A 144,179-nucleotide genomic window follows, 5' to 3' on the forward strand; every position below is an offset into this window, starting at 1 on the left:
TGTGCGATCTGTTGACTACACGGAATACAACCACCTTAACAAAAGTCAATGACTGAACCAGGAAAATGTAAACTTTCTGTATATGTTGATATTAAAAGAAATACATTTAAATGTGATTATTTTCCACATAAGCAGTAGAGAATGTAATCCAATATCCATTGTCATGGAGTGATGAGAATTCATACATTGTCTATGCACCAGAAATGCCATTTTGTAAATCACTAGACGACAATCTGGGAGATAAATGGATTAAACATTGAATTGAGACCACATTGAGACATTGACTACGATAGTTTGAAGACAAGATTCTATAGGCCTACTGCCCGTCCAATAAGTTTCACTGACAACATATTACAACTGACGTGCGAGATCTATACCACTGATGACAGAGAATATCAATATGAAGAGATATAATTCAATTAAATAATGCATTGTCCACAAAAGACATAATAGTTTCACAACACTAAATATTACATGTAGGCCTATCAAGCAATTCAGAGTAGGAATGCTGATCTCACTGTGATATGAAAGGCAAAACTGATCCTAAATCACCACTATCCTGAAATACTTGACACACATACACAGTAAAGAGGCTATTTGCATGTGGACGTTTCTTGGAGACCACCTTTAAATAAGTCTGTACATTTTTGAACGGATCTTCAGCGATACTTCCGCGATACCTTTTGAATCCAGCTTAGTGTGTTGATCAGTCAGTGTCACTGATCAACAGAAAAAAAATAACTTTACCGGGACCATTAAAACTTCTTCAGGATCGGTGTCCCTTCCACGGGACGGTTGAGCTAACGTAGGCTAATGCAATTAGCATGAGGTTGTAAGTAACAAGAACATTTCCCAGGACATAGACATATCTGATATTGGCAGAAAGCTTAAATTCTTGTACATCTAATTGCACTGTCCAATTTACAGTAGCTATTACAGTGAAAGAATACCATGCCATTGTTTGAGGAGAGTGCACAATTTCAAATCAAATCAAATGTATTTGTCACATACACATGGTTAGCAGATGTTAATGCGAGTGTAGCGAAATGCTTGTGCTTCTAGTTCAGACAATGCAGTAATAACAAACGAGTAATCTAACCTAACAATTCCAAAACAACTACCTTATACACACAAGTGTAAAGGGATAAAGAATATGTACTGTGCATAAAGATATATGAATGAGTGATAGTACAGAACGGCATAGGCAAGATGCAGTAGATGGTATCGAGTACAGTATATACATATGAGATGAGTAATTTAGGGTATGTAAACAAAGTGGCATAGTTTAAAGTGGCTAGTGATACACGTATTACATAAAGATGCAGTAGATGATATAGAGTACAGTATATACATATACATATGAGATGAACAATGTAGGGTATGTAAACATTATATTAAGTAGCATTGTTTAAAGTGGCTAGTGATATATTTGACATAAATTTCCATCAATTCCCATTTTTAAAGTGGCTGGAGTTGAGTCCGTGTGTTGGCAGCAGCCACTCAATGTTAGTGGTGGCTGTTTAACAGTCTGATGGCCTTGAGATAGAAGCAGTTTTTTAGTCTCTCGGTCCCTGCTTTGATGCACTTGTACTGACCTCGCCTTCTGGATGATAGCGGGGTGAACAGGCAGTGGCTCGGGTGGTTGTTGTCCTTGATGATCTTTATGGCCTTCCTGTGACATTGGGTGGTGTAGTTGTCCTGGAGAGCAGGTAGTTTGCCCCTGGTGATGTATTGTGCAGACCTCATTACCCTCTGGAGAGACTTACGGTTGTGGGCGGAGCAGTTGCCGTACCAGGCGGTGATACAGGATGCTCTCGATTGTGCATCTGTAGAAGTTTGTGAGTGCTTTTGGTGACAAGCCGAATTTCTTCAGACTCCTGAGGTTGAAGAGGCGCTGCTGCGCCTTCTTCATGATGCTGTCTGTGTGGGTGGACCAATTCAGTTTGTCTGTGAGGAACTTAAAACTTACTACCCTCTCCACTACTGTCCCATCGATGTGGATAGGGGGGTGCTCCCTCTACTGTTTCCTGAAGTCCACAATCATCTCCTTAGTTTTGTTGATGTTGAGTGTGAGGTTATTTTCCTGACACCACACTCCGAGGGCCCTCACCTCCTCCCTGTAGGCCGCCTCGTCGTTGTTGGTAATCAAGCCTACCACTGTAGTGTCGTCCGCAAACTTGATGATTGAGTTGGAGGCATGCATGGCCATGCAGTCGTGGGTGAACAGGGAGTACAGGAGAGGGCTCAGAACGCACCCGTGTGGGGCCCCAGTGTTGAGGATCAGCGGGGTGGAGATGTTGTTTTGAACATGAAAAGCTATTAATATACATATTAGGCACATTTGGAAAGTCTTGATTCAACATTTTTTAAAGAAATGCAATGGTTCATTGGATCAGTCTAAAACATTGCACATACACTGCTGCCATCTAGTGGACAAAATCAATCTAAATTGCACCTGGGCTGGAATAATACATTATGGCCTTTCTCTTGCATTTCAAAGATGGTACAAAAAAAATACAAAAGAACGGTTGTTTTTTTCTTTGTATTATCTTTTACCAGATATATTCTGTTATATTCCCCTACATTCCTTTCACATTTCCACAACGTTCAAAGTGTTTCCTTTCAAATGGTAACAAGAATATGCATACCCTTTCTTCAGGGCCTGATGCACAGGGAGTTAGATTTGGGTATGTCATTTCAGGCGAAATTGAAAAAAAGGGACGTATCCTTCCTTACTAGATATCATCTCTCAAGTGAAACTACTGATTAAGAAAACAGCAATGGTTATAGGTAGTGGTAAGGTTTCTTCATGAACGTTAATCAATAGTTACTGAACAGAAATTAACTTAAAAATCAATAGCTCAACAGTTAATAATTAAATCACTTTCTGAAGTTTTCAACCCTGGCAAGCCTAAATAAGTTCAGGAGTAAAAATGTGCTTAACAAGTCACAATAAGTTGCATAAACTCACTCTGTTCGCAATAATAGTCACTACCTCATAATAATAGTGACTACCTCATCTCTGTACCCCACACATACAATTATCTGTAAGGTCACTCAGTCGAACAGTGAATTACAAACACAGATATAACCACAAAGACCAGGAAGTTATTCCAATGCCTCGCAAAGGAGGGCACCTATTGGGAGATGGGTAAAAATAAAAAAGCAGATATTGAATATCCCTTTGAGCACCACTTTGGATGGTGTACTGTATCAATACACCCAGTCACAACAAAGATACATGCGTCCTTCCTTTCAACAAACTGAGGATGAATCAACAACATTGTAGTTTCTCCACAATACTAACCTAATTGAAAGTGTGAAAAATTCCAAAACATTCATCCTGTTTCCAACAAGGGACTAAAGTAATACTGCAAAAAAAGGTGGCAAAGCAATTCACTTTTTGTCCTGAATACAAAGAGTTATGTTTGCGGCAAATTCAATACAACACATTACTGAGTACCACTCTCCATATTGTCAAGGTGGCTGCTTCATGTTATGAGTATGCTTGTAATCATTAAGGACTGCGGATTTTCTTTGAGAATATATATAAGAATTTATCAAATCAACAAGCAACTCTTAACTATTAATAACACTATTATTATGGTGGGAGATTTGAATATGGTCTTAAATACCTCTATGAACTGGAAAGGAAATCGCACTACAAACTATCACCATCAGGCACTTAAGGAAATCATGAATGTCATGGATATATTGGAATTAGTGGATATATGGAGACCCTGACCTAGTGAGATATACATGGCGGAGGCTTAATCAAGCTAGTCGTCTTGACTACTTTCTTATAGGGGACAGAATGTGGTCAGATCATCACATAATTGGCATATATATTACTCTTACAGAATTTCCACGTGGGTGAGGATATTGGAAATGTAATCAAAGCCTACTAGATGATAAATTGTTTATAACTAGGACAGAATCATTTATAACTGACTTTTTCCGACATAACATAGGTACAGCAGATCCCCTTATTATATGGGACACTTTTAAATGTGCCTTTAGAGGCCATGCAATTCAGTACTCATCAATAAAACAAAAGCAATTTAGATCAAGAGTCCATATTAACAAAGGAAATTGAAGAACTAACAGTACAGTTAGATAGCAATAAAAACTGTACCATAGAGGCACAGAATAAGTTAGAGGAAAAACTAAAAGAAATGGAGGAACTTAATTCAAGAAGGATCCAGTGTAATATATTATAAAAATAAAGCAAACTGGATGGAATATGGGGGAAAATGCACCAAATTCTTTCTCAATCTTCAATATAGAAATGCTACCAAAAAATGTATTGAAACTTGTTACTCATGATGGAGTCACGCATGATTCACCGAATTATATTTTGATAGAGGAAGTAAAGTACTTTAAGAATATGTTTCCGTTTCAGTCTCCTCCATCTCCACTAACTGAAACTAATTGTATGGATTTTTTTTCCTAATAATAATGTCAAATAAACATCTGTACAGAAAGACTCATGTGAAGGCCAAATTACAGAGGAGGAACTTCTTGATGCAATTGGGGCCTTTAATAAGGCTGGGAAAACTCCAGGGCTGGATGGCATACCAGTGGACGTATACCAAACCTTTTTTGATGTACTCAGAGGACCATTATTAGCATGTTTTAACCACTCCTATTTAAATGGTAGATTATCAGACACGCAACAAGAAGGTCTGATATCAGGATTACTGAAACAGGACCCATGTGGTGTATATATAAAGATCCAGTCCATAAATAAAATTGGAAACCTCTTACACTTCAGTGTTGTAATGCAAAAATCCAAGCAAAATGCTTGGCGCATAGATTTTCAAAAGTATTGTCAGATATTATTCATCCTAATCAGACAGGTTTTTACATGGACTATACATTTGAGATAATATAAGACAAATACGGGAAACAATAGAATACTATCGGGGACACCAGGCCTGGTTTTCATAGCTGATTTTGAAAAGGCTTTTGATAAAGTACGACTGGAGTTTATATATAAATGCCTAGAATATTTCAATTTTGGGGAATATTTTATAAAATGGTTTAAAGATATGTACTGTAACCCTAGCTGTAAAATAGTAAATAATGGCTATATCTCAGAAAGTTTTAAACTATCTAGAGGAGTAAAACAAGGTTGTCCACCTTCGGCATATCTATTGCCATCGAAATGTTAGAATAATTTTGCACGCCCAATTTTTCAGTTTTTGATTTGTTAAAAAGGTTTGAAATATTCAATAAATGTCTTTCCACTTCATGATTGTGTCCCACTTGTTGTTGATTCTTCACAAAAAAATACAGTTTTATATCTTTATGTTTGAAGCCTGAAATGTGGCAAAAGGTCGCAAAGTTCAAGGGGGCCGAATACTTTCGCAAGGCATTGTAGGTATGTGTATGTATATATGTGTATATGTAGGCATATATATTTACCCCAAAAATATATGGGGGATTGGAAATGATGCAGACAATTACATTAATGGAAGCAACAATCTTTCCACAATATTAAGCTGATCCACCCCTTAAAAAAGAGGACAGGAGTTTTTCAGGATAAAAAAAAGATAGAGAACGGAGCTAAGCACAGGCAAAATCCTAGAGGAATCAGTCTGATTTCCACTGGGAGATAAATTCACCTTTCAGCCTTTCAGCAGGACAATAACCTAAGACATGAAGCCAAATCTACACTAGAGTTGCTTACCAAGAAGACAGTGAATGTTCCTGAGTGGCCGAGTTCCAGTTTTGACTTAAATCTACTTGAAAGTCTATGGCAAGCAGTGGCGATTTTAGCATGTAAATCATGGTGGTGCAAAAAAAAGTGGGATACATGCTAGCAAAGCCACTGCACAACACTAAACAATACATTAATTGCACTATAACGGTAACAAACGGTGTCCACAAACTGTTAGGGCCTACATAAAGCTGTCTCAACAGAAAAGACCCAACAGTAGTCCCAACACCTTACCACTGCTACACCTGGCTATCAGCGGAGCCTTGTCTGGCAGCGAAACAGTTAATTCAGCCTCATTTACTGCCTTATAAAAAACATAGCTGATATGGCTGACAAATTATGGCATAAGGAGACGACAAGTGGATAAGAGGCAATCCGTCATTTCGATTAAGACATTAATGAGCAAGCGACGACAGACGTAGTCGATATAACTATTTGTTCAGCACTTTTGAAATATACAGGGACAGAATTCAGAATATGGGCCGTTCTTACAGTGTACTCCCTGTACACCAACCGTAGGATAAATAAAGGGGGCATATAAGCAGACAATGAAAGCTTTTACAATATTCGATGATGACATTTCTCTAAAACAGATTATAGGCTACATGTGCACCACCAAGTTAGAACAGTAGGTGAAATTAAGAGGTGAAAATAGACCAAATTATTAGGGTGAGGCACACTGAACGGCGTTTGGGTCTTTGCATGTCAAAAAAAGCAATAACGCTATTTGACTCGTTAAAAAAGCCTTTAATTTGAACCGTCAAATAACACAATTATATTATAGAATGTTGTGTGTGCTGAATTTGCACATGCAAGCCAAGCGCCACCACTAATATCAGTAGCACTGTCAAAGCTGTACAAAAAAAGTCTGCAAACAATCACTCACCGGCCACAAACGATGTGATTACAATACCGCGTTGGTGTAAATAGACCAAATTATTAAGGTAAGGCACATAGGCTACCAACAGCTGACTACACAACATACACTTAGTATTACTTTCTTAGTTATGGTATGCTTATCTCCCGGGCATTTTACATCATTTATGCAGCAGCATACAAGACATCTTTGGACTCATCTTGCTCACTTAAGCAGGAAGGTGGCTCGGCAATCCTTTGTGGGCTAATTTTGTAATCAAACTTTGGCATCAAAGTCTGGCCTTCTCTGGATTCATGGTGAGAACTCGGGGAAAAAATACACAGCCACTCCACTGAATAGCAGGCTAGCGATTGCTTTGCAATGCTTGCAGTTAGCCACTGATTACTTCCAAACCACTCATTGTTGAATTAGCGATTTCCAACTTTTTGTGTAATGGGTATGAGCAATGGCCGATGAGCACCGATACGTTTTATCTGCAAATTCTCTTCATTATTTCTCTTCATATGACAAGGATTAAAAAGGATTTACCAGTAGATTGTCGACTTGATTCATGATGGATGCTAGCTAAGATTTTGAAAGTAAGATGTTGACATGAGTCCAATCAAAGCTACTGTACTGTACATATAACGTGATTTGACGTCATTTTATCTGTGGCCGATGACCTTGAGCATTCTTGGAAGGGCACTCATAATATAACTCTACGGCAGGACCCAAAGGGCAGACGTTTTTGATGTCTACTCTTACTAAGGACTTAGACTTGGCCTGTGGCGTAGTGTCCCCACGAGTGACAGAACACTGAGCCGATGCTATGCTCCTATTTTCTGCTGGCTTGCCCCACCACCACAGAAAGCACTGGGATAGGCTGCAACACCCGCATTTTGAAGCTGCCTTACTCAAGAAAACAAACAAGAGACCATGTTTGTATGCAGCTTTATTAATTAAATTATATATATATTTTTTTTTACACAGTTTGCAAACTGACATGTGACACTGACATGTGACACGTAAAAGAACAAAAACACCTGCCCTGAATGATGGGTCGCCACTGATGCAAGACATGAAAATGGTTGTCTAGCACTGATCAACAACCCGAATTTGGCAGAGCTTGAACATTTTTTAAAAAGAGTAAATGGGCAAATGTTGCACAATCCAGGTGTGTAAAGTGCTTAGAGGCTTACCCAGAAAGACTCAAAGCTTTCATCGCTGCCAAAGCTGCTTCTACAACGTTTTGACTCTTGGGCGTGAATACTTATGTAAATTAGTTATTTCTGTATTCATTTTTAATACATTTTCTATTTTCACTTTGTCATTATAGGGTATTGTGTGTAGATGGGCGAGAAAAAGAAAAAAATATATATTTAATCAATTTTGAATTCAGGCTGTAACAAGTGTAATAAGTCGAGGGCTTTCTGAAGGCACTGTATATCCGCTTTCTGAGTTTGGAACGCTTCAAATTTCTTTCTTAAAAAATGGTCACATTATCTACCACTGCATGTATACAGTGCCTTGCGAAAGTATTCGGCCCCCTTGAACTTTGCGACCCTTTGCCACATTTCAGGCTTCAAACATAAAGATATTAAACTGTATTTTTTTGTGAAGAATCAACAACAAGTGGGACACAATCATGAAGTGGAACGACATTTATTGGATATTTCAAACTTTTTTAACAAATCAAAAACTGAATAATTGGGCGTGCAAAATTATTCAGCCCCTTTACTTTCAGTGCAGCAAACTCTCTCCAGAAGTTCAGTGAGGATCTCTGAATGATCCAATGTTGACCTAAATGACTAATGATGATAAATACAATCCACCTGTGTGTAATCAAGTCTCCGTATAAATGCACCTGCACTGTGATAGTCTCAGAGGTCTGTTAAAAGCGCAGAGAGCATCATGAAGAACAAGGAACACACCAGGCAGGTCCGAGATACTGTTGTGAAGAAGTTTAAAGCCGGATTTGGATACAAAAAGATTTCCCAAGCTTTAAACATCCCAAGGAGCACTGTGCAAGCGATAATATTGAAATGGAAGGAGTATCAGACCACTGCAAATCTACCAAGAACTGTCCGTCCCTCTAAACTTTCAGCTCATACAAGGAGAAGACTGATCAGAGATGCAGCCAAGAGGCCCATGATCACTCTGGATGAACTGCAGAGATCTACAGCTGAGGTGGGAGACTCTGTCCATAGGACAACAATCAGTCGTATATTGCACAAATCTGGCCTTTATGGAACAGTGGCAAGAAGAAAGCCATTTCTTAAAGATATCCATAAAAAGTGTTGTTTAAAGTTTGCCGCAAGCCACCTGGGAGACACACCAAACATGTGGAAGAAGGTGCTCTGGTCAGATGAAACCAAAATTGAACTTTTTGGCAACAATGCAAAACGTTATGTTTGGCGTAAAAGCAACACAGCTCATCACCCTGAACACACCATCCCCACTGTCAAACATGGTGGTGGCAGCATCATGGTTTGGGCCTGCTTTTCTTCAGCAGGGACAGGGAAGATGGTTCAAATTGATGGGAAGATGGATGGAGCCAAATACAGGACCATTCTGGAAGAAAACCTGATGGAGTCTGCAAAAGACCTGAGACTGGGACAGAGATTTGTCTTCTAACAAGACAATGATCCAAAACATAAAGCAAAATCTACAATGGAATGGTTCAAAAATAAACATATCCAGGTGTTAGAATGGCCAAGTCAAAGTCCAGACCTGAATCTAATCGAGAATCTGTGGAAAGAACTGAAAACTGCTGAGCTTGAGCTGTTTTGCAAGGAGGAATGGGAAAAAATGTCAGTCTCTCGATGTGCAAAACTGATCGAGACATACCCCAAGCGACTTACAGCTGTAATCGCAGCAAAAGGTGGCGCTACAAAGTATTAACTTAAGGGGGCTGAATAATTTTGCACGCCCAATTTTTCAGTTTTTGATTTGTTAAAAAAGTTTGAAATATCCAATAATGTCGTTCCACTTCATGATTGTGTCCCACTTGTTGTTGATTCTTCACAAAAAAATACAGTTTTATATCTTTATGTTTGAAGGCTGAAATGTGGCAAAAGGTCGCAAAGTTCAAGGGGGCCGAATACTTTCGCAAGGCACTCTACTTGACCGTTCAGCTGACACCAATTACTTGAATATGTGCCATAGCTTACATTATTGATCTGAAGGTGTGTAAGATACAGTACAGAGGTTAGAGTTTACAAAGTCGCCTTATTGTAAGATTGAAAACACTGTAATTTGTTAAACCTTTTGATATTGCATTTACCCCATTCTGCATGCATTGCTGTGTCAGTGTTTTCTTCTTGACATGGACACACTAACTCTTGCTAACGAAGGACAACAGAAACACACAAAATAATGTATGTCCAAATAAAGAGAAAAAAGGTGATGAGTCAGAATACCCTGATGACTTTGCCAGTTCATTAATATGGTTCTCTCCCTCTCCCTCTCCCTCTCTATCCCTGGAGGGTATAATCTGTTGGAAACACAATATTACTTTTTATTACACACTGTTTGCATCATAGTGTGTGCTGTGGTCTCAGCGTAATTACAAATGGGAAATGAAAACGCATCAGACAGGAAGGATCCTGCGATCATTGCCCTCCCCAAGGTATCTCTTTCCCCCATATAAAGGTCCCACCCCCACAATGCATATTTGTTTTTAACACTATAAGTGACCTTAAGTAGCGTGATGTTAAATGAAACAAAAGCTCCTGGGAGATGGTGTTTGAGGTACAGGAAGCCAGCAGCAAGATCTTTCTAGATCCTTATTGGTCAGTTATTACTGCGGGGTACTTGTCATGATTGACAAAAACAAAAGGGGGTCTTAGTTTTATCAAAATTGGCATCCCGTCCCGTAATGTGAGGATTACAAAATGTAATCATAACAAAAAGATTGTTTGATATGTGTAACTACTCAAATATTCTACTTGGATAACAGGAAACTATTTGTAATAGAATTGAAAATAACCAAACATATCGAGAAGAACGTTGAGGTTTTATATTGGTTTATTACTGTACTGTATGAATATTATTTTGCTGATATTATAGCTTTCCAATGTAGTCTTAATACTTCTTAAGTTTATATTTTAATCAACCTCCAATAACCTTCTTATAATTAATATCTGAGCATGAATAAGGATGATAAATAAGGCTACAGGCCTTACCCCAATCATATGGCTGCAGAATGCAATTATGATCGGAGGATATGTTTAATGGTGATTCTTGGTATAAACTGTATGGGGTTATATTTAAGGTTATGGTATGTTCTCTCTCTGGTGTGTTGAGGACATCTGAGGGAGAAAGAGCTGAGGATGCTCCTCTGGGAGTCGGAGTGAGTCAGAGGTGTGACCAGCTTCTTTATTTCAAATACATTCTAAATATTGGGACATTTAACCTCTCCTATAGAAAAAAAGTTTTGCATGTAAGAAAGCTAGGCTTTTGTAAAAGTAAACTAGTTTTGTGTTAAAAGCTTTGGCACACTTTAAATATAATATTTGTATTATATAAATAATGTATTTGAAACTGGGTCTGGTTGGAATTAAAATCAAGAACACATTTGTTTAGATAGTACAGAAATATTTGTACATATTGCATTGTATGTATCGACCACCCATGACTTACTGGCGAGATGAGTAAAAGGCTTGATGAATAAAACGTTGAAATAGAACAAGGAATTAGGAAGCTGCCGACTGCGAAATGTCAAGTAAATTAGAGGATTTCCAATGCATAATAAGAGCTATTTATCTCCGCTATGTGCAAACCACACGCTGACACTGGCCTGCTTGCATTTGGGTTTCCCTCGCATGTTGGGAATGACTCCCTCATCCATCACAACTCAACATGACAGGCCACCATGGCAGAAAGCGCCAGGGACCTGCCTGTGAAGTGTCAACTCTGATCCCAGTTTGCTCATCTTACACCATTACCCAACCAGCCATGTGTGACTGTCCCAAAGGGTGATCTGTCAATGAAATCATCAGCACTGAGAAAATATATCACCAGTCACCACTTATGCACCTCAACGGTGTGTGTGCGAGCCTGTTGATTGTTGAGGCTGTGGCGTGTTCAGTTTGGTGGTCAAAGTCACCCCCATTGGTGTCAATCCAGCCAGCTACAGATTGGTAATGGCACATGTAGCCTTTCTTACAACTATTTGTATTAACAAAAATACATTTAATTTACTCGTTATTAATTCCTTTCAGAACTGAGACTACAAACACAATACAGTGAGTGCTATTCTTGGGCGGTATACCGTATACTGGGGTATGTACGTTTTTCAATAAGTTGTCATGTTTGTAGCTACTTTTAAGTAAATACTGTACCTGCAGTCAACTTGTGCAATATGTTAGGAGATAAAGCAGATTGTGTTCTTCATTTCACCTGTAACATTATTTGACTTTACATTAAAAAGGCCATCAGACTGCTAGACAGCCATCATTAGCACATCATAGGCGGCTGCCTATAGACATGAATTAGGAATCACTGGCCACTTTTAGAAATGGATCACTAGCCACTTTAATAATGTCTCCGTATCTTGCATTACTCATCTCATATGGATAAACTGTACTCTTATACTATTCTGCGGTATCTTAGTCACTTTAATTTGTGTGTAAATATTGCATCACCCATTTCATATGCATATACTGTATTCTATGCTATGCCATGCTATGTCTCTTAGTCCAATACCGCTCTGACATTCTTAATCCATTCCTTACTGAGATTTACGTATATTTTGGGTATATGTTGTGAAACTGTTAGATATTACTTATTAGATATTACTGTCGGAGCTAGAAGCACAAGCATTTCGCTACACCCGCAATAACATCTGCTCAACACTTGTATGTGACCAATAAATTTGATATGATTTAGATTTTTACCATAGTTCCCCAGAACAGTCACATGTTTGTCTGTAAATAGCACAACGGGAGAAAGCTAGAGCAGGTGAGTCCAGCTGTGTATTGACAGGGGTCACAACTTATTGAAAGTCAGTGTTTTATGCCTCAATAGAGTGATCAGGGACATGCATGTATAGTTCCACAGAAAATACATCAGTGTAACACATTCGGCAGAACATTCTTTAGGAACGTGGTGAAGTAAAAGTTGTCAAAAATATAAATAGTAAAGTAAAGTACAGATATCTCCCAAAAACTACTTAAGTAGTACTTTGCTCTAATGAACACCATACAGGAGGAACATCAGGTACTGTACAGTGTGCTACCTCAAGGCAAGAGGACTCCTCAGAGATCTAGATGGAAGTCATTTATCTGTCTCAGCATTTTGGGAGGTTGAAAGCTGGGGGGTGTTCCTCTCTACATTCTTTGCACCACTGGTATTGTGATGGTTTTGGGATGCTCTGCTGCCTCGGGACCTGGACGACTTGCCATCATTGAAGGAACCATGAATTCTGCTCCGTATCAGATAATTCTACGGGAGAATGTCACCCCATCCGTCCATGAGCTGGAGCTGGAGCTGAAGCACAGCTGGGTCAAGCAGCAAGACAATGATCCAAAACACACAAGCAAGTCCACATCAGAATGGCTTAAAAGCAAAACATTTGATGTTTTGTTACCATTGTAGACAAACCCAGAAATGTCGCTGTTAAAGCAGTTCTGCATTGAAGAGTGGGCCAAAATTCCTACACAATGATGTTAGAGATCGATCAACAACTACAGGAAGTGTTTGGTTGCAGTCATTGTGACTAAACTGCGGCAGGTAGCCTAGTGGTTAAGAGCGTTGGGCCAGTAACCGAAAGGTCACTGGTTCAAATTCCTGAGCAGGCAAGGTGTGAAAAAAAAAGATTCAGTTCGGCCCTTGAATAAGGTAGTTAATTAAAACTGCAGTCTGTAATCATTTTTATTTTTTTTAAAGCTGCCTGACTGTTTTTTGGTAAACAGCTGAGACACAGGGTTGGAACATTTTTACCACTTAAATTCACAGACGATGCTGTGGATGCAAGGACTGATCATACAGGAAATGTATTGTTTGAACCATGTTTTGAAGCTATACAGTGTTTGTTTACACCAAAAAGTATCTGAATGTCCCACAGCCCTTGCTAACCTGGGTGCCAGTCTGTTTGTCATGCCAAACATGAATTGGCAAGAGAGCAGAAACAGACTGGCACACAGGCTAGGCCCTTTGCTACAATATTACTACCAACTACAGTATATGAAAGGATTCATAACCTCAATAAAAAGGGATAACTTTGAATGCACGTGCATCTTAATTAAACTGCATACCGACACTACATTAGCAAAAGTATGTGGACACCTACTTGTCGAACATCTCATTCCAAAATCATGGACATTAATATGGAGTTGGTCCCCCCTTTGCTGTTATAGCAGCTTCCAATCCTCTGGGAAGGCTTTCAACTAGATGTTGGAACATTGATTAATCACTCCAGAGAACGTGTTTCCACTGCTCCAGAGTTCAATGGCGGCGAGCTTTACACCTCTCCAGCCGACGCTTGGCAATTGCGCATGGTGAGCTTAGGCTTGTGTGTGGCTGCTCGGCCATGGAAACCCATTTCATGACGCTCCCGACTAACAGTTCTTGTGCTGACGTTGCTTCCAGAGGCAGTTCGGAACTCGTTAGCGAGGGTTGCAACCGAGTACAGATGATTTTCAAGAGCTAACATTGCAACATTGAAAGGCACTGAGCTCTTCAGTAAGGCCATTCAACTGCCAGTGTTTTTCTATGGAGATTGCTTGGCTGTGTGCTCGATTATATACACCTGTCAGCAACTGGTGTGGCTAAAATAGCCAAATCCACTCATTTGAAAGGGTGTCCACGTACTTGTATATATAGCATATTTTAAGTTCCGAAGTCTGCCAATAATGGTCCTTGTTCCGTCATCTAAAGAAAACAATGGATAGTAATCTGCTGTTGCTGCAACCTGAGGGCTGTGCCAATAGTTCCCAGCAATATGCCTTATTACATCTGAATATTTAGGCATAGCCTCACTGAGTTATGTTGTACAGCTGTTTTATTTTGACCACCCTCCCTGTACAAAGAAATAGTACTGAGTTATTGTCTCCATACTTCCACCAGCTACAGATAAATGCCTCTTTTGTCCCTTGTGGCGCAATTAGCAAGGTCTCACTCGGAACACTGCACATCGACATCCATCTTCAAGTCAACTCCTTTAAAACAAAGGTTTGGCTTTAACACAAATGACAGCCAAATAATGACCGTCCAGAGTATTTTTAGTCCCTGGGAAAAGTGAGAGTGCTATTCAAAGTGCCATTTAATTATATCCCGTGATTACCCACGTCTTGATACACACCTCTTAATTCACTTGATGAGTCTGGGCGCTGACGCCTTTGGGCATTTATCCAGTGCCTCTTTTAATCTAATGGAAGCTGTACAAATTGGTGTCCAGAATGAGTCCTTAACTGTTTTGCCCTTGTCTCACTCACACAATCTGATGAGCAGTCCTATTTCACATTCCTGAATACAGATTTCTCATTTAGTAAAAGTGCAGCACACATTACTTCAACTTGAGGACAAGATGGCATACAGTAAGGATATCAACACCCAAATCAAATCAAATGTTATTGGTCACACACACATGGTTAGGAGATGTTATTGCGAGTGTAGCGAAATGCTTATGCTTCTAGACCCAACAGTATCTAACAGGTAATATCTCATTTGTTAACAACAAGAAATATAAATGATTAAGTCATTTGAAGGATAAGAGGAGATGAGACAACTCCAGTGGAATGGGATACACAAAGACCATTACCTTTCTCACTGAGGTACCATTTAGGGAGAACAGTGGCACAGGTTGTGCGGCGGTTGATGGCATCACTCCTCAGTCGCGGCTATCGCTTTCATAGGTACGGGGCGGAAGAAGAAGCTGGATCCTCAGAAAAGATGGCCCTGGTGGATGAAGCACAAAAAGACAGGTTTCAGACATGTGCTACCAGAGAAAACTGAGATAATCTCTAATACTCATGCACACACTATTACACGCAAGTGCGCGCGCACACACACACACACACACACACACACACACACACACACACACACACACACACACACACACACACACACACACACACACACACACACACACACACACACACACACACACACACACACACACACACACACACACACACACACACACACACACACACACACACACGCACACACACGCACACACACGCACACACACGATGGCTCAGGTGAGCCCAGCAGTAAACACACTATGCAGAGAGTCGTTGCTAGCTGAACCCACAAGCAATGTAATTATGAATTTCAAGTTACGTATCTCTCAAACAGATCAATGGGAACCTATATCACATCACGCAAGTATAACGCACGCACACCTGATGGCTCAAGTTATGTATCTCTCAAACAGATCAATGGGAACCATGTGGTGTTCTAGACTGACTTAATATGAAGGTTCAGATTATTCTAAACTGGGATCAGACTTGGATAATTGGGCTCTTCTCTGTGATGTTTCACCTTGACTTATAAACTGAATTATGTGTAATGGCAAACGACGCACAGGTATGTTACAGGCTTGGTTTTAATTACACTGAACAAAAATGTAAATGCAACAGAATGTGAAGTGAAATAAAACTTCCCAGAAATGTTCTATACACCCAATTTCTCTCAATTATTTTGCACAAATTTGTGAGCATTTCTCCTTTACCAAACTAATCCATCCACCTGACATGTGTGGCATATTAAGAAGCTGATTAAACCACATGATCATTACACAGGTGTGTAATACCCTTGTTTGAACTAGGTATTGAGTTTATTCTTGTTAAAACCAAGTATTGAGTTTATTTGTTATAATTAATCGGTATTATATTTAAAAGGTGATTGAATAGCTCCAAAATTGTAATGTCAATGCATTTCTTTTGAAAAAATATTTATTTCATGTATAAGTGAATAAGTTGGTTTACTTTTAAGTTTAAGTTGCCACCCGGACAGCTGATGAAACTGAGGAGTATTTATGCCTGTAATAAAGCCCTGTTCTGGGGAAATGTTTTATTCTGATTGGCTGGGCCTGGTGCCCCAGTGGTAGGCCTATGTGCTCACAGGCCCACCCATGGCTGTGCCCCTGCCCAGTCATGTCAAATCAATATATTAGAGCCTAATTCATTTAGTTCAATTGACCTATTTCCTGATATGAACTGCATTTTGCATTTATATTTTTTGTTCAGTATAGTATGATTGGAATCATCCTTGTTGTCCAGGATGTGTTGCACCTGTGCTGGCACAGGTGATATTTAAAAGCTGCAGAGCCAATGCTCCAGGTGGCGTGAGAGATGTTGGAAGAGCTACACAGCTGTTTAGCGCTTCCTCTTTAAGTTGTTAAACAAAGCCTTTTTATCGTGTCTACGTCCCAAAGTATTGGGACAACGACTCGGGAGAGCGGAATGATGGGTGCACTCCGGACAGGAACCTCTCCCAAAACAGGAGAGCTGCATCAGCTTTGATGCTATTTGAATCTGGGCTATATGAGAAAGTGAAGTCGAATCTAGCAAAGAAAAGGGCCCACCTTGCTTGGCGCGGTTTCAGCCGCCTTGCTGCCGTATGTACTCCAGGTTCCGATGGTCGGTGAGGATGAGAAATGGGTCCATTGTGCCCTCCAGCCAATGTCTCCAAGAGCTCCTGGTCACCGATGTCATAGTTCCTCTGTGCAGAAGACAGTTATTTTTAGAAGTATACACATGGATACAATTTGTGGGTTACCTTGACGTTGGGACAGGACAGCCCCCACGCCCACTTCTGAAGCGTCCACCTCCACCACAGCGTAGGATCTGGGTGTTTCAGCAATGAGGTGAAACGCCCCTTCAGAAGACCTCATCGTTTGCTAGACTCCAGACCAATTTACGGGGACCACCCATAAGGAGAAAGGTGAGAAGATGCGATGGAGCTGAAGTTCCTAATGAAGCAGCGGTAGAAGTTGGCAAACCCCCAAAAAACGTTATAGCCCCTTTGTGATTGGGACTGTCCATAACCTAACTGCATCAACCTTCCTCTCCTCCATCACTCCCTGTGAACTGACCTGGTATCCGAAGAAGGAGACAGTGGCCTGATGGAACTGGCACATCTCCGCTTTCACATACAGGTGATTCTCCAGGAGGCGTTCCAGGACTACTCTGATGTGGGCGATGTGATCCTGCACGGTGGCAGAGTAGACCAGGGCGTCGGTGATGTACACGACCACTGGTGCCCAAGCATGTCCCGGAACACCTTGTTAACGAATGCCTGGAACACAGACAGAGCATTGGCTAATCCACAAGGCATCACCAAGTCCTCGTAGTGGCCAGACATCATGCTGAATGACGTTTTCCATTCATCTCCCTCCCGGATGCGGATCAGATTGTAGGCAGGTCCAATTTTGTAAAAAAAATATATATATTTTTTTTTATTAAGGGCCCCCGCGGAGCTGTTCAATCGCGGTAGAGGGTAGCAGTAGAAACCCTGTTGGAGAGCCTCCTGGATGTACTTGTCCATAGTCTTGGTTTCAGCTACTGACAGAGGCTAGATGTGGCTGCGCAAAGGTGCAGAGCCTGCAAGAAGGTCGCAGGCACAGTCCAAGGGGCGATTATTAAGGAGGGAGACAGGTTGCGTGGGTCTTGGAGAAATCCTCCTAGAGATTCTGGTGTACCTCTGAGATGCTGTGCTGGAGGGCAACCACGGGACTCTCAACCAACGCGGAACCACAGGGGAAAGGAAAGCAGGTCCTCAGGCATTCGGTTGCCCAGTCAGTGATTTTCATCCTAGACCGTGAGATGGTGGGGTCATGACGTTGGAGCCACGGAAGGCCGAGGATGACTTTGTGTACTGTTGCATTGATGATGAGGAAGGGATAGCTTTCTTGATGCATGGGTTCCACTGTGAGTGGTGCTGTGATGTGCCGGTTCCCAATGGTCGACTATCCAGTGTTTGGTCCAGAAAAGGATAGGAGAGTGGGTATTAGGTGATGTTCAGGGAGGAGGAGCCTGTTCGATGAAATTCCCCGTGGCACCGGAATCCACTAAAGCTGTAGAGACACATGAGGGACAGCCAGCCAATGGAAACCAGAAAGGGTTTGACGGAAATTGATGATGGAATACTCATGCCTACCCTGGGAGATGGATGATCACGGGGCCGCCCCTCTGTCCTTGTGGACTCTGGGTTGGAACATATCGGACACCGCTGAAGCTGGTGCCTCTACTGACCACAATAGGAACAGAGCCCCAGCTGTCTCCGGCAACGCCGCTCTGCCACAGGGAGGTGGGACCCCTACCTCCATGGGTTCAGGCTCTGTTTCAGGACAGCCTAAGGAGGAAGGCAAGAGAGGGGTGTCGGCGCTCTCGAAGACGGTTAGCCAGTCAAATGGCCATCGCTATGAGCGTATTCCAAGGAAAGGTTGCTGTCCCGTCACGCCAACTCCACCTGGACCTCTTCACGCAGAATAAGGTGAGGAGCGTCGGCTCATTCCATCCATTGGGGGCTGCCTCAGTCCGGAAGGTGAGGGGGTACTCTGCAGCGGTCTGGGCACCCTGCCGGAGTTGGAGTAGTCGCTCACCTCCCTCTGCCTTCAGGTGTATGATCACAGACAGCCCATGGTTTCAAGGTATTTGATGCAATTCCATTTGCTCCGTTCCAGGCATTATTATGTGCCGTCCTCCCCTCACAGCCGCCACTGCAGTTCATATAAGGAAATCAGTCAATTAAAATAAATACATTAGGCCCTAATCTATGAATTTCACATTATTGGGCAGGGGCGCAGACTTGGGTGGGCCTGGGAGAGCTTAGGTCCACCCACTGGGGAGCCAGGCCCAGCCAATCAGAACGAGTTTTCCCCACAAAAGGGCTTTATTACAGACAGAAATACTCCTCAGTTTCATCAGCTGTCTGGATAACTGGTCTCAGACCATCCCGTAGATAAAGGAGCCGGATGTGGAGGTCCTGGGCTGCATGGTTACACGTGCTCTGTGGATGTGTGGCCGGTTGGACGTACTGTCAAATTCTCTAAAATGACATTGGAGGTGGCTTATGGTAGAGAAATACACATTAAATTATCTGGCAATAGCTCTGGTGGACATTCCTGCAGTCAGCATACCAATTGCACTCGCCCTCAAAACTTGAGACATCTGTGCCATTGTGTTGTGTGACAAAACTGCACATTTTAGAGTGGCCTTTTATTGTCCCCAGCACAATGTGCTCCTGTGTAATGACCATGCTGTTTTATCAGCTTCTTGATATGCCACATCTGTCAGGTGGATGGATTATCTGGCAAAGGAGAAATGCTCACGAACAGGGATGGAAACACATTTGTGCAACATATTTTTGAGAAATGCACTTTTGTGAGTGTGGAAAATGTCTGGGATCTTTTATTTCAGCTCATGAAACATGGGACCAACACTTCACACTTTTGAGTTTATATTTTTGTTCAATATTATTTTTCATGAGATTTCCATAAATAATAACTGGTAATGTTGCATAGTTTTAGAAAGGGCTGGTTCTCATCATTCTGGTAAAAATAAATATATATTGCTGAGGTGTACTCACTTATACACTTAAGGAATAGCAAGCTCAAGTACATTGGAAAAACCCATGATTTTTTTCCTATTCAACAAAAGTCGGGTAATAGGGCTTTAAATGACTGAAATGCTTTTTAAATATAGTAACAATCAAATTATAAATGACTTACTATAAGATTTCACCTTTCTTATATCTGTAAAATAAATATGATCATACTTAGTGACAATACAATATTGGCACCTTTTCACATAACCGACGAGAGACTTTTCTCCTAAACATCCACTGAGTGGCGGAGAAACACCATTCAAATATGTGCACTCGATACAACTTTAGCTTTAAGCATGAAGTGATTTTGTCCATCTGTGACCAAGAGAAAGTGGTCTAGTTTCAATCCTATGAAATTAGTATACATTTGTCATGTTGAGAAACTCATTTAGCTGAGAATATCACAGCTAAATGAAACCACAACTGTTGGATTTGCTAGATTGTCGACTTTCATATGCCGTCTACCCGGTTGGGTTTCTGTCGCTCAGAGAGAGAGCAAACCGATTATTTGTCTGGATAAACTAGAAAATATGACACGTCACTCCATATTCAAATGTTGGGTCTGAAACCTTAAGTCAGCTCCGCTGAGAGAGTGGTAGCGAGAGCACACAGATGGGGCTCTCTGCCACTATAAGGTGTTTGGTACACCGAAATGTCAGGCGGAACCGGTCCAGAACCACTCAAAGACCCCAATATAGGGTACTTAACGTCTAAAAGTTAAAGACACTCGTACTACTTTATGAGCACACGGAGCTCACTCTTGAGAAAGCTGCTGTCCTTGTAGATGAGTTTGTGCTGACACAAACTACATTCACAAACAAAGTACCCAGTACTTATCCCTGCACAAAAAGTAATCCAAAGAAGTCACCTCCTACTACGAGGTATCAGTCTTTTTCCACAGTGCCCAAAGACAAGGATTGTCCGCGAACTGGTCCTACGTATCTGCCAGAAAAATGAGGGACAAAAAAAAAAAACGTTATTCTTGTGGAAGCACACCAGCCCATTAAGTTTCTGGTTGGGACTGATTTATCTCCTAAACAAGATTTTGGATTAGATTTGTATGAACCCTTTGTTTCAGATGCGTTCGTGTCTCTGCAGTGGTGGTGCTGTTAATCAGTCCCACCGTTCTGCAGTTACATTTGGATACCTTCAGTGGTTCCTCCTAAACGTTGCCTCATTCTGCAGCACACCTTGCGGGCTGCCGCACAATGTTATTTAATTGTCAGCCATTTTTTCTGTTAATGTTAGTTAAAGTTAGTCTGTTAAAGTCTGTTAAAGTTAGTGCTAGTTTGATCACCAGAGGGCATTACCAGAGAATTTAAAACCTTTTTAATAACCCATTTACTATGTAATAACATAGTATATGGAATTAATTGTAAGACATTTGGCTTCACTAATTTGATTAATATTATGGTGTTTCTTTTCAGAGAATCTTTTTTTAAACGAAACCCTCAGGGTTTCCGTTAGAATGGAATGGAAAGTATGGTGCTGTACAACATTGGAGGATTCTAAATTGTTTGCCTTCATGAGACAACTTTGTTCCAATATTTATGTAAATCAGTGATATTTATTCCCATAGTAATTTGTTATGGATCCATGACTAAATCAACATCTGCATTTTGAAAGAGTATTTTTATCATTATTTTATTAATGAAAGCATAAAGATGCTGATGAAGAAAAACAGTATTGTACCGTATATGCTTTTTTATTAGGATAATAAAGCATATAAAGCATTAAAGATATAAACCACCTGCATTTGTTTACTTGGCTACTGTGCCGTCTGACAAGTAAACATAGCCTACAATACATACTGTAGTAAACATGGGAAAGTGCCTAATTCCTTACATAAGGGAGAGCAGCCCATGTTTGTACTAGAGAATGGGAGGAAGGAGTTGGCTGTCCTTGTAAATAAGAATTTGTTCTTCACTGATTCCATATATGTTATTTCATAGTTGTGATGTCTTCACTACTATTCTACAATGTAGAAAATAGTAAAAAATAAAGAAAAGTCCTGGAATGAGTTGGTGTGTCCAAACTTTTGACTGGTACTTGCTTAATTCATTTGATTAATTTAATGGTGTTTCTATTCCAAGAAAAATGAAAAACCCTCTGGGTTCCCCATTAGGATGGAATGGAAAATATGGCACTGTACAACGTGATCGACAGGGGCAGTACAGTACTGGGCTATTTAGCTAAAGAATCCCTGTGTCGTGCACAGGCAGGGCACGTGGGAGACCGGGGTTCAAATCCCAGATAGGGAGGAAGGAGTAGGCTGTCCTTGTACATATTAATTTGTTCTTAACTGAACAATCCTCTAAATTTAATTATTGGAGGGTTTATTTACAAATGAGTGAGAATGTCTCACCCCATCTTCAAGAATTGCCTTTTTCTCGCTCACTCTAGCTTAAATTAAAACGAAATCTCCAAAATGTCATTACTTTTAAACAAAGCTATTATTATTATTAATTAATTTAGAATTATATGAAAGCCCCTTAGGATCTGTGAGAATATCTAAGGGGCTTTGATATAATTCCAAATTGAGTTTTGGGTAGAGTTTGGGCAAAGTGAGGAAAGGTGTGACTTTCAGGTTACAATAATACAACAATACAATAAGTATACAGCAGATCCCCGATTGCCCTCACTTTGATTATGCTGTACAACATAATGTAGCACTATGATCAGGATCTCTATTCATTTAAGTGAGCAGATTATGGCATTCAGGAGGAATGGAAAATCTACCTGGAGACATTTCAAAACTACTGGTAGACTTGGGGATTTTGGTCATAGACAGTGGTATTCGTAAACACTTTCATCAGATGCCTGTTTTACGCCGAACTCGAAAGCCCAGGAAAATGAACAGGTACAGTACTACAATACTGTAAAGTAGGCCTAATAATACTAAGAATAATTCTTCAATAAATCACCTGCTGTTCTTTACTGTATGCAGCACATTTTTACATTGTATTTAATTTCCAGCGAGAATATTCAAGCCATCGACTCACTGATGAATGAAGATGATGAGCGATCGGCAAAGGCAATCTGTAATCTGCTGGCATCACGGCACAACATCAACGTCGCTCTAATCACAGTCAGTAGACAGTTGAAGAAATTTGTGTGGATTTATGGAAAGGCTCGGTAAGAAATGTATATATATATATATATATATATATATATATATATATACAGTGGAATTCTGAAGTTTACATACACATAGGTTGGAGTCATTAAAACTTGTTTTCCAACCACTCCACAGATTTCTTGTTAACAAACTATAGTTTTGGCAAGTCGGGTTACGACATCTACTTTGTGCATGACACAAGTAATTTTTCCAAAAATTGTTTACAGACAGACTATTTCACCGTATCACAATTCCAGTGGGTCAGAAGTGTACATATACGAAGTTGACTGTGCCTTTAAACAGCTTGGAAAATTCCAGTAAATTATGTTATGGCTTTAGAAGCTTCTGATATGCTAATTTACATAATTTGTGTCAATTGGAGGTGTACCTGTGGATGTATTTCAAGGCCTACCTTCAAACTCAGTGCCTCTTCGCTTGACATCATCAAAATAAATCAGCCAAGACCTCAGAAAAGAAATTGTAGACCTCCAGAAGTCTGGTTCATCCTTGGGAGCAATTTCCAAACGCCTGAAGGTACCACGTTCATCTGTCCAAACAATAGTACGCAAGTATTAACACCATTGGACAACGCAGCCATCATTCTGCTCAGGAAGGAGACGCGTTCTGTCTCCTAGAGATGAACGTACTTTGGTGCGAAAAGTGAAAATCAATCCCAGAACAACAGCAAAGGACCTTGTGAAGATGCTGGAGGAACAGGTAGAAAAGCATCAATATCCACAGTAAAACAAGTCCTATATCGACATAACCTGAAAGGCCGCTCAGCAAGGAAGAAGCCACTGCTCCAAAACCACCATAAAAAAAGCCGGTTGCAACTACACATGGGGACAAAGATCGTACTTTTTGGAGTGATGAAACAAAAATAGAACTGTTTGGCCATAATGACCATCGTTATGTTTGGAGGAAAAAGGGAGAGGTTTACAAGCCGAAGAACACCATCCCAACCGTGAAGCACGGGGGTGGCAGCATCATGTTGTGGGGGTGCTTTGCTGCAGGAGGGACTGGTGCACTTCTCAAAATAGATGGCATCATGAGGTAGGAAAATTATGTGGATATATTGAAGCAACATCTCAAGACATCAGTCAGGAAGTTAAAGCTTGGTCGCCAATGGGTCTTCCAAATGGACATTGACCCCAACCGTACTTCCAAAGTTCTGGCAAAATGGTTTAAGGACAACAAAGTCAAGGTATTGGAGTGGCCATCACAAAGCCCTGACCTCAATTCTATAGAGAATTTGTGGGCAGAACTGGCAATGCCTGTGTGAGCAAGGAGGCCTACAAACCTGACTCAGTGACAGAGACCATGTTTCAACTACTATTCAAATACCAGCTTGATTGAAAAGAGAAATAAAATGTACCCCATTTAGTTGGGTGGCAGAGGGAATTAATTAGACTTAAAAGGTGGTCAACGATGCAAGAATTGAGCAGCCATATCAGGCCAACTTCCGCAATAACTAAGAGTGCGAAGTCTGAGGCAAAACTTGTCCTCTGTTTAGGTCCCATATTGCACTGTTTACTTCATAGGGCTTTCCATGTACAGTGCCTTGCGAAAGTATTCGGCCCCCTTGAACTTTGCGACCTTTTGCCACATTTCAGGCTTCAAACATAAAGATATAAAACTGTATTTTTTTGTGAAGAATCAACAACAAGTGGGACACAATCATGAAGTGGAACGACATTTATTGGATATTTCAAACTTTTTTAACAAATCAAAAACGGAAAAATTGGGCGTGCAAAATTATTCAGCCCACTTAAGTTAATACTTTGTAGCGCCACCTTTTGCTGCGATTACAGCTGTAAGTCGCTTGGGGTGTCTCTATCAGTTTTGCACATCGAGAGACTGAAATGTTTTCCCATTCCTCCTTGCAAAACAGCTCAAGCTCAGTGAGGTTGGATGGAGAGCATTTGTGAACAGCAGTTTTCAGTTCTTTCCACAGATTCTCGATTGGATTCAGGTCTGGTCTTTGACTTGGCCATTCTAACACCTGGATATGTTTATTTTTGAACCATTCCATTGTAGATTTTGCTTTATGTTTTGGATCATTGTCTTGTTGGAAGACAAATCTCCGTCCCAGTCTCAGGTCTTTTGCAGACTCCATCAGGTTTTCTTCCAGAATGGTCCTGTATTTGGCTCCATCCATCTTCCAATCAATTTTAACCATCAACCCTGTCCCTGCTGAAGAAAAGCAGGCCCAAACCATGATGCTGCCACCACCATGTTTGACAGTGGGGATGGTGTGTTCAGGATGATGAGCTGTGTTGCTTTTACGCCAAACATAACATTTTGCATCGTTGCCAAAAAGTTCAATTTTGGTTTCATCTGACCAGAGCACCTTCTTCCACATGTTTGGTGTGTCTCCCAGGTGGCTTGTGGCAAACTTTAAACAACACTTTTTATGGATATCTTTAAGAAATGGCTTTCTTCTTGCCACTCTTCCATAAAGGCCAGATTTGTGCAATATACGACTGATTGTTGTCCTATGGACAGAGTCTCCCACCTCAGCTGTAGATCTCTGCAGTTCATCCAGAGTGATCATGGGCCTCTTGGCTGCATCTCTGATCAGTCTTCTCCTTGTATGAGCTGAAAGTTTAGAAGGACGGCCAGTTCTTGGTAGATTTGCAGTGGTGTGATACTCCTTCCATTTCAATATTATCGCTTGCACAGTGCTCCTTGGGATGTTTAAAGCTTGGGAAATCTTCTTGTATCCAAATCCGGCTTTAAACTTCTTCACAACAGTATCTCGGACCTGCCTTGTGTGTTCCTTGTTCTTCATGATGCTCTCTGCGCTTTTAACGGACCTCTGAGACTATCACGGTGCAGGTGCATTTATATGGAGACTTGATTACACACAGGTGGAATGTATTTATCATCATTAGTCATTTAGGTCAACATTGGATCATTCAGAGATCCTCACTGAACTTCTGGAGAGAGTTTGCTTCACAGAAAGTAAAGGGGCTGAATAATTTAGCACGCCCAATTTTTCAGTTTTTGATTTGTTAAAAAAGTTTGAAATATCCAATAAATGTCATTCCACTTCATGATTGTGTCCCACTTGTTGTTGATTCTTCACAAAAAAAGACAGTTTTATATCTTTATGTTTGAAGCCTGAAATGTGGCAAAAGGTCGCAAAGTTCAAGGGGGCTGAATACTTTCGCAAGGCACTGTATTTGAATAGTTAACACAGCACTTTTCTAGAGTTAAAAATACTATTAAAATTGGGCCAAAGCGTGCAAAACTATTTATGTAACATCTAATTCTGCCATAGCTGTGCCACATATCTCTTATGCAAAGGTCATGACACATTTCCTGTCCTATACATGATCTCTTCTATCATCCTGGGCTCTCGGGTTATCGTAGTAACAGTAGATATAGCAATTGTGCTATCGCTAGCTAGTTAGCATGTAGTAAGTCCTTATTGTAGTCTGGGACGTGGCTATAATCAGTTATCATAGCTCCAATTAACATGACCTACTTCTTTACTCCACACATCTATGACTACAGTTGAAGCTGCAAAGCTATATCTTGCACATTCATATTTGATACCTGATATGTTTGTTTACTCTGTTTCAAGATTATTGTTCCTGTTATTCAAGAGTTAGTAAGAAAACACCGGTTATGGCATTATTATGTGCTGGACTAGAAGAAGTGACCTCAGTCTTACTGTTTACATTTAAGCAACAGCTGAACTTAGACCAGTGCTTTTAGAGGTGGCTGTACTTTGCTTACATTTCTGTACACTGTGTAGGTGTTGACGAAGTGGACCAGGAAGTTACAACACCCCACAAACTTACAGCGTCCAATAAGGGACAAGGGCAAAAACAGCTAAATAATATCAAAACAATAAAGATTTTAAGCAGTAACATTGAATATGAAGATAAAGAATACGTCGCCAATAGCGCAACAAAACCTAGGAGACCCACAAACTTTGTGGAGACAGTGAGAATAACTAAGAGCAACTCAATCCTCCCACGTAAAAATAAATCATAGAGGAAGAAATGATTAATAGTTACATAACTAAGTTAAATTTGGACAACTTGTCCAGTAGCTCGCTATGTGTAATACATGATAATTGTATTGTGCAAACAATGACCTCTGAACTATACATTGAATAAACATGCATTGTATCATGTTACCGTTTTTGATGGTTGTACAGGTGATCTCCATCAGAGTCGAAACTTCAACTTTACAGGCTGTTGTACAGAGGATATTACAAAAGTCCTGACATGGTTTGGTTGTTTCTTCCCCTATTTACTACAGCGGCCTCATCAGTCATTCTACTAGCGTAAGATCTGTTTCCTCTGATTGGCCTGCCAGCTGTGATAATAATTAAGAGGTGAGTACCTTTCTGTCAGTCGAGACTGAGGAGATGGATGGGATATTAAAGATGTATGAGCGATTAATTGTGTTGAGGTGGCGGACAAGACTTACTGGTGTTCACGATCCACCACTCTCCCCACCTTCAGTGGTTTGAGGCACACCTGCAGAGACCACCTTCTTACCTCTGGTGAGGTGTGCTGTGAAAATACATACAGTTGTACCACTTGTCTTTTTTAAGATTTGTGTACAGTCATCGTGCAACGTCTTTTCATTTCATGTAGAGTGGACACAGGACTGCTGTCAATATTAATACAAAAAAATTGCTGAAGTTTGTGGTTGAATTTCAGCAGCACAGCAATTTCAGAACTGTCTCTGAAAGCATAACTGCATACAAATTATTGCCAAAAAGAGGCAAGACATCTTGCCATAATTATATGGAGTTCCATTTCCAGTCCTTTTTTTTTATACCTCAACGCTCTTTTAAATATCACTAATGCATTAAGGGTCAGAGTGCATCTGATTTCTTAGGTGCATACCCAAGAGACACAGCTAATGGAGATTTTGAGGTGAAATGGCAAAACTGCTGAGAAGACAACTTTTTATATTCACAGATTTATCAGTCATGACTGTGCTTTTTACAAAACAAATGTTTGTCAGTCTTCTTATTCAAATATGTTGAGGTGTTGAATCTTTGGACATGTTCATTTCAACGTATGTATATTAATACTGTAGCATTTTAACAGAACATAATGTATAAGAAATGTATTTCCATTCTAGAAATCGTAGGGAAGGTACTCATTGTGGAGAAGAAACTAATAAATCTAAATCTAAGGGTGTCGACTTAACGGTGAAATGCTTGCTTTACAAGCCCTTCCCAACGATGCGGAGTAAAAATATATATATAAAAATAGTAACACAAGTGTAATAAATACACAAGGGAGCTATATACAGGGAGTACCAGTACCAGATCAATGTGCGAGGGAACGAGGTGTTTGAGGTAGATACTGTATGTACATGAAGGCAGGGTAAAGTGACCTGGCATCAGGATAGATAATAATAGAAGTCAAATAAAGAACAGAGTAGCACAGCATATGATACGTGTAAAAGTGTGTGTGTGTGTGTGTGTGTGTGTGTGTGTGTGTGTGTGTGTGTGTGTGTGTGTGTGTGTGTGTGTGTGTGTGTGTGTGTGTGTGTGTTTGTTTCGGTGTGTGATTTGTGTGGGTGTATGTAGTGAATGTGTGTGAGTTTTGTGAGAGTGTCAGAGTCAGTGTAGTGTGTGTGTGTATATAGTGAATGTATGGGTTTTGTGAGTGTCAGTGTAGTTTGTGTGCATATAGTGAATGTATGGGTTTTATGAGAGTGTCAGTGTAGTGTGTGTTTATATAGTGAATGTATGAGTTTTGTGTGAGTGTCAGAGTCAGTGTAGTGTCTGTGTATATAGTGAATGTATGGGTTTTGTGAGAGTGTCGATGTGGTAGTGTGTTTTGGGTGGCTGGAGTCTTTGGCAATTTTTCGTGGCTTCCTCTGACACCGCCTGATATAGAGGTCCTGGATGGCAGGGAGCTCGGCCCCAGAGATGTACTCGGCAGTCCGCACCACCCTCTGTAGTGCTTTGCAGTCAAGGGTGGTGCATTTGCCATACCAAGTGGTGATTCAGCCAGTCAAGATGCTCTCGATGGTGCAGCTGTAGAACTTTTTGAGGATCCGATGGCCCTTGCCAAATCTTTTCAGCCTCCTTAGCGATGTGGACGCCAAGGAACTTGACGCTCTCAACTCACTCCACTACAGCCCTGTCAATGTGTAGTCACTTGACCCTGCCAAATCTTTTCAGCCTCCTTAGCGATGTGGGCGCCAAGGAACTTGACGCTCTCAACCCACTCCATTACAGCCCTGTCGATGTGGATGAGGGCGTGCTCTCCCCTCTTTCTCCTGTAGTCCACGATCAGCTCCTTGGTCTTACTGATGTTGAGAGAGAGGTTGTCGTCATGGCACCACACTGCCAAGTCTCATCTCATCGCCGCCGGTGATCAGGCTTACCATCGTCGTGTCGTCAGTAAACTCGACATAGAGTAATCCAGACACGTCTCTGCAAGGCATATAATATGGCATCTTTTCAAGTCTCTCTAATAGGAGACTCTCCAAAGAAGCTCATCCATCATATCCTCGAGTGACTGGACATTTGCCAATTGAATGGAGGGGAGTGCCGGTCGATATTCTCGGTCTCAATCTCACCACGTCTAAACCTGCGGCGTTTTGGTAGCCCACGAAACAAAGAAATGGGGTCCGGTATGAACAAGGGAACAGCTGAGCCAGAGGTGAAGTCGATTTTTGATGTCAGAATCATTAGTAAGTTAGTAACTGTCGATCTGATGTCCAGAAGTGCTTGGCGGTCATATGTGATAATAGTATGAAGTTTCTGTACAAAGAAGATAAATATGAATAAGTCACAAAATAGCAAAGATGGGGTTGGAACTCGTAAGATGTCTCCCTTCTCTGTCGGTGCCATCTTCTAGTCGTCCATAGGCTGGTGTAGCATTTGGCCGGAGCATGGAGTTTGGATAGCCAGGGGAAAATATACTAGGTCTAGAACTATTTCATACTCATTAATACAATATACTAAAGTATGCCTGCCCTTCCCTATCCCCAGTTTTGTTTGTACTTGGAATAGTACAACTGGACCCACTCCAGACCTTGAGCAGACAAGCACCATTATGTACTTTTGTTCAGATCAGTCAGAAAAGATGTCCACTTGGCCGTGCTTCTGCTCCAGGTTCAACTGTTCTGCCTGTGATTATTATTATTTGACCATGCTGGTCATTTATGAACATTTTAATATCTTGGCCGTGTTCTGTTATAATCTCCACCTGGCACAGCCAGAAGAGGACTGGCCACCCCACATAGCCTGGTTCCTCTCTAGGTTTCTTCCTAGGTTTTGGCCTTTCTAGGGAGTTTTTCCTAGCCACCGTGCTTCTACACCTGCATTGCTTGCTTTTTGGGGTTTTAGGCTGGGTTTCTGTACAGCACTTGAGATATCAGCTGATGTACGAAGGGCTTTATAAATACATTTGATTTGATTTTGATTTGATAAGAGCTCATTTTCCTGTCACGGAGGCCAGAACAAATCTGCATTTAATTCGTAACATTCACATGCTCCAAAATCTGGGGTCTATTCATTAGGGCACACCATGGCAAAATGTTTTGCAATGAAAAAACAAAAATTAGTTTCGTAGACAATTTCAGATAGTACCTCCCTATTTCACTCCATTTTGGGTAGTTTTCTTCCATTTCTGGCCTGCAAAACATGGCTCTGGGGGAGTGAGTAAGCATGCAGTGCCATGAGACCAATGCAAATTCCACGTGTGACAGTTGAAGTTGGCGTTGCGTGGCACTAAACGACAAGGAAATCAATCGTGTGTTGTGGCTTTGTACTGTTGTGTTGAATTGTTGTGACAGCTAGATTTTAGCTATCAAAAACAATTAAAGTAACTGTCCAGGGTTTCTATGAACTTCTTTGTAACTGTCCAGTGTTTCCATATTTCTATAAAATATGACCTAAAATGAATTACAGTACGATAAATAGTTTTCCTTCCAAATATTTTTAATTAAGTATGTTAAAAAGCAACTCTTCTGTGTTGGAATGGTGTGGGCATACCCCAACAACAGAATGGTGTGGGCATACCCCAACAACAGAATGGTGTGGGCATACCCCAACAACAGAATGGTGTGGGCATACCCCAACAACAGAATGGTGTGGGTGTATACCAGTCATAAAACATATTAATGTGAGTACACCTCTGATTGGCCAGCTCATCCTCCTCACTCTCATGTTTTTTTGTTTTTTTCCCCCCAAGAATGTTTACTTCGGCCCCAAATAATAGTATATAATCCAACAACATTAATTGGGTATGATTTTAGATTTTGACTGGACAACTAAGTTATAATATTCTCAATGCTGTTCTGCTTGCAGTTATGGAACCCTGACCTGTTCACCTGTTGTTTTCGACCCTCTCTCTCTGCTATGAAAAGCCAACTAACATTTACTCCTGAGGTGCTGACCTGTTGCACCCTCTATAGCCACTGTGATTATGTTTTGACCCTGCTGGTCATCTATGAACATTTGCACCTCTTGAAAAACAATCTCGCCTTAATGACCATCTACTCTTATAATCTCCACCGGCACAGCCAGAAGAACAATGACAACCCCTCAGAGCCTGGTTCCTCTCTAGGTTTCTTCCTTGGTTCAGGTCTTTCCATGTGTTTTTTTCTAGCCACCATGATTCTACATCTGAATTGCTTGCTCTTTGGGGTTTTGGGCTGGGTTTCTGTATAAGCACTTTGTGACATCTGCTGATGTAAAAAGGGCTTTATAAATAAATGTGATTGATTGAAAATACATTTTATTGAATGGAGATTAGGTACTTTGAACACCATTCCCACCATGTCAGAAAAACTGACGAGACACAGCTAAATTATCCGGCCCAAACCAACAATACGCTTTACCACTGGGAACAGCTCATTGAATGCTTCTATTACTGAGGCATCCAACACACCGCTGCTTAGCTTTGTGATAGGAATGCCCCTGGGAGAAGATGACAGATCCACATAGATTAATGAGAGCCAAGTCATTTATGCAAATGCCAGGGATTGTCACTCGCTTTTAGAGCTAGAGGGACATGGGGTCATAGTGTATGGCTTGCAGCACCTCTGCACAATAGAACCAGGGGTGATGAGATTGCAAGTCTGTGCAAGTAACTTGCATCTCAGCGGTCAGAAGCGGACCATCTGATCCGATCTGAAATGCGAGAAACGGTGCCATGATACAGCTCGTTAGGTATCGCCTTGTAATTGGCTATCCTTGACCCCCATGCTGTAATTCGATTGAAGTGATAGAGGAATCGAGATAAGCATGAGTGACTTGAGCCATCATCAATTTTAATGTATGAAATGAAGAACCTCCGGACCTGTCATCTTTGATTTGGAAGTGGCGAGCTGGAACTTCCTCTATTCCGGTTGCAGAAGTGCAACCTAAAATCTCTCTGAGCATGACACAACCAAGGACAGAAAGAAGTGGAGGGAGCTTGTTGTCACCTCATGTCTCATAAGGAATGAAGAGGAATAAGGTTGTGTAAGGACAATCAAATGTGACCCAGCATTTCTTTTCAGGATTTTGTAGCAAAATTTGAAATGGTGTTTTTTACAATGGATAAAAGTCAACTCAGAGCTATAAAATTGTATATCATGGACTGGAGTTGAGGAACAGTGGAAATATATACTGAACAAAAATATAAATGCAACATGTAAAGGTTGGTCCCATGTTTCATGAGCTGAAATAAAAGATCCCTGAAATGTTCCATATTCACAAAATTTTGTGAACAAATTTGTTTACATCACTGTTCGTGAGCATTTCTCCTTTGCCAAGATAATGCATCTACCTGACAGGTGTGGCATATCAAGAAGCTGATTAAACAGCATGATCATTACACAGGTACACCTTGTGCTGGGTACAAGAAAAGGCCACTCTAAAATGTGCAGTTTTGTCACACAACACAGATGCGTCAAGTTGAGGGAACATGCTATTTTCGTGCTGACTGAATGAATGTATACCAGAGCTGTTGACAAAGAATTTAATGTACATTTCCCTACCATTAGCCGCCTCCGTCATTTTAGAGAATTTGACAGTACGTCCAACCAGCCTCACAACCACAGACCACATGTAACCACGCCAGCCCAGGACCTCTTGGCTTCTTCACCTGTGGGATTGTCTGAGACCAGCACCCGGACTGCTGATGAAACTAAAGTATTTATGTCTGTAATAAAGCCCTTTTGTGTGGAAAAACTCATTCTGATTGGCTAGGCCTGGATCCCCAGTGGGCTCCCCAGGCTCACCCATGGCTGCACCCCTGCCCAATCATGTGAAATCTATAGATTAGGACCGAGTGAATTTATTTCAATTGACTGATTTCCTTATATGAACTGTAACTGTAACTGAAATTATTGAATATATATTTTTGTTCTGTATAATTTTGCTTTGAACATTGATACACCTGTATCCCCACTTTTGAGAAAATTATAATTGAACGTTTTGGTACACCTACTGGAGAGCTCTTTGTCAACACTCATTCACACCCTCTTAAGCCTTAGCCCCACCCATCTCTTTAAGGATTCACATGTGAGGCCATGTGCTAAACAGAGTGAGTAAGGTAGTGTAGTAAACAACCAAAGATTTCAAGACTAAAAGGGGTGAAAGTAGCAGTAAAAATACATTTCATCTAGTCCTTGGCCTGTATCCTAATCTGACTTTGGTGCAGGTCATGTTGTGCTTCACATTACAGTCTCTGGTAAACACACGCACTGTATCAAATAAAATCTAAATGTGTTTGTCACATGCACAGGATACAGATGGTGTAAACGGTACATTGGAATGGTTGCTTGCATATTTGCATAGTAGCAATATGAAAAATAGAAAGTGTCCAGATGAAAATATTGTATAAATAATTTATAATTATTAGATGATGCTTATCCAGACACACTTTGATGGGTCATGATGGGTTATGTGAAATAAATCCCCTAGCCACATCTAGCTAAGTGGGTGGTTCACTATTGTCTAGACATGTACACATGTTCATGAAATATAACAGATGGCCGTAATCACCCCCAGGCACACCTGGCTAACGCGATGGGTCATGTGAAAGAGAGGATATAAACCACCCACGGCCACTTGCACATTTGCGTATTAGCAATATCGAAAATAGAAAGTGTCAACAAAAAAAATAAGAGCAAAAAGTGTCAATGCCAGTAGAGAAAGAACAAAATAATATACAGTATGTACAAGAACAATATCAATAACGATATCAGTGATACTGGTGATAGATGAGGTAGTTATACGCATATACAGTTGAAGTCGGAAGTTTTATACACCTTAGCCAATTCACAATTCCTGACATATAATCTTAGTACAAATTCCTTGTCTTAGGTCAGTTAGGATCACCACTATTTTAAGAATGTGAAATGTCAGAATAACAATAGCCAAATCTGAGTTGTATTGAGGTAGGCTAAAGTTAACCAGTTACAGTAGCTAGCTAGTTAGTTAGGTAGCTAGCTAGATACATAACCAGCAGTCTATGGTCTAGCTACCGGTATACTCATCACCATTGGGGAACAACAAAATTCGACCACCTATTCTGAATGGTAGGGTACTAGTGTCCTTCCTTTGGCTGTGCATCTTGCTGGAAGCATGCATTGTCAAGGCTGAGGCATGGTCAATCCGTATAGGGCTTTTCAGTCTCAATGGCCGTGATCCTTTGATCACACTGATTCCGTGTTGGGGGTGATGAAACAACAGAGTCCCATTCAATGAAGCGAAGCGAAATGGGCGGAGGGGCGATTTGCACATGGAGCTTGTCAAAAGGGGGTATTCATTGTTGACTATTATAATCCAAACCAAACATTAATTTACTCGTTGTGACACACTGAGGTTCCAAACAAGACCGGCATTATTAACAAAATTAACGTATTTACACTTTGTAGTCAATCTTGACACTACAATAAACGTTTGACTCATATCGATGCCACGTGGCCGTTTTCAATGGACTACTTGGTCTGTTCGGAGGACACTGGGGAAGATGTCAAGATGCTGCATGTTGTTGACCTAAAGCCCTGCTACCTTCCAGCATAAGAGCGGGATTGCAGGCAAAAGCAACACCTGCAGGACCTCTTCTTGGAGGACTGAGGATGAGGACTTCCCTGGTTTTTGTGTGGCAGGAACATGAACCTGCCAAAGCCTGCATCCTCTCTGTTTCTACAGGCTTTGTTTTTTTCATGGGGGAGGAGTGTGGAAAAATCCTGCACGGAGCCTTCACAATGCGTTTCCACATTAAGAGTACATCAGCAGTCAGAAAGGAGGAAATAAATATAGCTCTTCCTGCTCTATGTGAATGGCTCTTGGTTGGCGCGACAGTTTTATAGTGTATGCAATGCTGCGGAAGTCTTGTTTATTTTCAGTGTGCTTAGCTTTTGAAGTGTTTAATTCGATCATCGGTGGCATGCACGGGTCCATTGGAATTTCACCCCCTTCTTCTTAAGGTGGTTGAGGGGTTTGGCGACCTTTGAAAAGCCAGGCACAAACCTGCGGTACCATCCTGCCATACCCAGAAAGCACTGAAAAAGCTGTGAGTGATGTTGGAATTGAGAATTCCTGCACCACTACAACTTTAGCTGGATCTGCATGGATACCTTCAGCATTAATCACATGACCAAAGACACTTCTTCAAGTTCAGGGTCAAACCTGCAGCCTTTAGTCTGTCGAAGACAGACTGTGTCTGGCAGATTATCAGTGACAGGGGAGGAGTAGATTATGATGTCATCCAGATCATAATCTACTCCACACAATACCATTTCATCCCCTCAGATCTCCCAGGACAGTCTCCATCAGCCTTTGGAAGGTTGCTGGAGCATTCTTAAAACCAAAAGGTGTGACTTTGAAGGAGTACAAAACAGCAGGGCCGACAAAGGCAGTCTTGTCCTGACTCGCGGGATCCATTGCCACCAGCCAATATCCGCTGTTCAGATCCAGATTACTGAAGATGGATGCTCCTGCCAGAGATTCCAGTATGTCATTGATGGTTGGTAGAGGGTAGGCATTGTTTTCTGTTATGGCATTCGGCTTTCTGTAGTCTACACAGGATCTATAACCATCATATTTCTTTGGAATCAGGACAACCAGAGTAGCCCATCCGGAAAAAGAACAACTCCATTCTCCAACATACTTTTGAGCTGTTCATTGAGAATTGCCAGTTTGGCAGGGGACAGCCTGTAGGGACGCTGCTTAATGGGGACTTCATGCCGGGTATAGATTTTGTGTTTGAAAACGGTTGTACGGCCGGGTGTAAGAGCACAGACCTTACTATTAAATCTCCAACATCTGGGAGAGATGCCACCTCTCGTCATCCGACAGACATGCCTGTTCCACTGCTTGTTTGATGTAGAAATCAGCATCAGGTTTGATTTTTCTCTCGAATAGGAAGGGGGGTACGACTGTAATCAGGGTGATAGCTGGGTTCTCTGACTTCACTGGTGGAAAGTGTTTTTGTCTTTGTCTCTTCTTTGTATTTTCTCTGTCTTTGTCTTCGACTTGACCTAGTCCGGACTCTGAATAAGGTAGCAGGCTCCAGCCTGAAATCAGTGTATTTCCAGATTGAACTGGATGAGGCCGGGAATGGTCAGAGCGCAGCCGATAAGATGTTTCAGACATTGAGATGTCCACTGAAGGACAGGAAGTCCAGGCCAAGGACTACAGCAAATGCAAGGCTTGGATCTGCAAGAATAGCCACAGGCAGGTTAATAATCTCATCATGCAGCTTTATTGTCATATCAATCCAGCCCAAGGGTTCTCCATTTGCCAAGTACAATGGTCCAGGTTCAAAGCTCCTCATGAGGTAATGCTATGTTTCGCCACAGGGGCTCTTGCATCAGGGTGTAAGTTGCTCGAGTGTGATTATGGACTTCCCTTTCCAGTTTCTAACAGTCAGAGGAACCTATAGTTGTTGCGGAATAGGACTAAGACAGCTAGTTGTGCCTTCTGAAGGCTTCATGGTGAGTATTAAGGCTGACCCAATTGTATGCAAGCCACAATGCCTGTCTAGACTGTTTGTCTTCTGTCCTTTTCCTGAATCCTGACGCTGGCCATAGAGGGGGCAAGAACCTGGAGGATGTTGGACTTCACATCTCCAGCACATCACTGGACTTGAATCTTGGGCACAAACTGCTGAGACTGTTTAGCCCCAGGAGAGTTATTGGGTTGAAGGAACAGGGTTTTGAGTTTGGAGGTGGTTTTAAATTATATATATTTTTTATTTAACCTTTATTTAACTAGGCAAGCCAATTAAGAACAAATTCTTATTTACAATGACGGCCTACCGGGGCTTGTTCAGGAGCAGAACTATGATTGGTGTGTGTCAATGTTGTTCCCTTTGTCCAGTAAGCAAGCCTTTTACCTTGTCAGCTCAGGGATTCGATCCAGCAACCTTTCGGTTACTGGCCCAACGCTCTAACCACTAGGCTACCTGTCCTTCTCAAACTGAGTCCCAAGAAGCACCAGATCATCCACATTCTGCACACGCTCCCAAAGTTGACTGGCAAGGTGGGTATCCATGTTCTTAAGAATGAGTTTGACCATCTCCTGCTCAGTAATGTCAGCCTTCCATCTCCTGCATAGAACTCGATAGGAGAAGGCAAAGTCCCGTATTGGCTCTGCTTCAACCTGGACTCTGTTACGAACCTGTCCTGCCAGTTCATCCTCGTAGACCTCTGAGAAGAACATATATTTTTTAAACTCCTCCAGGGTTGACACATGTTCGCGGGCTATATCCCACCAGTCTCTTGCTGTACCAAGGAGAACACTGCGGAGCGTAGCAATAACCTCCAAGTCAGTAAGAGGCCAGATAGAAAGGAAATCAGTGGATCAACATCATCTTCTGAACTGCCAAAAGTGGGGAAAAGTAGTTTGATCGGGAGAGAGCTCTTCAGAGGAGGCATGACAGTAGCAAGGGGTCTTGGGGAAATGGGAGTTCTGTATAACAATATCTTCAGAGGGGTCTTTGTAGGTCTACTGTACCTATTCCTATTCCCTTAATGGCAGACAAGAGGTAAACCCCGAGGGAGATGCAGAGGATTTGTCCAAAGGGAAAAACACAGCATTACCTCCTGGTGCAGTTCTTCCAGTTGAAGATCTGTGGCCTTCTGTGCTTTTTCCATTTCATTAACGGTCTCCTTTAAAGTCTGTTCAATCAAACATCGTAGTTCCCCTGTGAGAGAGGTCTTCATGTCCTCCATAACCTCTTTCAGATAAGAACACACTCCCTTCACAACAAAGGCTGACTCCTCTGCTCTCTGTTTTTGTTCCTCCTCAAGATAGGTTATGACTATATGACTAGATGATAGTTAATTTCTATGAGTGTTTTGAGACTTTGCCTTTTCCCTTGAACATCCTGCTTCAGAGAATCTTGCAAATATTTCTGTCTCTGAACAGTTTGTTGTTGGTTTTCCTCCATTTGACGGGCGAGGTGAGCCAACCTCCACTGCATATCTTTCTGATGAGCCTCCACACTTTCACTGAGTTTGTGAATGGCATTCTCCTGCATTGTCAAACTATGATTGGCATGTGTCCATTGCTGTTCCCTTTGTCCAGTAAGCACAGACTCCTCCTCTCCCAGTCTGTCTGGGTAGAGTAACAGGAAGAGGTTGAGGGGAGGGTAATGGTGGAAAGAGTCCAGCGACACTGAACATCAAAGGGAAGCGCATTGAAAGAAAAGAAAGTCTGCTGCAGTGTAAAGCACTGGAACGATAGTGGAAAGAGAGAGAGAGAGCGAGAGGTATTAGCTGTTGACTTCAGACTTGCAGTTGCACTGTCTGTCCGTCTGATGGTTTGTATGTCAAAGCTACGCAACAATGTTGCTACTAATCCATACGATCCATAACCGCTGCAGTCCCATAAGATAACAACCACGACCTAGAGCGGTAACACCGGGACAGCCGGGACTGTTATCTTATTTCCTCCTTTGTGACTGCTGATGCGCTCTTAAAGTGGCAGCGCACGGTGAAGGCTCTGTGCAGGATTTCGCCACAAGTGTTGCATCTTGTAAATGTCCTCAGGGAATTTAGATCAATTCAATAATTGGCTGGTGTTGTATGATAAGCTGCCCTTATTGAATCAACAATCTATCACTTTATTTGGATAGTGCAATACGTACCAATTTCAAAAGGCCTAGATAAAGAGTTTAGCTATATCATACATGGTTGATTAACTCAATAGTTGTGTGTTTATAATTGTGTCTTGTTTATTTGTCAAATAAATCAGAAAAAATCATAATTTTTATAACTATTTTATTAACTGCCTAAAGCTCAGACTTGATTAAAAAAAACTTTTATGCACAACTTCTAAATAATGTTGACAACCTTTTAAATTCCTGGCCGACCATGCCAGTTAAACTCTTAAGGTTTGACAAAATCACAAGTGACCCTAACCAAAGAAGCAATTTAAGTCACGCATTGGAGCAAGACTAATTGTCTATGCAAATTGCCCTCATCATTTTACATTTGTGCCCCCACCTCACCTCATCCCACCCCGCCTTCAATGAGAAAGCCTCCGTCTGGAATAGATGTGTAATGAATGTAAATGGAGCTATATGTTAATCAATACCATATAGACAACCTTCTTTGCTCACCGCCAACATCATGGATATTTGCAGTGTGCTGCCCTTGGTTCACATTAGTGGCATTTTGCTATATATAAATCAAATGTTTACAAGCCCCCCAGACACAGGGATACACATGGCTCTGGGAACCAAAGACAAAGGCGTCAGTGACAACAAACACCATTGACGGACAATCTAAGGTAATCTCAAACGTTTAAATATTTGTAGAGCAGATAGATAGTAATGTATTGTTAAACTTGTAACTGACCCAATGTATCTGGATTTTTTTACATTATAAAAGGAATGCGCGCAATATTTATATTATTATCATCATCTGTGGAGTTAATAACAGATAATCAAAGGACAGAGAATGCCACAATCAATCAATAGCATTTCTATATGACAATGAATGACAAGTTAGGTAGTCGTTGTTTGATCAGTCTCATAGTGCATCTGATGAACATATTGATTTGATGCTCACCCAACAACCCCAATCTCAAAACGTAAAGATATAGAGCAAAAATGTTTTTGATAAAACTCAATGCTGCACAATGTGGTCAAATGGAAGGGATACACAGCAACAACAAAACAACTTTGTTCATGGTTCAAACCAGCCAATCAAAAAGCACATCGGCCAGGCATTCTAGACCTAGCATAAACGAAAAGAAACAAATCCACATCTGGATGGTCTCTCTTTTGACAGGTTTCCAATAACGTGTGATTGCTAACGGCTTCATTGATTGTTGGTCGCTGTTATTTATCATGCTCTCAGGTCAATTACCTACCTCCACCTAATGAGTTAATTTAAACATAAATATATTTCCTTTAAATAAATGTGATGTGTATCTATTTCGCAAACAGCCAATAGTTGGATCCGTAATGTTGGATAAATGAGGTGGTTAGGCGAACCACACTTACGATGAGTAACCTTGACTCACTGAGATCTAAAGACATTAGGGCCCTGATCGAATGCTCACTGACAAAGTCTTGTGACTCACACGAGAACCAGGTTTGGGACTTCAGGGTCGTACTCAGTAGGTGCTAAACAGAAGGAAATGGACTGAAACGGGGAGGGACTACCTGAACTTATCCAAGAAGTTAAGCTTATTTTCGTTTTTCTCTGCAAAAGGTTTGGCTATGGTGTGCACTGATGAATACAATGTATTCATATGTATTAAAATAAAATATATATAAATACCTTATTTACATAGAAACAAATATTCCAAACCTTTGCTATGAGACTCGAAATTGAGCTCAGGTGCATCCTGTTTCCATTGATCATCCATGAGATGTTTCTACAACATGTCCAAATTAAATTGATTGGACATGATTTGGAAAGGCACATACCTGTCTATATAAAGGTCCCACAGTTGACAATGCTTGTCAGTGTGCTTGTCGGGGACAAGTCTCTGAATGGCCTTGAGTGGCCCAGCCAGAGCCCGGACTTGAACTCAATCGAACATTACTGGAAAGTCCTGGAAACAGCTGTGCAGCAACGCTCCCAATCCAACCTGACAGAGCTTGAGAGGATCTGCAGAGAAGAATGGGAGAAACTACCTAAATACAGGTGTGCCAAGCTTGTAGCGTCATACCCATGAAGACTCAAGGCTATAAAATTGTGTATATGAGGGGGAAAAAACGATTTTAATCCATTTTAGAAGGCTGTAATGTAACAACATTTTGAAAAAGTCAAGGGGTCTGAATACTTTCCGCATGCACTGTAGATACAGCATCCGTAGCTCTGTCTATCCATTTGTGTGGTTACATTTCTCCAGCTCTGTCCCTCAGCTGTCTACCAAAACTTGTTACTGTTTGAACTACAGATTGCCCCTTTAAGTGCATTTACTCACAGGGAGATGACCGGGTTGGCTTTCCAAGGTTACACTAAGTGTCTGCAACTCCCTACGTACCATCGTGAGTAAATAGCCCTACAGGGGTTTGTATTAATGATGCAATCAATTTCTCTTCGTATTGCCCTTCCAATGGGTTCAGAACACTTAACAAATTGCCTGGCCCAGCATCACTTTCGTGAGTATGACAAAAACCCGCTTCCTGCCATTATGCCTATCAATCACTTCCTCTCCTCAGGAATTTGTAGGCGATAGCAATATGTTGAAAGTCTATCCAGACCTTTCACCGAACAGCGGTCATGAATGACAGGGGGCAAGGTAAGGAACCCAATAAAAAGGAAACCGGTATTAGTATACGAGATAGCCTAATTCCTTTTTATTTTGGGCTTAATCACATCGGGGAATCCCCATTGAGATCCTGATGTGTCAATGTCTTCATTTCGAGGTGGATTCTAGCACTTTAAATGAAGAGTAAAATGGCCAATGTCGTGCATGGCCTTATCCCTCACTCGACACGTTCGCAACCACTGTGTCCAAATAATGTATCATTTTCTGTGCACTCCCCTTCATGGATTCGAATGAACTTGACTGGGCCATGATATGAAATGTTCGGGATCTTTAATGTTAAAGTTTCCAAACAGTGAAAATCCTGTTTTTCATCAAATTGGTTGATATTTGGGTGAAACCAGTTCATAATAGTTTGACCCAAGTATGACAAAATACTGTCTAGCGGGTACATTGAAAAAGTTGATAATAAAGTTACTGGTCTCCTCCCCCATTTTTTATTTTTTTAAATTTATTTTTTATTTATTTCACCTTTATTTAACCAGGTAGGCTAGTTGAGAACAAGTTACAATATTGAATAATAATTACAATATTGCAGATTAACACTGGAGTGATAAATGATCAGATGATCATGTACAGGTAGAGATATTGGTGTGCAAAAGAGCAGAAAAACAAATAAATAAAAACTGTGGGGATGAGGTAGGTGAAAATGGGTGGGCTATTTACCAATAGATTATGTACAGCTGCAGCGATCGGTTAGCTGCTCAGATAGCTGATGTTTGAAGTTGGTGAGGGAGATAAAAGTCTCCAACTTCAGCGATTTTTGCAATTCGTTCAAGTCACAGGCAGCAGAGTACTGGAACGAAAGGCGGCCGAATGAGGTGTTGGCTTTAGGGATGATCAGTGAGATACACCTGCTGGAGCGCGTGCTACGGATGGGTGTTGCCATCGTGACCAGTGAACTGAGATAAGGTGGAGCTTTACCTAGCATGGCCTTGTAGATGACCTGGAGCCAGTGGGTCTGGCGACGAATATGTAGCGAGGGCCAGCCGACTAGAGCATACAAGTCGCAGTGGTGGGTAGTATAAGGTGCTTTAGTGACAAAACGGGTGGCACTGTGATAAACTGCATCCAGTTTGCTGAGTAGAGTGTTGGAAGCAATTTTGTAGATGACATCGCCGAAGTTGAGGATCGGTAGGATAGTAAGTTTTACTAGGGTCAGGATGGCCCTATGAGGGTGCCCTTGCTTACAGAGTTAGGGTTGTACCTGGTGGGTTCCTTGATGATTTGTGTGAGATTGAGGGCATCTAGCTTAGATTGTAGGACTGCCGGGGTGTTAAGCATATCCCAGTTTAGGTCACCTAACAGAACAAACTCTGAAGCTAGATGGGGGGCAATCAATTCACAAATGGTGTCCAGGGCACAGCTGGGAGCTGAGGGGGGTCGGTAGCAGGCGGCAACAGTGAGAGACTTATTTCTGGAGAGAGTAATTTTCAGAATTAGTAGTTCGAACTGTTTGGGTATGGACCTGGAAAGTATGACATTACTTTGCAGGCTATCTCTGCAGTAGACTGCAACTCCTCCCCCTTTGGCAGTTCTATCTTGACGGAAGATGTTATAGTTGGGTATGGAAATCTCAGAATTTTTGGTGGCCTTCCTGAGCCAGGATTCAGACACGGCAAGGACATCAGGGTTAGCAGAGTGTGCTAAAGCAGTGAGTAAAACAAACTTAGGGAGGAGGCTTCTGATGTTGACATGCATGAAACCAAGGCTTTTTCGTTCACAGAAGTCAACAAATGCCTGGGGACATGCAGGGCCTGGGTTTACCTCCACATCACCCGCGGAACAGTGTGGAAAGGTAGTAATGGCGCTTCCACCACACCCCCATGAGCAACCCATGTCAAGCGCTTGGATTCAGGAGGCAAGCGTTACTTCTGGCTTTATGCAACGTCACGTAAAGGCAAACATTTTATACACCAATGGTAGCGTTTTATAATCTTAACTCATTTAAATTTGTAACGCATTAAAACCATCATCACCGTGTACATCATACGGAAGATCAAGTAGAATGTGGCAGAAAGATACTGGTATTAAACCCATTTTCAACTGTGTTATGACTTAGCTAGCAAGCTACTTACCAGCACCACCTTGATTGGGTCAGGACATCCCAACCGCCACCTCTAAAACAGTCACGGAGGAGTCCTCTTTTGATGAAAGTGACACTGCAAACAGATGCCCTGATGATGTTCCCTCATACCATCCAAGTGTCTCAAGGTTGGATGAATCTCCAATCAAACAGTACGTGTAGATCTTCATGGCTCTGTCTTCTATATCATACTCTACCATGGCCTTCCTATTGGAAGAGGAATTGCCAGTCCCAATTCAATCCCTCCCTCCATCTCCCCCTTGTCCCTAACACGTCAATGTTTACAGATCTAAATAGTGTGGAAAGGTAGTAATGGAGCTTCCACCACATTAGGGCTAAGGGGGAGGGTTAAGAAGTGAATTGGGACTGGTTGTGACACTGCTTTGAATGTCTCTACACCACACTTTACTACATATCGAATAATTACTCCCATCCATGTGTCCTCAAATCCTTGTCTCAATGGCATTGTTCATTGGAGGAGGAGACCGTTGATTCTCATCCATCGGGTTTGAAGAAGTTATGAATAAAAGAGACAACAGTGATGGGAGGAATATTTGACAGATAGTTACTCAAATGATTTCTGTTATGACCTTTACTATGGGCTTGTTTTCTACTCATACTGTAAGAATGTAGATTCAACCACAAAACAATATTTCCATGATTGATAATGTCGATAAAGTAGCCTACATATATTGTCATCGTTTGAAATGTATTGTCTGGATACTTTTTGGAGTGTTGGGAGGTTTGTTGAGTCCTGTGAGTGTGTTCTTTCCCCACAGATCACCACCGAAATCCATGCAGGACATTACAAAATACATTATGTATGAGGATTGCCTGTTGGAACTCTTCCAAGACTGCCCCATCTGCACAAGGGTGTGCCGTGGCACAAGGTTTGTGAGGGGGACATTGTCTGTGGAGCAGAAATCTTCCTACAGCGAATGCTCATTTACCACAGTGGAAGAGCAAGCCCCTCATTGACAGCATCCAAGACGGAAACCTCCACCTCTCTGCTGACATATACACCTCACTGGGTCATCTTTTATCCAGTTAAAGAAGGCAAGTTAAAACACGTATTGGGATATATTCTGCTGTTCAATTGCCATTCCAATTTAAAACTATGTACTCAACCATGTCTTTACAAATGCTGACAGCTCTGCATGTGAGGACGATTTTCCGCTCCATATACATCTCTCACACCAGCTCCTAGGTGGAGCCTACCATATATTTCGTTTCTACAATACTGAGCAGGCCGAGCTGATTCAATCCATGACACAGGGGGAGGGATGAGTTGCCATTGGAGGAGACATGAGGACAGACTCCCCTGGTGAAACAACCCCAGAATTGCTCTTCAATCTTATGGTGCTCCACAGTAGGTGCGAGTTTGGGTCATGCTCCGTGATGGACATTGAAACTGTCAAGACTGTGGATGTCCAGCAGGTGTTTATTTTCTTTTCACAAATTGACTTGAATTGATCAAATAATTTAGCAATGATGTTGGTGGCAGTAGCCACACGGAGAAGGAGGGACTGAAAAGGAGCCTTGAATTCCTGCGAAGGTCGAATGTGAGGGTCACATCGATGATCACGTATCGGCATCCCCATATCCAGAAATTCCTCAGAGAGCTGTGTGCTCACTACTATGATTCATGGCATGTAGCAAAATGTAAGAAGTCATATAAAAGCTAGATTTAGCTAGACTGTTACAATGGCAATAACCATTGTGGAAAGTGGAAGTAGTAGCCAAGGACAAGAAATGTCTGAAGGTGACGAAATTGACGCAGAGCATCACCAACCACCTCTACTGGCCGGCGAGTGCTGGACCAAGCGGTGAAGAGGGTGGCCAGGTGGACATTGCTTTTCAATCACCTGTGTAACAGATGTTGATCATACTCTCCTTGCGTTGTGTTTTGTGCAAATAAATCACCTCAGCCAGTGGTCCCAGTTGAGCGTTACTTATTATCTGCTGTTGTTAAATAGGAAACAGCATGTTCGTTGTGCAGGGCTTGATGATGTTGATGGCTGTCGATGGTCAAATCTGTAGCATGAAAACAACTGTGTTAGCAGTGGGCTTATGTGACCAGCATGCTAGCTAATATTTATATACAGCAGCAGGGCAGCCAAGTGGTTAGAGCATTGGACTAGTAACCGGAAGCTTGCAAGTTCAAACCCCCGAGCTGACAAGGTACAAATCTGTCGTTCTGCTCCTGAACAGGCAGTTAACCCACTGTTCCTAGGCAGTCATTGAAAATAAGAATTTGTTCTTAACTGACTTGCCTAGTTAAATAAAGGTAAAATGTTAAAAAATGTAATATACCAAAGCACATCTCAGAAAGCCCCTCAATCCCTAACAGGTACCATATACCCACACATGTATAAATCAGCAATGTACAGCAAACTTGTACACATTGTAAAATTGAAAACAGTATTCAGAATGTGACCTACCGCTTGCATCACATGTTCATACTGGGGAGACCTGACGTTTGCGATCTCCCCCTATCTGCAAGCGGGGCCAATCACAACACGCCTTATTGTCATCGGAATTGAACCAACCAATAAGAATGCTTGAACATTAAATACACCTTTCTTTAGAGGCAAGTGGAAACATAACCAACCCTGTTACATCTGCAGATCTCCTCACACATGACAATCCTCTCTTCCCAAAGTGCCTCCATGCTCCCTCCAGAAGCACAAACAAATGGCTGAAGCCTGGTATATATTATCAACTCTGTGACTATTTCAGATATGTAATACTACTCACTTCAATTCAAGTGCCCACACCAGTGTGGGGCGGCAGGGTAGCCTAGTGGTTAGAGTGTTGGACTAGTAACCGGAAGGTTGCAAGTTCAAACCCCCGAGCTGACATGGTACAAATCTGTCTTTCTGCCCCTGAACAGGCAGTTAAGAGAGAGAGAGAGTCAGGGATGTTAGGCCATCATTGAAAATAAGAATTTGTTCTTAACTGACTTGCCTGGTTAAATAAAGGTAAAATAAAAAGTGTACAAACCTGAAAAGCTGCTGCTGAACAAGCAGTTGCTCAAGGATGTTGCCAAGCTGAGCCCTCTCCACCAGTCGTTTGCTCCGGATGGCTTCCACAGCATCATCCCAATAATGTGTTTTTTTCCTACCTTGGAGTAATGTGCAGGTACAGTGCATTGACTTTTTCCACATTTTGTTATGTTACAGCTTTATTCTAAAATGGATTACATTGAAGGAAAAAACTATCTACACACAATACCCGATAATGACAAAGCAAAAACATTTTTGGAAGTGTATAGACTAACAAATAACATTTACATAAGTATCTAGACCCTTTACTCAATACTTTGTTGAATCACCTTTAGCAGCAATTATAGCCTTGAGTCTTCTTGGGTATGACACTAGAAGCTTGGCACACCTATATTTGGAGAGTTTCTCCCACTCTTCTTTGAAGATCCACTCAAGCTCTGTGAGGTTGAATGTGCAGCATAGCTGCACAGCTATTTTCAGGTCTCCAGAAATGTTAGATGAGGTTCAAGTTCAAGTCAGCCGGGCTCTGGCTGGGCCACTCAAGGACATTCAGAGACTTGTCCAGAAGCTACTCATGCGTTGTCTTGGCTGTGTGCTTAGGGTTGTTGTCCTGTTAGAAGGTGAACCTTTGCCCCATTCTAAGGTCCTGAGCATTCTGGAGCAGGTTTACAAGGATCTCTCTGCTCCATTAATCTTTTCCTCGATCCCAACTAGTCTCCCAGTCCCTGCACTGAAAAAAATCACCACAACATGATGCTGCCAACCACCATGCTTCACCATAGTGAATGGCGCCAGGTTTCCTCCAGAACGTGACGCTTGGCATTCAGGCCAAATAGTTCAATCTTGGTTTCATCAGACCAGAGAATCTTGTTTATCATGGTCTTAGAGTCCTTTAGGTGCCTTTTGGCAAACTCCAAGCGGGTGGTAATGTGCCTTTACTGAGAATTGGCTTCTGTCTGGCCACTCTACCATAAAGGCCTGATTGGTGAAGTGCTGCAGAGATGGTTGTCCTTCTAGAAGGTTCTCCCATCTCCACAGTGGGACTCTGTCAGAGTGACCATCAGGTTCTTGGTCACTTCCCTGACCAAGGCCCTTCTCCCACGATTGCTCAGTTTGGCCAGCTCTAAGAAGAGTCTTGGTGGTTCCAAACTTCTTCCATTTAAGAATGATGGAGGCCACTGTTTTCTTGGGGAACTTCAATGCTGCAGACCTTTAATGTCTCTGACAAACACTGTCGACTGTGGGTTACCTTAGACAGATGTGCCTTTCCAAATCATGTCCAATCAATGGAAACAGGATGCACCTGAGCTCAATTTCGAGTCTCATAGCAGAGGGTCTGAATACTTATAAATAAGGTATGTTTTTTATTTGCAGATGCAGGTTTGATACCCGTGCAGGCCGCCACCCATGAGGTGGCTTTTGGTTTTAATTTAGAATCCTCTATATGTAATTATTGGCGGAGAGAGGTCATATTTTTCTATATACTGTAGGCCTATCGTAGGCGACTAGAGTCTCACTAGTGTTGAGTAATGTGATGTTAAAAGTGGTGTAGGTCTTGTTTATTTAAAGAGCATATTGAAGTTAGAAGTAACAGGATTGAAGCAAAAGCCTACAACTATTTCAGCACCGTTTCGCGCTGCTCTGAGACAAGTATGAGGACTGGTCTTGATAAATAAGAGATTTTTATTTCCACTTAATCACTGTTTGGGTATTGGTTAGACTATAATAAAGAAATTAGGGTGCAGACATGTTATGCTCTTTATTTAACTACGCAAGTCAGTTAAGAACAAATTCATATGTACAAGGACAGCCTACTCGTTCCTCCCAGTCGGGGAATTGAATCCCAGTCTCCCGCGTGCCCGCATTCCCAGGTTTACTACAGTATGTATTGTAGGCTGTTTACTTGTCAGACTGCACAGTTGCGTAATAAACAAATACAGGTGGCTTATAGCTTCAAAATACTTTAAACTTTAAATGCTTTATTATCCAAATTTAAAAGCATATACTGTACTATCAGAATAAATATCACTGCATTAGAGAAATATTGGAACAAAGTTGTCTCATGAAGGCAAATAAATGGTTGCTTACTGGAAAATACTCTTTCAAACACACATGGTGAAGTTGTACAGCGTCATTATGGCTATTAGCAGGGATATATTTTGGCCTTTATAAATATTATTTTAGCCTTTATTCAGATTACAATCGATTACTGTCATTTTTTTTTAAGCGAAATCATCTCCAAAATATCCTTGCCTTCCCACTGTGGGCGTCTATTTCAGGACCGTTTCACACTGCTCTGAGACAAGCATGGAGAAACTAAAATGTTCAATTACATTCCATGATATTCTTAAGATATATGTGTTGCCTGAATATAAGCAAGTGATGTCTGCTAAATAATCAAGTTAGGTTTCTCCAGAAATAAATCATTCTAAATAACAGGCTTTATTTACAAATTTGTGAGAATGTCTCACCCCATGTTCAAGAATTGCCTTGTTCTTGGCTCACTCTAGGTTAAATGAAAATGAAAATCTCCACAATATCGTAACTTTTTAAACAACGCAATTATTATTATTAATTCATTTATAATTATATAAAATCTGCTTAAATATTCTCACAGATCCTCACGGAAAATTCTGCTTCGATATTAATTTAGAATACTCCAATTCTCTAAAAGTAATTATTGGCTGAGAGTCACATCATTGAAAATAAATATTTATTAGGTACAGCGCAATATTTTCCATTCCATCCAAACTGAAACCCTGATGTTTTAGTTTTTAGTTTTTTCTCGGAATAGAAACACCATAATATTAATAAAATTAATTTAGCCAAATTTCTTCAAATCAATCCCATGTACTATGTTATTACAAAAAAAAAATGTAAATTCTCTAGTAATGCCAATATGGGAGACTATCAAATGCTTCTCCAAGTTACTCTCTGGTGGTCAAACTAGCACCAACTTGCATTAATGTAAAAATGGCTGACAATTAAATAACGTGCCATAGAATGCTGCAGCAGCCCACAAGGTGTGCTGCAGTATGACGCAACTTTTAAAGGAAGAATCACTGTACATCACAAAAAAACATGTTTTTTTATCATCACGTGTAATGAATAATGACTACAATAGTATAGTTTTCCTAAACAAATGTGCATGTGACATTAAAACTTGAAACAAACCCTTATGGCTGTCCCTGGCCGCCATGCATTTCAATGAGAATGCCAACCGCAGCAGGAATGCTGCGATTAAATATCAGCATTCCCAAGGCAAAGAAGGGGGATATGCTGTGACGCCTGTTAAGACAGAGCCAACATAATGTAAGTCATAGTTTTTCATTCCAAATCTGCATCAATTTAGCATTTCAGGCACACAATATTTCTAAATACTAGCATTGAAAGTTGTACTGAAAAGTACACAAGTAAATATAGCATATTTCTAAATTATTACTTCTACAACACCAGAAAACACATTGCAGAATAAGTGGCTCACTACATCATTGAATTGATAGCATCAACACTCAGTAAAGTATAGTAAAGAAAATATAATTCACTACCTATAACATTTCCCTTTTAAAACACATTACAGGCAACGTAGACAGACTCTTGGATCTCCTCTTCAACAAAGTCAGCCTTGATCCAGCACCGTATGTGGCGAAGCTGTGTGAGCTGTCCATCCCAGGACCCGTCTGCCCAGTGTGAGAGGCCTGACAAGGCTGGATTTGTTTCCCATTTCAATCGCACAGTGCGTGACTGAAGCCTGCTTAAATTAAGTGGGGTACATGGGTCCCCCTACCCTCCTCTCCCCATCAATCTCTGTAGTTGGTGCTTTTTGGACACGCAACCAAGTAATTAATTTTTAAGTGATAATAAAAAATGTAAATAAATTGTATTGTTTTTTCTAGCATTGGGACGGGAGATGAGTTTTACAAATTGTACAAATGGGTCTTGCACACAGAAGGGGGCCAGGGTCCTACATTAGGCTTCAGGCTCTAATAATAATTGATGACACCATTCTATTGATGACTATTTAGAATATGCTGGCCTATTGTAAATGATCAAAGAAATTTCATTTATAATGCTAATGCAGAGGCACCAAGACATTGTCCAGTACATTTCTTGTAAGTTGTTTTCACCCTCATGTCTTAGCTTCAAAGCTTACTCAGGCTTTACTAATTTCTTGTGAAGAAGTGTATCAACTGTATTCTGTAATTAGTTACAAAACAATTGAAAGGCAATTAGGTATCTGACAAACAGCAGCAATACACAACAGTCCATGAACAACTCTGATAACCCATTAGGCCATTTGAGAGAAAATGGGTTGAGACACAATCTCTGTTGGAATTCTCATACTAACTGCACGAACCATACTATTTGTGACATAAATTGTGTATGTAGTATGCTTATTGGTCATAGTATGGATATAGTTAGTATACCAAAAGTTCCCGGATATCGTACTGAATTCGGCAAAATACGAAGTATACAAGCAGTGGACACTGCAATTGTTCAGAAAATGGGCGTGGCTTCAGAACGTTTTCAGATTTGAAGTAAATGGGGGAAAATATACAGCCAAAGTCCAACGAGAGTGGACAAATGTTAAGAAAATGTAGAGCAATGTAATAAAGTAGACTTTTCAAATAAGTTTTTCAAATCAAATCAAATTGTATTTGACACATACACATGGTTAGCAGATGTTAATGCGAGTGTAGCGAAATGCTTGTGCTTCTAGTTCTGACAATGCAGTAATAACCAACAAGTAATCTAACTAACAATTCCAAAACTACTGTCTTATACACAGTGTAAGGGGATAAAGAATATGTACATAGGATACATGAATGAGTGATGGTACAGAGCAGCATAGGCAAGATACAGTAGATGGTATCGAGTACAGTATATACATATGAGATGAGTATGTAAACAAAGTGGCATAGTTAAAGTGGCTAGTGATACATGTATTACATAAGGATGCAGTCGATGATAGAGTACAGTATATACGTATGCATATGAGATGAATAATGTAGGGTGAGTAACATTATATAAGGTAGCATTGTTTAAAGTGGCTAGTGATATATTTACATAATTTCCCATCAATTCCCATTATTAAAGTGGCTGGAGTTGAGTCAGTGTCAGTGTGTTGGCAGCAGCCACTCAATGTTAGTGGTGGCTGTTTAACAGTCTGATGGCCTTGAGATAGAAGCTGTTTTTCAGTCTCTCGGTCCCAGCTTTGATGCACCTGTACTGACCTCGCCTTCTGGATGATAGCGGGGTGAACAGGCAGTGGCTCGGTGGTTGATGTCCTTGATGATCTTTATGGCCTTCCTGTAACATCGGGTGGTGTAGGTGTCCTGGAGGGAAGGTAGTTTGCCCCGGTGATGCGTTGTGCAGACCTCACTACCCTCTGGAAAGCCTTACGGTTGAGGGCGGAGCAGTTGCCGTACCAGGCGGTGATACAGCCCGCCAGGATGCTGTCGATTGTGCATCTGTAGAAGTTTGTGAGTGCTTTTGGTGACAAGCCGAATTTCTTCAGCCTCCTGAGGGTGAAGAGGCGCTGCTGCGCCTTCTTCACGATGCTGTCTGTGTGAGTGGACCAATTCAGTTTGTCTGTGATGTGTATGCCGAGGAACTTAAAACTTGCTACCCTCTCCACTACTGTTCCATCGATGTGGATAGGGGGGTGTTCCCTCTGCTGTTTTCTGAAGTCCACAATCATCTCCTTAGTTTTGTTGACGTTGAGTGTGAGGTTATTTTCTTGACACCACACTCCGAGGGCCCTCACCTCCTCCCTGTAGGCCGTCTCGTCGTTGTTGGTAATCAAGCCTACCACTGTTGTGTCGTCCGCAAACTTGATGATTGAGTTGGAGGCGTGCGTGGCCACGCAGTCGTGGGTGAACAGGGAGTACAGGAGAGGGCTCAGAACGCATCCTTGTGGGGCCCCAGTGTTGAGGATCAGCGGGGTGGAGATGTTGTTGCCTACCCTCACCACCTGGGGGCGGCCCGTCAGGAAGTCCAGTACCCAGTTGCACAGGACGGGGTCGAGACCCAGGGTCTCGAGCTTGTCGAGCTTGGAGGGTACTATGGTGTTGAATGCCGAGCTGTAGTCGATGAACAGCATTCTCACATAGGTATTCCTCTTGTCCAGATGGGTTAGGGCAGTGTGCAGTGTGGTTGAGATTGCATCGTCTGTGGACCTATTTGGGCGGTAAGCAAATTGGAGTGGGTCTAGGGTGTCAGGTATGGTGGAGGTGATATGGTCCTTGACTAGTCTCTCAAAGCACTTCATGATGACGGAAGTGAGTGCTACGGGGCGGTAGTCGTTTAGCTCAGTTACCTTAGCTTTCTTGGGAACAGGAACAATGGTGGCCCTCTTGAAGCATGTGGGAACAGCAGACTGGTATAGGGATTGATTGAATATGTCCGTAAACACACCGGCCAGCTGGTCTGCGCATGCTCTGAGGGCGCGGCTCGGGATGCCGTCTGGGCCTGCAGCCTTGCGAGCCTTCCTCTTTAAGGAATACCTAGGATAGGATAAAGTAATCCTTCTCACCCCCTTAAAAGATTTAGATGCACTATTGTAAAGTGGCTGTTCCGCTGGATGTCATAAGGTGAATGCACCAATTTGTAAGTCGCTCTGGATAAGAGCGTCTGCTAAATGACTTAAATGTAAATGTAATGTAATGGTTAACACGTTTAAATGTCTTACTCACCTCGGCTGCAGTGAAGGAGAGTCCGCATGTTTTCGTTGCAGGCCGTGTCAGTGGCACTGTATTGTCCTCAAAGCGGGCAAAAAAGTTATTTAGTCTGCCTGGGAGCAAGACATCCTGGTCCGTGACTGGGCTGGATTTCTTCTTGTAGTCCGTGATTGACTGTAGACCCTGCCACATGCCTCTTGTGTCTGAGCCGTTGAATTGAGATTCTACTTTGTCTCTGTACTGACGTTTAGCTTGTTTGATAGCCTTGCAGAGGGAATAGCTGCACTGTATTCGGTCATGTTACCAGTCACCTTGCCCTGATTAAAAGCAGTGGTTCACGTTTTCAGTTTCACACGAATGCTGCCATCAATCCACAGTTTCTGGTTAGGGAATGTTTTAATCGTTGCTATGGGAACGACATCTTCAACGCACGTTCTAATGAACTCGCACACCGAATCAGCGTGTTCGTCAATATTGTTATCTGACGCAATACGAAACATATCCCAGTCCACGTGATGGAAGCAGTCTTGGAGTGTGGAGTCAGCTTGGTCAGACCAGCGTTGGACAGACCTCAGCGTGGGAGCCTCTTGTTTTAGTTTCTGTCTGTAGGCAGGGATCAACAAAATGGAGTCGCGGTCAGCTTTTCCGAAAGGGGGGCGGGGCAGGGCCTTATATGCGTTGCGGAAGTTAGAGTAACAATGATCCAAGAGTAACAATGATCCAAGGTTTTTCCACCCCTGGTTGCGCAATCGATATGCTGATAAAATTTAGGGAGTCTTGTTTTCAGATTAGCCTTGTTAAAAGCCCTAGCTACAATGAATGCAGCCTCCGGATAAATGGATTCCAGTTTGCAAAGAGTCAAATAAAGTTAGTTCAGAGCCATCGATGTGTCTGCTTGGGGGATATATACGGCTGTGATTATAATCGAAGAGAATTCTCTTGGTAGATAATGCGGTCTACATTTGATTGTGAGGAATTCTAAATCAGGTGAACAGAAGGATTATGTTACACGTTATGTTGGCCGACAATATGTTAGCTACGCTATCCTTACGAACTGCAGATCATTACAGCAGTATGTTAGTTAGGTCGTCCCAAACGTTAGTTGGCTACTAATACATCGAACTTGCGAGGCAGTATATTAGCCATCTAACTAACTACTAAACATTTATTGACTTTAGCATTTTAACTATATGCTATGTAACTACCCAACGTTTATAGACTTGATTATCCATGTCATTCTTAGCTAAGTGGTGTAGTCGTTTTGCGTTCCCAATGGACATGGTTAATTCTGGATATCTACTCCTGGTGCTGTTCCTAAATTCACTCTGGCCATCTACTCCCGATTTCAGAGCACTCCCATCTGAGTGTGCCAAAGCGCAGAATAACTGATGAACACCTGTTGAACATGGCTGGTGTCAGTAAACGTCTGCAAAAAATAAAAATAATAATTCAACTTTTGCTAGCAGCACAGTTACAGTCACCAACATTCTGGATAACATGAAAACAGCCTAACCAGCTCTGCTAGGCTGAGGAAAATGGTCAGAGTGAGGTGTTCTTTCATTTGTGTCTGGATGTAGCTAGCCAACGTTAGCCAGGGTGATTGACTGCCATTGTGAGGTCAGAGTGCTTGGATCAACCCTACTCCTCGGCCAGAGCGTCCAGTGTGCGCTCTGAACACCCCGAAACGCTCTGAATTTACAAAAAGACAAATCTGACAACACTCTGGATTTACAAACGCCCAGAGCGCACTCCGGGTGCACTCTGGCATTCGAGATTGAATTTACAAACACACCTGAAATTGTAAAATGTCTGGATAGTCATTTTTTTATGCTAACAAGCTAGCAAGAGGTTGCATAGCAACATCATCAACTTCCAGTAGACAGGTACGCTCAACTGAAACGATAGCGTTAAGTTTACATTATACTAAAATTAACTAATAGTATTTGGTATGTAGTATATTGTATGTTAGTATGGGTATTCAAACACAAATATACTATTTAGCCTCGGAGGTCAAGTAATCAATAATGTGGCCAATTGTTTACCTAGTTACCTGGCAATGACCACAACGATTTCAAAGAGCTGTCAGTCAAGGTAAACTCATTAATATAAGTGCCCCGCCCACTCAACCTGTTCTTTCAGGCTTCCTGATAGATGGAGATGAGATAAAAAGGTACAATTATGAGCATTTTAACCACGTAAAAAGATTATAGGTGATGTTTCGGTCACTACAAGGCTGTGTTTACTTGGGGAAATCAATGACTCTGTGGGACCTATAAGAAAGATAGTGGAAACTCCCTCTAATGGCCCATGTTGGACACCAATCCAATGCTTTCACACGTGGGAAGGAATGAACAAGTGCACACTGGAGAAAAATGTATTATTGTGGTGCAGATGGAGCATACTAACCAGCTTCTCCTTCACCCACTTCAAATGACTGTCAGTCAGATAACGTTCTCATGTTCTTCACATGAAGTGTACATTTTAAAGTGAACTGATGGGGGAGATGAAGGCACTGGAAAATACAAATGGAATCCAGGTCTTAAATGTAAATGTAAATGTAAAATACAAATGGAATCCAGGTCTGCTTCTCAACTAGAGGACTTGATCGCCCTCTAGTGATGTTTGGTTATCATTACACCATTCTGGTTCTATGGCTTGTTGAAGCCAGGAATTGAAAACAAAAATTGTTTCATTATGAAGTGAAACTAATGAAACAGAGCAATATTCAGTTTGGATTCCGACCTATGGTCATTGGTGACCCTCATCCTTAAACTGAAAGAATCCTCCTCAACACAATCCCAGTGATGTACAACGTTTATTTTTGTCAACGCAGGTACATAACTACAGATATTACAGATGTAAAAGCTGTGGTAATTTCTTTGGGGTTCTAACATTCCGGCAAGCATATATTTGGACAAATAACATTGCTCTTTTATCTTTAGTTGTGAACAGTGCCTAGTATGGTGGTTCTGAGACTGCAGTATTTTGGCTTCATGTAATGGCATAGACAGAAAAGGCAAATGGGTGGTTCTGACAGTAACATTTATGTCTCAGTTGGGGAAAGTAGTTAAGGCTTTGATGATGGACCTCTGATGCTACTAAACATATTGACAATGCTTGACTGCTTATTTTTACCTTATTCTTTTTAAATTGCATTTCTAGTTCTGTTCTCTTTTCTTCATTTGAATTATGAACATGAAACTGAATAACAACATAGAAAACGTGTGAGTTAAAGTGCATTGGGGTTACATTCAAATGTATGTTTTTCTTCGGGTCTCATTCAGTGCCATGAAATTATAACTAGCAACTACTAAAGTCTGCATATTCTTTGAATGAATCTGATAAATGTGCCTGAAAAGAGACAAACGTTTGCAAGCAAGACTGCATTTACAGAAATGTTCCAAAATCTTAGCCCCATTACATACACTACCATTCAAAAGTTTGGGGTCACTTAGAAATCTTGTTTTTGGAAAAAAACTGCTAATTTTTTGACACCAGTCTCAATGTCAACAGTGAAGAGGCGACTCCAGGATGCTGGCCTTGTAGGCAGAGTTCCTCTGTCCAGTGTGTGTACTTATGCCAACCTTAATATTCCATTTTTATTGGCCAGTCTGAGATAAGGCTTTATCTTTTCAACTCTGCCTAGAAGGCCAGCATCCTGGAGTCGTTTCTTCACTGTTGACGTTGAGACGGGTGTTTTAGAGGTACTATTTAATGTAGCTGCCAGTTGAGGACTTGTGAGGCGTCTGTTTCTCAAACCAGACACTCTAACGTACTTGTCCTTTTGCTCAGTTGTGCACCGGGGCTGTCCAATCCTCTTTCAATTCTGGTTAGAGACAGTTTGCGTTGTTCTGTGAAGGGAGTAGTACACATCATTGTACGAGATCTTCAGTTTCCTGGCAATTTCTCGCATGGAATAGCCTTCATTTCTCAGAACAAGAATAGACTGACGAGTTTCAGAAGAAAGTTATTTGTTTCTGGCCATTTTGAGTCTGTAATCGAACCCATAAATGCTGATGCTCCAGATACTCAACTAGTCTAAAGAAGCCCAGTTTTATTGCCTCTAATCAGGACAATAGTTTTCAGCTTTGCAAAAGGGTTTTCTAATGATCAACTAGCCTTTTAAAATTATAAACATGGATTAGCTAACACAACCATTGGAACACAGGTGTGATGGTTGCTGATAATGGCCCTCTGTACACCTATGTAGATAATCCATAAAAATAAAAATACATCTGCAGTTTCCAGCTACAATAGTCATTTACAACATTAACAAAGTCTACACTGTATTTCTGATCAATTTGATGTTATTTTAAATGGACAAAAAATGTGCTTTTCTTTCAAAAACAAGGACATTTCTAAGTGACCCCAACATTTTGAACGGCAGTGTATATATTTAAGTTGAAGTCAATCATGCAATGTTGCTTGGTTTTATTTTCCTGTTCGATCATCTGTGGAATGGTTGAGGAAATGGTTGAGGAATGTAATTTAGTTTGGTTCCTACTTGCCACAGTCATACACATCCTATCTAAAGCAACTATTCTGTTGTACATGCCATGCAGTTCATTTATTATTATTTTCGTGCAGCTTTTTTTTTATTAAGAAATTGACTTGACATATTTAAACAGACACCACCAGTAAGATATTATTGATGAAAACTCAAAGGTAGAAAGCCTACCTACTAGCTTGTGTCTCAGTTCTACAACTCCTCCTCTTAAAAATCATGTCATGTGAATCTTGTCATCTCGCTCTGTCACCGTGCGGTTAAATAAGAGTGTAGAACTGTACGTTGTGTATTACTCTGCAGAACTCATTTAAGGCATGCGTTTCCAGGAGTCAGCGCAGTGTTTAATAAGACCATACGCTTCAGAAGGGTTGTGCAGCTGCATCTACAGTATTCTCTATTTGTTTGCGATAATGTTTTCTACCAAGGACAACAGGACATAAACCACAGCACACAACCCATCAGCACATTACAGTTTGGCTTTTAGAATTATACTGAATTTGCCGCAGAAATTCATGATTAAATCATATACTAATGCCACTGATTTAACTGAGCGCCATATTCAGAATGAAAACTATTAGCAACAATTCAATTCTAATAAAATCGTGTCATACTGGAATAAAACCAACAAGGCAGTGATCATTTTCGAAGGCTCAGCATAACCTAAACATACAGTACGTGACTTGTACTGTAGGTATAGCCGACTGATGGGCTACTGTATCGACATATCTTCTAATATCCCCCCACATTTTTTGGTCCAGAGAAATCACTGAGTGTTCAGAAAGCGCAGTAGATATTAATCTTTTAACTTAAAATCGGCTTCAGTTCACATGAAAAGCATCAACTCAAGCATTTGGGTGATTGGACACCCTACCTAAAACAACTCTGAATACCTCAATGGTCATACACATACAATCACACAAGACAGATTCAATTGGGCCATTTTTTGTTTGTGAAAGTTTCAGTGACAAGCGTTAACATATGCAATCTTCTTGATCCTCCCCTCATATCTCAATCCATCCCAGCTCATACTAGGGGCCAGTTATTCTGATCCTAGCCTACTTGAGAGGTGGCCAGATTCTGTCTCCATACCCCCCTGCCCCCTCACCGCTGAAGGAGAGGGGCGAGGGGCCGCCAGGGGTGTACAGGTCAGAGTCTGTGTCTGATTCACCCTCAGCAATGAAGGGTCTAACCCTGGCGCAGAGAGATGCCCCCGTTTCTGCAGCCACCCCATTGAAGAACGACGCCCCAAAGAAGTCCTCCTTGGCCTGGGAGATGCTGAACCCACTGAAGGAGCGCTCCAGCTCCTCGTGGTCCACTGATGGGATGGACAGGGACGTGTCACTCTCCGCGGTGGGCAGTGGGGCCACGTCTGGCTGACGCCTCTGCCTCCTGTTGCGCTTCCTGCCCTGGGAGGAGCCCTCCCGGGTACTGCTCCCTCCTGCCCCGGAGGATGAGCGCTCGTGTATGGGTGGGGGAGGGGGTGGCAGGCGGAACAGAGAGGGGGAGTGCTCTCCGCTGCCCCCCCCTATAGGTGAGGGGCTGTTGGCCACACTGCTGTTCCAGGCGGGCTGGCTGAGAGGGTGCTGCAGCTGGTGCTCCCAGGAGGTGCAGGGGCGGCTGCGGCTGCCGGAGGGCGTGCCCAAAGACCTGGGCTCCGGGGAGCACTTCTTCCTCTCCACGGAGCGGAGGACCTCGGCAGCGGAGCAGCTCTTCTCCTTCTTCTCCTCCTCTTTCACCGTCTTTTCCTCCTCCTGCTTCTCCTCCTTGCAATCCTCGGGGCTAATGTAAGGGGGTGCAGGGTAGGCTTCCTTGGAGTTGAAATAGGCCTCTGTCTCAGAACGCGGGATGCCCATGCGCTGTACGTACACGTTGACCAGGAAATCCAGCTTTCTGTCCATGGAGCCCACCTGCAGGAAGAGAGAGAGTCCCATAGAATCTCTGCATGTGTAGTGTAGCACGGCACTGCCCATAGACACTGATCTGAGGTCAGTTGAAACTTTCACACCCAAACGGTTTGGGTTAGGATTTGGGGAGGGTAATCAGATTAGAAACCACAAAGATGAACGGCTAAAAGCAATGGGTTAGAATCACCTGCTTTGGGGAGGGGAAGGTAATCTGATCCTAGATCCTAGATCAGATTACACACCACAGAGATGAATGGCTAAAAGCAGCAGGTTAGAATCACCTGCTGGTTGTCGACAAACTGTGGCGATTCAACATGTTGCATTGTCAGGAAAATGAACACAAAATGATGGCCGATGTTCCGGTCAGAGGCGACAGGTGTCAGAACGGCCACCCCCCTGCTTCCAACTGTTCGTTGACAAGGTGTGTTTCGTCTCTAAGGGCATTTCTACCAAGAGCCGGGACCGTTTAGGACAGAGAGGCTGAGATAAGGTCAGAAGAACACATGGCTTACCCGTTTCTCCACTTTCATCATACGTCCCATCATGCTGGGGTCCACCTCCTCTTTCTCCCCGTCACCGCCACCTTTGGCACCTTTATCTGGAGGACCTTTACCAACAATCTGGTCCACTCTGGCATTTAGAGAAAGCGATATCGAGGATAAAGCTATTGCTTTGATTCAGAGAGTCAAAGAGATGTGTTTTTAGCAAAAGGAAACATTATAGAGTAGACTAACTTCACAATTTAAATTACGTTTCCCCCTCTGGATTAGTGAAGCAGGTGTATAAAATTAGAAAGGTAAGACAAAACGAGAATCATGTCGGTGAAGTTAGAGATCGGTCTTTTTAGAGTGCATATGGAATTGGTGCTGAAGAATGATCATGTTCTTTGGACGCTGAAAATGGTGAGTTCCAGGCCTCAACAATTATTGATGGGAAAAAACGACAACTATGAAAATGAGGAGACAACGTGGCATGCTTCACTATGTTTCAGGCTTCATTTCCACAGCTTCCTAACAGGGGAGCTCTCTCCCTCTTTCTCCGATAGAAAAGCAGCCTTGTCAAATCCCTGTTGTGTAAGGCTACATGACTCAGCCCATTGCCTGTGCGTGTGTGCTATTGGCCTTTTCTTCAGAAAGAATGAGACACTGATTTCCAATGGAAATAACATATTGAAGGCCATGAAATGAGCAATTCAGCGACCATTTTAAACTTTTGAAAATACCCTGCTGATTCACTTCTTGATGACATTCAGAATGAAAAGATCTATATAACTGTATTGTTATTACATGAACACTATTGAAGCATTCAGGTATAATGCTTTATAACTTGTTTAAAGCATGTTCAAGCCTTTGATAATGTCTTATATCAAGGTTTGTAATATGTTACGTCTCTTTATGGATAAATACTTAAACTGTCTCAAACAGGCTCTCATTTAGTCCGTATCTTTATGAGATGAATACAGTAAGTTATTATAAAGGGTAGGGTCATACTTGCTCATGACAAGTCGTACAATACATTGTAATGGCATCATAATGCATTTTGCCCGGATGCTTTACGTAAAGTGTTACCACTATCACTATAAACTAGGAGCAACATTTCCCCCACAACAATATCCACAAACGTTACGAAAGAAGAGCGTGAGAGATTGTTCAATCTACTACTTCTGTTTTTTTTTTTGTGTGTCTTACTAGACTGCAAATCCACTCAGATGTCGACTGTCTAAAGACATGGTTCGGTCTATCGGGCTTTAGTTGGAGTGATACAATCACCTGTCGAGTAGCCGGAGTTACAAAAGGGTTGTTAGTCATCTAAATAAATACATTTGATGGCACTTTACTAGAGCCCAAATTGATGTAAGGACGTGTAGCAGAGTGACCTAATACCGGTCATAACAGGACATGATAACCTACTACACAATTTAGTGCCATATCTGCCATCGTTACAAATTAGGACAGGCATTTTATCAATCATGTGGCTAATGCGCATTATGCAGCCTTTATGTCAGCATGACATAAGAATTTCCTTACGTTCTACAGTCATTTGCGTATAGGAAAAGTGCAGTCTTGTGACTTAGCCTAGGACCTTCTGTAGACTTCTTATGGCGAGGAGGAGATTGGCCAGGAGGCCACACAATCATATCTACCCTGGCAAGACACATAGAGAAGATGTGAGCGCCACGCAAAATGAGGCAACACATGGGAATCTGACCAAATACATGGATAAATAAGTCTAAATACAGTCGCTTCTCAAACACTTTGCAGCTACCATGGTTATTTATGTCAAACATAGATCTAACATTTGTTACTTTCTCACAGCTGTGTGACTGGGTTGTCGAGAGAAATAAAGAACCATGTTAGCTATGAAATATTGGTTGCTGTTTTAACAGAAATGTACACAGGCCTACAGTTTCATTGTTGGAATAGACGATACATGTCCAACACATATGTACATCTAATCAAAACAAATGTGCTAGTTATTTGAGGGAGAAAAATATATGAAATCGACATTTCCCTTGACTTGTTAAATACTGTTCGAGTGAATTCAGTTGTTTCAAGCTATGAAACATCACATAAATGTGTCCGTCATCGGTATACGTGCCAGAGGAAGGCATAGCACATAGGGGTGGATGTTAGTTTAGTGATTATCACAACATGCATGTGTCCAGTGACACAACAAAGTATACAGTGACAAAACCGTGTCAAATCTATGCTTTACATTTCTATCTGCAATAGTCCACCAGACTGAATAAGCCTGGACAATTAAGGCAGGGCTATTCAATTACGGTCCAAGAAGGGCAAAACATTTCTGGTTTCCCTTTTCAGCGTGGATGCGTTGCAACATTTTCTGGACGCCTCTTTTTCGATAGATAAACAACTGAAGCTTCTGCACGTGAGCAGGATTTGTACGGCTGCCTAGAGGATACACTGCCGAATTTCAATGCTGAATTGAGAATGGTGCTTGTTCAATTAAGTTAGATCAAAGCAGAATCAATGTCTGCATGATCACATAATTATTCATTAATATTCGACATAACAGAACTGAATATAATAGCATAATGTAAGACAAAAAACACCACCTCATTTCTTGTGAGATTTTAGGATGATTCTTTTTGAAACATTTTGCGCAGCATGTCCCACTAGGCAATATACAGTATGTGCTTGGATTAAATACAGGTAGGCTACAGTTTGTTAAATTATTTCACTGTACATAATACAAAAACACTGGAGCTTAGGCCTGTATCATTCAAGAAAAATACCAAAATGCAAATTCCCATGAAATTGATTGAGATCAAAGGGTTGGCATGCAGAAGCTGCATGGACATTTCACTGGTAAAACTGGGGGCAGAACGGGGCGGTTACCTTTGGTAGCGCAGCCTTCCATTTTTTCCTTCTAATCAAGGACTAATTCAGACCTGGGACACGAGGTACGTAATGTCTCTGGCCAATCAATGGCAATTATGTATCATTTAACTACCAGGCGAGAAATACTCCTAGCAGCACTCCAGGGCTGGTAATTGAATTGCTGAGGTGAAGATTGGCAGCTGTCAATGTGTGTCTACTGATGAAAAACCTGGAGGGTCTGTCGATGTTTGAGGTTCAAATAGTATAATACTTTTTTATTCTACCCCCCTAAATAGTATTTTAGTTTACTTTCTAATACTTTGAGTGTTTATTGAGCAAACCTTCCGTGCCAGATGGGTGGGTTTGCACATTGATCCTATTGTGCCAGACATGCTCAAAAAAACACAGCTAAGCTATTATTAAGAACAAAATAATTAATGTTCGAACACAAGTCTGTTTTGAGGTACAATAGATGTGAGCTATGCTAGGAAAGGGTGTGTGGCGATCGGTGAATGAAAGAATGGGGGGGTCTTGCCTGGACTGTAGTTGCTTAATCCGACTCAGCATGTCCAAGTGGCCTGCGGAGTACTGCTCTATCACATCCATCACGTCGTATGGCCGTAGGCTCTCCTTAAACCTCCTCTTTGACACCAGAAACCTCATGATGCTGAAGCAGACATTTAGGAAAAAGAAAACAGAAATATGCCTTTTTCAAAACAAAAGCAGCCGTTGACACACTTTAGTATGGTAATCATTCAGAAGAATAGAATCAGATTTTCTATCAAATGTATTAATCAAATTATACTGTGTGCATGTTCATAAACAGGCCAACTGCCTTTAAAAATCAGAGGAACTCATTTCTAAAGTGCTAGTTTCTGCACAAGACACTGGGTTCTTCTGGTATGAAGTGAATATAAATCCTCTCTTACATTATTGCCCTAATTGTGACCTTCAACCCAGGAGATAAATCTTGAAGGAATTCACAGTTGCAGTTCTTATCATCCCCAACGTCCTCCCCGGGGAGGCAAGCCTCTATGGAGCAAAGACAAGGACACCACATCAACCACAATGTCAAAGCTTCAACCACCGGCTCCCAGACATACTATAACACCGTTATTGCGTCCAGATTAAGTCAAGCAAAGTTGGTGCATAGCCGTTAGCATCAACAGTGCAGTTCAGAGCTTCCAAGCCAGTGTGGAATGTTGGCACTGTTAGCATACCATAGCATTGGTGGAATTCAACGGTATTGATTTGTGAAACAACAACAAAAAGATTGAATGCAGGAATTGAGGGATCTACTACCGAACAGAGGCAGTTAAAGTCAAGAATGCTTTCTGATGAGGTCCCCTCCGTCCACCACCAATGACTCCACAGCCATGCATTACGTTTCACTGCTAGCAAAACAGGCTCTCTAGTCATCTCAATAGAAATTTCAAGCTAACTAGGCTAACAATCAGGCTATTTAAGTCCTTTTGGTGTTGGTCTGTACTGTAGTGCATACTGATTACAGCACATGCTGGTCTATATTTGGATAGAGTACATTGTTAAAAGGGTTCAGGAAAAAATTAGGAGATGAAATTAAGGTTTCTTCATGCATGTTAAATCAGGAACAAGCTGACCGCACTGCTTTTAGAATTATTTACAAGTTACCTCTAGGTTATACTTGTTGGTAACACTTAACTTGAACCCTCTGTCATACAGGAAACTTAACTCGATGATAATTGACTTATGAGTTGTCATAAGCAGTCATAACAACTGTAGCATAGTAAGAATTCCTATGGACAGAGGATTTCAGTTGGCAAAGTTCAGCCAATTTGGACATGCATGGTTTCTAGGCGTACTGTAATTTGTAAACGTGTATATAAACAAATGCGCTGTGCTTTTGCTTCTTCCCTACAGCCAACCAATAAAACATAATTAGTTCTTACTTATTAACCCCTCAATTGCTGCAAAGAAAAGGAGAGGAGAGATATACAATAATGGCATAAACAAAATGAAAGGCATTTCATAAAACAATGCCAAAACAACACATGTGAACCCACGTATGGAATCCTCAGTAAATTCTCATGTATGGGTACAGTACATGAAGGAAAGTCGTAAGACGGCGAATGTTAAGCCAATAAAAATCTTCACTATGACATTGTTTCAATGATAGGTCTATAGTATCATACAATGCATAGGCATAATGTGAAAAAAAGCGATGCAATCTAAGTGTTAAAGATGTTAGTTACAACTTATCATTTGATTAAGAGACTGATGTAGAATGTTCTCATCATAAATATCAGTTAGCTAGTAAATACTAAGGCCAGGGCTGTATCTAACCTGGAGAACTCTTCAGTCCAAAGTCTTCATCCTGCATTTCAATCAGCACTTTAAACGTGCATGCCGCAGAGGAGAACAAACACAACTCATGAGGATCAGCTTGGTCATTCAATATATACAGTACCAGTCAAAAGTTTGGACATTCCTACTCATTCCAGGGTTTTTCTTATTTTATTTTTTACAACTTTCTAGAATAATAGTGAAGGCATCAAAACTATGAAATAACACATATGGAATCATGTAGTAACCAAGAAGGTGTTAAACAAAGCAAAACATATTTTAGATTTGAGATTCTTCAAAGTAGCCACCAATTGCCTTGACAGCTTTGAACACTGTTGACATTCTCTCAACCAGCTTCATGAGCTAGTCACCTGAAATGCATTTCAATTAACAGGTGTGCCTTTTTAAAAGTTCATTTGTGGAATTTCTTTCCTTATAAATGCGTTTGAGCCAATCACTTGCGTTGTGACAAGGTAGGGGTGGTATACAGTAGGTAGCCCTATTTGGTAAAAGACTAAGTCCATATTATGGCAAGAACAGTTCAAATATGCAAAGAGAAACAACAGTCCATCAGTACTTTAGACATGAAGGTCAGTCAATACAGAACATTTCAAGAACTTTGAAAGTTTCTTCAAGTGCAGTCGCAAAAACCATCAAGCATTATGATGAAACTGGCTCTCATGAGGAAGACCCAGAGTTACATCTGCTGCAGAGGATAAGTTCATTAGAGTTAACTGCACTTCAGATTGCAGCCCAAATAAATGCTTCAAGCAACAGACACATCTTGCCGTGAAATATTCCATTAAAGTGAGACACTGTCATTTCTTCAAACAATCATCTTTATTCAATATCGATTAATTATTGCAATAATGAAACCGTCGACCCCACACTCCGAAGTGTGTTGCCGAGTGCTTAACTAATAACGAATAAACAGATGATATATAGGACCTAAAAATGCTTGGTCAGCGCTGGTTACAGTACTCCCATAAGCCACCTTGGTTATCTACACGGGATGTTGTTTTACCCCCAACCCGGCTTAGTTTCCCAGATGCCAGGAAGATGAGACAATGAGAGATTGTTATATACTCCTTCACACGATCTCCATCTCGTGTCACACACACCGCAAAGTCTATGAAATTCCAACTTTAGGTTTTTAATCACCAAGTCATTGTCAGCTCAAGATATCTCTAGCAAAACCCATTTCCTTGACCATATGCCCAGACTAACAGCAGGAAGCTAGAGTGGAAACCATCCCTTTACAGAAACACAGAATTAAACAGAATCAAAACATCTTCCTATTTGTTAAGTATTAATTGCTAACTATTAATATCAAACAAATTAGGTAAATACGCAATTTTTCTATCACAATCGCAACAGGAGACTACGTGATTCAATGTCGAATTGCTGCTAAGAAACCATCAATAATAAGAAAAGACTTGCTTGGGACAAGAAACATGAACAATGGACATTAGACAATCGGTCCTTTGGTCTGATGAGTCCAAATTTGAGATGTTTGGTTCCAACAAGCAGTGTCTTTGTGAGACGCAGAGTAGGTGAACGGATGATCTCCGCATGTGTGGTTCCCACCGTGAAGCATGGAGGAGGTGGTATGAGGGTGTGGGAGTGCTTGGCTGGTAAAACTGTCTGTGATTTATTTAGAATTCAAGGCACACTTAACCAGCATGGCTACCACAGCATTCTCCAGCGATACGCCATCCCATCATCTGGTTTGTGCTTAGTGGGACTATCATTTGTTTTTCAGCAGGACAATTCCCCAACATACCTCCAGGCAAGTAAGGGCTATTTGACCAAGAAGGAGAGTGATTGAGTGCTGCATCAGATGACCTGGACTTCACAATCACCGGACCTGAACCAATTGAGATGGTTTAGGATGAGTTGGATTGCAGAGTGAAGGAAAAGTGGCCAAAAAGTGTTCAGCATATGTGGAAACTCCAAGACTGTTGGAAGAGCATTCCAGGTAAAGCTGGTTGAGAGAATGCCAAGAGTGTGCAAACATGTCATCAAGGCAAAGGGTGGCTACTTAGAAGAATCTAAAATATATTTTGATTTGTTTAACACTTTTTCGTTTACTACATTATTCCATATATATCATTTAATAGTTTGCGTCTTCATTATTATTCTACAATGTAGAAAATAGTAAAAATAAAGAAAATCCCTCGAATGAGTAGGTGTCCACACTTTTGACTGGTAATATATATATATATATATAGCAGGGACAGGGAAGATGGTTAAAATTGATGGGAAGATGGATGGAGCCAAATACAGGACCATTCTGGAAGAAAATCTGATGGAGTCTGCAAAAGACCTGAGACTGGGACGGAGATTTGTCTTCCAACAAGACAATGATCCAAAACATAAAGCAAAATCTACAATGGAATGGTTCAAAAATAAACATATCCAGGTGTTAGAATGGCCAAGTCAAAGTCCAGACCTGAATCCAATCGAGAATCTGTGGAAAGAACTGAAAACATCTGTTCACAAATGCTCTCCATCCAACCTCACTGAGCTCGAGCTGTTTTGCAAGGAGGAATGGGAAAAAAATTCAGTCTCTCGATGTGCAAAACTGATAGAGACATACCCCAAGCGACTTACAGCTGTAACCGCAGCAAAAGGTGGTGCTACAAAGATTTAACTTAAGGGGGCTGAATAATTTCGCACACCCAATTTTTCAGTTTTTGATTTGTTAAAAAAGTTTGAAATATCCAATAAATGTCGTTCCACTTCATGATTGTGTCCCACTTGTTGTTGATTCTTCACAAAAAAATACAGTTTTATATCTTTATGTTTGAAGCCTGAAATGTGGCAAAAGGTTGCAAAATTCAAGGGGGCCGAATACTTTCGCAAGGCACTGTACATACATACATACATACATACATACATACATACATACATACATACATACATACATACATACATACATACATACATACATACATACATACATACATACATACATACATACATACATACATACATACATACATACATACATACATACATACATACATATATATACACATATATATACACATATATATATACATATATATACATATACATATATATATATACATATACATATATACATATATATATACATATATATATACATATACATATATACATATATACATATACATATATATATACATATATATATATATATATATATACATAAAATATATATATATATATATACATATAAAATGGACACATACTCTTCAAATTAGTGGATTCTTCAAATTAGTGGATTCATGTATATATATATACATATATACATATATACATATATACATATACATACATATATATACATATATACATATATATACATATATACATATACATATATATACATATATATATATATATATACATAAAAGTATGTGGACACCTCTTCAAATTAGTGGATTCAGCTAGTTCAGCCACACCTGATGCTGACAGGTGTATAAAATAAAGCACACAGCCATGCAATCTCCACAGCCAAACATTGACAGTAGAATGGCCTTACTGAAGAGCTCACTGACTTTCAACGCGGCAGTTCGTAAAATTTCTGCCCTGCTAGAGCTGCCCAAGGTCAACTGTAAGTGCTGTTATATTGTGAAGTGGAAATGTCTAGGAGCATCAATGGCTCAGCAGCAAAGTGGTAGGCCACACAAGTTCACAGAACGAGATAGGCGAGTGCTGAAGCATGTAAAAATCACCTGTCCTCGGTTGCAACACTCACTACAGAGTTCAAACTGCTACTGAAAGCAACGTCAGCAAAGTAACTGTTCATCAGGAGCCAAGTGACGGCCTGAGTGGTGTGAAAAGTTAGACGAGTCCCTGTAATTCTTCATTTTTAATAAATTGAAAGTTATGTCAGAAGGCTGGAGGTTTTTTTTCTAGGTGTGAAGATATTTCAACAAGTCCAGGCGATAGCATCGCTACACTATTAACAGGAGCAATGTTTCCAAGTTTCGAAACCATACCCAACCATATTTGGTATAGTGTCACCATAAAATTAGAATTGAGAAAGTGTGATTTTAATCATTACGATATTCTTCTGATCCGCAGCAGACATCCTAAATGCTCTAGCTCTTCTTCAGATGAGCTAAACAGTGAACTTGCACTTGAGATGTGTTTTAAGGCTGAAAAAGTGAACTTTCCAATGGTTTAGGTCAGTTGAATACTGTTTTGCCATCTAGTACATATACATATGAGATGAGTAATGTAGGGTATGTAAACATTATATTAAGTGGCCTTGTTTAAAGTGGCTCGTGATACATTTTTTTCATCAATTTCCATTATTAAAGTGGCTGGAGTTGAGTGAGTATGTTGGCAGCAGCCACTCAATGTTAGTGGTGGCTGTTTAACAGTCTGATGGCCTTGAGATAGAAGCTGTTTTTCAGTCTCTCGGTCCCTGCTTTGATGCACCTGTACTGACCTCGCCTTCTGGATGATAGCAGGGTGAACAGGCAGTGGCTCGGGTGGTTGTTGTCCTTGATAATCTTTTTGGCCTTCCTGTGACATCGGATGGTGTAGGTGTCCTGGAGGGCAGGTAGTTTGCCCCCGGTGATGCATTGTGCAGAACTCACTACCCTCTGGAGAGCCTTACGGTTGTGGGCGGAGCAGTTGCCGTACCAGGCGGTGATACAGCCCGACAGGATGCTCTCGATTGTGCATCTGTAGAAGTTTGTGAGTGCTTTTGGTGACAAGCCGAATTTCTTCAGCCTCCTGAGGTTGAAGAGGCGCTGCTGCGCCTTCTTCACAACGCTGTCTGTGTGGGTCGGCCAATTCAGTTTGTCCGTGATGTGGATAGGGTGGTGCTCCCTCTGCTGTTTCCTGAAGTCCACAATCATCTCCTTTGTTTTGTTGACGTTGAGTGGGAGGTTGTTTTCCTGACACCACACTCCGAGGGCCCTCACCTCCTCCCTGTAGGCCGTTTCATCGTTGTTGGTAATCAAGCATACCACTGTAGTGTCGTCTGCAAACTTGATGATTGCGTTGGAGGCGTGCATGGCCACGCAGTCGTGGGTGAACAGGGAGTAGAGGAGAGGGCTCAGAATGCACCCCTGTGTTGCCCCAGTGTTGAGGATCAGCGGGGTGGAGATGTTGTCACCTACCCTCACCACCTGGGGGCGGCCCGTGAGGAAGTCCAGTACCCAGTTGCACAGGGCGTGGTCGAGACCCAGGGTCGAGTTTGGAGGGTACTATGGTGTTAAATGCTGAGCTGTAGTTGATGAACAGCATTCTCACATAGGTATTCCTCTTGTCCAGATGGGTTAGGGCAGTGTGCAGTGTGGTTGCGATTGAGTCGTCTGTTGGGGCGGTAAGCAAATTGGAGTGGGTCTAGGGTGTTACATACACCAAGTTGACTGTGCCTTTAAACAGCTTGGAAAATTCCAGACAATTATGTCATGGCTATTTAACATCATTTAAGTCAATTGGTGGTGTACCTGTGGATGTATTTCAAGGCCTACCTTCAAACTCAGTGCCTCTGCTTGACATCATGGGAAAATCAAAAGAAATCAGCCAATCAACCTCAGAAAAAGAATTGTAGACCTCCACGAGTCTGGTTCATCCTTGGGAGCAATTTCCAAATGCCTGAAGGTACCACGGTCATCTGTACAAACAATAGTACGCAAGCATAAACACTATGGGACCATGCAGCCGTCATATCGCCCAGGAAGGAGACGTGCTATGTCTCCTAGAGATGAGCGTACTTTGGTGCGGAAAGTGCAAATCAATCCCAGAACAATAGCAAAGGACCTTGTTTCTCCAGCATCTTCACAGGTACAAAGGTATCTATATCCACAGTAAAACAAGTCCTATATCAACATAACCTGAAAGGCCGCTCAGCAAGGAAGAAGCCACTGCTCCCAAACCGCCATAAAAAAGCCAGACTACAGTGTGCAACTGCAAATGGGAAAAAAATATGGTACTTTTTAGAGAAATGTCCTCTGGTCTGATGAAACAAAAATAGAACTGTTTGGCCATAATAATAATGCAAGCCGAAGAACACCATCCCAACCATGAAGCACGGGTGTGGCAGCATCATGTTGTGGGGGTGCTTTGCTGCAGGAGGGACTGGTGCACTTCACAAAATAGATGGCATCATGAAGAGGGATAACTACGTGGCTGTATTGAAGCAACATTACAAGACATCAGTCAGGAAATTAAAGCTTGGTCGCAAATGGGTCTTCCAAATGGACAATGACCCCAAGCATACTTCCAAAGTTGTGGCAAAATGGCTTAAGGACAACAATGTCAAGGTATTGGAGTGGCATTACAAAGCCATGACCTCAATCCTATAGAAAATGTGTGCGTATAACTGAAAAAGTGTGTGCGAGCAAGGAGGCCTACAAACCTGAATGGGCCAAAATTCACCCAATTTATTATGGGAAGCTTGTGGAAGGCTACCCAAAATGTTTGACCCAAGTTAAACAATTTAAAGGCAATGCTACCAAATAGTAATTGAGTGTATGTAAACTTCTGACCCACTGGGAATGTGATGAAAGAAATAAAAGATGAAATAAATCATACTCTCTACTATTATTCTGACGTCTCACATTCTTAAAATAAAGTGGTGATGCTAACTGACCGAAGACAGGGAATTTTTACTAGGATGAAATGTCAGGAATTGTGAAAAACTGAGTTTAAATATATTTGGCTAAGGTGTATGTAAACTTCCGACCTCAAGCGTATACATAGGCTATGCACAGCACTTCGTTCAATTTATCAAATAACTTATTGTTTTCTTCCTCAAACCGTGATCAACACCTGTCAAACGCAGAGATTTCTCTCAAAACACAGGGATGTCGATTCGCATGGGGATAGTATTGCCAGAGGACATTAGAGTTCGCCAAATAACAGTAGGTTATTCTGGCTGGAAATGTAAAAATTAAGACATGACAGATTCGGACAGGACTAAAATTACAGATGGTGTTTGTGCTCGTTCACATACCAACCACCGACGAACGGGCATTGACATTGGCAACCTTACTCGCAACCTTACTCTGCATCCCAACTGCATTGTCTGACTGCAACATTAGTGCATCTTCCAGACACTAGACCGTAATTAAAGATGCATGCTGGGATCTTAAGCACTTACTGAATGAATTGAAATTAGTAAACTATCACATGAATTGCAACAAGTAACATATCATACATGCAGGATGTAACATATCATACAAAATGGATGACGTAGTACACTATTGTGCACAATTTTCAGGGAACCATTTTTGGCTTGTGAGCACTACTTTCAAAACTACTGGCTGAAATTCTACAAAAGTTCTAGGAGTATCACTTTAATGAAGTGCCATTGGCACATCCCTTAAAGACTACAGTTGGCACGCTGGGTGACAGCTGGCATGGGGCCACAGAGTAAAACGTCCTTGCACATCCTCTGAACTCCAAGTTGAGGACATACAGTAGAGCTAACGACAACAGAAGGTTGTCCAGTAGATAACTATATTCAAACAGAATGCTAGTCAGATAGATAGTCAAACTGATGTCTAGCTCGGGAGGTAGCTAGACAACCTGAAAGCTGTACAGGTAGATACGATAGTAGTTCAACAGAATGCTAGCCAGGTATACAGTAGCTAGTCAAACAGATTGCTAGTCCAATACCGTAGATAGAAAACAGTATGCCTCTCAGGCAGATAGTTAAAGTCAAAATGCTAGTCAAGTATCTAGAATGCTTGTCAGGTAGACATCTGGTTAAACAGAATGCTTGTCAGGTAGACAGCTGGTCAAACAGAATGCTAGTCAGGTAGACAAAAGATAAGCAAATTGGTATTCCATTAGATGTCTAATCAAACAGAATGCTAGTCATGTAAGACAACTATTTTTACAGAATAGTATTCAGTTAGATGGCTAATCAAACAGAGATCTTGTCATGTAGACCAGGGATTCCCAAACTCATTCCACGTTTCGTTTTTTCCCCTAGCACTACACAGCTGATTCAAATAATCAAAGCTGGATGAGGAGTTGGTTATTTGAATCAGCTGTGTAGTGCTAGGGGGGGAAAAAACATGCACCCAGGGGAGGGCCCCAGGACCGAGTTTAGGAAACCCTGATGTAGACAACTAGTTTTACAGAATAGTATTCAGTTAGATGAATAGTCAAACAGAAATGCTAGTCATGTAGACAACTAGTTTCACAGAATGTATTTGGGTACATGTCTAGTCAAACAGAATGGTAGGCAGGTAGTAGCTTGTCCAACAGAACGCTAGCGCTTGTCAAAGAATGTTAGCAAATAAAATTCACAGGTTCACTTGCTCACAATGGTTAAACACATTCATTGGACGATTGATCTAGGGGTTAGGCCTAATTAGCTAGGCAGATAGCCCATTTTCAAATATAATACTGGTCAAGAAGATAGCTTATTATCTTCTTGACTTGCATTATATTTGAAAATATGTTGTCAAGAAGATAATAAGCTATTTGACTATATATTTTCTTGCCTAGCATTATATTTGGTATCTGCCAAGCTAATTAGGTCCTACTCCTTGTACTATCATCTGAAGAATGTGTTATACCATTGTGAGCATATGCACTGTTTTCTTTGTCTTTTGCATATCTGGCAGTGTACTGTACTTCATAGCCTACTTTGCAACAGTGTAATGTCTATATAGAAATATTACAATATTGTTATTATCTAAAGAAGATGAGCTAATCACACAGAATGCTAGTCATATAACCAGTGGTGCAGATTTAGAATCTCCTCACCCTCTGAGTTTTGGCGCGAGGTGCTGCCCCTGGCACGGAAAGCATGCATGGCCCCTTGGGCCCTGTCAGCGAAGCTCCAGCTCGGCCCTCCCTCTGCCCCGTCTTCAGGCCCAGGGGACTGGGACCTCCCTGTGGCCCCAGCCATCTTGGAAGGACTAGGATGCACCTTGTCCTTTAGGCTAGGCTTCCGGCTACAGGGACCGGTGAAGGAAATACAGAACGGCGTGAGAGGGAGATAGATATGTATGGATGATGCATCTTTTGCTGTGATGTAAGGACAATCCATGAGGGTTTGCGTTCCCATGGTGATATGACTCATGTGCATACTGTGCAGTATAAGAGCAATATAGGGCTGTCTCGAACAAGAGTAACTTTAGAAATATTGTCTAGGCTGTGTTGATTATGTCTAGTTCAAGTATCATATGGGTAGGGAAACTAAAATAGATTGGCAGTGTCAATGTGTCAACAAGCAGTAAATTAATCAAGAATACATTTTAGTCAACTTTAGTAATCATGTGGGCTTGACTATGTTGGCTATTCTCACTCATAAATATAGCATGTTAACATGGAGCCACTTACTGTATATCTATACCTGCTTATACATAAAGTAGTAATGTGATGCGAGCATAGTGTGATGTCTGAGATATGTCTGTGCGATTAAAGGTCTTACCTCTTACAGTAACTTAAAATGAGGCAATGTCCTACAGCGGAAGGAGCCTTTTCCGTGTGCACATAGTCGAGCATTCGGTCAGGCAAGCAGCAGAAGCAACAAGCAAGCATGCATGGGAAGCACAGTGATAGGCCTCAAAAAGAAAAAGAAGGGTTGTCATCTCTATGCAAAAAGTAATCAGGTCATGCAGACAGGGTTAACCATCATGTCTCCCACTGTACTGTGTGTGGGAATCATTTCAAAGGAAATGCTTGTTAGATACCAACGTAAAAGGCATGTTGTTTTCTTGCTTTTCAACAAACGTTGTCAAAGGGATGACTAAGCAAAAAGCGGGGAAAGAAACTGCATAAGAGAAACAACAAATCAATGCTCTGTCACAAAAAAACTGTATCTGTATTTTCTAGGTAGCTGTTCAGGTAAATGTGCAGAAAATATTCCGTTTTTTACTTCAAAGAAAAAGTGAATGTCTATATGCTATGTGGATAATTTAATGTTACATTTGACTGATTCTCAATAGCCGAGGGGGATTAAAAGGGTCAGTTAGTCATGTGCTTCTTCTACTCAGCTGAACATGTGTCAAAAGTGGGAAAATATAAGAACAGATAGGAAAGTAAGGACAGGTATATAGAGACTTAAATACTTGCAGTGCAGATGTTAGTATCTGTGCAACAGTACCTATAGGTTCTCGGGCAGCACCCACAAAGCATGTCGTCTTTGTGTGAATGGTCAATACTGGACATTGGAGAGCGAGATAGTGGAATGGTGGGCAGTAGAGGAGACACAAAAGATAACAGTGATGGAGGAATTAAGTGCATCTGAAAAATGAAGTGGCTGGCCTTGTAATGGTCAGTAAAAGGATGATATGATGCAAGAATGAGCAATGGTAGAAGGTGAGGAATGGTTGAAGACTTAGAATATGTTCTAAGTACTTTGATTAATCAGAAAATAATGGGAGAAAAAAAAACTGTTTGGAATGATATGACGAATCGGTTATCATTTTATAACAGTGGGGCCTTACACAATAACACAGACTAAAATACTGCATTATTAATGCAAGACCAGGGGATGGAACCAGTTCAGGGAACAGAACTGAAAACAGGAAAATAAACTTACTTAATAAAACTAAGAATTTGTAATGGTAAAGCGAGCGTTGAGCCTTTTCCTTTCCAATGATGTTTACACGTTTAGGTTGCACCTTGACTCACATACTGTAAATGTAACACCCTCTACTTATTTCCAATAGGATTTGTACAGTGGGGCAAAAAAGTAGTTAGTCAGCCACCAATTGTGCAAGTTCTCCCACTTAAAAAGATGAGAGGCCTGTAATTCTCATCATAGGTACACTTCAACTATGACAGACAAAATGAGAAAAAAAAAACAGAAAATCACATTGTAGGATTTTTAATGAATTTATTTTCAAATTATGGTGGAAAATAAGTATTTGGTCACCTACAAACAAGCAAGATTTCTGTCTCTCACAGACCTGTAACTTCTTCTTTAAGAGGCTCCACTGTCCTCCACTTGTTACCTGTATTAAAGACACCTGTCCACAACCTCAAACAGTCACACTCCAAACTCCACTATGGCCAAGACCAAAGAGCTGTCAAAGGACACCAGAAACAAAATTGTAGACCTGCACTAGGCTGGAAAGACTGAATCTGCAATAGGTAAGCAGCTTGGTTTGAAGAAATCAACTGTGGGAGCAATTATTAGGAAATGGAAGACATACAAGACCACTGATAATCTCCCTCGATCTGGGGCTCCACGTAAGATTTCACCCCGTGGGGTCAAAATGATCACAAGAACGATGAGCAAAAATCCCAGAACCACACAGGGGGACCTAGTGAATGACATGCAGAGAGCTGGGACAAAAGTAACAAAGCCTACCATCAGTAACACACTGTGCCGCCAGGGACTCAAATCCTGCAGAGCCAGACGTGTCCCCCTGCTTAAGCCAGTACATGTCCAGGCCCGTCTGAAGTTTGCTAGAGAGCATTTGCATAATCCAAAAGAAGATTGGGAGAATGTCATATGGTCAGATGAAACCAAAATAGAACTTTTTGGTAAAAACTCAACTCGTCGTGTTTGGAGGACAAAGAATGCTGAGTTGCATCCAAAGAACACCATACCTACTGTGAAGCATGGGGGTGGAGGAAACATGCTTTGGGGCTGTTTTTCTGCAAAGGGACCAGGATGACTGATCCGTGTAAAGGAAAGAATGAATGGGGCCATGTATCGTGAGATTTTGAGTGAAAACCTCCTTCCATCAGCAAGGGCATTGAAGATGAAAGGTGGCTGGGTCTTTCAACATGACAATGATCCCAAACACACCGCCTGGGCAACAAAGGAGTGGCTTCGTAAGAAGCACGTCAAGGTCCTGGAGTGGCCTAGCCAGTCTCCAGATCTCAACCCCATAGAAAATCTTTGGAGGGAGTTGAAAGTCCTTGTTGCCCAGCAACAGCCCCAAAACATCACTGCTCTAGAGGAGATCTGCATGGAGGAATGGGCCAAAATACCAGCAACAGTGTGTGAAAACCTTGTGAAGACTTACAGAAAACGTTTGACCTCTGTCATTGCCAACAAAGGGTATATAACAAAGTATTGAGATAAACTTTTGTTATTGACCAAATACTTATTTTCCACCATAATTTGCAAATAAATTAATAAAAAATCCTACAATGTGATTTTCTGGATTTTCTTTTCTAATTTTGTCTGTCATAGATGAAGTGTACCTATGATGAAAATTAGAACCTGGAACAAAAGTGATCCATACCGTTCTGGAAAATAAACATTTCAGGAATATTTTTTTTGTCCCACAATAAAAACGCAACAAAGTGCCTATGCAAAGCCCTCTGTCATTCAGAAACAGTAGGCAGAAATATGTACAGTCCACACCACAGCATTGGCCGTTAAATGTAATCGTTCTACAAATCGCAAAGACATGGCCTTACAGTGACCCATTATGAAATTCATATATGTTACTGGGTCACTAAGGCCATGTTCTCTATGCCGGTGGGGTAATTAACACATTTCAAATGTTGATCTTGGGAAAGGACCTAGAATTGTGGATAAAAGCTTAATGTTGGCGGTGAGGGAAAAGTGAGCTTAGCTAGGGCAGTGGTTCCCAAACTGTCGGGGGCGCCGGGGTCCCCACCCCCTCAAAGAAATATATCTATAAGTAGATAGCTCAAAATATATATATAGGGGTACCAGTAAAAAGTTTGGACACACCTACCCATTCATGGGTTTTTCTTTATTTCAGAATTCTGTGACTGGAACGAATTGCAAAAATCTCTGAAGTTGGAGACTTTTATCTCCCTCACCAACATCTCCTATCTGAGAAGCTAACCGATCGCTGCAGCTGTACATAGTCCATCGGTAAATAGCCCACCCAATTTACCTACCTCATCCCCATACTGTTTATATTTATTTACTTTTCTGCTCTTTTGCACACCAGTATCTCTACCTGCACATGACCATCTGATCATTTATCACTCCAGTGTTAATCTGCTAAATTGTAATTATTCGCCTACCTCCTCATGCCCTTTGCACACAATGTATATAGACTATTTTTTAAATATATTTTTTTATTATTATTTTTTCTCTACTGTGTTATTGACTTGTTTATTGTTTACTCCATGTGTTGTCTGTTCACACTGCTATGCTTTATCTTGGCCAGGTCGCAGTTGTAAATGAGAACTTGTTCTCAACTAGCCTACCTGGTTAAATGAAGGTGAAATAAAATACAAATAAAATAACATTTGACCTATTTTCTACATTACAGAATAATAGTGAAGACACATATGGAATCATGTAGTAACCAAAAAACAAATCAAATTATATTTAATATTTGAGATTCTTCAAAGTAGACACCCTTTACCTTGATGACAGCTTTGCACACTCTTGACATTCTCTCAACCAGCTTCATGAGGAATGCTTTTCCAACAGTCTTGAAGGAGTTCCCACACATGCTGAGCACTTGTTGGCTGCTTTTACTTCACTCTGTGGTCCAACTCCTCCCAAACCATCGCGAGGAGGTCAGGTCATCTGATGCAGCACTCCATTACTCTCCTTCTTGGTCAAATAGCCCTTACGCAGCCTGGAGGTGTGTTTGGGTCACTGTCCTGTTGAAATACAAATGATAGTCCCACTAAGCACAAACCATATGGGATGGCCTATCGCTGGAGAATGCTGTGGTAGCCATGCTGGTTAAGTGTGCCTTGAATTCTAAATAAATCATGACAATGTCACCAGCAAAGCACCCCCACACCTCCTCCTCCATGCTTCATGTTGGAAACCACACATGCCGAGATCCTCCGTTCACCTACTCTGCGTCTCACAAAGACACGGCGGTTGGAACCAAAAATCTCAAATTTGGACTAATCAGACCAAAGGACAGATTTCCACTGGTCTATGTCCATTTCATGTGTTTCTTGGTCTAAGAAAATCTCTTCTTCTTATTGGTGATTCACGCAGTCTCTTCTGAACAATTGATGTTGAGATGTGTCTGTTACTTGAACTCTGTGAAGCATTTATTTTTGGGCTGCAATGTGAGGTGCAGTTAACTCTAATGAACGTATCCTCTGCAGCAGAGGTAACTCTGGGTCTTCCTTTCCTGTGGTGGTCCTCATGAGAGCCAGTTTCATCATAGCGCTTGATGGTTTTTGCAATTGCACTAAGAAACTTTCAAAGTTCTTGAAATGTTCTGGATTGACTGACCTTCATGTCTTAAAGTAATGATGGACTGTCGTTTCTCTTTGCTTATTAGAGCTGTTCTTGACATAATATGGACTTGGTCTTTTACCAAATATCTTCTGTATTCTACCCCTACCTTGTCACAACGCAAGTGATTGGCTCAAACGCATTTAGAAGGAAATAAATTCCACAAATGAACTTTTAACAAGACACACCTGTTAATTGAAATGCATTCCAGGTGACAAGCTCATGAAGCTGGTTGAGAGAATGCCAACCATGTTCAAAGCTGTCATCAAGGTAAAGGGTGGCTACTTTGAAGAACCTCAACTATAAACAAACAAAAAAAACTTTTTGGGTTACAACATGATTCCATGGGTGTTATTTCATTGTATTAAAAATAGTAATAATTTCATTGTAGTAAAACTAAAATAAAAACCCTTGAATGAGTATGTGTCCAAACTTTTGACTGGTACGGTAGATCTATTTAAGGATTTCACCCCGCTTTCAAATTAATCTTGAAGGTTGTAATAGTAGAATGGACAAGATACAATTTCGAAATTGGGTTGTGCATCATGAGTTTTCCTCTTCTCGTGTCTACCTTCGAAAGCGACTGTATTTCTAACTTGTCAGAAATGTCCAGATCAACTAGCCCATGTTAGGTAACTTTTTTCGCTAGGCTTTTTTTCGCCCATAGATGTTGTTGTAAGGTTTGAGTCATTCAAATATCACATGAATACACATTAGACACCGCAAGAAAATTAGTTTCAAAACTGCAACATTCTCTCTGCACCCCATGGCAAAACGTGTAGAATTACAGGAAAATAAGCTTTGAACCTGCACATTTAGAGATGTGTGAACAGTTTGTGTCACAAACGGTGCCTGTGTGCATAGAAATAGATGGGGGGGGGGTTCCCAATGCTGGAAGGGGGGCCTGAATAAAAAAAAGTGTGGGAACCCCTGAGCTAGGGCACTGTGGGTAAATGTAAGGCCACTGTTCTTGAAGGAGGATCTTATCAAAAAGGTACATCCATATCTGACACACATTGTAAAAAAACAAGACTCATCAAAACCTCAGTCCTTTCTGCCCCGGGACACACACACACTCCCTCAAGAAGAGTGCCTCAGCAGCTTTGAGCAGAATTGAAGTAAAGCCAAAAGGGGGTAGAAGAAGTGTGTGGTAAAACAACAAAGGCTGGTTGAATAACAGACCTGGGGGAGGCTTCTGTCTGAGAGTCCTTCCTTTGTTTCCAGACAAATGAAAAAGACACACACAGAGACACACACAGAGACACACACAGAGACACACACACATGCATTTCCGTGACAAAAACGGGCAGCATTATTTAGGTTATTAAAGTCAGAGAGGTTAGGACAAGGGTGAACATCTGAAAAAGTCAACAGCAGTAGCTATATGTCATTAAGATCATCAGGACTTAGCATTTGGGTAAGCAAGCACCTGTCAAGTAGCAAGGGGGAAAAAAGAGAAACAGAGTTGTCAAGGCACTGACTTAAATCGGGTGATTAGCAGTAAGTTACTGCAGCCCTGAGACACCATGAGACTATGCATTCAGGTGAGATTCTCCAAACAGAAAGAATTCTCCATTCACATAATCATCCTCCTCCTACTGTATAGTCAGACCTGCTGAAGGATTTGGCCTTCAGATTCCTCAGGAGGTCCAGTTGATTGAGGGGGGGTATGAGTCTGGAGAGAGAAGATGAGACGGTTTTCATGATCTTTTATACATCCCACTGGAAGGCTAGTGCATGTCTTTCTAAAAAGAACAAATGACCTCTTAAGTTCAGTGGCCCTCTCGTCTGGAGCATTGAAGCTTAACAGTATACTGTTTCAAAATAGAACCATTCCTTAGACACTGCTGCACAGAACACTGTATGTGGCTCTAAAATGAAATAAAAAGCAGAAAGCTGCATGGAGAAAACCAAATATTACAGCCTGCAGATTAATTTCCCATTGATTCCAACAGACTTGGAAGGTAAACAGAATGATTCATTTTCAAAGTAGCTACAGTGCCTTCAGAAAGCATTCATATGTCCTTGACTTATTCCTCATCTTGTTGTGTTACAGCCTGAGCTCAAAATGGATTCAATATTTGTTTCTCTCTCACCTATCAACTACACACAACAACCCATAATGGCAAACTGAAATTTTAGATGAAAAAACAAATGAAATATCCAATTTATGTAAGTGTTTACACCCCTGAGTCAATACTTTGTAGAAGCACTTTTGACAGCTATTACAGCTGTGAGTCTTTCCACACCTGCATTGTGCAACATTTGCCCATTGTTATTTCAAAACTCTTCAAGCTCTCTCAAATTTGTTGTTGATCGTTGCTAGACAACCATTTTTAGGTCTTGCCATAGATTTTCATGCAGATTTAAGTCAAAACTGTAACTCAGCCACTCATCTACGGTCTTCTTGGTAAGGAACTCCAGTGTCGTTTTGGCCTTGTGTTTAAGGTTATTGTCCTGCTGAAAGGTGAATTCATCTCCCAGTGTCTGGCGGAAAGCAGACAACCAGTTTTTCCTCTAGGATTTTGCCTGTGCTTAGCAACATTCCGTTAATTTTTTTATCCTGAAAAACTCCCCAGTCCTTAATGATTACAAGCATACACATTACATGGAATGGGTCCTCAGATCCTCAAAAAGTTCTACAGCTGCACCATCGAGAGCATCCTGACCGGTTGCATCACCACCTAGTATGGCAACTGCTCTGCATCTGACCGTAAGGCACAAGAGGGTAGTTCGTACGGCCCAGTACATCACTGAGCCCAAGTTTCCTGACATCCAGGACCTATATACTAGGCGGTGTCAGAGGAAGACTCCAGTCACGCAAGTCATTTACTGTTCTCTCTGCTGCCACACAGCGAGCGGTACCGGAGCGCCAAGTCTACAACCAAAAGGTTCCTTAACAGCTGCTACCCACAAGCCATAAGACTCCTGAATAGCTAATCAAATGGCAACCCAGACTATTTGCATTGCCTGCCCCCCTCCCCCAACCCTCTTCTACACTGCTGCTACTCTCTGTTATTATCTACGCATGGTCACTTTAATAACTCTACCTACAGTGGGGCAAAAAAGTATTTAGTCAGCCACCAATTGTGCAAGTTCTCCCACTTCAAAAGATGAGAGAGGCCTGTAATTTTCATCATAGGTACACTCTACACACTATGACAGACAAAATGAGGGGGGGGAAAAATGCAGAAAATCACATTGTTGGATTTTTTATGAATTTATTTGCAAATTATGGTGGAAAATAAGTATTTGGTCAATAACAAAAGTTTCTCAATACTTTGTTATATACCCTTTGTTGGCAATGACAGAGGTCAAACGTTTTCTGTAAGTCTTCACAAGGTTTTCACATACTGTTGCTGGTATTTTGGCCCATTCCTCCATGCAGATCTCCTCTAGAGCATTGGGCAACACAGACTTTCAACTCCCTCCAAAGATTTTCTATGGAGTTGAGATCTGGAGACTGGCTAGGCCACTCCAGGACCTTGAAATGCTTCTTACGAAGACACTCCTTCATTGCCCGGGCAGCCTGTTTGGGATCATGCTGAAAGACCCAGCCACGTTTCATCTTCAATGCCCTTGCTGATGGAAGGAGGTTTTCACTCAAAATCTCACAATACATGGCCCCATTCATTCTTACCTTTACACGGATCAGTCGTCCTGGTCCCTTTGCAGAAAAACAGCCCCAAAGCATGATGTTTCCACCCCCATGCTTCACAGTAGGTATGGTGTTCTTTGGATGCAACTCAGCATTCTTTGTCCTCTAAACACGACGAGTTGAGTTTTTACCAAAAATTTATATTTTGGTTTCATCTGACCATATGACATTCTCCCAATCTTCTTCTGGATCATCCAAATGCTCTCTAGCAAACTTCAGATGGGCCTGGACATGTACTGGCTTAAGCAGGGGGACATGTCTGGCACTGCAGGATTTGAGTCCCTGGCGGCGTAGTGTGTTACTGATGGTGGGCTTTGTTACTTTTGTCCCAGCTCTCTGCAGGTCATTCACTAGGTCCCCCCGTGTGGTTCTGGGATTTTTGCTCACCGTTCTTGTGATCATTTTGACCCCACGGGGTGAGATCTTGCATGGAGCCACAGATCGAGGGAGATTATCAGTGGTCTTGTATGTCTTCCATTTCCTAATAATTGCTCCCACAGTTGATTTCTTCAAACCAAGCTGCTTACCTATTGCAGATTCAGTCTTCCCAGCCTGGTGCAGGTCTACAATTTTGTTTCTGGTGTCCTTTGACAGCTCTTTGATCTTGGCCATAGTGGAGTTTGGAGTGTGACTGTTTGAGGTTGTGGACAGGAGTCTTTTATACTGATAACAAGTTCAAACAGGTGCCATTAATACAGGTAACGAGTGGAGGACAGAGGAGCCTCTTAAAGAAGAAGTTACAGGTCTGTGAAGCCAGAAATCTTGCTTGTTTGTAGGTGACCACATACTTATTTTCCACCATAATTTGCAAATAAATTCATTAAAAATCCTACAATGTGATTTTCTGGATTTTTTTTTTCATTTTGTCTGTCATAGTGTAAGTGTACCTATGATGAAAATTACAGGCCTCGGTCTGGCTTTTTTTATGGCGGTTTTGGAGCAGTGGCTTCATCTTTTTAAGTGGGAGAACTTGCACGATTGGTGGCTGACTAAATACTTTTTTGCTCCACTGTACATGTACATATTACCTCAATTACCTTGACACTGGTGCTCCCACCCATTGACTCTGTACCAGTACCCCCTGTATATAGCCCCGCTATTGTTATTTACTGATGCTCTAATTATTTGTTATTCTCATCTCTTACTTATTTCTTATTTCATTCATTTTTTTATATATATATATATTTTTAGGTATTTTCTTAAAGCTGCAATGTTGGTTAAGGGCTTGTAAGTAAGCATCTCACTGTTGAATTTGGCAGATCTGACAAATACAATTAGATTAGATTTGAATTGAGTTTTCCACAGACACCATGTATCATGTGAGTAATAGTCATGTGAGGTGAACTGTGTATATTTGGGGAAGTGAGCACTCAGTTTGGTTGTTTGACCTGACGAAGATCCGTTTCAGATGGAAACGTCAATAAAGCGGTGAATTGGGAGCTTTAACAGTGTCCGGGTCTTCTTCTTCTTTAGTATTCTTTATTAGCCCAGCACCTATACTTTTAAGGATGTGCGTACGACCACAGACTTTTCTATAAACGGTATTATTGCACACAGAGTGAGTCCATGCAACTTATTACGTGACTTGTTAAGCACATTCTTACTCCTGAACTTATTTAGGCTCGCCGTAACAAACGGGTTGAAAACTTATTGACTCACGACATTACAGCTTTTCATTTTTAATACCATTTTGTAAACATTTCTAAAAACATAATTCCCCTTCGGCATTTATGGGGTTTTGTGTGTAGGCCAGTGACACAAAATCTCAATTTAAAATTTAGGCTGTAACAACAAAAATGTGGAAAAAGTCAAGGGGTATAAATACTTTCTGAAGGCCCTGTATTAGTTGTGCTTTGAAAGCCCAGCAGTATCTCAAAATGAAAGGTATTAGAGTTCAACTTCAAATTGGAAAGCCAGACTGGTTAGTGTTATTTCAAGGATAACATTTTATTTTATTTCCAGGATAAAAATGTAAATAAAGTATAGAGAACAGATATGGTCTGTACCTGTACATTGGGAGAGAAACGTTCTCCTCATAAAAATCCCACGTCGACAGCAGATCAGTCCGAGCGAGATTCGTAGCATAAAATCGCCAAGCGTTCTATTTGTGAGACAGATGGTGTTATTTGCGAGTGATGCAGACAATGTCATAATGCAGAGGATGTTCAATGACCCAACGGGTGATATAGAATTCAATAAAATCAGTCAGAAAGAACCTGGTAAAAAAAATCTAAAACAAAGTAAAAATGGTACACAATGTGTCAGTGGGTGTGTCCAGACTAACTGGTGGTGCGTGTTGGCCACCTGTATCAGCCCAGCAGCAGGTTGGCGTCGCTTCTCAAAATGCTTCTGTCTGTGCTGCTCCTGGACCTTCAGAGCAAAACCAGACCCCAGGATACCCTGCGCATGTGAGTAGGTGTGGATAAAAGAGAGAAATTACACACTGTCAGAATATCTCTAACCTCTTGAATATGAACATCTGAAACTAGAATGTAGGACTAACAGATTAAAGCATAATAATAATGGTTATCGGAATGTTTTAAATGCAAGTGTTGTACCCGGCCATGTTTTGCCTAAGCAGAAGCGCACAATTGAAGAGCACAACAACTCTAAAGTGTACTAATGACACAGAACATTGCAAAATGTTCCGGGAATATAACCATTGGAGTTCATGCACTTGGCCATAAGGCTAGAACTGTGAGTAAAGGTTTAACATTTCCTTCATATTCAAAAACATAATACAGTTCAATTAAGTTCCCTTCTGCGCCATAAGGGTTTGAATTAGCACCTAAAATGTCCCTCAAACTTACAGCTGGGAGCGCAAAGAAAGCCACTCCTATCATACTGAACATTGCAGCCAGCAGACGTCCATTCCAGGTCTTTGGGAACTTATCCCCATAGCCTATGGTGGTCAGGGTGATCTAGAGAAAGAAGAGGCATTTTCAACAGCACCTACAGTAATGCATACCTTATATAATACAGTGGTCCGCCAAAGCTGGTAAGTCAAGACCCCATTCCACGACAATACATTATACTTTCACAAGTGACGTTATGGCTCAGTTTTAGATATGTATTTTGCTGGGTACTGCAGATAAATTAGGGAAATATATTATTGGAAAACTAACTGTAAGTCTGTCCTAATAGAAACATACTATTCAATACCTTGTGCACTTTCTAATTTGGAAATATGATTGAACTTACCAGCCCCCACCACAGGGCATCAGCATAGGTCTCAAACATGTCGTTGTCATCTTTCTCGACCGAGTACACCAGGAAACTAGCCAGGATGAGACAGAGGAAGCCTATGTACCAAGCAGTGATTAGTTCCTGGAGAAGAGGAACAGAGCATCAGATATAGAATTTGGTAACACTTCATGGTATGTATACATTCATAAAGCCTTCATAAATAATACATAATAATATCTGTATCCACCAAATCCACCTTTTCTGATTATGACTGGACTATGTAATCAAATTCATGACGACACAGTTTATTCAAATTTGTAGATTCATTTACTTCTACCCAATGCCATTTACGTAGGCATTTTGATTGTTTTTTCTTGAAGAGCCTTCCTTCCAAATCTCATCTCGCAGGTGAGAAACCTGGGCTCCTGAGGATAACTGAAACATATGGCCTTTCTAGCGGTCACCTTGCTGTGGGCATAGACCACTGATCCTAGAAGTTTCCAGGTGCCCCCGCGCCGGTCCATCCGCAGCATGCGGAGGATCTGCAAGAAGCGGAGACTGCGGATGGCAGAGGTGGCGAAGACATTTCCCTGGGAGCCAGCAGCCAGCACCGACACAGATGCTATCAAGACCATGATGTCTAGAGGAGGAAGGATATTCACATCATGTCAATGGTGTTCCATGCGCTCACACGCACACACTCTCAAGCCCACGATGTCTGGGGAAAGAAGGGGATTCACATAATGTCAGTGGGGTTTCCATGGCAACCAGCATCACCAAACACTGTTGAGATTGCGTTGATAGTGTTCAATGATTACTGACATCCTCCAACACTGAGAGGCCGACCCCACATGACAATCCCATGAGGCACTATTCAGGTGTTGCTATTTAATAACATGGTAGTGAACAAAATGACTTCAGAGAATGTGACTAGTGAACTGGTGTAGTTCTAAAACAAGGCTGTGTTGAATGTTGATGTTAGCTTTTCCTTTTCTTACATAAGGTATGGGAGACTTGAGAGAAACCAACTACCCTTAGAAATAAAAAAGTAATTTTTGGTTAAAAAAAAAAAGTGCTTTATGTGAATAACGCTTATTTTTATGGAAATGAGAACAGCAAAGTCGGAGGAAGAGAAAGATAAAAGGAGAGAGTGATGAGAAAGGAGAAAGACGAGAGAAGACCAGGACAGGGGAGTTGTAAGCCAGAACAGAAGAAACATCCTGAAAAGAGAGAAGTAGAAGGAGAAGAAAGTCTTTCTGTTCTCACCGATAACACAGAAAGGCTTGCGGGCGAATTTCAGCCTTCCCCTCCATCCTCTGTAGCGACAGCAGCAGCCCGCCGCCCATATCCTCACAATGTACTCAACTCCAAACACCACGATGGTCACTATTTCCTGTGGTAATTGGGAGCAAATTCATTGTGTGGGCCTTTGTTCTTTTCAAGTACTTCTGTACTTCCTTGCCCAGAACCTGTTTTTGGGGGGGGGATGTGTGTATGACCACACACTTCACCATTTCCTGTGACATCAAATCACAGACATATTATACTGCCACTACACCCCAAATCTTATCATAGCGCAGTACGATGCGCAACACAACCAGATGGCTAGAGTAGCACTTGGGAACTACTTAAGATTCCGAAAAAAGATAAGTGACATAAAAGATATGAGTGGCTATAAATGTGAGAGATATGAATGTGAGAGAACATAATTCATTTTAGGATTACGTTGGATTTAAAAATACATATTGCGCATATTTGATTGCGGCATACTTTGCCGTCTTGAGCATAAAACGAGCGCGGAAACCATGGACAGAGCACAGTACTTTTCAGAGCAATCCACCACATACATACCAGAATGTACAAGGCAGTCTCAGAACTGTTCTTGAACTCATTGATGGTAGCGAAAACAGAGAGAATGAGACAGGAAAACACCAACAGGAAGCTGAAAGAAATAAGAGGACATTAAACTATAGGCTCCTGTTCAAATAATTCAGAAATGGATCCTTCCTTGCTTGAGGTAAACACAAATCAATAAGCAATTGGATGGGTGTAAGCCAATGTCACCACCCTATTACTTACCAATCCATGACTCAAGGAAGGACAGGTTTATTTCTGAGGTATTCGAAAATGGCCTGGTAGAATCCCCAATAAATGCTACCCGAACAGCTGGCTAGCTGTCAACAGTCCTTGACCCGGGTGGTACTTTTAAACATAAGCCAATTCCCCCATCTGTACATCTATGGCTGTAGCGGGGGGCTTATACTTAAGTGATTAATGAATGCAAAGGACACTGGGACCTGTCACAGCCTTGGTCATAGCGTTTAATAAGAAGATCTGCTTTAAACAGTTTGCAATTTCATTCATAAAATGCATAAGTTAGACGTGCATGAAACAAGTTTGCAGTCAGTTGGACCTTTCACTAATAATAATAATAATAATAATAATAATACATGCACATACCCTGTATGTTGAAATTGTATTTGCGTATTTCACAAGCACACAAAATAATCACATTACTTTCACATGTAGCCTAACCTGTCAAACTGGAAACTGCTTCTCCTCAACTGGCAGCTTCATTAAATAGTACCCTCAAAACACCAGTCTCAACGTCAACAGTGAAGAGGCGACTCCAGGATGCTGGCCTTCTAGGCAGAGTTCCTCTGTCCAGTGTCTGTGTTCTTTTGCCCATCTTAAACATATATTTTTATTGGCCAGTCTGAGATATGGCTTTTTCTTTGCAACTCTGCCTAGCAGTACAGCATCCCGGAGTCACCTCTTCACTGTTGATATTGAGACTGGTGTTTTGCGGGTACAATTTAATGAAGCTGCCAGTTGAGGACTTGTGAGGCATCTGTTTCTCAAACTAGACACTAATGTACTTCGTCCTCTTGCTCAGTTGTGCACTGGGTCCTCCCACTCCTCTTTCAATTCTGGTTAGAGACCGTTTGCGCTGTTCTGTGAAGGGAGTAGTACACAGAGTTGTACGAGATTTTCAGTTTCTTGGCAATTTATCGCATGGAATAGCCTTAATTTCTCAGAACAGAAATAGACTGATGAGTTTCAGAAGAAAGGTCTTTGACTCTAGCCATTTTGAGCCTGTAATCAAACCCACAAATTCTGATGCTCCAGATACTCAACTAGTCTAACGAAGGACAGTTTTATTGCTTCTTTAAATCAGAACAACAGTTTTCAGCTGTGCTAATATAATTTCAAAGGGTTTTTCTAATGATCAATTAGCCTTTTAAAATGATAAACTTAGATTAGCTAACACAACTTGCTATTGGAACAAAGGAGTGATGGGTAATGGGCTTCTGTACGCCTACATAGATATTCTATTCAAAATCAGCCGTTTCCAGCTACAATAGTCATTTACAACATTAACCATGTCTACAACTGTATTTCTGATCAATTTGGGGAAAAAATAGATTTTCTTTAACAAACAAGGACATTTCTAAATGACCCCAAACTTGCGAATGGTAGTGTATATTTCAGGATGTTGTGTATTCCTGGAAATTATCCCAATTCTTGTAAACATTAGTTTTAAAAACATTGCTTGTTAATATTTTTTGTAAGTGTTATTTTGTCACAAGTTCAGCTGAGGGCAAATGTCTGTACTGAATGAAATATTACCACTCTCTCTTTAAAACAATGTCTATCTTTAAACACAATCACCCTTTTGGCCTTTTAATCATATTTTAACATGGGCTTAACACCAAACACTTTGTACTTTCATTTAACATAGGGCAGGCCCTGTTACCTCATATCCCATAATGCCCGGAAGGAAAAACTGGGCATTGGCTCAACTTACCTTAAGGCAAACATTTTGACTATATTACCCCAGACAGATACAAGGATGCTCTTTCATACTTGGTTTAGGACCTCATATTGAAGCTTATAGAGATCCCAATTGATGTATAGAACACTCTTAAAATGATCAAAAATGTAGATACAAGCATCATGAAACCGTTTAACACATTAAGTTGACTTGAAAATCTGTTGTTTTTCTCACCTAAATTGCTTACCACTTTTCCCATGTGGTTTCCTCCTTCAGAGTCCATGAAATGGTGACCTCTTCCTAAATATTTGGTCAAATGATTCATTTTGTGTATGGTTTCCGAGAGACAAGGATGGCTCATCTTACCCCACTCTCCCCTACTGTATATCCTATTGTGTACATATCTTACTACTACTACTACTACTACTACTAAGCATACTACTTCTTCTACTACTGGTTATTTTTGATAACTCTTATTACATTTGATTATCAAATTGCAATGTTGTGGGAACTAGCACAAGCACTTCACCTTTTATGACTTCTGTAAAACTGTGTACGTGACGAATAAAATCAGATTTTTATTTAAGGCGCTTCTCAGTTATACTAATTCCATCCTCTGTTGGCAGTTGCACACACTATTTATAAACTTCAGGTCAGTCTTAAGTTAACACAGTGTTGGTGTGCGGCCAGATCCTCTAACGATGCCATCAGCTTGCTATGCCAAAGCTCTGTTGTGAGACAGTATTTATTGCTTCTGTCGCTCGGTCAGTACCACCCCCGAGAGTGAGAAATGCTCCAAGTCTGCAGACTGTAGTCCACCTTCCTGCAGTTCTACAGAAACCACTTTTTCTAGGCCATCCCCCACATAACCCAGTATAGTAGCTTTCACTGGGGCTGTTTGAAACAGAATGGTGAATGTGATTTGGGGAGGGATAGGAAGAGGCAGGAATTGGGTGTGTGCTTGGAAATAGATGGACAGAGACTGGTCTTTGGGAAGCTTCTTTAGGTGAACCATTTTGGAGCTAATCCAATCCGGGGCTAATGGAGATGTCCTTACGAAAGCAGAGGGGGGGATTTAACAGCAGCTTTCAGAAAATGAAGCAGTCTGGCTAGCTAGATAAATCACACAGCTATGCCGCAAGAGACAGTAAACGACACTCCCGACCTGCAGTATAAATCGTTTGGTCTTACAACCGCGCACACTGCATACAGTGGTAGTCAGGAGAGTCTAGGCCACACACAGTCACTACGTAAGCGTGTTTGGGTCTGAGAAAAGCACTAGAGTAAACACATGATGAGCATCATACCTTAGCAAAGCCTGACTGTATAGACAGCGGAGCTTGAATGAAGATTATTTTATGAAACTTTTCACGTCTCCTTTTAAATTTCAACAGTAGCTCATTATAGCACACACACCAGATGCTGCCAAGCGCATTAGCACTCCTTGACAAGCACAGCTGTAACTGGTCAATGCCTAATAAGAGGGGTGGAATAGAACACTTCCCAAAGCAGCCAACCAATTCGACACAGTAACATTTTTCATTCAAACAAACAGCCGCCAACAAGAGCACAATCAACTTCCCTAGATAGTCACTACAAAAGTGACAATACCTAATTAATAATGCCTAATAGTGGAATAGAGAGTGTGCGATTACACTCACAGCATATGTGCAATAGATACATTACTACTGTTTGTGCTGTACTGTGGACGAGAAGAGACAATGGATCTGGTCAACTTGCGATAGAGCCACACACACACAAGTCAATAGAGCTCAATTTCCGTAACATCTCCGCTATTGCAAGACTGGCATTACTACAAAAGATACATTAGAGAGGAAATCACATTAATTAAATTCCTGATTGTGCCTATACATAAAGGCACCGTGGCATCTCTCTGCTTGTTGACGGATGTCTAGATGTTTTCACGCGAGACAGGAATTGATAAACAATATGGAAATGGTTTCTTGGAACCCGAAAGAGCTGCACTTTCACTCAGTTGCAGATAAAGAAACATTGATCTGCCCCGCTCAGCAAGATGTCCAGACATGTCTATCTGCCTGGCTGGGTCTATGAGGACTTTAAGAGTGCAGTTGAAGCAGATTCCCCCAGATGACTCACCAGATGGGGAAGAAAGGGCCCCAAAGCAACAGACTAAAACTGCCAAATGCAACCAATAGAAGCCAAACTGAGGTATACAATGACAGGGGAAACACAGCAGTGCTGCACTTCTGCTACTATTGATTCTTGTGGAGACATGTGATGAAGGTTCTGATGGAGCCCATCTGACACACAGTACAGATACTATAGTGTTGCTAACATACCAAATCTTGTCCTCAGTGTTCCTTAATGAAAATGAAGTCCTTTCCTCTAAACAGTCCATGGATTTATTGTTGGAGGACCATTTTATGATGAAAATGATACTAAATATTATTCAGAATTAATTTAATACGAATTGGGCTGGACAAGAGAATAAACCAATGACTTTATATCTGAATGGACAAAGCCATTGATTACGTGACACCATTCATTCCTATGTGAAGACTCAATAGCGGATTTGAAGAACTATTAGTGGATACTCACACTGCACTCCAGGCAGGTCTGCCAGTTTTAACTAGCAGAAGTGACTTTTCATAGCAAGTTAGGATAATTTCTGCAGCAGGCTAGGAAAATGAACGCCGTAGGTTAGTAGAATTAGGTTAAGGTTAGGAAAAGGGTTAGTCTTGCTAAAACGCTAAAATTGTCTACCGATGCGAATCAAACAAATCTAGCTATGACCAGGCCTGCCATCAGAAATCTTGGTTTCCCACTTATGTGATTCTGCACATTTGAAGCCAAAGAAGTTGGTTAAGGTGAGCTACTCCATGAGCTACTCCAGGAAGTGACATTGCAGGCAAACTCAGTGTTGCCCCCTCTCACTGAGTATCTCAAATTGGAGGCCGAACAGGGTACTGCATTCTGCCATTAGCATCTAAAAACATCTAAAAACTTATTCTGCGAATTAAAAAGAATAACTTAAAATAATTGGTTCAAGGACATACATTTGGTGTAATAGAAGCAATTATTGGTACCAAGACTGTTTTCAAATGTATTTATCTTTTTATTTTTGTACACAAAGATTGACCATGAATATTGCCTTCTTCCCATTCACTACAATGGGGATACTGTTTTCTGCAAACTGCCTGCAGTACTGTGGTCGGCCTTGAACTTTGTGGCTTCAATGAGAGGGGGCAGTCCTTCTCCCTTGGAATAAACACGAAATAAGAATACGTGCTGAATGTTTATTTGATAACAGGACATTGATTTGTCGTTCAAACCTTTTTTTGCTAAATTCCAACATTAAAGGACTGTGTGATTACGGTTAACATCATTTCAAACATCAATACTCTGCAGGTTGCAGAGCTTCTCCAACCAAAGACTTTGTACACGTTGGAAGATTTAAAAGAGTCCAACTGATGCACCTGTATAAACTGTCATAAAGCACTGTGACATTTATTTTTTTCTATTTTAAGAAAAACGCCCAACAAAACCTTTCACCTCACCCCAAAATGTACCCCCCAAAATATACAGAGCAGTACTCCCTCTCCAGTAGCCCATTGATTATACACATATCATTGTTACGCATTTCAAGGAAATTAATATCAAGGTAACTGCCAAAATACCTGAGTAAATAAGGGATATGAAACATATTGAAAGCAGGTGCTTCTACACAGGTGTGGTTCCTGAGCTAATTAAAGGTAGTCTCAGCGATATGATGTAGATGCACAAAGTAAACGGCATAGTGAGTACATTTCTGCAACAACTAAGAGCGTTGAAGTGTGAGGCTCAACTTCTCTGCTGTTTTAGTCCCGTGGCTATTACGTTGTGAACAGTGTGAAGTGAACCCATGCACAGATACTGTGTGTGACTGTGTGAGAGCAAAGTCTTGCATCTCTCTCATCTGAATATCTGCGGTGATGCTCGTGGCAGTGTCATTTCTGAGTCTCAAGTTAAGCAAATTAACATCCGCATCATGCTTAGGGAAATTATTTAAAATGCTGGGCAGGCCATTATTTTGGCTGCCATGCCTATGCCCCCCCTCCACAGGGCACAAGTGGTCACTGAATGGTTTGATGAGCATGAAAACAATGTAAATCATATGACATGGCCATCTCAGTCACCAGATCTCAACCCAATTTAACACTTACGGGAGTTTCCGGAGCGACACCTAAGACAGCATTTTCCACCACCATCAACAAAACCCAAAATGATGGAATGGTGTCACATCCCTCCAGTTGAGTTCCAGACACTTGTAGAATCAACGCCGAGGTGCGTTGAAGCTGTTCTGGCTCGTGGTGGCCCAACGTCCTATTAAGACACTATGTTGACGTTTCCTTTATTTTGGCAGTTACTTATATATGCCACAGAGAAAAATAGGCAAAATAATAATGAATTCCTACACGATTGTGGAGGTAAAATATATGTTTTTGTATGAGGGGGACTTTGTCCATTCAATCTAAATGAAAAGCTAAAAAAAAACATTGTCAGTTGCACGCCTGATTAGACACCTAACTTTCTCACTGTGTCATTCCAATGCTGTGACCATTTTCGAAGAGCTGTATAGAAGTATCAACAATCACTTGGCTGAATCAATTGCTGAAATCTAAGGTGCATCATCGAGAGATGAAATCTCATACTGATTGACGGACATGATCGGACAAATGATCAATGGGGCAGAGTTTTTATCATCCTTATTTATGCCTGTAAAGAGGTATGGGTAGAGTCTCTCAGTGAAGGTGCAGACGGTGAAAGAGTAGATATGAGACCCGGCCTCCACATCATAAAAGGAGACCTCCCCCTCCTCATAATCCACAAACACCCCCACCTTCTGAGGTTCCTCTGACAGAGAGAGAGGGACACTGGGCCCAGCGTGAGCCATGTACTCATCCCCATTCATCAGCCCCACAGTCCAGTATCCATTCACAGGACTGGGCCGTACATTCCCCTTCCTGTTGATGGACTCTCTGGCCACTCCCAAAGCCCAGCTAGTCTTCCCCTCCACCTGCACCTCAAAGTAAAATCTCCCAGAGACGAAGCCTTCATTTCCTAGTACACAGGGTACAGGATCAAACCTCTTTGGGTTGTCAAGGAAGAGCTTTTGTCTGTGTCCTAGCTTCACCTGTTTCCCATCCTCAGACAAAATAAGTTTGGGATTTGCCGTATCAGAGTCCAGAGTCAAATCCACAGCTGACTGCTGCATTCTCTCCAGCTCGGTCTCACACAACTTCTCAATCTCTTCATAAAGCGTCTCCTCCAGTTGAGACACAGCTCTCCTAAGGGTCCCGACCCACAAACCGCTGTGAACCCTGATCTCAGACCAGTTCTTGGTGCGTGGAAGGGTGCAAAGCGATGGGGAGCTCTGGAGGACGTGGAGGTGGTCCTCTGTGTTTGACAGCTTCTGCAGATCAGTGAGTCTCCTTTGTAGTTCAGTGATTTCCTGCTCCAGCTCTTTGATGAGCCCATCAGCACGCCTCTCTGCTGCTTTCTGTTTCACCTCAATCTCCTCAATGAACTCAGCCTGGCTATTCTCAATAGCGCGCACCAGAGTAGTGAAAACATGCACGCTATCTTCTATCTCTCTCTCTGCACCCCTCTTCCTGAGTGCTATTGAGTGTTCCATCTGCTTCACCTTCTGCAGTCTGTCCTTGATCATCCTCTGCACTTTTCCCTTGGTTTCCCACAGTAGACTCTTCCTCACTCCACTCTCTTCCTCTATGGGGACAGTCTTGTGGAACTTGTGGTCTGTCTCAGTGCAGAACTGACACACACAGGACTGGTCGCTCCTACAGAACAACTCCAGGGGTCGTTGGTGCTTCTCACACACCCTGTCATCCAGGTTCTCCACAGGGTCAATTAGCTTGTGTTTCTTGAAGGAAGCAACTCTCTGATGCGGCTCTAGGTGAGTCCCACAGTAAGAAGCCAGACAAACCAGGCACGACTTCAAGGCCATGAACTTCCTCCCAGTGCAGACATCACAGGCCACTTCTCCAGGCTTGGCGGGGTGCTGTTTGAGTGTGCTGTCAGCTGGAGCTAGCTTCCGGACGTGAGCGGCCATTTCAGAAATAAAAGTATTGACACTGAGATCTGGTCTCTGTTCAAAAGTCTTTTGACACACTGGACACTTGCATAGCCCGTTAGCGTTCCAGTACACTCCCGATACAGGCCATGCAGAAGTTGTGTCCGCACGGGATGGAGACTGGGTCAGTGAACACATCTAGACAGATAGAGCACTGGAACTGCTCTTCAGACAGGAGACTGTTGGAGGAAGCCATAGCTGAAAGAGGCCAAAAAACATGTTATTATTTTCACGTGTCAATATCAGTCAGTGGAGGCTCCTCAGAGGAAGAAGGGGAGGACCATCCTCCTCAGTGAATTTCAGCTAGCTCCATCCTCTTCTGGGTACATTGATTTATTACAAAACCTATGAGGCTCATGGTTCTCACCCGCTTCCAAAGACTTACACAGAAATTATGACGACTTTTGGAGGACGTCCTCCAACCTATCAGAGCTGCTCCAGCATGAACTGACATGTTGTCCACCCAATCAAAGGATCAGAGAATGAGTCTAGTACTGAAAGCATAAGCTACAGCTAGCTAGCACTGCAGTGCATAAAATGTAGTGAGTAGTTGACTCAAAGTGCGAGAAAGACAATCGTTGAACAGTTTAGAACAAATTAATTTCTTCAAAAATTGAAGGAGAAGCAAAAGAGAGAGATTGCAATATTCTATTTTTCCCACTTTCACTTACTTAGCTAGCTAATGCAGCTAGATAGTTTAGCCTACTCAAACACCTGGCTCAAACAGAGGGAAGCTATTTTAGCTAGCTGGCAATGACTATCCAACACCGGAACTCTTTCAAGTCAAGGTAAGTTTTTGGTTTTAATAATTTATTACCACTGAGGCCTGCCAGCGTAACTGCTAAACTGCTCACTGTACTGCATGATTGTAACGGGTTTACTAATGCGTTAGTTCCATTAGCTATGTTGACTATGACGTTACTTGAGGTAATATGGTGAGAATAATGTAGGCTGTGTGTAGCGGTTAGCGGTTATGATATGAAGTTGTGTCTTGGAAAGGTATTTTCATTTGTCACAGACAGCTGATGTGCTGTGCATTGAAGTCCACACGCGAAGGGAAAAGGTGAGGAGGAGAGCACGTAGATGTGAGAAGGAATACAGCGAGCTTTTTGTATGTGGCTGTATGTGCTATCAAAGTGAACTGTGTTTACGTGTGATCAGGGTTCTTTCTATTCATTCCGCCAAGTCTGTTGAAAAACGTTTCTAAAACTGAAGCAAACTGAACGAAACAGGGATGAACTTAACTGAATTTGTCCAATAGAAACTCTTGTTTGCAACTGTAGGACAAATAATTACACCCTAAATCAGCTAGATGCAAGCAAGAGTGTGCAAATTGGTATTGAATGTGTCAATGTATTGAATGGCTGTCCATGTGTCACTGGCTGTCAGGTAAATTTTCATTCATTCATAGGCTGGGTTTAGGGAATATTTGAGTATCATGTAGGAGCCTAAAACTACAGTATCAATGATATGTTGAACTGGGTGAATGGAATATGAATAACAGTCATCCAATATGTGGTTATAGAAATAAGGCCATGTTCATAATTTAAACTTTTTTTAAAATCGTCCTCCATCATCTTAAACGGCACCGAACGCCACTGATATCAACCCATGTAGTAACGTCAAACTATACTATTTTAACCATTCTTTAACATATCATACATATCACGAGAGTCAAACGCAGACAGGATAATAATTAGGGCTGTCATTTGTTTAGTGTCTAATCTTGTCCAGGCAAAGCTCTTGATTTTTCTACTCACCTCAGTGTGCAGTATGTTGTTGACTGTTCGTTCTCCTCTTCGGATCAGAGAAAAACGATAACAGTGACTGGGGATTTGTTACAGTTACGTGGAAATACTCTTAAGTTTCATTTCAGCAAAATGACGTTGTAAGCCCCTCCCTTCGCCATAGTGATGACAAACCTCTGCTCTTAAAGGAATACTGCTTTAAATAAGGTGTATAATTAATTTTACCTCAAAGATGCCAACTGATAAGGTTTTTGTGTTCAAGAGTATTGTATAAGCATAATATCATTGTGCCGACATTGTAACTGTAACTGTAGCTGCTTCTAGGCTAGATTGAACAGACTCAAATGAGATGCTCAAAAGCTACTGCTAATGCTCATGTTCTGTGTTAGAAAAAGTTACCTGCCCATAGAAACACACAGGAGATTTTGGAAGGTACTGTTGAAGTCGTAAGATGATGTAAACGAGTTTTAATGACTCCAACCTAAGTGTTTCAACCACTCCACACATGTCTTGTTACCAAACTATAGTTTTGGCAAGTCGGTTAGGACATCTACTTAGTAATTTTTCCAACAATAAAACAGACTATTTCACTGTATCACAATTCCAGTGGGTCAGAAGTTTACACACACTAAATTGACTGTGCCTTTCAACAGCTTGGAAAATTCCAGAATATGATGTCATGGCTTTAGAAGCTTCTGATAGGCTAATTGACATCATTTGAGACAATTGGAGGTGTACCTGTGGATGTATTTTAAGGCCTACCTTCAAACTCAGTGCCTCTTTGCTTGACATCATGGGAAAATCAAAAGAAATCAGTAGACCTCCAGAAGTCTGGTTCAAATATAAACACCATGGGACCACGCAGCCGTCATACCGCTCAGGAAGGAGATGCATTGTGTCTCCTAGAGATGAATGTACTTTGGTGCGAAAAGTGCAAATCAATCCCAGAACAACAGCAAAGGACCTTGTGATGATGCTGGAGGAAACAGGTACAAACGTATCTATATCCACAGTAAAACGAGTCCTATATCGACATAACCTGAAAGGCCGCTCAGCAAGGAAGAAGCCACAGCTCCAAAACCGCCATAAAGAAGCCAGACTACGGTCTGCAACTGCACATGGGGACAAAGATAGTACTTTTTGGAGAAATGTCCTCTGGTCTGATTAAACAAAAATAGAACTGTTTAGCCATAATGACCATCATTAGGTTTGGAGGAAGAAGGGGGAGGCTTGCAAGCCGAAGAACACCATATCAACCGTGAGGCACGGGGGTGGCAGCATCATGTTGTGGGGGTGCTTTGCTGCAGGAGGGAATGGTGCACTTCACAAAATAGATGGCTTCATGAGGTAGGGAAATTATGTGGATATATTGAAGCAACATCTCAAGACATCAGGAAGTTAAAACTTGGTCTCAAATGGGTCTTCCAAATGGACAATGACCCCAAGCATACTTCCAAAGTTGTGGCAAAATGGCTTAAGGACAACAAAGTCAAGGTATTGGAGTGGCCATCACAAAGCCCTGACCTCAATCCCATAGAACATTTGTGGGCAGAACTGAAAAAGCATGTGTGAGCAAGGAGGCCTACAAACCTGACTCAGTTACACCAGCTCTGTCAGGAGGAATGGGCCAAAATTGACCCAACTTATTGTGGGAAGCTTGTGGAAGGCTACCTGAAACATTTGACCCAAGTTAAACAATTTAAAGGCAATGCTACAAAATACTAGTTGAGTGTATGTAAACTTCTGACCCACTGGGAATGTGATGAAAGAAATAAAAGCTGACATAAATCACTCTTTACTATTACTCTGACATTTCACATTCTTAAAATAAAGTGGTGATCCTAACTGACCTAAGACAGGTCATTTTTACTAGGATTAAATGTCAGGAATTGTGAAAAACTGAGTTTAAATGTATTTGGCTAAGGTGCATGTATAAACTTTCGACATCAACTGTACATATACAGGTCTTGACATGCAATGCCCATGGACTATCCCTTCACTGACACTCCTGGTTGAGAAATGGGGCACAGTGTGGAATTTGTTGTTGTTTAAAAATGGACAAGCCCTCTTGTTTTCGCTTTGACTGGTGTTGGAACACAGACAGGATAGAAGAGGAGGTAAGATGTCCTCAGAGAGAGCGCACAAGAGAGAAAGAGGGAGTGAGAGACAGAATACCACTTCCAGGTATTGATCCTTCACACATAAAATCCAAATAAGACCATAGACCGAGCCTAACATTTCTGGATTGTACATCAAGACCAGCATGCAGCTGGCTAGCTGACACAAATATGAGCAAAGTTTTCCTTCAGCTCCTGGAAGAAGAAGATGGAAAACCCTTGCTGGAGGACAAGATTTGACTGAAGTCAGCACATGCCAGTTGTATAAATCAGCTGGCCTGAACGTAAAACAAGACTAAATGGATTAAATGAGGTGGATGGTATAAATGATGCATCACGGCGAGCACACAAATGGGATAGAAGCAGAGCTGCAGTTGTTTTACTAGCTCCCATTTTGAGAGGGTGGATTCCGTGTATACATTCACAGGTGCCTTGATACCATCTTGCTAGGAGGTCCACTGCATTTTCACTATGGGCTTTCGGGCTTCCACAGCAGTCATGTAATTAGAATTCAACAGCCTATTTAACCTGCCATTGTGGCGTGTGTGGGTTGCCTTTGACACAAGCACAATGTGCTAACAACATAGATCCTGTCTTAACGAGAATTTGATTGGCGGCATTGGTAACATATCACATGCCTATAGGCTACATCCTTACCATATAAGATGACAGCTTACTACATGGAAGTAAGGCATTGTCTAGGTTAGATGATCCTCTACGAGTCTACTACCCACTAGCAGCCAATTTCAATGATGACCCCCAAAAGCTAACCAGGGTCAAATGAGGGCTGAGCTTTTGAGTAGCTGTTACAGTATCCCATTATTAATGGTTGACGACAACCCCAACAGGCAAGACTCAGTTAGGCTACTGTAAGTGTATTTTAACGAGGCAAATTTTGGGGTATTATATTTCTGAGATTTGTACACAGATTTCCTAGCTTTGTTCCAATTTCAGCACGTATGCCTACTACACAAAGCTGGCTCTTCATTAAATAGGTCTACAAACAAATTAAGCAGTTAAGGTGCAGAGCAACTTCATGCCATCACAATCGCTCATTAGGCATATACAATGTATCCGATTTTAACTAGAGCCTCAGCAGCAGTGAAGTCTCAGGGTGCTTGACGCCCTCATAACTACTAAACTGATCCATTTGAATGACTCAGAGACAATGACTTGCTTGCTTGCGCGTTAGTCTAATACATTTGGCAATATACTTTTTTGGTTGATGCGGTTGTCATGCATATTTCCTGATACAGTGCCGCTTAGTATCGAGAAGCGTGTGTGTATGTGTTGGCCCGCCGGACTATACAGGCCATGCATGACTGCAACGTCAATTAGTTAAAGTATAGACGCCGCACGGGAGCTGTCCATGAGGCAAAGGTGCTGAAAGAAAATAGGAGCGCCAATGGGGGGGGGTTACTAAAGGTTTGGCACAAAGTTGGCAAATAGGCCTGCTATGCATGCGAATGATTGCATGGACGTTATGCAGGGGGTGGGTTCGCCTAAATATTGTTTCCCTATGCAGATAAGGGCTGTGGTAGTGGTGATACACACTAGTCTACTCCTGCTCAACCCCTTTTTATCTGCAGAAAACGCATCACTGAAGAACAATGGCTAAAAGTCCAACTTCACACCCCAAATAGCTACGCATGATATGTCTTACCCCAACCTATGGCACTACATTCCGGGCCACATAATATTATTCATGATTGCTTGTCTAGCCTCTAGGCTGAGTTCCATATCCGAGTAGCTTGGTATACTTACACATACGCGTGGTAAATAAACGCCCATCCCCGCGGTCTTTCAAGTGCATTGTATAGAAAATTCTGTAGTTTCCTATAGCTGGGGTTTTTCTTCGGCGTTCTCCCACCTCTTATGGCACTGGACCTCCGTCTGCATAGGATACTGGTCCGCTTTGTGCTTTCCGAGCCCGCAATCAGCTGCGCCCCGTCCCTGCTAGATTCGGGAGCCCCGGGGTCCAATCCGACAAAGCCGACTTTGTGCTTCTTCTCTCCGGCTTGAGTCGGGTAAACCCCACCGTTAACATTTTTCTGCACCATTCTAAAGTCGAGGTGACTCAAACCGGGAGTTTTCAATCTCGTAGCATCACTGGTGAGTGTTGTGTGTGTTCGTAAATGCAGTCGGTGTCCCTCTGGAATAGCAATTGCAATGTCCATGCGATTGCGAATCTGCAATGTGTAGCCTATACTGTATAGGCTTCTCTCTCAGCTCCTTCCGGCCATCTGACAGGCTTGGGTAGGGGGAAATGCGCTTTAAATATTTAACAATCTATACACGTAGGCCTAAGCTAAATTATATAAAAAATATATATACTTAACACAAATATAAATGCAACATGTAAAGTGTTGGCCCCATGTTTCATCAGCTGAAATAAAACATCCTCAATTTTCCATAAACAAAAAAAGCTTATTGCTCTCAAATTTTGTGCAGAGATTTGTTTACATCCCTGTTAGTGAGCATTTCTCCGCCAAGATAATCCATCCACTTGACAGGTGTGGCATATCAAAAAGCTGATTAAACAGCATGATCATTACACAGGTGCACCTTGAGACATCTGTTGCATTGCGTGACAAAACTGCACATTTTAGAGTGGTCTTTTATTTTCCCCAGCACGAGGTGTACCTGTGTAATGATCATGCCGTTTAAAATCAGGACTGGCCACCCCTCAGAGCCTGATTCCTCTCGAGATTTCTTCTTAGGTTCCTGCATTTCTAGAGTTTTTCCTAGCCACTGTGCTTCTACATCTGCATTGCTTGCTGTTTGGGGTTTTAGGTTGGGTTTCTGTATAGCACTTTAACTTCGGCTGACGTAAAAAGGGCTTTATAAATATATTTGATTGATCAGCTTATTGATATGCCACACAATAAAAGGCCACTCTAAAATGTGCAGTTTAGTCACACAACGCCACAGATGTCTCAAGTTGAGGGCTTGGTCAATTGGCATGCTGAGTGCAGGAATATCCACCAGAGCTGATGCTAGAGAATTTAATGTTCATTTCTTTACCATAAGCTGCCTCCAACATTGTTTTAGAGAATTTGGCATTACGTTTAACATGCCTCACAATCACAGACCACGTGCAACCACGCCAGCCCAGGACCTCCACATCTGGCATTCTTCACCCGCGGGATCGTCTGAGACCAGCAACCTGGACAGCTGATGTAACTGAGGAGTAATTCTGTCTGTAAGAAAGCCATTGTGAGTGGAACAACTGGCAAATGGATGGTTTAGGATGACCTTGGAACTTGCTCATTTAAAGTCTAAGTTGTAAACAAGATTCATGTATGCAAATACAGAGGCCTCAATGGATTGTTAAGAAATTCTAAAAGGATTCATTCCAATATTCCTCTTTGCCATCATTCAAGTCTTGCTCCTCAGTCAACACTCCCTTCAAGTTATGACAGGGTAGAGCATAGCCTCAGGCTTTCATAATATCTTGCACACAAGTAATGCAAAGTCTTCCTTCGTCAAGAAAATAGAAACAAACCTCATCATCCTGTATGTTGCTTCCCTATCATGTTCATAGTTTGGTTTGAGAGTAAAGTATACATTCTACAGCAGTAAGGCTCCCTCCCTGAATATCTTATTAAGGTAAGTCTTGAAGGGCCCCTGTATGGAAGACTGGAAGCCCTCTAGAGACAGGCCTAATGGTAGAAGTGGTGGTAGGGGCAGTTGGACAGAGCAATTAGACTTCCCTCAAATATAAAACGGCTGTGTAAAATCAATGTACAGTCGTGGCCAAAAGTTGAGAAAGACACAAATATTAATTTTCAAAGTCTGCTGCCTCAGTTTGTATGATGGTAATTTGCATATACTCCAGAACGTTATGAAGAGTGATTAGATGAATTTCAATTAATTGCAAAGTCCCCCTTTGCCATGCAAATGAACTGAATCCCCCAAAAACATTTCCACTGCATTTCAGTCCTGCCACAAAAGGACCAGCTGACATCATGTCAATGATTCTCTCGTTAACACAGGTGTGAGTGTTGACGAGGACAAGGCTGGAGATCACTGTCATGCTAATTTTGAGTTTGAATAACAGACTGGAAGCTTCAAAAGGAGGGTGGTGCTTGGAATCATTGTTCCAAGGAGGGTGGTGAGTGGTCCAAGGAGGGTGGTGTTTGGAATCATTGTTCCAAGGAGGGTGGTGAGTGGTCCAAGGAGGGTGGTGCTTGGAATCATTGTTCCAAGGACGGTGGTGCTTGGAATCATTGTTCCAAGGAGGGTGGTGGGTGGTCCAAGGAGGGTGGTGCTTGGAATCATTGCTGCCAGTAAGATTGCACCTAAATCAACCATTTATCGGATCATCAAGAACTTCAAGGAGAGCGGTTCAATTGTTGTGAAGAAGAATTCAGGGCGCCCAAGAAAGTCCAGCTAGTGTCAGGACCGTCTGCTAAAGTTGATTCAGCTTCGGGGCACCACCAGTACAGAGCTTGCTCAGGAATAGCAGCAGGGCAGTTGTGAGTGCATCTGCATGTACAGTGAGGCGAAGGCTTTTGGAGGATGGCCTGGTGTCAAGAAGAGCAGCAAAGAAGTCACTTCTCTCCAGGAAAAACATCAGGGACAGACTGATATTCTGCAAAAGGTACAGGGATTGGACTGCTGAGGACTGGGGTAAAGTAATTTTCTCTGATGAACCCCCTTTCCGATTGTTTGGGGCATCTGGAAAAAAGCTTGTCCGGAGAAGACAAGGTGAGCGCTATCATCAGTCCTGTGTCATGCCAAAAGTAAAGCATCCTAAGACCATTCATGTGAGGGGTTGCTTCTCAGCCAAAGGGAGTGGGCTCACTCACAATTTTGTCTAAGAACACAGCCATTAATAAAGAATGGTACCAACACATCCTCCGAGAGCAACTTCTCCCAACCATCCAGGAAAAGTTTGGTGATGAACAATGCCTTTTCCAGCATGACGGAGCACCTTGCCATAAGGAAAAAGTGATAACTAAGTGGCTCGGGGAACAAAAGATCGATATTTGGGGTATGGCCAGGAAACTCCCCAGATCTTAATTCCATTGAGAACTTGTGGTCAATCCTCAAGAGGCGGGTGGACAAACAAAACCCCACAAATTCTGACAAACTCCAAGCATTGATTATGCAGGAATGGGCTGCCATCAGTCAGGATGTGGCCCAGAAGTTCAATGACAGCATGCCATGGCGGATTGCAGAGGTCTTGAAAAAGAAGGGTAAACACTGCAAATATTGACTCTTTGCATCAACTTCATGTAATTGTCAATAAAAGCCTTCGACACTTATGAAATGCTTGTAATTATATTTCAGTATTCCATAGTAACATCTAAAAAAAAAAATCCCTTGACACTGAGGCAGGAGACTTCTAATATTTGTGTCATTCTCAAAACTTTTGGCAACGACTGTACAAAGCAACCCAACATGGCATCAGTGTTTTCATTTCACATCAATCGAGAGGGCTGACATGATTGATCCAAAACAGAATCTTACACATATGCAAGAGTGAAGATGTAATGGTGTCTCTCTGTGGGTACGTGTCTATATTTCCATATCATCATCATAATGACCAGGGTGAGACCACAGACTATGAATTAGAACACAATCAACCACAACCACCATTGTGCACCCACTACAAAACCACCACATACGCCTGGCCTGGATCACAATTTGGGCTAACACATATTTTTAGTCATAATTAGTATAAATGTATTTACCTGGAATTAAGAAACTGTATGGGTACCTCAATACTTCTTAGAATTCAACAATGTTTTGTGAATAGCATTTTATTTTACTAGCTTGTTAAAGTTCAATTTACAAATGGTATTTTTAGAAAGAAATATTCAAAAACGTATTTGTACAATTATTTTCAGGCAACATAAAATTGCAAATAAAGTATGTACAGCGATGAGAAATTAAAACAAGTAAATGTTACATTTCTATCAATAGGTGACCTGGTAAGAGTGGAACAATTTATAAATTGATCACTTAATGACAGCTATGCCAACACCAGAGGCTGCAAAGAGAATTTAAATCTGGGTGTGTTCGGAAAACATCAAAAAATAAATGTTTTGCAACAGAAAACAAAAGTAAGCATTTCGAATTGGACAAGTCCAGGTTGTCCCTTCCTGTTTTACTTATTTTTTTTCTTCAACATTTGGGTGCCAAATTTTTTACACATTTGGTGCCTAATGAACATGACCCTCAACTGGGACCTGACAAGAGCTTCTAAATAAATAACAAGGGCTGAGCAAACTAGTCAGAGTGCAGCATCTCGACACAGATACAAACCAAGCTACAAACGAAAGTGGAGCCATTTTAACGGCCAACAACGTCGTCAGTGTGGATATATATGCGACATCAAAATCAGTCCCTGTCCAAATGTACAATATGAATACCCCAAAAAGTTCAAACATTTTACATACTATATTATGTCCATAAAAATAATCACATTTAAATTATAGCATTAACTCTGCTGCCAATGGCATAGATATAGACCATATTCTATTTTCTCTGACAGAGACATTGGTTACAGTAAGTATATACAAGAAATATAACATCTTCAATAAAATAATGCTACTGTTTATCAAGAGTTAACTTCACTGATCCCTTCGTTGTCATCATCCTCGGGACAGTTTACAGTACTTTGTGCTAACACTTCAGAGTAATTAGATGAATCCTTGTGCTCATTTAAATATCGAAACATTAAAATCAAATCGCAAAGAGGTCTTGTGAGTTGGTTGGGTCAACAGGAGGCAATCTCCCACTATTAATATTACTGAATATATATTAATACTTTAAAAGGCTTAAAAAATTCCAACCTGTTGACTCGGGATGCAGATTGGAAAACACAAAACTCTTGAGATTAGATACAGTTAGCTTGTTTCCCCGACTCAGATTAAAACTCCCCTTCCTATTCATTTTTAACAAAACTCCCTGCATTTTAACACTTGTCAACAGATCAGACTCCCGAGGAAATAACAAAGACAAAATCAAAACATAAAAAAATAGATAAGGAGTTTAAAAAAATCAAAACATGGCATGCCATTGCTCCATTAAATACTGCATGATGCGTAGGCTGGAATGCTTTCAATTCTTGAATACCTGATATTATTGAGTAATACAATAAATCACTATGCGTCATAGTGCAGTAATACAGTACTCACACTAGCCTACAGTAATTGCACATTCGCCGCATGCAAGGGGGGCTAAGGCAAAGGGCAGCCCATTACCATCCATCTTTCCATCCATCCCTATCATTCCATCCCTATCATATCACTTCTCTCCTCCTTGATGCAGTGCCTTCTGTTCCTAGCTGCAATACCAGACACGCTGTCTGACGAAGATACCACACACTGGCGTTGCAGTCCAAGGCAAAGTGGATAAAGAAGAACAAAGTCTGCTTCAAGCGGTTTTTGCGTTAACCCAGTTGATAATAGCCCGGTGTGAGCATTGTCGTGGTGGCGGACATATTTTTGTTAGGTCATGTCTTGTCTGATGTCACCATCCCCACACTCCTCTCTAGGTTCCCAGTAATGAATTACCAGGTTAGTGACGGGTTGCCAGGTCAGTGACAGCAGTCTCGTCTCATGTCACAGAGGGGGGCTATACAGGACACCACCGACCCTGTGGGATCCAGACACTTGATGTTCCACTGCTGGAATGTTCCATTCGGGGACATGGTTGGGGGGGTACCACACTTATGTCTATGACTCCTGGATGGGAGAGGAGAGCAGAGAGCTCCCTGTTCTTCCTCCTCCCCCATTCTACCTTACCCATTCATCCATGATCTCTAGTCACCGAGGCTTCAGTATATCGCTAATACAAAATACATTGCTCTACTAGGAATAAAAACACAGCACCCCTTTCTTTTATAGATCTCCGTCTTGGGGCGGTAGACACAACTTGAAGAGCCTGTGGGAAAGGAGGAAAAATAAGAAATGAAGATCTGGACTTAGCGTAGCATGCATCCAGACCTGTTTGTGCTGTCGAATCAAACAGCACAAACAGACCTGGAACCAGGTTAGTACTTTCAAACTACTTTGGAACTATTGTCTGTACCTTGGGGCTGCGGGTGGCATCTGATCCATCACTTTGAGGTTTTTAGCCGAGATCTCTACCCTGGTGCCCTATCAGAGAAGAGAGGGTGAGACAATGTTGACATATTTACACCGAGGACAAGTGCCCACGTAGTTCTAGCTCCTGTACCCAAATCATCTATCTGCTCAGACAGTGTACTTAAAGTTGTATTCCTACTTAATGCCTTTAGGTTAAGAGCGACCCACACTTATTGGTGAAAAACAACTATGTGCAAACTAAATGTACCCGTTCCACTGCATCGTATGTCGTGAATGTTTTAGAATTAACCAAGGTTAAAAGTGAAGTCTTGTTTGCCACTTCGGTACTGCTTGGTAAGGCTATGGTATACAGTAGGTGGAAGTTGCCTCCTTTCATGTTCAGTTTCCATTAAATATTAACAAAGGTGATAGAGAGAGATCTGTGTTGTAATTATTATGCACCAAACGGAAGAAAACAGACTGAAACAGAGGGACTACCTGAATTTGTCCTATAAAAAAACATTCGGTTTCCATTGCAAAATGTTTTGTTACGGTGTGCCCTAATGAATACGACCCAGGTCCGAGATCTGTTGCTAAGCTGAAGGGTGTGTTCAGGGTACCTGTTTCCGCATGATGTCCATGGTCTGCATGATGCAACGGGGCATGAGGCTGTGGTTCCGCGCCAGGATCATGGCCTGCTCCAGGGTCACGCTCAGGGTGCACCTACTCAACACAAAAGGTCAGAGGTTAGTAGGTCAACGGTCTTTTAACTATGTGTCATGCGAGAACAGTGTTATGTAAAGGCTGCTGTGTGGAGGCTAATAGGAGAAGGGGTTGAAAATACACCATTTTGAGGTGGGTAATGCATACATTGCATAATGCATGTTTAAGCAATACATCTGACACAGCAATGCATAGACATTCATGAGTGTTTGCTCAAGCTGACACGTAAATTGTCAGCCCTTATGTGTCACTTTCAAGTTCAAACGACTAACCTTTGCATCCCGGTGGCACACATGGTGATGTGGCAGGCGCCCAGGCGGTTGCACAGCTCCGAGGACACACACAGCACGCTGACGCCCGACAGGTGGCCCGTTGCGTTGGGACGCACATTCAGGTACGAGTGCATCAGGCGACATAGGTCGTCCAGGGTGTTAAGGGGTCGTAGGAGCTGGGAGGGGCAGAGGTTTAGGGGTTAAAATCTTAAAGGTGTACTCCAACTTTCCTTTCAAATGTACTGCCACTGGGCCTCCCGAGTGGCACAGTGGTCTAAGGCACTGCATCGCAGTTTTAGCTGTGCCACTACAGATTCTGGGTTCGAATCCAGGCTCTTTTGCAGTCAGCGGTGACTGGGAGACCCATGGGGCGGCGCACAATTGACCCAGCGTCGTCCGGGTTAGGAGAGGGTTTGGCCAGCAGGGATGTCCTTGTCCCATCGCCACAGGCTGGGCGCAGTGCACACTGACACGGTCGCCAGGTGTACAGTGTTTCCTCCGACACATTGGTGTGGCTGGCTTCTGGGTTAAGTGGGCATTGTGTCAAGAAGCAGTGCCGCTTGGTTGGGTTGTGTTTCGGAGGACGCACAGCTCTCAACCTTCACCTCTCCCGAGTCCATACGGGAGTTGCAGAGATGAGACAAAACTGTAACTACGAAATTGGATAACCCGAAATGGGGGAGAAATAGGGGGTAAACATAAAAAAATAAAAATGTATATTTAAGTACGGCCCCTGAGCTTGTTTGTAAACAGAGAGCCATTGTGATTTCTGTTTACCTGGTCTATCTTCATAGCCGTGGTGTTAGAGTCGGTGGGTAGATTTGACTTCTCCAGGTAAAAAGCCCTGTTAGAACACAATGAGTTATCATTCAACATGAACGCAATTGACCTGTTGATATTCTATTTACTCTGTAAAAACTTCAGACAAAAGTCCATTTCTACAGCTAATACAGTAGCCAAACTAATCAGCATAGGAATAAAGTAGTTCAATACAGTGGTGGGTAGTACAATACATATTACCATATGTCAGGTGACAACCTGGGTTTGACTATGTCAGTGGGTAGTACAATACATATTGCCATATGTCAGGTGACAACCTGGGTTTGACTATGTCAGTGGGTAGTACAATACATATTGCCATATGTCAGGTGACAACCTGGGTTTGACTATGTCAGTGGGTAGTACAATGAATATGACTGTATATAAAGTGTGTAGATTTCCACCTGAGTTTTCGGTAGTAGGCTTTAACCTTCTCGAGTGAGACGGCGTTGGTACGCTGCTGGAACTCCTCCATGGACACGCAGTCCTGTTGGGACACTCCCTCTGGCCTCTCCAGGGCTGACCATGGGACAGAGGTAGCACATTAACAACACAGTACACCCACCCACACACACACATACATTCCATGACCTGCGCTCACATTCCATGACCTGCGCTCACATTCCATGACCTGCGCTCACATTCCATGACCTGCGCTCAGCAGGTTTGCGTGTATGTGGGACAAGTAACCACATTGTAACCTACACATCGATAACACTTCACATCTAAAAGTGACAGCTCTACCAAAGTCCGTCTTTGACAAGTGAATCTGTATTTAATTCAACAACTGTATTCCATAGAAGCGGCCTATAGGTGGCGCTAACAGCCCGTTTATTCCTAGTTCTCTGACTGCAGTACGTATTACATTTCATCACACGTGTATGGAAAATGAATGGTTCCCTAGCACAGGGAACGAAGCATTATTCCAGCCACTTCTACTGGCCCGGTGCAGGTGGAAAGAGCGCCGCAGTGAAAACACAGAGGGGGAGCGGCGTGATAAGCACAGAATACCTTTCCCGGTTAGACTTACACAGTCCGTCCCTCAAATGGTAGTTACCACAATGCAAATGGTAAATATATAGCAAATCCTCTAGAATTAGTATTTTGTTTGTGAAACTCTATAGCCACTTTCACGCTGGCATTTTCACTAGAACATTTAGCACCTAATCAGTTAGGAGATTAAGAGATACTGATTCAATGCCCCCTGCTAGTGTACTGTAAATTATTATAGATATATGGGGCTAAATCCCAAGCAGCCACCTATTCCATATATGGTAGATTACTTTTGTGCACATTTGGGATGCAGACATGATCATCGTGTGTAGACCGAGAGGTTGGCAGGACTTCTCCGGGAATGTTACAGGTGAATAAATGAAGAAATTGTTCCATACATCTCATTTCTACTGTATCTGCAACACTGTGTGCATAGTCAAGATTATAGCAAATTGATAGGGTAAATTCCTCTACATTGTGAAGAGCTGTGTATTTGTGAACATGCAACATATTTCCTTAACGTTTGCTTAGTGCATTTCATCAAATTCCATCCAATGCCAATTGACTTGACTTGACGCAATTCAGTGAACTGTGATTCAATTAGGATTTGATGACAATCCAACTGGACTCATATGAATTCAGCTAACTTTGAGTCAATGATGATTCGTCTCAACTCAACGACACTTTGATTGGTTGATGATTTGACTCGAGTCGACTCAATTGAGTTCAGCCACCTTTGCGTGGAGGTAGACTAGAGGGCTGTTCTGTTCCTACTCACCCCTGGTGAAGAGCACGGTGTGCAGTTTGAGGCTGCCCCCGTTCTGCAAGCGAGTGGGGAGCTCACTGAAGTGGCAGCTGTCCAGATACAGGGTGACCTTTAGGGCCTGCCGGCTGCCCTCCACGTGGTAACACACCGGCGTGTCTGGGGAACACAACACTGCTTAGTTTGGCTTAATGTTAAATGACTTCATAGAGTTCTGTGCCTGTATTTATTAACCGTCTAAAAAGGCAGAGCGCTGATCAGTTTGGCCCTTCAGATCATAACAGAAGCAGATTATTATGGACAGGGAGGAGCTGATCCGAGATCAGCACACCTACTCTTAGACGCTTGATAAATACGGGCCCTGGTTGCTTTTCCCTTCACTTAGGCATGAGGTGACTAGTACACACTGGACCACTGATTGACGTAGCACGACAGTTTACTTACAGAAAACAGAGATCAGAATGTTGCATTTAAATCCTGTTACACAAATACAACATTAGTACTCGGCGTTCTATACTTGGCAACATCCACCGATCTATTACATATTTCATTTGATGGGTTGGTAGTTAATCAGACATAGGCATCATTGGTATGGATTCTTGCTTCAGTGGCCCACCAACACCATCCAAAGCTATGGGGGAAACCCTAAGAACAACACAACCCCCTGTGAGGTCAGCGCATCGCCTCCTGAAGACCATCTACCCATAATCCTTTTGGATTGAGTGTGATGGTTTAGACGAACCCTTCCTCTCTGCTTGCTGAACAGCCTTTTATCAAATCAATACTGTCAGGCGAGCTCACAGCCACAAACAGACTGATTGCCTAAGCAACGGCCGCGCCATTCTGCTGAAGTGGGCATGTTTTCCAAAAAGCGATTTCAGTGTAAAAAGGTTTTAAAGGAGGGGGAGGGAGGGGGGGTGTGTGTGTGTGTGTGTGTGTGTGTGTGTGTGTGTGTGTGTGTGTGTGTGTGTGTGTGTGTGTGTGTGTGTGTGTGTGTGTGTGTGTGTGTGTGTGTGTGTGTGTGTGTGTGTGTGTGTGTGTGTGTGTGTGTGTGTATACAGTTATGCTTACTGCCGAGCAGTAAGCTAGAATAGTACATCCCTGTTTTATCCGTGGCTTTCTCCCCCAGAATGTGAAATGCAACTGATGTGCTTGCTTAGAGCAGCAGTCTCGGCTCATCATATCACCATATTGCGGTTCTTGAAAAGGAACAGACTGGAAAGTACAAGTCTTTCAGCGAAGCTGGGTTTGACCGAGGTGTTTCGTTGAAATTAAGCTGCAATTGTATGACGGGGACTCTGGGTCTACAGTAACAAAGCCCTTTGTTGTGGTTGACATGCAAGGTGTGTGTGTGTGTCTCCAACCGCCACACGTAATCACCACTGACAACTCCGTTCACTGGCCACCGTTGCTAAGAAAATATGTGGTTGCTATGGGAAAGGGTCTACTTACTTGCGACCAGGCATTCATCCTCCAGCTGGCGGAAGAACACAGTGACTTTGTCCAGGTCCAACAGGGCCGCCTTGGTATCCTCCAGCATCGTCCTCTCCTCCTTCTACACGGTAGAGAGAAACCAAAGAGCTCAGCTAACAGGCCAGGGGCCGTATTCACAAAGCATCTCAGATTAGGAGTTTTGATATGGAATCGTTTTTTCCCCTTTTAGATCCTAATAAAGACGATTGTGTGGACAGTGGGGACCTGATCCTAGATCAGCACTCTGAGACTCTTAGTGAATATGAGCCCAGGGCTCACTGTTTCAGCTTAGCGGCCAATGGTGACAGCGGAGTGTGGAAAGAGGACTCAGACAGTCAATGGCACCCTTCTTTCTGGATCAACACAGTACAGAGCCATTATAGTTACACCCTTATACCATTTTATTGGTGATTCCTTGATGGCTAGACATTTCTACATTGGTGCCCGTCTGCCTATGGGACATTGCTGTTTTGAATTGTGTTTTTAATGTGTATTTAAAAAAAAAAAATGTTTTTACTGGAAATAAAACATCTATGAAAAACAGGTATTTTGACCTCGACGGAGTAAAAGACAAAAGTTGAAATAGAAATGATTTCATAATATTGGTTAAACTTAATTCAAGCACAACTCCACTATTCTGACCCAAGTCTGCCGACTGTCCAAAGGTAAATAAATCACATCAGTAAAAGTTTAAAGTGTTTGTTCAAAGCAGCAGGGCTCTACAGCCCTGTTCCTGTCGTGCCACCCTCCTGTAGGTCATCACTCCAACCCCACTTTCAGCTTATCAACCAGCTAGCCATTAGAACCAGGCGCGCTAGATCAGGGTAGAAGCGAAAACCTACAACATGGTAGCTCTCCAGGAACAGGGTCGAGGAGCCCTGCTTTACAGTCACCGTCTCTTACCACGTGGGGCGCCAGTGAGGCCTGGAAGTTGAGCAGCACGCCAATGGCGGCCGCCTGTTCCAGCCACTTGCGGCTCGTCTCCTTGCTGTCCTCCTCGTACTCGCCGGCGTTGTTGAAGCGGGCACGCAGTGCCGCCAGGAGCTGCTCGGCCAGAGTGCACACGGCACCCGCCGCACTCTGGCAGAAAATCACGTCCCGCCGCAGCTGCAGAGCCGTGTCTGGGGTGGGGAGGAGGATTCTTTTTTAACCTTCACTTAACTAGGAAAGTCAGTTAAGAACAAATTCTTATTTACAGTGACGGCCTACCCCGGCCAAACCCAAACCCGGACGACGCTGGGCCAATTGTGCGCCGCCCTATGGGATTCCCAATCACGGCCGGTTGTGATACAGCCTGGAATCGAACCAGGTTCAGTAGTGACGCCTCTTGCACTGAATTGCAGTGCCTGAGACCGCTACGCCACTCGGAGGAAGGGGAAAATAAGACAACCATTCTATTTTCAGAGAAATTTGCTTTACTAACTTCTTACAGGACATTTACAAAATCAGCAACGTACAAACAATATGGAAGGCAGGGGATAGACTACACAGGGGATAGACTACACAGGGGATAGACTACACAGGGGATAGACTACACAGGGGATAGACTACACAGGGGATAGACTATACAGGGAATTTTCCAAGTGACTAGAGGGAGGAGCACAGAGGAGAATAGTGGAAAGAGGTGAGCGATAGGCCGGTGGAAGAGAGGTAAGAGGAAGGGAGCAAATTGAAAAAGAAAATTCTAGAGAGAGAGGTGGGAAGGGTAAAAGAAAGAGGGGAAAGAAAGAGCACGAGACAGACGGCAAGACAGGCTTTTTGACAACCGTTCTTACCATCAACCGGACTGTCCTCAGAGTGGTGTGTAAACTCTAATCAAACATAGCCAGGGGGTTTACAATCTGCTCTATCACACTGACTCATTCATGAGGACAGGACCATTAACAGCCGCCATATGGCACAGCACACTTCAAAGGGAACACACACACACACACACAAGGCTGACATAAGGCTTACCTGTACATTTGAGCAGGGCCAGAAGCAGCTGGTTCTTCCCATCTACAGAAAAATTTGGATTTTATTACCTAAGTGATACGCATGTGTTTCTACTGTAGCCATGTGTTTGTGTGCGCGATGCATGTGTTACATGTGTGCTTATGGTGCGTGTGCGTTTTCTACTGACCATCCACAAATCTCTGTAGGCTCTCCACCAGTGTCTTGATGGAGCTGGGCAGGTTCCAAGGGTCCTCCTGGATGTTTTTGTGGATGATGTAGCGACAGCGTACCGTCCAGTCCTCAGTGTGACGGAACTCTGTTCAGAAAACACGACGTGTCATTGAATTAGCAATATAAAATTCTAGGACAATTCTTCAGTGTAACACCATTTCATATCTACGCACGCACGCACGCACGCACGCACACGCACACACACATTTCTCAGTGATACCCAGACAAGTCTCTTTCTCTCTCTAAACAAGCATGCATTCAGGCATACCTTACACACTCACACACACTAAATGTAGCGGGCACCTGGCTGAGTGTGGTCGGGGTGAAAGTGCTTGGTTTCCTCGCAGGCCTTGGTCATGACGGGCCCTTTGAGCAGGCTATTGATGGAATCCACCTGCAGATGACAGTCACAACCAGTCAGACAGAGGCTGGCCTCAGTCCCTCAACAACAACAACAGGAAACTGGGGCCCCGGGTAATTGACGGAAGCAAAAATGGCCGTGTCCCTCAGGGAGTATGGGAGAGGTCAAAGGGCATGAGATGTGTAAGAGGAGATGCGAGGAAGATGACAAAGAGATTGCAAAACAAAGTACTGCAGATGATTACTACTACTGATTACGATAAACATGATCTGTGCCAAATGTTTCTGAAGGCTAATGGAAAAGCTGTGTGTGTATGTGTGAGAGAGAGGGAGAGAAAGTGAGAGCGAGTACGTGTGTGTGTGAGAGAGAGAGAACGTCTGTGTAAGTGTGTGTACGCATGTTGGTGTATGATATTAGTGCCAAGCAGTGTTTACATTACACACAACACCGTGGTAACCATTAAAAGCATGGCTTACAAAAACAGAGTGAGATGTGGGTTGGCAAAGCCATGGAAGCTGATTTCACAGAGGATAGTGGTAGAGATGCTGCACCTGGTTGAAAAGGTGCTCCAGACAGCCATGCAGCTTGTCCTGCTTGTCTGAGGGAATCCTCATGTCACAGGGCAGCTCATCACCTGAGAAAGAAAGAAGGAAAGAAAGGAGGAAAGAAAGAGACCAGAAGAAAGAAAGAAAAATAAAGAAAGAATAAACTGGACACCATTTACAAGGAGATTCTGAACATTTTCCCACATAAGGCAAACCAATGTGGCTTCTTTAATGCTAGAGGGGTATGGACATCTTAGTCTAGTCTTCATTAACTGTTTCTTACCTGAACCCATCTCGTCACTCCCCAGGTAAGAGCTGTTGCTACGCACACTTGTGTATGACAGGACAGAATCCCTGTTACTGTTACATTCACTGCAACACACACAGACAGGAGTTCATACACACAGAGAGAAAGAGACAGCGAGAGACACACAGAGAGAGAGAGACACAGAGAGAAACAGTTGAATAACAAACCAGAGTTCATTCCCTACAGAAAAAAACACCAAGTCAAATGTGGAGTCTGTCTTGTAATTATCCAGTCAAATAATCCGACTGACTGTATGAAATATAGTCAGAGAGAGCAGTAATCAAATGCTTCTCACAAACAACATCAACTTACTTCATTGGCGTGACTAAAATGCATTCCACCGAACTATTGTAACGTGTGGCTACACCAGTGTGCCAAACAAGAATTTGATTAATAAACACCAGGTAAATTGAAGTCAAATGATAGTTAAACATTAAAGGAGATGCCTCCACCATCCCAAAAGATTTAACATATAGTTATGCCTTAAAAGGTTCGAAAAACATATACATTTAGAAATGTGTTTCCATTTGTTGTCAGTGGCTAGTTGAACAAAACCAGAGAGTGGATTGCCGTCACTCCTTGTCCTTATGGTAAGGAAAAACATGTGCTTTCACTGAACTACGCCTTTAATGCTGAAGATTTATTCTCTTCCTATTACCTCTACATTTTCAATGCATTTTAATAGCTAGATATGCGTCTCATCTTGCCTAAAATGCCTTTGCTGGATATTTTCAACGGAAGGTCTTAAAAAGATGATGAGTGTGAGCGCAGAGAAGATTTACTGTGTTGCAAATTCCAGATTACACAGCTACTCTTTGTGAATGTTGTGTGTGTACGTCTTGGCATTATGATGTCAATGCTGAATCATACGAATTTAAGGAGACAGAAGTAGCATTGTTATCGCGCTTCCCGTTAAAATAATCACTTTGTTTTGTGTTCCGATAATCATCGAGCTCGACAACAACAAAGTCCCATAATGTGAACTGGATGCAACTCCAGCATAATGCAGGGAGGAGCGACCTGCGGGCCCACCCCCCTTTTGAAGGCCCTCGGGTCAATTTCCACAAACAAACAAAAAATAATAAATACTAATATTTTGTGACGTTACAGCCTTATTCTAAAATGAATGAATGTTATTTTTTTCAATCTATACACAATACCCCCCCATAATGACAAAGCAAAAAAACAGGGTTTTCAAAATCATTGCAAAAATAAATATATTCACTGGAATATCACATTTACATAAGTGTTCAGACCCTTTACGCAGTACTTTGTTGAAGCACCTTGGACAGCATGACACTACAAGCTTGGCACACCTGTATTTGGGGAGTTTCTCCCATTTTTCTATGCAGATCCTCTCAAGCTCTGTCAGGTTGGAAGTGGAGCATCGTGTACAGCTATTTTCAGGTCTCTCCAGAGATGTTCTATAAAGTTCAAGTCCGGGCCCTGGCTGGGCCACTCATGGACATTCAGAGACTTGTCCCGAACACGCTGTGTTGTCTTGGCTGTGTGCTTGTCCTGTTGGAAGGTGAACCTTCGCCCCAGTCTGAGGTCCTAAGTGCTCTGGAGCAGGTTTTCATCAAGGATCTTTCTGTACTTTGCTCCGTTCATCTTTCCCTCGATCCGGACTAGATTCCCAGTTTCTGCAGCTTAAAAAAATCCCCACAGCATGATGTTACCACCACCATGCTTCACTGTAGGGATGGTGCCAGGTTTCCTCCAGACATGACGCTTAGCATTCAGGCCAAAGAGTTCAATCTTGGTTTCATCAGTCCAGAGAATCTTGTTTCTCATGGCCTGAGAGTCCTTTAGGTGCCTTTAGGCAAACTCCAAAACAGGCTTTTTACTGAGGAGTGGCTTCCGTCTGACCACCCTACCATAAAGGCCTGATTGGTGGAGTGTTGCAGAGATGGTTGTCCTTCTGGAAGGTTCTCCCATCTCCACAGAGGAAATCCAGAGCTCTGTCAGAGTGACCATCAGAACTTCTTCACCAAACTTCTTCCATTTAAGAAAAGGCCACTGTGTTCTTTGGGACCTTCAATGCTGCAGAAGTTTTTCGGTACCCTTCCGCAGATCTGTGCCTCGACATAACCCTGTCTCGGAGCTCTAACGGAGAATTCCTTCGACCCCATGGCTTGGTTTCTGCTCTGACATGCACTGTCAACTGCGGGACCTTATATGGACAGGTGTGGGGGGGGTGAGAAGGATTACTTATCCTATCCTAGGTATTCCCCACCTCTTTAAGGAATACCTAGGATAGGATAAGTAACCCTTCTCACCCCCCTTTAAGATTCAGATGCACTATTGCAAAGTGACTATTCTACTGGATGTCATAAGGTGAATGCACCAATTTGTAAGTCGCTCTGGATAAGAGCGTCTGCTAAATGACTTAAATGTAAATGTGTGTACCTTTCCAAATCATGTCCAATAAATTTAATTTACCCACAGGTGTACTCCAATCAAGTTGTAGAAACATCAAGGATGATCAATGGAAACGGGATGCACCGGAGCTCAATTTCAAGTCTCATAGCAAAGGGTCTAAATAATTATATAAATAACTTGTTTTTATTTTTAATACATTTGCAAACATTTCTAAAAACCTGTTTTCGCTTTGTCATTATGGGGGTATTGTCTGTAGATTGATGAAAAAATAATATTGTATAAAATTGAGCACACAGCCATGCAATCTCCATAGACAGACATTGGCAGTAGAATGGGCTTACTGAAGAGCTGTGACTCAACGTGGCACCGTCATAGGACGCCACCTTTCCAACAAGTCAGTCCGTCAAATTTCTGCCCTGCTACAGCTGCCCTGGTCAACTGTAAGTGCTGTTATTGTGAAGTGGAAATGTCTAGAAGCAACAACGGCTCAGTTGTTACACAAGCTCACAGAATTTGACTGCCGAGTGTTAAAGCTTGTAAAAATTGTATCCTCGGGTCCAAACTAACTCTGGAAGCAACGTGAGCACAAGAACTGTTCATCGGGAGCTTCATGAAATGGGTTTACATGGCCAAGCAGCCGAACACAAGCCTAAGATCTCCATGCGCAATGCTAAATGTTTGGCTGGAGTGGTGTAAAGCTCTCAGCCACTGGACTCTGGAGCAATGGGAAGACCGAATCTGGGTTTGGTGGATGCCTTGAGAGTGTTACCTACCCGAATGCATAGTACCAACTGTAAAGTTTGGTGGAGGAGTAATAATGGTCTGGGGCTGGCTCATGGTTCTGGCTAGGCCCCTTAGTTCCAATGAAGGGAAATCTTAACGCTACAGCATAAAATTACATTTTAGACGATTCTGTGCTTCTGACTTTGTGGTAACAGTTTGGGGAAGGTGTTTCAGCATGAGATCCATACAAAAAAATGTTTGTCGAGACTGGTGTGGAAGAAACTTTTATTTAATTCATTTTTTATTTAATTAGGCAAGTCAGTTAAGAACAAATTATTATTTGCAATGACGGCCTACCCGGGCCAAACCCGGAAGATGTTGGGCCAATTGTGTGCCGCCCTATGGGACTCCCAATCACGGCTAGATGTGATGTAGCCTGGATTCAAACCAGGTACTGCAGTGACTCCACTTGCAATGAGATGCAGTGTCTTAAACCACTGCGCAACTCGGGAACTTGACTGGCCTGCACCAACCCCATCGCACACATTGGGATGAATTGAAATGCTGACTGAGAGCCAGGCCTAATCACCAAACATCCTTTCCCGACCTCACTAACAATCTTGTCGCCCCCCCAGAAATGTTCCAACATCTAGTGGAAAGCCTTCCCAGAAGAGTGGAGGCTATAGCAGCAAAGGAGGGGGACCAACTCCATATTATTGCCCATGATTTTGGAATGAGATCTTTGACAAACAGGTGTCCACATACTTTACAAGTAGGTGTCCACAGCCATGCGGTGTCTCATTAAATCTTGCAAAAATGTATCTCCACCCTATGGAAACATTTGTTGAATTGCATGAAATTAGCTTTAAAACATAACATTTTCCTCTCTGCCCCATGGAAAATGTTGTATAATTGCATGAAATGTGTTATAAAATGGCTAAATCTTCTCTTTGCCCATTGGTAAAATGTGTAAAATGCAGAAAACTTGCATTAAAACTGCAACGTTTGCTCGGCCCATGGCAAATTGTGTAGAATTGGAGGAAATTAACACCATCATGTAAAAATGTTCTCTCTACTGTTAATAGGGGGGCTGCTAAAATGTTTTTTCCTCAGTGTGTGTGTGTGGGGGGCTATGCACATGTGTACCCAGACCCACGGGCAGCTACGGCCTCATGATGAGTTCAGCATTTTGGGCTCCCATCCCCATCAAAGTTGCCCATCCCTGGGTTAGGGGGTTCTTAGTGAGTCAGAGTCTTGTCTCTGACACTGTTTGCGTCTTCTTGTGTCTCTAAATGGGATGCTGGATCATTCCCGACAAACTGTGACTGAAGTGCCAACCGTTTCGTAATACACCCAGGGCTTTGGCTCTGACTCTCTCCTCCACGCACACGGTCACACTCAGGCACCCGTGCACACTCACACAAGTTCTCCTGGGAAAGGGTTCTAAATTTAGTCGCATCTCGTGGCAGGTTTGGAGCGGCCCACCCTCACCAGATGTGACGAGACTGACTGTCTAAGAGACAAACAAACCAGACTGGTGGTGGGTGTACAATTACCTCTTTCTCTGTCTGCGTCCACCCATCCATCTGCTCATTCCTCTCCTCCTCCTTTCACTGTGGTGACCTCGCCCCTCTATTTTCCTCTCCAAGACTCTCCCCAAGCCTTTTGCTGTTGACCTTCACCTTACCCTATCCTTCCTCCTTTGTGTTTTGTCTGGCTCTCTTCATCTCTCCCCACCTATCGTTGTGTCTTTCTCTCCAATCATCATGAACGTCATGCATTTATAAAGTGCTTCTCGTCCCAGAGCACATTGGATGGCCGGACAACTCATCCCATTCCGTATCAAACCTATAGCACCCTCTCCTTATATAGTTCTACTAACAAGCTAAATGCACCCTATTCCCTATGTAGTGCACTACTTCTGGAAAGACTCATATACACGGTGTACAAAACATTAGGAACATCTTCCTAACAAGCCTCAATTCGTCTGGGCATGGACTCTGAACAAGGTGTTGAAAGCGTTCCACGTGGACTCCAATGCTTCTCACAATTGTGTCAAGTTGGTTGGATGTCCTTTGGGCGGTGGGCCATTCTTGATACAAACAGGAAACTGTTGAGCATGAAAAACCCAGCACTGTTGCAGTTCTTGACGCACTCAAACCGGTGTGCCTGGCGCCTACTACTGTATCCTGTTAAGAGACACTTCAATCTTTTGTCCTGCCCATTCACCCTCTGAATGGCACACATACACAATCCATGTCTCAATTGTCTCAAAGCTTCAAAATCCTGATTTAACCTGGCTCCTCCCCTTCATCTACACTGAGTTAGCAAGTGACATCAATGAGGGACCATAGCTTTCACCTGGTCAGTCTATAATGTTTTGCACACTCAGTGTAGTGCACTTATTTTGTCCAGAACCCATGAGGGTCTGGCCAAAAGTAGTGGACTGTATAGGTAATAGGGTGTCACTGCAGATGCAACCTGAGGGAGCTCACTAGACCCTGTACTGTGGGTGGCTGTTGGCTAGAAGGAGTTGCGCTTGCTGTTCTTGCTGTAATGACAGACTGGGCAGAGAGAGAGAGCGAGAGAAGCGCAAGCTACTCATTTAGCCTCTATTACACACTGCACTCTCGCCAGGAGCTGACCACTGCTCTTAGTGGGTGGTAGTGGGCGGAGGCTGTGGACCGGTGCCTGAAAGACACTACCACCGCTGCCAACAACCATCTGAATGAACTCAAGCTAGCGAGGAGGTAGCACAGTGACATCACTGAATACATTTCATGTTGAGCTCCCCAATTTCTTTTTTTTTTTTATGTGTGACTCGACTCCCCACATCTGGAACCTATTGGGAGAGTCGGAAGGAACCCGATGCCATCACAGTGGGAAATATAAATAAAAAGAGAGGGAGATGTTTGTTGTTGGTTTCACATGAAGCTGGCTCACGGAAACACCCATTTTCTTTTTTTTACTATACATTCAGTTTTCTATGTTTACTTTACCATGGTGAAACAGAGCACACTCATTTGCGAGAATTAAAAAAATATATATATTTTTTAAACTAAGCAAGTGCGTTAAGAACATATTCTTATTTAAAATGGAGGCCAAACCCGGACGCCGCTGGGCCAATTGTGCGCCGCCCAATCACGGTGATACAGCCTGGAATCGAACCAGGGTCTGTAGTGACGCCTCTAGCACTGAGACGCAGTGCCTTAGACCGCTGCGCCACTCAGGAGCTGATCCAAGATCAGTGCCTAAGGGAAACGGAGTAGCATTGGAATGACGGACCCTGTTGTGAGGTCGCATTGGATAAGTGACACCTCTCCTCTGTCTTTCACCCACAAGATAATTGCCCACCACAGAAATAGAATCAGATAATCCTACCCCCAATACTAACCTCAACCATTACAGTGGATGAAGACATATCTAAACATGGTTAGGGGTAATCTCAATCACCTCCTCCACCTCCACCTTTTAACCCATTGCACTACTTTTAGTATTATGGTGATTTGTATTGTATTATGTGCTTCTGCTTTGCCCTCCCTTAAGGGTTTTAGGCTGGGCATCCATAAAGCACTTTGTGACTACTGCCGATGTAAAAAAATAAAAAAGGCTCTATAATGTACATTTGGTTGGGCAGAAGCACCCATTTCAAACGTCCAAGACAAATTTCCCTTGGGGGACAACAAAGTGAATCTTATCTCAACTCTCATCTTATCTTACCTGTACGAGTCCCTGTAGCTCATGGTGTCGTGGCCCGAGTCCTCCTGGTCCTCCTCAGTCACCTTGAAGCAGACCCTCTTGATGCCCCCGTGCTCTGCTTTTTCCTGGTCCCCCTCCTCAGGGGCCACAGAGGGGGGCTGGCTGGCCTCGTAGGCTGGGGGCTCGCTGCCCTGCGGCTGGGTGGGCTCCGTGATGGACGACAGCAGGCTGCAGTTATCGACCGTCACATACGAGGAGAAAACACATGAATAGTAAAGTAGAGACGTTCTTATAATGTGGACTCACATTTATTGCTTTTATATGTGCACACATATCTTTTACACACACAGTAGAGAAGGTTTCCCCTCCTTCCAATGGGGCAGTGGCTTCACGGTCTGTTAGCCCAATCCATAAACAGTTTTGGAGTGACAAATTCCCCTGTTTTGAAAGTATCCACATTAAACAAGCAAAAAGGGCAGTCAGACAAAGGGGGTTTGGCGTGGGTCTCAGGAAGGCTGCCTGGGGACAATGGTTTCATAATATCTTGGCCTTCCAGCTTTCCATATTCATGCAGCATAATAACAGATCTTCAGAGGAAAATGTCAACGAATAGACTACAGGAACTAAAAATAAACGACGGTGATATATAATTTGGCAATTCTAAAACCACTCATGTCATTTTGGGTGCCTACATGTGTATTATTTGGGTACTCACACTATTGGGGTACCTTGGGTAAAGCTGAACAATGAAATTCAGGTATTTAACAATGATACGCATACATACAGTATGTATGTACAGGCTGCATTATATCGGTTCGTGGGCCGTGTCTGGCTCGCGGGCCACCAGTTTGAGATCGCTGACATGGGTACTTAGCGAGGATTGTCACATATGTGTACTTACACATCTATCTGGGTGACGTACTGCCTCATTTCTCGGACAGCGATGTCAAGGCGGCTGTAGAGGCGGATGTATGCGTCCTGGATCTCCATGTCCTCCTGTTTGAGCAGGAAGCTGAGGCCTTTCCCCCGGTGGGCCTGCTGCCTCCTGTCTGGAGTGCCCTCTACAGAGCCCTCGATGTCCCACTCCCCCTCCTCTCCCAGACCGCTGCAGCTGTAGGACGGGGCGCCCATGCTTGTCACACAGTGCTGGGTGTGGGACATTGGGTTCAGGTTAGCTGTGGGGAGAGATAAAATAAATAGATAGATAAATAGAGGTAAAGAAAGGTAAATTAAGTGAAAGCAGAGACAGAGAGAGAGAGAGAGAGACAGAGAGAGAGACAGAGACAGAGACAGAGACAGAGACAGAGACAGAGACAGAGACAGAGACAGAGACAGAGACAGAGACACAGAGAGACAGAGAGACACATAGACACATAGACACATAGACACATAGACACATAGACACATAGACACATAGACACATAGACACATAGACACATAGACACATAGACACATACAGACACATAGACACATAGACACAGAGACAGAGAGACAGAGAGACAGAGAGACAGAGAGACAGAGAGACAGAGAGACAGAGAGACAGAGAGACAGAGAGACAGAGAGACAGAGAGACAGAGAGACAGAGAGACAGAGAGAGAGAGAGAGAGAGAGAGAGAGAGAGAGAGAGAGAGAGAGAGAGAGAGAGAGAGAGAGAGAGAGAGAATCAACTCTTACTTCCAGAGACCCATATCTACACCAGATGTTCAGTCTTCATGCACAATAACACTGTGCTTTTAAATGAAGGACCTTATATATCGCTGTTCTATGTACATTCAAATACTCCCTGAAACACTTCAGCGAGCAGGCCTTTCTAATCGACCTGGCCCGGGTTTCCTGAAAGGATATTGACCTCATCCCGTCGGTAGAGGATGCCTGGTTATTTTTAAATTTTTTAAATGCCTTCCTCACCATGTTAAATAAGCATGCCCCATTCAAGAAATTTTGAACCAGGAACAGATATAGCCCGTGGTTCTCTCCAGACCTGACTGCCCTTAACCAACACAAAAACATCCTATGGCGTTCTGCATTAGCACCGAACAGCCCCCGTGATATGCGACTTCTCAGGGAAGTTAGAAACCAATATACACAGTTAGAAAAGCCAAGGCTAGCTTTTTCAAGCAGAAATTTTCTTCCTGCAACACAAACTCAAAAATGTTCTGGGACACTGTAAAGTCCATGGAGAAGAAGAACACCTCCTCCCAGCTGCCCACTGCACTGAGGATAAGAAACTCTGTCACCACCGATAAATCCACTATAATTGAGAATTTCAACAAGCATTTTTCTACGACTGGCCATGCTTTCCACCTGGCTACCCCTACCCCGGTCAACAGTACTGCACCCCCCACATCAACTCGCCCAAGCCTTCCCCATTTCTCCTACTCCCAAATCCAGTCAGCTGATGTTCTGAAAGAGCAGCAAAATCTGGACCCCTACAAATCAGCTGGGCTAGACAATCTGGACCCTTTCTTTCTAAAAATGACTTGCCGAAATTGTTACAACCCCTATTACTAGCCTGTTCAACCTCTCTTTCCTCTCATCTGAGATTCCCAAAGATTGGAAAGCAGCTGCGGTCATCCCCCTCTTCAAAGGGGGAGACACTCTAGAACCAAACTGCTACAGACCTATATCTATCCTACCCTGCCTTTCTAAGGTCTTCGAAAGCCAAGTCAACAAACAGATTACCGACCATTTCGAATCCCACCGCACCTTCTCCACTATGCAATCTGATTTCAGAGCTGGTCATTTGTGCACCTCAGCCACGCTCAAGGTCCTATACGATATCTTAACCGCCATCGATAAGAAACAATACTGTGCAACCATATTCATTGACCTGGCCAAGGCTTTCGACTCTGTCAAGCACCACATCCTCATTGGCAGACTCGTTAGCCTTGGTTTCTCAAATGATTGCCTCGCCTGGTTCACCAACTACTTCTCTGATAGAGTTCAGTGTGTCAAATCGGAAGGCCTGTTGTCCGGGCCTCTGGCAGTCTCTAAGGGGGTGCCAGAGGGTTTAATTCTTTGGCCAACTCTCTTCTCTGTATACATCAATGATGTCGCTCTTGCTGCTGGTGAGTCTCTGATCCACCTCTACGCAGACGACACCATTCTGTATACTTCTGGCCCTTCTTTGGAGACTGTGTTAACAACCCTCCAGACGAGCTTCAATGCCATACAACTCTCCAACTGCTCTTAAATACAAGTACAACTAAATGCATGCTCTTCAACCGATCGCTGCCTGCACGTCCAGCATCACTACTCTGGACGGTTCTGACTTAGAATATGTGGACAACTACAAATACCTAGGTGTCTGGTTAGACTGTAAACTCTCCATCCAGACTCACATCAAACATCTCCAATCCAAAGTTAAATCTAGAATTGGCTTCCTATTTCGCAACAACGCATCCTTCCCTCATGCTGCCAAACATACCCTCATAAAACTGACCATCCTACCGATCCTCGACTTCGGCAATGTCATTTACAAAATAGCCTCCAATACCCTACTCAATAAATTGGATGTAGTCTATCACAGTGCCATCCGTTTTGTCACCAAATCCCCATATACTACCCACCTCCGCAACATGTATGCTCTCGTTGGCTGGCCTTCGCTTCATACTCGTCGCCAAACCCACTGGCTCCAGGTCATCTACAAGACCCTGCTAGGTAAAGTCCCCCCTTATGTCAGCCCTGCTGGTCACTATAGCAGCACCCACCTGTAGCACGCGCTCCAGCAGGTATATCTCTCTGGTCACCCCCAAAACCAATTCTTCCTTTGGCCACCTCTCCTTCCAGTACTCTGCTGCCAATGACTGGAACAAAAATCTCTGAAACACTTTTCTCCCTCACTAGCTTTAAGCACCAGCTGTCAGAGCAGCTCACAGATTACTGCACCTGTACATAGCCCATCTATAATTTAGCCCAAACAACTACCTCTTCCCCTACTTCCCCCTCTTCCCCTACTGTATTTATTTATTTAGCTCCTTTGCACCCCATTATTTCTACTTTGCAAATTCTTCCACTGCAAATCTACCATTCCAGTGTCTTACTTGCTATATTGCATTTACGTCGCCACCATGGCCCTTCTTTTGCCTTTACCTCCCTTATCTCACCTCATTTGCTCGCAAGGTATATAGACTTATTTGTTTACTGTATTATTGACTGTATGTTTATTTTACTCCATGTGTAACTCTGTGTTGTTGTATGTATCGAACTGCTATGCTTTATCTTGGCCAGGTTGCAATTGTAAATGAGAAATTGTTCTCAACTTGCCTACCTGGTTAAATAAAGGTTCAATTTAAAAAATACATGTAAAAAATGTATACTGCCTTGCGAGTCGTGAAGAAATGCCTAGAACGTGACAAAAACACAGTAAAATATTTTTTATTTGTTATTTGGTATTGTGGTCTAATTCTATGTCCTGTTTGTGGAGCTTGAGGGTGTAACGTTAGCATAGCCTACCATTAAGTCGAGGAGCTCCTATACTTTGTGCACATTCCAGCCCTGAGCACTCCACGAGGCTACTAAATGCCCTAAAAAAGCAAACATTTTGTCATTGCATTTCTGACCGCAAAGCCAATGAAGCCGTCACTTTGGAGTTATATGATTTTTTTAGCCTTGTAAAGAAACTTTAAACTCGGTTGCTGGGGGAATTGCCAAGTCTCGCACATGTTGAAAAGACACAACTAGAGAGTAGATGTGAAATCATTCTGCGAGAAACAGGTTGAAACAATGCTAATGGGTATCTCAGACGGCTGGCTGTCTGTTGCAGCTTCCTCCCACCTGGCTGTCTGAGTGTCTCGGCACAGAGCGGCAGCCGGATGACAGGCCAAACGGCAGGCTACTGAAACCACAGAGAGACAAAACAGACAGGAGGACCACATGGGCCCATAGAGATGTATACAGTTGAAGTCGGAAGTTTACATACACTTAGGTTGGAGTCATTAAAACTCGTTTTTCAACCACCCTACAAATTTCTTGTTAGTTTTGGCAATTAGGTTAGGACATCTACTTTGTGCATGACAAGTTATTTTTCCAACAATTGTTAACAGACAGACTATTTCACTGTATCACAATTCCAGTGGGTCAGAAGTTTACATACACTAAGTTGACTGTGCCTTTAAACAGCTTGGAAAATTCCAGAAAACTATGCCGGGGCTTTAGAAGCTTCTGATAGGCTAATTGACATCAATTGGAGGCTGTACCTGTGGATGTATTTCAAGGCCTACCTTCAAGTGCCTCTTTGCTTGACATCATGGGAAAATCAAAAGAAATCAGTCCAAGAGCTCAGAATAATAACTGTAGATCTCCACAAGTCTGGTTCATCCTTGGGAAAAATTTCCAAACGCCTGAAGGTGCCACATTCATCTGTACAAACAATAGTACACAATTATAAAAACCATGGGACCACGCAGCCATCATACCGCTCAGGAAGGAGAGACGTTGTGTCTCCTAGACAGGAACGTACTTTGGTGCGAAAAGTGCAAATCAATCCCAGAACAACAGCAAAGGACCTTGCGAAGATGCCGGAGGAAACAGGTACAAACATATCTATAGCCACAGTAAAACGAGTCCAATATCGACATAACCTGAAAGGCCGCTCTGCAAGAAAGAAGTCACTGCTCCAAAACCGCCATAAAAAAGCCAGACTACGGTCTACAACTGCACATGGGGACAAAGATCGTACTTTTTTGAGAAAGGTCCTCTGATCTGATTAAACAAGAATATAACTGTTTGGCCATAATGACCATCGTTATGTTTGGAGGAAAACGGGGGAGGCTTGTAAGCCGAAGAACACCATCCCAACTGTGAAGCACGGGGGTGGCAGCATCATGTTGTGGGGGTGCTTTGCAAAAATCCTATAGAAGATTTATGTGGGCAGAACTGAAAACGCCTGTGCGAGCAAGGCCTACAACCTGACTCAGTCACACAAGCTCTGTCAGGAGGAATGGGCCAAAATTCACCCAACTTCTTGTGGGAAGCTTGTGGAAGGCTACCTGAAACGTTTGACCCAAGTTAAACAATTTAAAGGCAATGCTACCAAATACACTCAATTAGTATGTTAACTTCTGACACACTGGGAATTATGATGAAAGAAATAAAAGCTGAAATAAATCTCTACTATTATTCTGACATTTTACAATCTTAAAATAAAGTGGTGATCCTAACTGACCTAAAACAGGGAATTTTTACATTTACATTTACATTTTTTACTCTGATTAAATGTCAGGAATTGTGAAAAACTGAGTTTAAATATATTTAGCTAAGGTGTATGTAAACATCCGACTTCAACTGTATACACGGAGTATAACAAACATTAGGAACACCTTCCTAATATTGAGTGGCACCCCCCTTTTTTTTACCCTCAGAACAGCCTCAATTTCGTCAGGGAACAGAATCTACAAGGTGTCAAAAGTGTTCCACAGGGATGCTGGCCCATGTTGACTCCAGTGCTTCCCACAGTTGTGTCAAGTTGGCTGGATGCCCTTTAGGTGGTGGATCATTCTTGATGCACACGGAAAACTGTTGAGCGTGAAAAACCCAGCAGCATTGAAGTTCTTGACACAAACCGGTGCGCCTGGCGCCTACTACCATACCCCGTTCAAAGGCACTTCAATCTTTTGTCCTGCCCATTCACTCTCTGAATGGCACACACACCATCCATGTCTCAATTCTCTCAAGACATAAAAATCATTCTTTATCCTGTCTCCTCCCCTTCATCTACACTGATTGAAGTGGATTTAACAAGTGACATCAATAAGGGATCATAGCTGTCACCTGGATTCACCTATGTCATTCTACATGTTTTGTATACTCCGTGTATAATGTTCTATTTCATTTTGTGGATGGGCCGAGGGCTACACCTGTTAAGATCTCTCACTCCCTCGGTCTCTCTGACTCTATAACCGTCTCTGCCCTTTCTCTGTTTATCTCACGCTCACTTTCTCTCTGTCCCTTGACCTAACAACGTCTACAGTAAATTCATCTGATGATCCCCATCTCCTCATCACCCTCTTACTCTCTGGAGAATATCCCACCCGTGGTGCCTTGGAGGGCCCGCTTTGGTGACATCACTCGTCCCCTACAGAGAAGAAGGCTACACGTGACGGCGTGGAAGGGAGGGTCACCTGAGGCTAATGGAGGTTTTTAATGGGCGACCGGCGGGGACGATTAGTGGTGGGATTACAACTACATTACTGCTAATTTACTGTGGGAATTGTCCCGATATACGGCTCAAGGTTAACAAGGTTTGGTTCATCACGAGAGCTCATAAAGTCATTTGCACAATGGGATTTCATTGGTCAGAGAGGGTAATTAGTTGAAATGATCTCTTTGTTTGAAGCCTTCAAGGCTGGCAGCGTAATGTTGTTAATAAGGGGATATTGGCTATTGTTGGCAAAACTCAAATGTGACTTGACTTACACAAAAAAACTGAACTTAGCCATGGATATGATTCCAACTGGGCTCTATTGTCGTATTCGCTTGCTGTTCTTCTCATTGTGTAAGCCAAAGGTATGTGTGTGCGTCTCAGTTCATACATGCACGTGCGTCTTATGCGTCCATGTGTGTACACACACACACACACACACACACGTCTGCTCGCCCCACCTTGGTCGGGGTCCAGGCCGAAGAAGGAGTTCTTGCGTCCAAAGCGGATGCTGAAGGCCCTGCCAGTGGCCGTGGTGGTCTTGGGGTAAGATACCTGCATCAGGTTGACGTGGCAGTTGGTGGGCACGAAGTCCATGCAGCCCAGTGGGTGAGGCCGCACACCCGCCTGCTTGAACGTGGGACACGCCTTGTTCCTCAACTCCTGGGCAAACTGAAAACAATCACACACACACACAATGAAGGAGATTGAAATTGGTACCTTCACCGCTATAAGATAATGATGGCTCAATGCTCACTGCTGATATTGGTGCGTTGTCTGTGTGAGTGGGGTGTAGTTGGTGCTGAATTACTGAAGTGGGTGTGTGTGAGTGTGTGTGTGAGTGGGGTGTAGTTGGTGCTGAATTACTGAAGTGTGTGTGTGTGTGAGAGAGAGAGAGTTGGGTGTAGTTGGTGCTGAATTACTGAAGTGGGTGTGTGTGTGTGTGTGTGTGCGTGAGGTGTAGCTGGTGCTGAATTAGTGAAGTGTGTGTGTGTGTGTGTGTGTGTGTGTGTGTGTGTGTGTGTGTGTGAGAGAGAGTTGGGTGTAGTTGGTGCTGAATTACTGAAGTGTGTGTGTGTGTGTGAGAGAGTGGGGTGTAGTTGGTGCTGAATTACTGAAGTGTGGGGGGGTGCGCGAGCGTGTATGCTTGAGGAAGAGAGGGGGAGAGTGAGTGTGTACAAAAGAGTTGAAGACAGGCGGTCCGTGTTTGTAGCTGCTCTTGCACTACATATGGGGCTATGAGAGACAGAGGGATCCTGTAGTTCCTGTACCTGCTGGTAGCTGCTGATTCGTCGGCGGATGCTCTCCAGCTTGGTGTCACAGATGTTCCTGAACTCAAACTGAGGCATCGACACCACACGGTCGCTCTGTGAGATCAGCTGGCTGCAGTTGCGCACAAAATGGCTGTCGTCACCGGCAAAGGCCTCCAGGATCTGACAGGTGAAAACGAATGTTTAAGTCATGGAATTGAACAGCATGTAACTTGGGAAGCATTCACTCCCATTGTTGTCTGTCATAAATGCTCATGTTAACGAGTCGTGGCTGTGGCTATGAACAGAAACCCATAGTGCCAATGCTAGAAGAACACAACAACAATATATATGTATTGTGGCCAAAATGCTCCAGCAGTATACCACAAACTGCTGAGCAGTGTTAGCATGCTAATGCTAACAACAACAATGGACATGTACTTTGGCGGTGAGGCTGAAGCAGCCCTTGGGCTCCACCATCTTCTCCAGGACGTGGCTCTTGATGCCGGCCGTGCTGACATACTCGTACACCACGCCATGCTCCAGGTGCACGTTGTCAACCATCATGCTCACCAGAGGCACAGAGTCATCAGACATGGACAGCCTGCTCAGGCTATAGTCTGGATGAGACACAAAATACAGGACGCTTTTGAGTACACACCTGTTGTTGGATAGATGGGTAGATGGACAGAGACAAACCCACACATACGAACCCACAGTGAGGTAAGTATACACTACAGTACCTGTTCCATTCCTGGCATTCTCCTCCTCTGTCTCAGAGCCATTCTCTGCTGGGCAGGCCCCGAACGCCCCCCTGTCCTCCTCAACATCCTCAAATGCCCGATACACCCACTGATACTTATAGGACACAGAGAGGGACACACTGGAGTCAAACATTGGTGTGTGTTTCTGTACATGCCATCATACAGTTTACTTCAGTATTCACGCCCGAGTAAATACTTTGTAGAAGCACCTTTGGCGACCATTACAGCTTTGAGTCGTCTTGGGAAAGGGAGATACCTAGTCAGTTGTCCAACTGAATGTATTCAACTGAAATGAGTCTTCCTCGTTTAACCCAACCACTCTGATTCAGAGTGGTGCAGGAGGCTGCCATAATCGACATCCACGTATTCGGTGCCCGGGGAACAGTGGGTTAACTAACTGCCTTGCTCAGGGGCAGAACGACAGATTTGAACCTCGTCAGCTCGGGGATTCGATCCAGCAACCTTTCAGTTACTGGTCCAACGCTCTAACCACTAGGCTACCTGCCGCCTTTGGTATGTCTGTATCGGCTTTGCACATCTGGATTTGCAGATTTTCTCAAGCTCTGTAAAGTTAGATGGGGAGCGGCGGTGACTCAAGTCTTTCCGCAGATTTTCAATGGGATTCAAGTCTGGACTTTGGCTGAGCCACTCAAGGACTTCCACATTCTTGTTCTGAAGCAATTCCAGCATTGCTTTCACTGTATGCTTGGGACACTGCCTGTTGGAACGTAAATCTTCATTTACAGTCTGAAACAGGTTGTCATCAAGGATTTGCCTGTATTGTTTCCTCTATCCTTACCAGTCTCCCAGTGCCTACCACTGAAATGCATTCTGATAGCATGATGCTGCCACCACCAAGCTTCATGGTAGGGATGGGGTTAGACTGGTGATAAGCTGGGCCTGGTTTTCCCCAGACATAGCACTTTGCATTCAGGCCAAATAGTTAATATTTTGTCTCATCAGACCACAGAATCTCTTGCCTTACGCTCTCAGAATATTTCACGTGCCTTTTCACAAACTCCAGGCGTGCTGTCATGTGCCTTTTTCTCTGGGGTGCTTTCTGTTTGGCCACTCTCCCAATGAAGCCCAGATTGGTGAAGTGCTGTAGAAACTGTTGTTCTTCTGGCAGGTTCTCCCATCTCAGCCAAGGAATGCTGTAGTTCTGTCAGAGTGGTCATTGCGGTCTAGGTCACCTCCCTGACCAAGGTCCTTCTTGGCTGGTTGATCAGTTTGGTCGGACTGCCAGCTCTAGGCAAAGTCTGGGTAGTTACAGATTTTTTCAATTTCCCAATGATGGAGACCACTGTGCTCTTGGAAACTTTCTACATAGTAGTAATTGTTATATACACCTTCCCAGATATATGCCTCATCACAGTTCTCAGAGATCTACAGACAGGTCCTTGGACTTCATGGTATAGTTTCCACTCTGACAAACTGTCAACTGCGGGACCCTCTAAATCATGTCCAAACAATTGAATTGGCCACAGGAATTGGTCACAATAGACTCCAATCAAGTAGTAGTGACATCTCAAGGATGGTCAAAGGAAATTGGATGCACCTGAGCTCAAGTGTGAGTGTCATCGCAAAGGGGTGGGAATACTTATGTAAATTAGGGATCAATAAAAGTGCAAAAATGTTAAATAAATATATGTTTACACGTTCTCATTATCGGGTTTTGTGTGTAGATGGGTGAGATAAAACAAAGTTTTAATCCATTTTGAATTCAGGCTGTAACAACAAAATGTGGAATAAGTCAAGGGGTGTGAATACTTTCTGAAGGCCCTGTATAAGGCATTTTCTCTCAGAGAACATGGCACTGGTTCAGGAAACACACTGGCAATTAACCAGCTGTGTGAATGAACTAACAGAGACATGGTCCAAACAGAGCAGCTCTGAGGAGATTTGACTGGGCAAGAGCTGTGCGGATAGGACAAGAGAATCCAGGGTAAACATCAACAAAGCAGGGGATTGGATAGGAGGAGAGGAGCAAGAGTAAATATCAACACATCACCTAATAAAAAAGCACCAAAGTACATCCTGCTGGGTCCCAAGCTGGATAAAGCCAAAAAACTATATTTGACGCAGTAGGAAAAGAAAAACAAGGGGGGGGAAGAGGTCTACTGGCAGAAGACTGAAACTGAGAATCAGGAAGAACCCTAGTTGTGACGCAACAAATAAAAATAAAACCTTGCATGTGACACTGTAGAAGGGAACACACTAGTTTGGTAGAAAAACATCTTGGCACGGGTAGAAAAGTAGCAATGGTTTAAGGCTCTTTTTAAAGCTACATTAGGCTATGTCAGTGTTCTCCAATCCTGGTGCTTAGGCACTTGATTCAACTCCTCATCAAGCTTTTGATAAGTGGAATCAGGTATGTTAGTGATAAGGTAAAAAGGACCTTTGGGGCCCCCAGGACCAGGATAGGGGAAGACTGGGCCATGCCTTTGTGGTTGAATCTCACCATCTCCGAACATTTGTTTCCCCTAACGCTATGCAGACAGAATTAAACCAATGGAAGTGCCAGGTCTCTCACCATGTCGGGGTGTTCCTGCTGGGAGGAGGTGAAGTGCTCCAGGACCTCCTGGTAGTCACTGAGGTTCATGCTGTTGCCGTTCACCTTCAGGATACACTGACCTGGCTGGAGGCCCGCTGCCGCCGCCTCCGACCCTGGAGTCACACAGGGGTCAGGGATCACATTTGGATATGCCGCAGGGTCGTCAATGTAATCGCAATGCGGTTATACTTTTAGTCACACCCCCCCCAAACAAAAATTCTACAAATTGTTGTAATATACTGTAAGTGCAATGCATTTTTTATTTTAAATCTAGTCCTTCGTGTAAATATGTATTTTATTCAATGTAACCTTCATTCAATTAGGACATCCAATTGAAATCATCAGAGAAGACCTATCCAAGGCCATCTTTCTCAAAGAAAGAGATACGCACACAATGAAGACATACGTGGGTATAAAAACTTCAAATAACTCCTGGTAACACTTTAGCTGTGCACTAAACAGATATGCCTGTCCCATTTTAAAATACCAGGCCAAGCATCCCTTTCCCTGTCATCCACCTCACAAAGCACAGAGCGCCATAACTTCAGTTTAGCAGCAACCGCTCCCAGCCGTCAAGTAGGGCCCTGATTTAGGAGATGAGAGTGTGCCTGGAGAGTCTGACATCATTCAGAGACAACTCATATGGGGCCGGTAGCTGGAAGGAACCCCACGCTGCGCAGCCTGCGTGTGTGTGTGTTTGTCCTCATCCCTGGATGCTACAGAAAGGAGTCAGACATTTTTTCCGACCTCCTCTTCCAGCTGTTTTACACATTTGGACCGATCACTCCCTCGCAACTCGATAGCCGTAAATCTCCCCCCCGCTCTTCTTTCGCTTCTTCTTTTTATATAATATAAACATCTGCCTAGCAGGCAGTGTACCGGGAGAATGTGGCCCAGGTGGTTGTATTAACAAAGAGGAGTTAAGTTGTGTGTGTGTGTAGGGGGGAGCACCGTCTTTTAGGGTTTTAACTTTGAACCCGAGCGAACATGTGGTCCAAAAAAGCAGAGCCCCAGTAAAAGGGAACTGAAGCTGACAGGTGCATAGCTGGAAGGTAACGTTACCTCATCCTATAATTTAAAGACAGGTTTCTGGCATGTATTCTAGCATTCCAGGTTCCCTCCCATAAATGGTCTATTAGCAGACAAGACGTGACTAAATCACGAGCCATTTAACATACAACGCAGTACATATACAGTGCCACTGACACGGCCTGCAACGAAAACGTGCGGACTCTCCTTCACTGCAGCCGAGGTGAGTAAGACATTTAAACGTGTTAACCCTCGCAGGGCTGCAGGTCCAGACGGCATCCCGAGCCGCGCCCTCAGAGCATGCGCAGACCAGCTGGCCGGTGTGTTTACGGACATATTCAATCAATCCCTATACCAGTCTGCTGTTCCCACATGCTTCAAGAGGGCCACCATTGTTCCTGTTCCCAAGAAAGCTAAGGTAACTGAGCTAAACGACTACCGCCCCGTAGCGCTCACTTCCGTCATCATGAAGTGCTTTGAGAGACTAGTCAAGGACCATATCACCTCCACCTGACACCCTAGACCCACTCCAATTTGCTTACCGCCCAAATAGGTCCACAGACGATGCAATCTCAACCACACTGCACACTGCCCTAACCCATCTGGACAAGAGGAATACCTATGTGAGAATGCTGTTCATCGACTACAGCTCGGCATTCAACACCATAGTACCCTCCAAGCTCGTCATCAAGCTCGAGACCCTGGGTCTCGACCCCGTCCTGTGCAACTGGGTACTGGACTTCCTGACGGGCCGCCCCCAGGTGGTGAGTGTAGGCAACAACATCTCCACCCCGCTGATCCTCAACACTGGGGCCCCACAAGGGTGCGTTCTGAGCCCTCTCCTGTACTCCCTGTTCACCCACGACTGCGTGGCCACGCACGCCTTCAACTCAATCATCAAGTTTGCGGGCGACACAACAGTGGTAGGCTGGATTACCAACAACGACGAGACGGCCTACAGGGAGGAGGTGAGGGCCCTCGGAGTGTGGTGTCAGGAAAATAACCTCACACTCAACATCAACAAAACTAAGGAGATGATTGTGGACTTCAGGAAACAGCAGAGGGAACACCCCCCTATCCACATCGATGGAACAGTAGTGGAGAGGGTAGCAAGTTTTAAGTTCCTCGGCATACACATCACAGACAAACTGAATTGGTCCACTCACACAGACAGCATCGTGAAGTAGGCGCAGCAGCGCCTCTTCAACCTCAGGAGGCTGAAGAAATTCGGCTCGTCACCAAAAGCACTCACAAACTTATACAGATGCACAATCGACAGCATCCTGGAGGGCTGTATCACCACCTGGTACGGCAACTGCTCCGCCCACAACCGTAAGGCTCTCCAGAGGGTAGTGAGGTCTGCACAACGCATCACTGGGGGCAAACTACCTGCCCTCCAGGACACCTACACCACCCGATGTCACAGGAAGGCCATAAAGATCATCAAGGACAACAACCACCCGAACCACTGCCTATTCACCCCGCTATCATCCAGAAGGCGCAGGTGCAGGTGCATCAAAGCTGGGACCGAGAGACTGAAAAACAGCTTCTATCTCAAAGCCATCAGACTGTTAAACAGCCACCACTAACATTGAGTGGCTGCTGCCAACACACTGACACTGACTCAACTCCAGCCACTTTAATAATGGGAATTGATGGGAAATGATGTAAAATATATCACTAGCCACTTTAAACAATGCTACCTTATATAATGTTACATACCCTACATTATTAATCTCATATGCATACGTATATACTGTACTCTATATCATCGACTGCATCCTTATGTAATACATGTATCACTAGCCACTTTAACTATGCCACTTTGTTTACATACTCATCTCATATGTATATACTGTACTCGATACCATCTACTGTATCTTGCCTATGCTGCTCTGTACCATCACTCATTCATATATCTTTATGTACATATTCTTTATCCCCTTACACTGTGTATAAGACAGTAGTTTTGGAACTGTTAGTTAGATTACTTGATGGTTATTACTGCATTGTCGGAACTAGAATCACAAGCATTTCACTACACTCGCATTAACATCTGCTAACCATGTGTATGTGACAAATACAATTTGATTTGATTTGATATTTCCTGTGTGTGTTGTCACGTCCAATGAGTGAACCCCAAGACTCGAGGTCAAATTCAGAGAGAGCCAATCAAAGCGGTTGATACTCACCTTTCCTTACTGCGTGTACATGAGGTGGGGCGGAGCCACAGAGTTTGAAGGACAGGGGATCTGGAGTGTCTGGAACCTTCACGATCCTAAATCAACAAGGGAGTGAATCAGAGACTGGCCAAACACAGCCTGTGTGTCTAGTTAAGTGTGTGTGTGTGTGTAATGAAATTGGGTATGTGTATACGTGCGTGTCCATGCTTGTACTACTGTAACTCACTCCTTGGCCTTGGTGTTGACCAGCAGGCGTAAGGAGCGGCGGATGCAGAAGGCCTGGTTGATCATGGTCTCCACCTCCTGGAAGGGCCTGAGGAACACCAGGTCCTCGTTGATGGTGAAGATCTTCCTGCCCGCCTGCAGCCCCGCCATCTGGAGAGGGAGGACGGAGTGGAAACAACACCGGTGAAGTGTCCTGATAGGTTGTCTCATCATTTCATGCTCGATCAGCGGCCATTCTGCTTTGCAAATGTAAAAATGCTTGCGAACAATTTGACCAGATTTCACTTATAAAACCTGGTTAAATAATGGGGAAAGGCATTCAGGTGAAATCTTAATGATACATTTGTAAATAAAAACGCTAATGAAGAAGGGAAGCTCAACGATATGAGCTTTGCACATCTGCCCGCCATTTGCGGGGCATTAATGCATATTGAACTGTGATGGGTTTTGCGTGCATGTGTCTGGTCACGTCGTGAGAATAATGCATCCTCTATATCCTCTCTGGCTCGCCCAGGACCCAGATCCGCTTGGCTTTGGTTGCCTGCGGGGTTGGCTTTGGAGGACAGACCAGAATAGGGACAGCCAGGCACAGTGGCCCTCTGAATATGTGTGTGTGTTTGTATGTGCGCATGTTTGGTATTCTCCCCCCCGACCCTCTTAGAGTCCCTGGCTCTCCCAGGGTTTTTCACTGGGCCCTGTGAATCAGCTGAGCCTCATTCACAATGCTGGCACACACACACACACACACACACACACACACACACACACACACACACACACACACACACACACACACACACACACACACACACACACGCTCTGTGTCAGCCAGGACCGAACTAAGCTGGCACTGTCTGGAGCAGAGAAGCAGAGGCGATAGAGGGGGCTGAGGAATGAGATGGAGGGGACAGGGAACAAGGGAGGCGAGAAAGACTGTAAGGGACAGTTAGGGACAGTTAGGGAAGTAGTGCAGTAAGGCAGTTTCCCCCAATCCCTTCACTCAGAGATCCCCAGTCATTATTCCATCCCAACACTAGTTCCTCTGATTCAACCAATCAACAAGATTCCAAGACCCTGATTAGTTGAGTCAGGAGAGAGGAGAGAGAGAGTAGAGATAGAAGGCTGTCCTCCCATAAGGCTGTAGGCAGAAAGACAGATGCTGACGTGTGCAGGCGCGTACATACACGCACACGTAAGCACACACGAGCACGTAAGCACACACACAAAGAGCTGGGATGTCGTGTTGTGGCGTGTGGTGGCATTGAGGAGAATGTGAGCAGGCATGTCTAATGTAATACGGCTGATCTGATCCCCACACTGAGAATAGATGCCCTGAAGAGAGTGACAGAACCACCAGCGCCTGAATCACTGGGACTAATGGACTCTGTCAGTGAGAAGGAAGAAGCACAGACGTGTGTGTTGTCTGTGTGTGTGTGTGTGTGTGTGTATGTAGACTCCTCACCTCGGCGTGAGAGCCCCTGGTGACAGACTTCACCACGATGGCCTTGTTCTTCTCCTCGATTTCAAAGCCGTAGTCCTCCTCCTCAGGGTGGATCTGTGGGGAGAGAAACAAACAACATCGACCAAGGAGCTTGGAAGGCATTGATTGACATTGACTAATTCCTTCATCCATTGCGCAAAATGAAGGAACCAACAAAATCTGGACATTTTGTCTGGCAATCATTGTGCTTGTCAATGACAACCGAATGACACAATGGCAATGAACAGACCTGTGTCAAATGCATACTTCACATGTGGGTTTATTTGGGACGATTCCATTACCGAGCACTAACAAGCACACGGTGGGGGTTATCTCCCTACTGCAGAGTTGTGATAAGATGGCTATCGTTAACGCCCGTCTGAGGAGACTGCTACAAGGAGAAAGACTAAACAATGGGCTCTGCAGCATCAAGGAGCTGTGTGTGTGTGTGTGTGTGTGTGTGTGTGTGTGTGTGTGTGTGTCTATCACTTCAGTCATAGCTGTCTGGAATGGGAAGGATTAGCATTTGAGCTAATCATCAGGGATGGGGCGTCTCCTAGGCAAAATAAAAATGGTCCACTTCCTCGTTCGTTCTGCTAACGAAACGCTTAGAAAAGCTAATACACTTATGTTAGCTGGACACAACGTAACTCGATGCAGCTCCCAGTTTCCCACCCTTTTCTGAGGTGGGTTTGTCCTTTTACTCTCATTCTTCTAGCACCAGTTGGTTGATGTCACAGCGGAGAGTCGCACGGTGTTGATGCATCGATCAAGAGAGACCAAGAGCGCGAGAGGAAGGGACCGAGAGAGAGAAAGAGTGTGAGAGAGAGAACATTAGATGAAGAGAAACTAATATAGAAAGAGTGAAAGAGGGAGAGCGTGAGAAGGAGAGAGAGAGAGCGAGAGAGAATGTGAGAAGGAGAGAGAGTGAGAGTGGGGAGAGAGAGAGAGAATGTGAGGAGAGATGGAGAGCCACACAGGCAAGGCTGTCTCAGACACACAAAATCAACAGTCGAACAGAGACACCGCCATGTTCCTTTCTGCTGTGGATCCTACTTTCCAAATAAAAGCTTTTCTTCAGAGTGCTTGGGGGGGTCCTTTATGGCAACAAACGGACATGTCCAATCAAGGCTGAGATGGTTAAAGGTCAGAGAGACATTTCTGGCAGGCCTTCGGAGAGCTTTGTAATTAGCCTCTTCACACACAGTAGGGGGGTATGTCAAGTCTAACTGCAGCTCACGCATGGAAGCATGTATGTGATGGTTCCTCTTTGAGGACCATCTTCTTCAAAAAGTCTCCACCACATCCTCCTATGCATTTCAACCGAACTCATGAGCGTTTGTGGGTGTCGATACGTGACATTCCTTACATATTGTCGATTATATTTATTTCTTAGCCTTTTAGCATTCAAACGGAACAAATGTTAGCAATTGTTTTCAGTTTGACTACGGGCAAACCATCAAACTGATCTCATCAGTTTAAAATGGTTCTTCCTGATGCTCGCCTCCTATGAGACCTCCACACACACACACACACACACACACACACACACACACACACACACACACACACACACACACACACACACACACACACACACACGATCTGTAAAAGACAACTGCCATTAATACGCTGTTGGATCAGAAGGACTTCAAAGCCCTGTCTCGTCTTCAAAGGCGTGAGGAGGAGATTTTTGAGCTGCAACAGCCACGGGGGATGAGACATCTTCAAGTGCTCTCTGAGACTCACATCCAGATGTGGTTCACGCCGTCACGTGTACGCCCAGGCCTTGTGGAGCGGAGGACAGGACATGGCTGTTTCTGGGGAAGTCGAAAACCTAGTCCTCTAAATAACACTGAGTGGTAGCTTATTGGTACAGCAGTGGATAAACCATGCAATGAATTACTGGCAAATAATTCTGTATAGTGCTGTTATGATCATACACAGATGCAGGTGTTCATTTATGTGCAAGTGTGTGTTCATGCCTGTGTTTACTTACATTCATGCGTGTGTGTGTGTACTGTATAATGTTCATGCATGTAAGTGTGTGTGTACATTCATGTGTGTGTGAGTATACGTTTGTGTGTGTTCATGTGTGTTTGGGTGTACACGTTCATGTGTGTGTGTGTATACGTTTGTGTGTGTTCATGTGTGTTTGGGTGTACACGTTCATGTGTGTGTGTAGTCACGCTCACCACCAGGGACTTGGCCAGGATGTTCTCAATGAGCTTGAAGTCATTGCGTTGCAGCTGCTTGCTCTTGGAACTCGTGCCCTCCATCTCCTCGTCGGCATAGAAACGGAAGAACTGCGATTCGTCTTTGAACTCGCTCTTCTCCAGGACTGTGAGAAAGAAAGGGAAAAGAAAAGAGAGAAGTGGTGAGCTAAAGAGAAATGTGGGTCACAGCAGCTTCAAGTAAAGTCTGCTTCTGAAAAGGAATGGCACCTTATTCCCTATTTAGTGCACTACCACTGGTCAAAAGTAGGGCTATATATATAAATAATACACCTTTAGCCACATACTACCACTGGTCAAAAGTAGGGCTATATATATATAAATAATACACCTTTAGCCACATACTACCACTGGTCAAAAGTAGGGCTATATATATAAATAATACACCTTTAGCCACATACTACCACTGGTCAAAAGTAGGGCTATATATATAAATAATACACCTTTAGCCACATACCACCACTGGTCAAAAGTAGGGCTGGATATATATATATATATAAATAATACACCTTTAGCCACATACTACCATCAAAATATATATATATAAATAATACACCTTTAGCCACATACTACCACTGGTCAAAAGTAGGGCTGATATATATATATATATAAAAATACACCTTTAGCCACATACTACCACTGGTCAAAAGTAGGGTAATATATATAAATAATACACCTTTAGCCACATACTACCACTGGTCAAAAGTAGGGTAATATATATAAATAATACACCTTTAGCCACATACTACCACTGGTCAAAAGTAGGGTAATATATATAAATAATACACCTTTAGCCACATACTACCACTGGTCAAAAGTAGGGTAATATATATAAATAATACACCTTTAGCCACACACTACCACTGGTCAAAAGTAGGGCTAATATATATAAATAATACACCTTTAGCCACACACTACCACTGGTCAAAAGTAGGGCAATATATATATATATATATAAATAATACACCTTTAGCCACATACTACCACTGGTCAAAAGTAGGGCTATATATATATATAAATAATACACCTTTAGCCACATACTACCACTGGTCAAAAGTAGGGCAATATATATAAATAATACACCTTTAGCCACACACTACCACTGGTCAAAAGTAGGGTAATATATATAAATAATACACCTTTAGCCACATACTACCACTGGTCAAAAGTAGGGTAATATATATAAATAATACACCTTTAGCCACATACTACCACTGGTCAAAAGTAGGGCTATATATATAAATAATACACCTTTAGCCACATACCACCACTGGTCAAAAGTAGGGCTGGATATATATATATATATAAATAATACACCTTTAGCCACATACTACCACTGGTCAAAAGTAGGGCTATATATATAAATAATACACCTTTAGCCACATACTACCACTGGTCAAAAGTAGGGCTATATATATAAATAATACACCTTTAGCCACATACTACCACTGGTCAAAAGTAGGGCTATATATATAAATAATACACCTTTAGCCACATACTACCACTGGTCAAAA

At 42.5% G+C, this 144,179-nt stretch overlaps 3 protein-coding genes across 11 annotated transcripts in view; all 3 read right to left on the reverse strand.

The window, feature by feature from the left end:
* Nucleotides 1-56,543: 56,543 nt before the first annotated feature.
* Nucleotides 56,544-102,975, reverse strand: LOC118361217 (potassium voltage-gated channel subfamily KQT member 2-like). Of its 9 annotated transcripts, XM_052482892.1 has the most exons (18): nt 102,305-102,804; nt 88,640-88,730; nt 88,055-88,181; nt 87,253-87,428; nt 86,804-86,929; nt 86,413-86,523; nt 85,907-86,002; nt 85,609-85,703; nt 81,557-81,619; nt 81,127-81,156; nt 75,898-75,954; nt 74,553-74,743; nt 65,820-65,867; nt 65,426-65,443; nt 64,427-64,529; nt 64,033-64,164; nt 60,669-60,786; nt 56,544-60,159 (listed from the first exon to the last, which is right to left on the reverse strand). In XM_052482892.1, the coding sequence occupies exons 1-18, from the start codon at nt 102,715-102,717 to the stop codon at nt 59,308-59,310; spliced, it is 2,847 nt and encodes a 948-aa protein (XP_052338852.1). In that variant the 5' UTR covers nt 102,718-102,804; the 3' UTR covers nt 56,544-59,307. The 9 variants fall into 9 exon arrangements, 8 of the variants coding, with proteins under 8 accessions (XP_052338852.1, XP_052338853.1, XP_035596857.1 ...); XM_052482893.1 differs by lacking the exon at nt 65,426-65,443; XM_035740964.2 differs by lacking the exon at nt 75,898-75,954 and having other exon boundaries at nt 102,305-102,803.
* LOC118361219 (probable E3 ubiquitin-protein ligase TRIML1) lies at nt 93,827-96,871 on the reverse strand. The gene is given in 2 exon segments (XM_035740969.1): nt 93,827-96,747; nt 96,749-96,871. Coding segments are annotated over 2 exon segments (1,668 nt in total). The 3' UTR covers nt 93,827-95,202.
* A 4,222-nt stretch (nt 102,976-107,197) lies between the features above and the next one.
* Nucleotides 107,198-144,179, reverse strand: part of prex1 (phosphatidylinositol-3,4,5-trisphosphate-dependent Rac exchange factor 1) — a 111,868-nt gene continuing 74,886 nt past the window's right edge. Inside the window, exons 16-40 of the mRNA XM_035740970.2 lie at nt 142,627-142,772; nt 140,414-140,506; nt 138,953-139,101; nt 138,736-138,821; nt 135,494-135,627; nt 132,940-133,054; nt 132,638-132,816; nt 132,218-132,379; nt 131,408-131,618; nt 124,707-124,980; nt 123,827-124,033; nt 116,978-117,066; nt 116,701-116,783; nt 116,092-116,182; nt 115,745-115,873; nt 115,579-115,620; nt 114,526-114,743; nt 113,602-113,704; nt 112,165-112,308; nt 110,798-110,912; nt 110,352-110,418; nt 109,575-109,750; nt 109,200-109,302; nt 108,584-108,651; nt 107,198-108,436 (exon numbers count right to left, since the gene is read on the reverse strand). Coding sequence (XP_035596863.1) covers nt 108,394-108,436; nt 108,584-108,651; nt 109,200-109,302; nt 109,575-109,750; nt 110,352-110,418; nt 110,798-110,912; nt 112,165-112,308; nt 113,602-113,704; nt 114,526-114,743; nt 115,579-115,620; nt 115,745-115,873; nt 116,092-116,182; nt 116,701-116,783; nt 116,978-117,066; nt 123,827-124,033; nt 124,707-124,980; nt 131,408-131,618; nt 132,218-132,379; nt 132,638-132,816; nt 132,940-133,054; nt 135,494-135,627; nt 138,736-138,821; nt 138,953-139,101; nt 140,414-140,506; nt 142,627-142,772 — 3,227 coding nt within the window. The 3' untranslated portion in view covers nt 107,198-108,393. The remainder of the gene's footprint in view (nt 108,437-108,583; nt 108,652-109,199; nt 109,303-109,574; nt 109,751-110,351; nt 110,419-110,797; nt 110,913-112,164; nt 112,309-113,601; nt 113,705-114,525; nt 114,744-115,578; nt 115,621-115,744; nt 115,874-116,091; nt 116,183-116,700; nt 116,784-116,977; nt 117,067-123,826; nt 124,034-124,706; nt 124,981-131,407; nt 131,619-132,217; nt 132,380-132,637; nt 132,817-132,939; nt 133,055-135,493; nt 135,628-138,735; nt 138,822-138,952; nt 139,102-140,413; nt 140,507-142,626; nt 142,773-144,179) is intronic.

The sequence above is a fragment of the Oncorhynchus keta genome, chromosome 28 (assembly GCF_023373465.1).
Source record: "Oncorhynchus keta strain PuntledgeMale-10-30-2019 chromosome 28, Oket_V2, whole genome shotgun sequence".
Lineage (NCBI taxonomy): Eukaryota > Metazoa > Chordata > Actinopteri > Salmoniformes > Salmonidae > Oncorhynchus > Oncorhynchus keta.

What these genes read in the sequence shown, in the direction of transcription:
- LOC118361217 (XM_052482892.1), bottom strand. Translation starts at nt 102,717, where the DNA reads ATGGACATTGCAATTGCTATTCCAGAGGGACACCGACTGCATTTACGA. An exon ending in TGGTCTATGCCCACAGCAAG is followed by an intron (nt 86,930 to 87,252) that starts GTGACCGCTAGA and finishes CCTCTTCTCCAG; the next exon opens with GAACTAATCACTGCTTGGTA. An exon ending in CAGACAGAAGCCTCCCCCAG is followed by an intron (nt 75,955 to 81,126) that starts GTCTGTTATTCA and finishes TCCAATGTCCAG; the next exon opens with TATTGACCATTCACACAAAG.